The 144,179-nt window shown below is 42.1% G+C and overlaps 1 protein-coding gene and 1 pseudogene across 5 annotated transcripts; one reads left to right on the top strand and one right to left on the bottom strand.

The window, feature by feature from the left end:
- Window positions 1–9,888: 9,888 nt before the first annotated feature.
- LOC147902730 (F-box/kelch-repeat protein At5g60570 pseudogene) lies at window positions 9,889–12,365 on the top strand (annotated as a pseudogene).
- Window positions 12,366–77,579: 65,214 nt separating this feature from the next.
- Window positions 77,580–122,515, bottom strand: LOC147902729 (phosphoglucomutase, cytoplasmic 2-like). Of its 5 annotated transcripts, XR_015540896.1 has the most exons (21): window positions 122,332–122,515; window positions 121,705–121,923; window positions 121,314–121,399; window positions 108,577–108,658; window positions 91,734–91,789; window positions 91,513–91,626; window positions 91,289–91,351; window positions 85,813–85,932; window positions 85,590–85,690; window positions 85,436–85,495; window positions 85,203–85,302; window positions 84,877–85,034; window positions 84,659–84,754; window positions 84,507–84,570; window positions 84,235–84,316; window positions 79,803–79,978; window positions 79,587–79,663; window positions 78,824–78,956; window positions 78,554–78,670; window positions 78,194–78,344; window positions 77,583–78,001 (listed from the first exon to the last, which is right to left on the bottom strand). XR_015540896.1 is itself a non-coding variant. In XM_087373743.1 (20 exons), exons 3-20 carry the CDS (start codon window positions 121,392–121,394, stop codon window positions 78,273–78,275), a joined length of 1,752 nt encoding a protein of 583 aa, XP_087229869.1. In that variant the 5' UTR covers window positions 121,395–121,399; window positions 121,705–121,923; window positions 122,332–122,515; the 3' UTR covers window positions 77,580–78,272. The 5 variants fall into 5 exon arrangements, 4 of the variants coding, with proteins under 4 accessions (XP_087229869.1, XP_087229870.1, XP_087229872.1 ...); XM_087373743.1 differs by having other exon boundaries at window positions 77,580–78,344; XM_087373744.1 differs by having other exon boundaries at window positions 77,580–78,344; window positions 121,705–121,876.
- Between the last annotated feature and the right edge of the window lie 21,664 nt (window positions 122,516–144,179).

Here is a 144,179-nt window from a genome sequence, read left to right as displayed (position 1 = left end):
CTCAAATAAGCATAAAAATATACCTAGAAGACGAGGATTTATATGGTTGATCTCAATAAGATGAGATAGATTGGTACATTTGGTAATCAATGCCAAAATTTGCACTCTAATTATCTCCCTCTCTCTTCTTTCTCATCTACTCTCCTCTTGTTTTTCTAGAACCTATCCTCTTTCTCTCCTCTTCTAGTTTCTTTCTTTCCCCTTCTCTTCCCTCCCTCTTCTCTCCCCCTCCCCTTTTTCTCCACTTCTCTCCCCTTTCCTCTTCTTCTCCCATGCTACCCTTCTCTTCTCTCTTTCTCTCTACTTCTCTCCCCTTTCCTCTTCCTCTCCAGCTCTCCCCCTTCCTCTTTCTCTCCCCTTCTCTCTTTCTTTCCCCTTCTCTCCTCTCCCCATTTCTTCTTCTCTCCTTCTATCTTCTCTCCATGTTTCTCCTCTCTGTTCTTACTCTGTCCTTTTTCTCCTTCTCCTATGGTGCTCCTATAATGATGTGGGGTGAGAAGTATAGGAATATAAAATTTCTATCAAATATAATTGTATTAAGATGCATCATATCTATTCGGTGTTTTGTTTCGCTCTCTCCAGTCTATGTAATTTGTTTTAGATATAGAATCTAGTGAAAGTGGGCATGATGGGGGGAGAAAAAAAGGGCTTGACAACACCTTGGGAAATAGTGAGGAGAAGGCAAGAAATCTCCTCTATAAGCTCAATCGCCATGTGGGAGGAGATAATGATGCCAAAGATGGAATGAGAAAAGGGAAGGTCCTAGAGTATGAGGTAATAGTGAGTTTTGCACTACCTTCTCATTCAACCATACTATGTCAGCCAGGCAATGTGGCCATTGCAGTCACATCCTATGTTGTGCTACCCTCTTATTCAAGGGAGTCACATTTTACGTTAGGCCAATGTGGGCCATTGAAGTAGCACTTCTAAGCCAAGCGACTTTGATAGTCCTTCCATTAGGTGTTTAGATTAGGATGCCCTCATTTACTATTCCAAAGGAGAAGGAAATAATATGATCATATTCAGCCACTTGACCCATTATTTTTACCAAGGCCTTGAGATTCGATCTAGGTTGGGACGCTTAACAAGATGGTGGGTGCCTTAGAGAATAGAAAAGAGGTGATTTGCAAGATAGTAAGGGCATCACATCCTATCAATCCTGGCTCCTATACTCGCAAAACATCACAATCAATGTGATCTGCTACTAATGTTGACACTCATAAGTGGAACCACAAAGTGCACAAGCTTGGATAGAGAACGTGATGTAACCCCACATCAGGTAGCAAGGTCCGGGCTTATTTTTTTCTTTGTAAGTCATCCTTTGTCTAATTTCTTTGTAAGGTGGGCTTCTTTGCTTCTTTTGTAAGTCATCCTTTGTCAAATTTCTTTTCCCTATATATCTATCACATTACAATCTATCATTTCATGTGTTTGCACATGTGTTTGCAAAATCATGTGATAGGTCAAATTCCACCCAAGAAGAATACATATATGCATGCAATATTGGTCCCATATCTTTTTTTGATAGAGGATTGAGGGAAGACATTTGACATCCTCATAGATGTAAGAAAATATCTTATCACAAACTTCAATGAAAGAAGGTCGTAATTGACATAGAACAGCCTATAAATATGTAGCTTTTTGTTCTTTTTCTGTTGCATAGATAATTGAGGTAGACTTGCAGCCAAGGCATGGCAATTTATGGGCAGGATGAGTCAAAGAAGGGAAGATTACTTTAGCCCATTTGAAGAATGGGAGACAACTACAAGGACAACAGTGGAGGGGACAAGAGTGTGGTTCTAGTGATGAGCTCATGATGACTAGCAAGGATGGGTCTTTTGTGGGGTGAGTAGCAAGTAGCTAGTATGGAAGGATCCTCTAATGTCATAGTCCAACTTTGGGGATGCGGTGTGTCCTCTCTTTGTAATGAAAGAAATCTATGCTTGCATAAAAGTTATGGAATAGTTCATTTAATCCATCCTTCCATGGTGCACAAGCATGCATGCATGCATGTGTGAACACGCACATGCACTTGCACGACCACCACACACACGTGCGTGCATGTGCATGTGCGCACCCATGCACACGCACACGCACACACACACAGAGAGAAAGACATTCATGTATTACATGCTCTCTCTCTCTCTCTCTCTCTCTCTCTCTCTCTCTCGGATAAGGGGCAAGTATAAGCTCGACTTTGGCCCTAAAAGAAAGAAATAATAAACGTCATTGATATAACCATCAAAAAAGTCCTTGGTATATTTCTAGGGATTGTGTTGAAATTACCACTAAAACATTTGTCTATGTATTCTTTGATATCTAGTATATTAGTGGGTATCTCCACACATACATATTTTGACAGTTCCTTGGCAAAGTTTATTTGTAGCATTTTTTTTAATATTTTCATTGTATAAAGTAAGTTCAATAAAGGGTACAAGTTGTAGATGTGTGTTTTGGAGCTTATTTAGAAGTTCACACCTTAGCAATGATGCTCGAATACTATTTAGGCCAGTCTCTTAGATATATTTTTCCAAGCATGGACTCTCAAGTAGTGTGCAAGTACCCTCATTTGAGATAATATAACTCTACAATGGTTTTCCTCCTATTGTGATTAGGAGTACCAAGCTAAATACATAAGGAGAAACATTCTCATGCAAGAGGCACCTAAAGTCAAAGCCACTCATAGACTCTCAAGTAGTGTGCAAGTACCCTCATTTGAGGCAAGCTAACTCTACAACAGTTTTCCTCCTATTGTGATTAGGAGTACCAAGTTAAATACATAAGGAGAAACACTCTCTCACATGAGAGGAACCTAAAGTCAAAGCCACTAAATACTAGGGGAGGGGGGATTACTTTATACATAACATGGAGTGTAAAACCTCAAAGGTACATGCATACATATATGTAAGACAAGACCAAATAAATACTTATCCAAATATGAGTTAATATACAAATGGGACTTTCCAATTCAACATCTAAACATGTAAAATGCTAAGAAATTAGCGGTCTATGGGTTGTAAATATTGAATGGAGTCCATGGTGTAATAGTATTTTTGGGGACTTTTACCCTATTTTTGGCTTTTTATTTTAGTTATTTTTGGCTTTTTAAAGTCATGATAATATGATGAACATGATTATGATGTGGAAGGATGTTCAAAAACATACCACTATTTGATTTGATGTCATGGTGAGTGCACCAAGAGAACATATGTTTGTTGCCTAATTTGAAATAAATGTAAATGTGCGAGCATAATTGATGTAGTTTATTTAACATCAAGTGATTACCCTTGTTAATTTGGTCCTCCAATTTCTTGAGTAGATGGTGCTCTTCCAATCATTGATCACACATGTGATCAAGCCTCTCGTAACAGTCAACTTAGCATGTAGTCAAACTTTCAAAATCCTCAAATAGTTCCAATCTTGCACACCTAGAATTTGAGCCCAGGACCTTTTTACTGAGCACACGTAAGGGCTTTAGCCACCACCCTACGCCATTACATGTCTACCATGTGGGGGTAGATATCCCTTGTGGGAAGAGATAACTCTCATCCAATCATGCCACAACATGGACACTAAGGCCTTCTCCCCTTTACCTCATTTCCCCACCTCAATGTGCATGTTTATCTTATTCCACCTCTCCCTTACTTTAATCATGCTCTTGCCGTCTTACCTTTTCACCCCTCATCTTGTCTCCACAACTACTACTACCCCAAGTAATGGAATCTTTTGTTTGAGTCAATGGACATCCTTGATGCTGATATTAGACACCATGAATATGCTATTTGTTTTAAGGTAATCGTGATTTACAAGGCATGGATATTACATTGTTGTCTTGTTCTATGTGACTTTCATATGTTTTAATGGAAAAAGTGTGGCTGATATATACCTAACTTTGCTAGACCTTGGTGATTTAGATATCTTAGGTCAATTTTCATCTCTATGATGTGCCAAAGAATATATTTCCCTAGTCTAGATATTTCTCCTCTCAAAATTTCTTAGTGTAAAATTCATGGTGCTAGGGTAAAATCCCTTTTTATAGTATAGATAATTAATTAATAAGAGCCAGCAACTCAGGAAACCAATTCTTATATGTATGGGGACTTGTTCATGCGACGCTAACTATAGCTTTTTGTAAAATCGTGCCTCCCTTTGTTGACTTATGCATTAAGAGAGATATTGAATATATGATAATTGTCACACATGAGAGTGCATTTAGGTATGTTCACAATTAAAATTCCCAATGTGTTGGCTCTTCAATCATGAAAATGACACAAATAAGTTTATTTGGTGGAAGCCATGATTACAAAGAGCATGTATGTTTGTGGGCCAACATAAAACAACCATATATGTGTGTGACAAGATATCATGCATGACCTCTTCATCTGAGTCTGATTACTATGAGAAAATGATGTTATTGTAGATAATTGTATTGAGATTAGTCATGCACCATGAAGATGATTGCAATATTAAAAAGATAAAAAATAAGCAAGTTATGCTACTACTTATTTGTCTTGGTCGTCCTAACATACAAGGCTTGGACTTTTTATTATTTCATCTTCATATTGACATGTCATTCAAACAAGACTGGTGATTCATGCTTTCAACAAAAGTTTCATTTTTAATGGATAATTGGACTGGTTGTGCTAAAAGATATCTATGTTCTTGCTTGTAGAATATGATATTGCTGGGGCATATCTATTTTTCTTTCATATCGATGCCCTATAAGCCTATGTAGGGGTAACAAAATAAAGGTTATGAGAATAATTTCCATATTACAAATGATTTGTTTAGCCCTTGGGTTTGAGATTCAAGCTAGCATTTTAGAACCTTCATGTATGGGAAAGTTCTTTTGGTAGAAGATGCTATAACTTGATCGTGATTGTTGAGTACACTTGAACCACAAAAATCGTAACTACAAATAGTTTAGTTTATTTCCTTGCAAGCAAACTAAACTTACTAAAATGATAGAATGCAATTTAACCATATGCATCCCAAGCCTAATCATCATCCCACCTTAGAACTTACCATTTAATGTCAGATCACAATCCATTAAAGGATAATACTATCTTGATCTATATTCATGTAGATACTTCATGACATGTTATATTCCCTCCTCGAATAAAAAGGACAATATAGAATTATTTCTTTATATAAGAGTTCCTCTTCCTTTACAAGTGCGACCACTTGCTTTTATTAAAAAGATCTATAAAAATTAGAATTACTCAATAGTTTATTACAAAAGCTATGCATACTTGATCAAAGGTAAATGACAAACCAATCTTTCCATTTGTAATAATTGGCAAGAAGAGAAGTGATCAACACACTCTCAACATAGAGATCATTTCAAGTAATAAGATGCATTAGAAAAGGAGTATTAAAAGGGTTGAATGCAAGATTCAAAGGGATGATGATACAAGAAAGGGAAACTAGCCATGAGGCTTTGTCAAAAGTACTTTAGATTTATCTAGATTGTATGAAGACTCTACTTGAAAGAGATGAATGATGTTCATGACTACAAATGTCATGTGCACATTTTCTTCCACATGGTTCATATATTCTCTTGTCACGCAGAGAAATTGTCTTGAGTTTGTAAATATATGTTTGCAATTTCCTTATAGATAGTAGTTTGTCCATCGTAATAGCTCCAACATTATTGCCGATATTTACTTTTGACTTTTAAGGCATGCCTTAATGTGTCCCTTTTAGGAGAGCTCTATTGATCACTTTTCGATAATTAAAATGTTAACTTAGCTTGCAATCAAATGCTGAGTTGCCTAAAGGCTGGACATAGTAAGTCTTTCTAGGGTTTTGTGTCTAAATAATGTGATATGAGGGTAAGGATGATCAACGAAGGGGGCAATATGCAATGCAATTTTGTGCATGTTCAAGATAAAATGCCTTCACTTTGAAGTGTTTTACTCACATGTGACTTTGATCTAGCTTGAATCATGGAATAACATGGTCCAATAGAAAGGAAATCAAAATTGTAGGTGGAAAGTCATTATCTTATTCCTTTTCATAAAGGTGAAGAAGTGGTTGTCAACTTGGTTGAGTGTGTTGGAAAACAAAGTAATTGTGCTTGTGGATGTGATGTGCCTCTATTCATAAAGAAAAATGCAAAATGCATCAATAGTCCTCAAATTACTGCTTGATTACATCATTTGTAGGAACCCAGCCATGTACCCCAATATTCATGGCTACCATGAAGGGTGGAGCGTATGAGAGAGCCACCATTAGAAGTTTAGACTTTTATAATGTATGTGTCATTGGTTTGGAGTATTTTACATGGGTTTAATGCATTGTACAGACCCACCTTTCATGAGTGTAGGGCACCAAGAGAGGCCAAACATCTCTTGAGGGTGCAAGGGGGTTCTTAGGGTCCCTCAAGGGACAAACTCTTACAAGGATAGCCTCAAAGATTGGTTCGCTCACACCACTTTAACGTAGGGGACATGATCATTGTAAACCAAAGTCCTTACTAGGCCAACCTGTAGAAACATGTCTTGGAATACTATTACTTATCTTAATGTTTACAAATAAATGTTAGCATAGAAACTTATGGGTATTTGGAAAAGTCTAATCATACATTTACTTTTGCATCACTCGTTGTCTCACATGAATTCTTTCTTATGTGAAGGTGCATTCTTAATGATAGATAGTAACTTTGCCAAAGCTACACTTCCCTAGTTCCCCCACCATTGGAAAAGTAACAAACCATGGAGAAGATTCTTTCGTGGCCCTACTAGTAAGAGTGACATTCACATCTTAAAAAGAAAGGATTGCTTGAACCTACAGATGAGTCGATCACCAAATAAACGTGACCTCATGTGGTACATGACCTCACTAAAACAAAAGTAAGCTTGCCAATAAGCAATTGATAAACATTTAAGGATGCACTCAAAACTATAAATATAAAGATTGGTTTGGTAGCACTTGTTGGCTATAAGCATCGAATTATCCAAAAGGGATGTTGGGATTTCCTATGAAAAAATAAAAAAACCTTCCAAATTCACATATTTGGAGGGTTTTTCAATGAATTAGTAAATTTAAAAGCAAAATACAGGTAGGCATGTAAGAGATTTGGAGGTTTGTGTGACCTCCAAATTTGGTTAAGAGTATAGAGTGAAAACTTGCCCTGGCTTGAGTCTGAATTTCCAATAGCTACTTGTAGTGGGGCCTTCGCTTTTCGGTATGTTTTTTGTCCCCATCCTTGCGCCCCTTTGAGATGCATCAACTAAATTGCCTATATTTGGAGCGACTAGAAGCATGCCAGGGGGGGCCCCAGCATGTACCTACGATGAGCATAAATCTCTATCTTGGGGTCGGTTTAGGGGTCACCATGGGGACCTTGCTTGGAGAGTAAGATCTTTCAAATTGTTCCACAACGCCATGAGGACCATGCTCTAAGGCGATTATACACTGCGCAAGAGCACATATGTAGTAGGGTCGGTAGGGAAATGAGAGAAGGTTCATCTTGACCTTGCGTGCTCACATTGCCACCCCTACAACATCATTGCTCTTGGTTACAATCAGCCTGTAAACCTGCTGTCAATTCATACCTCCCTTGCGGATGGAGTTGGGCTAGGGAGCTCCCTCGCCCAACTTAGAATGAAAAGAGGGGGGGGGGGGGGGGGGGGGCATGCTCCACCTAAATAAAACATGTCAACAACTGGGTGTGTAATGATACTTTTCAAGGATTTGTTGAAGTGGGTGTCCTGGGCTTGGTTACGAGGGTTCACACCACCAGTCTGGACACGCTCAGAGTCCAATGGGAAGGTGCGTCCTCCAAGGTGGATAAATCAAAATAGAGGTCTCGGACTCGGTTTTGCAAAAAGATTGTCCGGCGTCAGGAGGTGACAGATGGCGGCAGTTCCCAACCTGCGAATCAAATTCACTAGGGATTGAACCCGCACCCCATCTAACTAAAAGTGGCCCCTCCGTCCACTCAGCCAATCACTTGTTGCGGTTCCGAACCCACGAATCGAATTCATTGGGGATTGAACCCGTGCCCAAAAGTGGCCCCTCAGTCCACTCAGCCAATCACTTGTTGCTGTAATAAATGGGCAGGGCTTTTTTGGAAACTCTTCCGCTAGGTGGTCTGAACACCACACCTACGTGGACGTCCGGGAGGGGGGGGGGAGGTTGTGAACCGGCTCTTACTTGAAAATTGGGAGAGATTTTGTTAAACGAATGGGTAGTGAAAACCGTCTTCAAGTGGGGGATAGTTGGGCCAAGAAAAGGCGAGAGGCAGGGGATTGCCAGCAGCTGTTTAGATTTTGATAAGAGGGGAATTAACCGCAAACCGTCAAACGTTGGTCACATGATGACCACCAGCGACCACAGGCATTGCGACAATGCTTGCCAGTACAGTAGGTGTGATACTGTCGCATTTCAATGCCTGGCTTGTCATTCAATTTGTTTTGTTGGCTCCAAAAACCATTTCATAATCTTTTCCCAGCCGTTTATCTTTGCACGTCACAATTTACGATCCCAAGAAAATCGTTAAAATAAACCTCTCCAAATCGCCCCGCTGATGCCCCGCTGACGTGCTACCTGCATGTCGAAATTTTGTTTAATGAAAAAACAAATGCCAGGCATCGTTATTTTTCTACAGTGACGCGTGCTCAGGCCTCCCGAGAGCTGTGCAGATTATTAATTTCCGCAGGAGTTGCGCAATGGGGAAAAGAAAAATGCGACGCCAGATTACTTGACATCAATGAACGGGCATCTTCGGGTGGGTAAATTATTGGGGAGGTTTCTTTTCGAAAGACGTTACGAATTATACAATTTTTTCTGTTAGCGGGCGAGTGATGCGGTGATTGATGGGATCATGTGCGGCCCAATGGATGGGATACTGCGATTGTTGAATTGTTTAAATAAACTTTAAAGGCAGAGGACCAGAGGTAGTCTGAAATAACCACCCCGCCTACCTTTGAAAAACGGGGTGTTTTGACCAGGGTGCTTGCCACGCTGATCTTAAGAATCATAGAGATGGAGTGCATGGTGACGTGGCTTCAAGAGGTCAAGTGACGTGTGGCAGACGTAATAAGGGGCGCTGATCGACGTGGCAGAACAGCCACAATGGTGATGGGCGATTTATCGACGGTGCCGAGGGTGAGGTGGCACACAGTCTCAGTAAGGCTTGTTGATCGACGTGGCAGAATAGCGCTTCTACCATTTGCAATATAGAAAGTTGTTACATGCGTGTGCCACATAGGCAGGCAGCCCTGTAATTTTCCAACATTGGAGCTAGTGCCACGTTGGTGCCAAACTGTCCACCTCTCTGAAAATCAATTTGTTATTAGGGCTCTTGGCTGTGTTAATAAGGCAGCATAATATGTGGGGGATATCCTTGAGGAAAAGGAATTGGCAAAATGAGTTAGGCCAGTACACAACACTGTAAAGACTGCAAAACGTAAAATATGTGGGGGATATCCTGCAACGGGAAAAGGCTAAAACTTCTGCTAAATTTGCAAGTGTGAGAGCAAAATTGGGGGCTCCACGATGAGAGCTAGGAAAAGAACTTAGGAATTTTGTGTGAGGGAGCCAGGCAGAAAGAAACAAAAGGAGATGGGGATTGGGGACAGCTCAGAGAGAGAGAGAGAGAGAGAGAGAGCGGCAAGATTGGGAGAGATCATCATCAGCTTGCAAGCTACAATCATTTGCCAACCTCTAGCTATATGCTGCTTTTTCAACAAAATTAGTTCAGTTCGTTGGAGAGGCTACTTCTTCTCCTTCTTGATGATCATCATCATCATCATCATCTTCTCTTCTTCTTCTTCTTCTTCATCTTTTTCTTTCTAGAGCTTCAGCTGCTGTTTTTGCAATATGGTTTCCCAAGCTCCAACCCCTCTGCTCATTCACTCCCTCAGCACGCAAAATTCCCCATCTTTTAGGCTTTTGCTGATCTCTGCTTGACTCCTCCTCAGTAGTTCATTTCCTCTGCAGTAGTTCATTCCAACACACTCTCCCTCTCTGTCTTTCTCCGCTCTCTGTCTTTCTCCACTCTCTCTTTCACTCACTCACTCTCTCTCAGGGTGGTTGTTTCTTGTGGGGTTCTCAACGCCCACCTTCTTTCTTCTTCTCCTCCTCTCTCTGTCCCTATCTGTGTGGGCTTTTTCTTCTCCTCCTCTCTCTCATTGCACAGTGGTTCACACAACTCTCTCTGTCTGTGGTGGGCTTGTGGGGGCATTCTGTGGGTCTCCCTGCAGCCTCCCTTTTTGCCCTTTCTCTCCCCCTCCACTGATTGCTAAGGCCTTCCAGTCTGGACTAGCTTCTTAGATTCCTCTCCACCTTATTTTACTCCCCCCCTTCCCCTTCCTCTGTTGCCCTTTTGCCTTTGTTGCTCTCTACCATTGCTCTCTCTCTCTCTCTCTCTCTCAGAGCCATAGTTTCTTACAACCATTGCTTGCTCTCCCTCAGAGCCATGGCTCTGCTTCCTCAACCCACCTCTTGAGTTGCTCCCCTACAGCATCCCCTTCTTCTCCTCCTGCATTCATCTCTCTCCCATTCACTGCTTCTGCTTGCAGAGCTTCCTTCCTGCTGTGAGCTCCTCCTTACCATGCTGGACGGCCAGGGTTGCCTCCTCCCTGTCCTCCTTTGCCCCGGTGAGCATCTCCTCCTTGACGACGAGCTCTCTCCTTGCATGGTTCCCTGGCTCTTGCCCAAGATCTGCCGGGCCGAAGTTCATTCCCAATCGCCCGAGGCACAGCCCAGCGTCTCCGAGAAGAGGAAGAAGCACCGGCGCGGCAGACCCAAATGTACTCCCAGCAAGATCGAGAATAAGGCGCCCAGCGCGAGCACGGATGCTGATGCTGCCCCTCTCGATCCCACTGCGGAGGTGCCTTGGAAACCGGACTGTGGTAAGCAGAACGATGATCCTTCTTTCTTGCCGGGGCTCGACGACCACACAGCCCTCCGATGCCTTGCTTTTGTCTCGCGCTCCGATCACGGGAGACTGGCCATGCTAGGTAAAAAGTATCTGGAATTGGTTAGAAGTCCCCTTCTCTTCGAGCTTCGTCGTCGCTATGGCGTCGTGGAACAGTGGGTGTACATGTACACGAATCATGATCGCGGCTGGATTGCGTTCGATCCGAGACGTAATTCCTGGATGAACTTACCTCCACCAAACGCCGACCCTATGTTCATGTTGTCTGACCGCGAATCTTTGTCTGCGGGTACCCATCTTTTGTGGTTGGGAAAGGAGGCCTTTGAGTTTGCTTCCTACAGATACGATCTTGTCAGCAACAGCTGGGAAAGGGGTCCTCCCATGGTGAATCCTCGCTGTCTATTCGCCTCTGCTAGCTCCGGGGAATTTGCATACGCTGCCGGAGGCTTTGGTGGAAAGGATTTGAGTCTCAGTGTATTGAACACCGCAGAAAGATACGATTCCCGGCTAGGCCGCTGGGATCCCTTGCCCCCTATGGCGATTCCCCGACAAAAATCTTCTGGCTTTTACATGGACAACAAGTTTTTCGTCATAGGTGGAAAAGACAGTAATCACCAATGGGTGACGAGCGGAGAAGAATACGATCCCTCGAAGGGAACCTGGAAGACCATTGAGGACATGTTTGCTCCTTTGGTAGCGGCCCAGTCGGGATCTTTTGAGTCGTCTCCTCCACTGGTGGCAGTCGCTGATAATGAGCTCTATGCGATCGAGGTTTCAAACAATCTTTTGAAGGTGTACCAGAAGGGCTCGAACACATGGAAAGATTTGGGACTTATTCCTGTAAGGGCAGACTTTCACAACGGATGGGGTCTGGCGTTTAAGGCACTGGGGGATGAGCTGTTCGTGATCGGTGAACTTGGAAACTCTAATCGGGATGGCATCGCCGTGTTTTCTTGGCGAGCTCGGCCTGATGCTGCAGCTTCCGATTGGCAACTGGTTACTGGAAGGGTCCGAGGAACTGGGACCTTTTTGTATAACTGTGCCGTTATGAATTGTTGATAAACCTCGGCTCAGCTCCTGGGATTTCGATCCCAGGGAGGGCTCCATGCCATGTAACATCTTCCTTAGGTACCTGGGTTTGATTCTGCCCTTCATTGGGTTCCCAAAGATGAAAAGGCGGCTCTTTTGTGTGAGACTGCCCTCTTAGAGAGCTTGGGAGCCTCATTTTAGTGATGCTGAAAGGTAAAATTAATTCTTTATGTTATACAATTTTTGCTCCGCCTGTCTACTATCATTTGGAAGCTGCTCTTGTGCGGCTTGCTGATGGCAGTGCCTGGTGTACATAGGTTCAGTATGTATGCTCGTGCTAGCATCTCTCAGAAGTCCACTTTTAAGGACTGACCAGAATTTGAATGACTTAAGAATGATGTTAATAATTGACGTGTTCCCATTTAGCCAGTAGTTTGCAGCTCCGGGGTAAGTTGGCGCATTTGAAAACTTTGTTGTTGGCACTCGTGCCATTTTTTTTGGCAAAAAATAATCGTGCCATTTTCAAAGCATGAAATTTATAGGATGTGTTAGCAGAGCAACCTTGATCTGTGTGTGGTGTTTTTATGCAAAATAAAAAGATTTAATCCTCATCACCATTTCCCCTGTATGCTGTACAGTAAACTTCCCAGGTGGTAATAAACTATCTGGAACACAAGGACCTGGTTTATAGGTTTCTGCAGGATGAACATATTTCTTTGTGTCTTTTTTTGGTGAATACCTTATGTTTGTGAAGTGGATAAGGGATCTAGGTCAGTTCTTACTTGGTGCTCCTGCAGTGGAGGCTTTCACTCCTGTGTTAAGGGTGGGGGGATTTTTGTCTGATGTGTTCATCAGGCTCACTCGTGGAACTTTCAGGGAAAGTGTTTGTACCTTTTGATGCACCGTTTGTCGTAATGCATTTTTTCGGAAGAAACTTGTTCATCTCTTTGCGCTTGGCAAGAGGCCTGGTGGCAAGGACCGATGTTTTTCCAGAATGCACTTTCTTGGAAGACCTCTCGGTAATCTGTTTGTGCTAGATAATAGGCCAGCTAGTGTGGTTGAAAGCTGGTGACATTGGTCGTTGAAGCCCACTTCGAATGCATCTATTGCATTGGCAACATTGGATTAAACAAGAGCTCTGTTGGCCTGTCTTTTATGTTGAATTGTATAGTGTAAGGTTTTAATGTAGTGGACTTTGTTGTTAGCTCTTCAAACTCAGATTACTGGCTTCTGCAGCTTCAAACTCAGATTACTGGCTTCGGCAGCTTCTAATTCAGATTACTGGCTTCTGCAGCTGAGTAAGAATTTGGTATTTTTGGTGACAAGAGGGTCAAGTCTGCTCTCTCTGTACGGGGCCTTGTCAGTGCTTGTGCATTAATGTATAGTTTTTTATTCTGTAAATGCTACTAAAGAGGCAGTGACATGATAATGGTGGCTCTCTGTGGGTCAAGTCTGCTTCTATTAGTCTCTCTGTACGGGGCCTTGTCAGTGCTTGTGCATTAATGTATGGTTTTTTATTCTGTAAATGCTACTAAAAATGCAGTGATATGATAATGGTGGCTCTCTGTATGGGGCCTTGTCAGTGCTTGCGTATTAAGACTGTAGGTTTATTTTCTGTACATGCAACTAAAGCGGCATTGAAATGATAATTGCGACTATTAATGAACCGATATATTATATTTCAGTTATTGATTGCAGCATGTAGCTACAGTATTTTGATAGCCTTAAGGTATCAGAATGTTTGTGTAAGATTTTCAAACGAGTGTGTCTTCTACTAAGCTCAAACCTGCGGATGGTGGGTTCTACAGCTGAAGAAGAGCTTGTTCTCTCCAGTGACAAGAGTGTCATCTCTGCTTTTATTAATAGAATTTCTGTATGGGGCCTCAGTGCTTGTGTGTAAATATTGGAGTTCTACATCCAACTAAAGCCATGACATTATTCTCGCTAGTTCTAGCAAGCCCCATACTTTGATGATGGTATAGTGGTTTCTGGGATAGCATTGCCAATTGGGTCTAAAGATTAGTATGCTGGCCTTTCTTGTAAGCCTTAGCACGTGATTTTATGTGTCACTCGATCCTCATTGTTCTGCTGTATTTTGCGCTGTAAAGTTATTTCCCAAGTCTAGTTTTTCTGCTCCATGGATGGAGGCTGGTATGTGCTGCCTAAGAAAGGTTCAGTTTGTGTCGGCTCACGTTTTCTCTTCAGTGATGGTTTGATTGTCACCTAACTTCAGTTTATAATTTTCTTTTAGACATGGCTGGTCGGTGTACAGCGTTTGCTGTAGCTTGATCATGAATGACTGGTCGTGTGACTTACAAGCCTTATACATGTTGGATAGCACGGGAAAAAGACACTGATGCCATCTGCTGTTTTGATTTATCGTAAGTGGCCATGGGTTTGAAGCTCTGTGCTAAATTGATTTGTTCGTGGTATTGAACCTCTCTCCTTAAGATAATAGCATGCCACCCTTATTTTTTAAAGATTAGGCCTTGTGATATAGGGGGTTTTCAGGAATTAAAAGCTTCCCTATAAGTGGGCAAACTTTTACTTGAAATTGTTATGGTGTCTGCATGACATTTTGGAGGCAGAGCATTGCTGTTACTCTGGCACCTGGCCCCTCTGCTCTCCAGGGTTGAATTGATGAGTCCTACTCCATATACTGCATCATACTGCATCTAGTGACTAGTAGATTAATTGCATAAGGGTGAGGGTTAGAAGTATGTATTTAAAAATTCAGGTGTTCATTACAATTTGCCTTATAGTCCTTATACTTGGGAATCTCTTGGACTATTTTGCCACGAGGACTATATGAGTTAGTTATGCATAGTAAGGTATTCAGTTTTTGTAAAGGGGCAATTTTGCCATGTTTTTTGGCTCCATAATTGGAAGTAATATTGTGATTTAAGTGCTCTGCTTGTACAGATGACCCAGCGTAAGCCGCTGCAAATGCTACGCCGGTCCTTGCTTTCCCTAGAAAAAGGAAGTGTCTTCAGAAGCTAGCAGGTTCTGGCGAGGAATTATATAACTACTAGCAAGCCCGATAAGAGAACAACAGAATTTTAGTGTCAGACATGGAGACAATTCTACAGCCTCTGAGAACGCATATAAACTGCGTGGACCCCACCCCATGCAGAAAAGACTGACTCTCTCATCGGACCCTATAATCTCATAAGTTGAATAGATTAGTCGGAGTACAAATGCTGCATTTTGTGACTATTGGATTAGTGTGCCATAAAGTCCATGCCTAGAGCCTGCTGCTGATGAATTTTGAAGGCCAATGGTTGTTGGAGCAAGGATTTCAAAGAAAAGACAATCAAAGAAGGCACAACTCTCCCATACAAAAAGGCGGATTGAGGGGTTGTAGATCAACAATACCTAAGAATGCACTTTAAAAATACAATTTGCCTTAGTACATTCAATTGAGACTTGTAAGAGAAGTGGAACGAATTTGCCATGCAGTCTGGATAAGTTTATCAAGTGTATGAATGTATCCTTTTGTAAAATGCAATTTGGCTTTTTTTTTTTTGAGGCCATGGGAAAGAGAATATTTGTAAGATTAATTGATGCTACTACACTCTACCCAGCTGCTAAGCAGGCATACGAATGAGAGGAGCCTTGAGGTGTGAGTTTGTTGGTGCATGCTATCTCTTTGTTGAAGGTTTGAGCCCTTTTCCCCTACGAGGGAAAGGGTTGATCATGGCCTTGAGTTGCATCAGACGTCGACATGTTAGCTTGGTTACTTGTACGAAGAATTCTTGGAACGATGGTCTCTAGTTGAAGTTGGCAAAACGTTTGACGATTATCAGACCATCCGTTGCATTTGTTATTCTTGGAATTATGAAGAAGGCTGTAGATGAAAGCATTTATTGTGGATTCCGTCTCCCTTCTCATAGCGTATCTTTGTGAAGAATCTTACCTATGAGTGTAGGAAGTCGTGAGACCGTTTCGATTAGTGGCAAAAGCTCGCCAAGAAGCGGGAAGTGAGGAGGAATTTGGATACCAGTAATGGTAATATCATCTAGAGTTATTGTCATCGATCCAGAAAGTCTGGTACCCAACCGACATGGGAACAATTGCAGATCAAACAATAGTCGTTTGTAGAACCACATCCACATAATCACAGGTGCTCTTCAATTCGTCCCAAACTGCATTCGAAGACGGAAGAGCAATCACTACAGTGAAGGATGATGCCAGAACGAGCAGCCAATGTCCATGCCATGCATTGGTAGGAAATCTTCGGTGGCATTGAAATGCTCCTTTGGAGAGACTTTTTTTCGACTTGCCCGCCGAGCATTACGGTTTGCTTTGATCCCAGCTTCAGATTTTGTCAGGGTGCTCCAGCTCCATGGTCCATGGCTCTGATTTTGTGAGAATTTTCCGAGATCCATGAGTGGCGAGATCGAGTGGGAACGTATGCTCGGCCATGCCCTCTTGTGCTTGGCATAGCACATTGCGGGAACATTCGGCAATTTCGTTGTTGGACCTTTCAGAGAAGACCCTTTACAGCAGGTCGTCAGCCGGCAAACTTTGAAAGACCCGACAAAACAAAGCATGACCAGAGTTCACATAAAACATTTTTCTCATAAAACTTGGGGTTTCAAATTTTGACGGTTTTTCTTGAGAATTTGCTTACCTTTTAGCTAAAATATAACTAAATTGCTTAAAGTTTTACAGTTTTTACAAGAAAATATTTAATATCCTGAAAATGAAAATGTTACAGGTTCATTGTATATAGTTTGCAGGCTTTCTATGAACACCACAATGTTGGTCTACAAAATTCTTAAATTAATCTAAACATCGGAATAACACGGAATTTGTTGCACTAGGTTTGTAATTTTGTGTTTCATTCATCTTGAGATTCAGAAGTTGGGATCTGGTTAACAAAAGTTACGAAATTTAGATCTTTCACTCAAAAAATTAAAACATTAACCTAAGCTAAAACCCCTTCTGTACATTAATCTAAATTAACCTAATGTAGACATTAATCTTCACCAACCCCTACCCCAGACCTTGCAACAATTAGACCCAAAGGTTTGCCCTTCCCTTCTGTCTCGCTAGCTACCCCCTCCTCGGCCGTGCCTCCCTCCATCGTGCACCTTCCTACCTTGTGCGGGTCATCCCTCCCTCTGCTCACTCCCTTCGCTTGACTTACCATGTTCCCTCTCTCCTTTGTTGTGGCCATACCCTACCTACCCTATTCGGTCTCCCCTCCATTTTTAAGGCACGACGACTAGCGAGGCAAAGGTAGGAAAGGGGGTGGGCTTGATAATTACGAGGTAAGAAAGGGGGCTGAGCGGAGCGAAGAGGAGAGATACACATGCAATTGGTGAGGCACAACAATTGGCAAAGGAAAGGGGGGCATCGTGATTGGGGGGGGCTTGAAAATTACAAGGCAGAGAAAAGGGGGCACAACAATCGGTGAGGCGCAACGATTGGCGAAGCAAAGGGAGGAAAGGGGGCCAAGGGGGAGCTTGAAAATTAGGAGGCAGATGGAAGCAGGCTGAGAGGAACAGTGCGATAATCACCTCAGGTGCCCAAAAGGGGATGGCGAAGGAGGCATGACGACATGAAGGAAGGGAGATGCAACTTCGAGCATGGAGAGGAAAGCAGTCGGGAGCGTCCCATTTACACAAAACTTTTAAGAAGACTTTGACCTCCATCTAGAAACTTCATTAAGTTTTTGATGTATCTTAGATTAATGACCCCTTCCTTTTCACCCCTCTTACTTTCCTTAGATAGCCCCCCTATTCAGAGCATTGCTTGGGAACGATACTTTTTTGGCAGATTCGAAATTTGATTCCGTGTAGAAATAGAATGCATGCAAAGACAAAAAAACACGTGATTGACATAAAAGGAGCTTGTATGTACAAACCCATATAGGTTGAAAGGTATCAATTATCTTTTTCTCTTTAAGGAGAGCTTTGGGGGAGGACTATTAGAGAAAGGTGGGCCCTTGGATTTAATTTGATAAATGTGAGGCGTTGGATCGTTTGGGCCAGAGGATGACAAAAATCAGTTTCAACCATCACATCATTTCATTCCTCCCTCTTCTTGATTCCCACTTTGCTCTTCCACAATCCCAGTTCGTAGGGGAACATGATCCCAATTCGTAGGCCACACCCAAGGGGTCAAGAGGAAGTCCCCAATTCAACAAGGGTCATCCAGAGGATCTTCAATCGAGTCGTTTTTGGGAGAGTAACCTGGTGTGGACTCGGAGAAGGAGGCATTGGACATGGATGATGAGCTACAAGCAAGAAGAGGGTATGTCACAAATCTTGGGAAGTATCTATTGGGGAGGGAGGGTTGAGTTGAGGGGGAGAAGAGAGAATCATCAAAGAGGGATAAACCTCAAAAAGATTGATCGAAGGATTCGAGAACAGGGGCACAAGGGGAGAGCTCGTCGGATCTAGGGGACGGCAATGAATTCAAAGCATCTCTTGACAACAATTTCCAAATCTGTGCGAATGAGCACCTTGAGCTCCGCGGCTCCAAGATGGAGCAGCCCTGTGATCGCTCCCAATTTTCAGAGAACGATACATCAGAAGGATGTTCTTAGGCTTGATGTTGCAGTGCATGATGGAGGGTGTGCATTCCTCATGCAGATAACAATCATCCGAGGTTGCCCAAGCTGAGAGCCATGGCAAAGGCTATGACGCTTGCAACGTCGACAGTTGCGGATTTTGATAGATGCGCGGTTTGGATGATCGATGTGGGTGATGGCCGAGTCTAGGAATTATTTGAGGGAGACCCGGAGAGGGCAACCTTAAGGTACGTTACAGTTTTCGAGACAAGCACGTTTCCATTGTGCATTTGTCCTAGAGTCTTCAAAAAACAACCATTAGACTTACTAAACACAGCAGCCATGCAATGGGGTTCGTCATCGCAATTAGCTATGCATGTTTGCTCTATGGCGACTGGATTCAAGAAGTAGTCGTCGCTTGAAAACCTTGTGGGCATTCACAGGAGTAGTGAATCTCGTCTGCATTCGGCGTGCATATCCCATATGGGCCACAGAGTCTTGGCCTTGCACATGGACTATTTGGCAATCTTTGAGCAGCAGTCCATGTCTGGTCGCCATTGCCAAACCTTCACATACGTCAAAAGCCATTAAAAAAAGGCTCCTTAGTAACACGCGGCAACGCACAGGTGATGTACTAGTTTGTTAAGTAATGCCATGATTCTGAAGCATTTGGCTTATTCAACTTAACCTAGACACAACCTAGGCACACTTTTCTAGTTGGTTGTAGTTAAAGCCCACGGTTAGGGGGAGAGAGAGAGAGAGAGAGAGAGAGAGAGAGAGAAACATATAATATAGGCATGGAGAAAGCACAAACAAACAAAAAACTCCTCACAATCAAGATTCCCATGTGAATTTTAGGAAATGTAAACAAAGAGTAAATTCATGAATATAGACCCAAAAAAAGACTATATGTGAACTAAGAAGCACTAATTAGAATGAAGCCAAATCACTGAAGATGCACGTGACAAAGACTATGGATAGATAGAGCACTCAAATTATGATGTCAATGAAATTTCCATCCTCTCATTTTGTGGAGATCCTCAACTAAGTACATCTCTCTCTCTCTCTCTCTCTCTCTCTCTCTCTCTCTCTCTCTCTCTCTCTCTCTCATGCTTTCATATCAATTCTAGCTATTCTTAACCCACCAAATATGCAATAAAATAATTGTGCAATAAAATGCGATTCGGATTTCCCAACCCTCCAAATTGCATCTAGTGCACAGTTATTTATTTGTATATTTGGTAGGTAAGGGATAGCCAAAAGGGAGTTGAAAGGATGAGAGAGAGAGAGAGAGAGAAAAGTCTGTTGTTCTTGGACAACCCTCACCTCACTAAGATTAATAATAGGAAATGTGCAAAAGAATGCAATTTGGAGGGTTGGGAAATTACCAACCCTCAAAATCGCATTCTTTTGCATACTTTTCTTATGTATTATGGAGCCTAGGTTGTGGAGGGGAGAGAGAGAGAGAGAGAATTTTTGGGGGGAGGGGGGGGCGAGAGGGAGAGAGAGAGAGAGAGAGAGAGAGAGAGAGAGAGAGAGAGAGAGAGAGAGAACTTGGTCACAGCTCTCCATCTCCTCTTTGCTCCATGGAATTTTGGTCGGAAGTGCATTCTGAGGGAGAGAGCATGCAGAGGACGGATCGGAAGATTTACTTACAGAGGTAGGCACACGTAAGACGAGAACGGGGCTCACAGAGGTAGGCACGTGTAGGACAAGAAGGGGCTCACGAAGGGGTACGCAGATCACAGACAATTTTTGAAGGATGTAGGAGGGCGAGGGGCTACATGGCAAATGGTTTACAATGGCATGAATGTGATGGCTAGAATCCCTAAATAGTAGCCACCTACCCCCTTAAAATCTCACGTGCGAAGTTTACGGGGCACACAAACAGAGGCTATAATGGTTAAGGGCGTACATACCAAGGCTACAACATCTTATTATAGTAGGTATTCCCTGCCTAACATGTTTACGTCGATCCCCTGTCCTTTGGATCCCCACCCCTTCCCCCTCACATTTTCCATAAGCATGCTCGCTCCAGTTCTCCATTGGTGTGGTCGATCTATTGCTCTCCATCTGGTGCCAAATACTCTCTCTCCCTCCCTCCCTCCCTCCCTCCCTGCCTCCCTCCCCCCCCCCCCCTCCTCTCTCTCTCTCTCTCTCTCTCTCTCTCTCTCTCCCCCCCCTCCCCCCCCAACACCCTCGGCACAAGTAGGGCTCCAAAACATGCAATTCAGGAAAGTATGCAAAAGAATGCCATTTGGAGGGTTGGGCATTTCCCAACCCTCCAAAATCGCAGTCTTTTGCACAATCCTTAGTTCTACATATTTGTGAGGCCAGGGTGCTCATCAAAGGTTGGGAAGCATGAGAGAGAGAGAGAAAGAGAGAGAGAGAGAGAGAGAGGGAGGGAGGGAGATTTCTCTATGAAGTTTTGTTCAGTTTTTTAATGACAAATTTCTTGCGACTAGAGCGCTTGCGACCAGAGAGTGAACTGACTAGAGTTCTTTGATGCCTTGCTATTGGATTGCGACTAGAGTTCTTGGGAATCTCGACTGCCTTGCCTTGTGAGATAGCTTTTTTCATAGCCTTGCAACCTCAAAGTGCCAAATCTCTCTCTCTCTCTCTCCAACCTTGTGCTCCAAAACCTCTAATTTAAGAAATGTGCAGAAGAATGTGATTTAGAGGGTTGGGAATTGCCCAATCCTCCAAATCACATTTTGTTGCACACTTCATAGTTGTGACACACCAGGATTGTGGAGAGAATGTTAGAAAGCATGAAAGAGAGAGAGAGAGAGAACACCATAAGCGTATGAGAGGTTTGCACAAAAATAGGCGACAGGGTCAAATATATATATATATAGAGAGAGAGAGAGAGACAGAGACAGAGACAGAGACAGAGAGAGAGAGGGAGAGGTAGACATAGAGATAGAGATAGAGGGACTTAGATGTACTTTTTTATTATTTTCAATGTGTAGTAGTAATTAAGCATCAACAACAATGGCAAGGACGGAGAAAGCTGCTAGGAGGAAAGATCCTGGTCCATCGATATAGCAGAAATGGCTACAACAATGAAAGGACGAGCCGCTCAATCATCGAAAGGGAAGCCTATGCACCTTCCGCAACAAGCAAGAAAGAGGAAGTTCAAACAAAAGCTCAGTGTACTAAGAGAGATGAGAAAAGCTAAGAAAGATATGGGGTTTTGTGTTCCTAAAGTACCTTTGCAGAGGCTAGTCAAGGAAGTTTGTGATGATCACAGCCTTGGCTATTGGTGGTAGAGAAAAGCAATATGAGCATTGCAAGAGGCTGCATAACATTTTTAAATAGATTTCTTTGAAGATACAATGCTTATGGTTTCCCATAGCCATAGGGTTACGTAATATCATGAACAAGGCTATGACTACCCTAAAACTGGTGAGGTCGGAGATACATCAAGCTAATTTAAGCTACAGAATGTTTTGATATCAAGATGAGGGACATTCTGTTTATACCACCTGCGAGAACTCCAAGGTAAGACGAGGTGAAGATAACAAAAGTGATACACGGTGTAGCAACTAGAGCAAAGATGGCTTTTGAAGAACTAAGAAGAGCACAAATGAAGGAGCGCAGGCCTGTTCTACCCTCTACTCTAGTTGAAGAAATTGGAAACTTAGAAATGCAAGTTTTGCAAAGTCTAAGTACATTGAGGCCAGTTATATTTATTAGTTTTGAGGACTCATATTCAATTAGAGACTTTCACCAAATGCACTAAGGCATAGGGAAGGAGAAGTTTCTTATTTTTACAATTTGCGTAAGGTAGCCAAATATTTTTATATCATTCTCAATTAGCCTAGCCCATTGGTTTGCAGTCTCCTCAAGAAAATGCTACACAATTCTCTTCAAGGACTAGTGCATATTGTGGACCAACAATCTTCTTCAAATTGAGAAATCCTAGGGAACCACACCAAAATATATTGCCAAATGGTTCACCTTTTGTGATTTCAAATTAGTTTCCCTTATGATCATCCCCTACCATTCAAAGTAAGTGGTTACTCGTTTGATCTACATAAAGAGAGAAATATTTCTATTAAATCTCCAAATGCTAACCTGTGTAACAATCATCAAATGTAGTGACCATAGGAGTCTAGTAGCACTTCATCTACCAACCAAAGGGTGCTTCTATTTCAACTCTATTAAACATACTCTTAGAGAGCTCATCTTGTAAGTGGTTCTATCTTTCCTAAAAGAAGTATCTTATCTTTTATACACAACATAGGATTTCATTTGTAAAAACCTGCTTACACTAATTTATGGGGTCTGTAGTGTTATAAAGAGGCTATAGCCATTGCATTGGATCATTGCCCACAAAATATTAATAAGTTGGCTACAATTGAACCAATGCTGAGAAAGTGTGGATCGTACTAGCCTAATCTATCACTTAATGAGCATAAAGATCATGGAGGATCAAACCAAATAAGGAAGGCCATGGAGAGAGAGACAGGAAGTATGAAACACTCAATCTATTCCAATGTGCTATTCTCAACCATACATGATAGGCCTCTTATATAGAGAGTGCCCTTTGAATAGTCAACACATGTGTGATCCTCTCATCCACATCTCTCCTTGTGGATATCCTCAATCCACATCTCCACATCATGTAGTCCACATCCTAGGGTGGCTACTTTAATTCTTTCCTTATCACATACCTTTGCCTTTTAATCTATGTGCTCATGGCACCATATCTCAACACCTCCCCTTGGTGCCATGATCCTTTGGCTACTACAAGGTGGTCAGATGTGAGTTACAAATCCATCACCTCCCCTTAGTGCTTGCATTGCTACTTAAGGTGGTCAAGTGTGGTTTTTACATGTCAATACCTCCCCTGGGTGCTTTCATAGCTACTCTCAGGTGGTCAGATTTGATTACAAACATATGGGCAAAGTTGGCAAGGGTTTTCGTTTCTCAATACATGTTGTTCCTATCATTCTGCTCTTGGCTTGATGACAATGCATTTGCTTCTTTGCTTGGTGTAGCTTCATGCATGATGCTTTGTTCTTCCATGGCCTTAATGCTTTCTGTGTGGATGCCATGCTTTTTGCTATGGTCATCTCATGCACTTGTGCTTTTGGCATGCTTTTTGCGTTCATGCGTTGCTTTAGCATCTGTTGCAAAGGTCTTACCAATTGATTTCTTTCAATATTGGCAATGTCTAATTGCATACAATGATTCTGATCTGACAGGCGTGTAGAGCTCAAAAAGATGATCACTTTTCCTTTTTGGAGCGTGTGCAAATCCTTCCTGGATTGCAAGTTATGGCTTCTTGAAGGTTTTGTGAAGAAGAGGAGGCCTTGATGATGTGGCAGAGGCTGTTCACATGCTGAACTCAAACTGTGCTTACAAAGGGACTGTGCTTGGGTGGCACTGCTGACTGTGCATGCTTATGTGGTAGTTAACCAACCCTAACTCTAACCATGGTGGGTTAAGTTAACCAGACCATGATTAAGTCTTATCTGCTACCACGTGGCAAAAATTTGACCAAAGATCATTAAACTAAACCTAGAATTTGGTCCTGCCACGTGGCTCTTCCATGGAGCTACCACATGTCCTAAGGTTGAACTTAGAGAAGAAAGAGGAAAGAGATATGCAACTTCTCTGAAGCGACGACGCGGTGGAGAGCTGGGAAGATCTGAAGCGATGACGCGGTGGAGAGGTCGTTGTGGATGAAGTCGGGTCATGGAGAGTCTTCGTTGTGTAGCGGTTGCCCGTTGTTGATGTGAAGAGCCTACGTTTTTCATTTGGCCTTTTTACACCCCCCGCCTCTGTGTGGTTTCGTGGCTCTACCCGTCCGTTTGGCTGACTTTAGAGCTGCCGTGGAGATCTGCATAGATGTAGAAGCTATGACTCAGTCGCCAGGAGGTGTAGTCACAGGTTAAACATGAGTTAGAGCCTGTATTGCAGGTCGTGGGAGCTACTTTGGAAAGGCTAGTCAGTGGAGGCGGCCCATTGGCCCGTGGAGGAAATTTGAGAGTCAGTAGTTCCTGTACAGTTATTGCATCACCTGCAGCAAGCAAGCCAGCCAGAAGGATCGAACAAAAAACTAAGCTGGATTCAGGCAGTCGTGCCCAATTTTGTTGCCTCTCTTCTAACTCGCAAACCTCCTAGAATGCCGACTTAAAAGCCATCGAGGTGCAGGCTCTTGCTGCTATGGATTGGTCGTTTGAGCATAGCGCCTCAAGGCTGGCAGTCGTTGAGAGACTTTGGCATATCTATTGGATCTCCATCGTCGACACCATCGCTCTTTGTATCCTCCTCTCTACCTTTGCAAGCTGTAGCCCTTGCTTCCGGCTCGACTGGACAAGGCTTGATGAGTAAGCCCTTGCACCAAACTTGAAATCGTATGCTGGTCGATTACTACGGTAGGCAAACACAGGATTGAAAGTGTCTTGATTACTATGTAGTAGAGAGAATCAGCAAGGAGCTTCTGCATAGCTGACACGCCCAACAGCTGTTGCAGCTCTTGTATGTTGTTGGCCGACCACGTGAGCTAAGTGTCTGTATCGACTCGGCCGACCTCGAGAGGTTGTGATGCATCCAAGGAATGGTAATTATTAGAGATGCAAGTTGGAGAGCTCGTTTGAACCACCGTTTGAGCGTCGTTGCTCTTGAGTCTTAGCACTGTGGGGCTGTCCATGTGAAGAGGCTATTGTCTCTGTGTTGTTGCACTTGGACTGTTAGTGCTATGCTTTGAGATGTCGTCTCTTCAATGAGCAAGAGGAGATGCTTATTCACAGGAGAAGTAGAGAGAAGTCAGGAGAAGTAGACTCCGTGGGCAGATTTCAATCCATAAGGGCTAATCTATAAGGATACTAGTGTGTCATTATTTATTCTCTATACAACAAGCATGATAAAACGAATTAGCACACACTAATCTATCTACCTAGGCTTTATAACAACCATAGCTCTGATACCATGAGAAAGTGTGGATCATACTAGCCTAATCTATCACTTAATGAGCATAAAGATCATGGAGGATCAAACCAAATAAGGAAGGCCATGGAGAGAGAGACAGGAAGTATGAAACACTCAATCTATTCCAATGTGCTATTCTCAACCATACATGATAGGCCTCTTATATAGAGAGTGCCCTTTGAATAGTCAACACATGTGTGATCCTCTCATCCATATCTCTCCTTGTGGATATCCTCAATCCACATCTCCACATCATGTAGTCCACATCCTAGGGTGGCTACTTTAATTCTTTCCTTATCACATACCTTTGCCTTTTAATCTATGTGCTCATGGCACCATATCTCAACAAATGCACATGGATGTAAGATTGGAAATCTTTTGTCCTATGAATACTATTTTTTATATTAACTTTAAAGTCTAATCTAAAGATCTTCTGCATGATTTACAGACACCATAACAAAAAGATACACATTCTTGTAGGTGGAGGGTTCTCATCAATACCAAGTATATTTTTTATAGTTATTTTCAAAGAAGATACACAAGCTGTAAGTACCAATGAGGTTTCTATTCATGTATTCAAAATTCATGCCACTTGATATCATGCAATCAATGGACATTAATTATTTCCAATCCAAAGTAGCACATGTCAAAAGCAACACACTTGCAATATGAGTTTTAAAACTCATAGACTTTACTTTCCTCATCCCAAAAAATTGCTTGACATCCAAACTGATTTGAAAGTGAGAGATCTCAACAACAGAAGAAGGTGAGAGAGAGAGACACACACTCAAGTTTTGGTGGGTGCAGAACACCCTAATCTTCTATGTCATCCACATATATATATATATATATGTTTGAGTATTGTACATAACTGGGGTTAAGGTACAATGGACTTTAACCCTCACAAAAGGCCAATGTGCCTTTAAGGGAGAACAACAATGGACATACTATCCAATGCCCATCAATACATGACAATACTCAAATTGCTGACTAGGTAGACTCTTCGTCAGTATATGTGCAAGGTTATCATCTGTATGAACCCTGACAAGCTCTATGCACTTGTCATCAAGTACCTCCTTGATGAAATGGTACCTCACCTCAATGTGTTTGGTCTTTGTGTGAAAGACAGAATTCTGTGCTAGCTGAATAGCACTCATGGAATCACTATGCAATGTCGATACACCTATATGAATCCCCAAATCTCCCACTAGCCGATCAAGCCATATAGCCTCCTTGAAACCCTTTGTGGCTGCAACATACTAGGCCTCTATGGTAGACAAGCAACAAACTTCTATGTGCGAGACATCCATGGCACTACACCACCTGCAAAGGTGAACACCTAGCTAGAAGTGGGTTTCCTGCTATCCACATGCCCTGCATAGTTTGAATCTATGTACCCAAGTACACGCATCTCTCCTCTGCCAAAGTAGATACACATCTCCTTGGTACCCTTCATGTACCTCATGATGCACTTAACTGCCTCCCAAGGCCTCTTTCCTAGATTAGCCATATACCGGCTAACAATTCCCACTGCAAATGCATGTCCAGTCTAGTAGCTATCATAGCATACATAAGACTCCCAACCACTAACTACGTAAGGAACCTTGGCCATCATGGCCCTCTCCTCATCTGATTTGGGACATCTATCTGCCTCTCTGTTGCAAGAAGGCTCCCCGTGCCTCTCTGTTGCAAGAAGGCTCCCCGCAATCAGTAAGCATCACATAGTATGCCCTTGGAACAAATCTCTCAAACGGTCTAGACACTCTAGATGTTCTTCTCAAGGGCATTTCAGCTTGCTATCCTGCCTCAGCCACATTTGGCTCATCATTGCCACCAATAGATGATCCATCATCTGCCCTTGATTGTGTACCTATGGGAGTACCTGGTGGCACCATTTCCTGCACATTTGGTGCATGGACAGCTTGCTATCTATCAACATATGTAGGTGGATTGACATCTTGGAAAGTGATTCTCCTCATTTCCACATCCCTCATGGGTGTCTTATGCATCTTCTTCTCATTGAAGACCATATCATGGCTTCATAAAATCTTCTTTGCTTCTGGATCCCAAAGACAATAGCCCATCTCTCCACTTGCACCATAACCCAAAAAGATGCATTTCCTAGACTTATGATTTAGCTTCTTCTGAAGCTCTTTTGGCACATCTGCATATGCCTCACACAGCACTATATGCAAATGAGAGTAAGAGGGCTTCTTGCCACTCCATGCCTCTTCAGGAATACTACCATTCAAACTCTTACTAGGTGATCTATTCATACACATGCATTACAGTCTTCATTTCCTCAGCCCAAAAGCCAACAGAAAGATTTGCATTGGAAAGCATACATTGCAACCTTTCTTGAATGGTGTGGTTCATTTGTTCTGCAACTGGATTTTCCTCTAGAGTATGAGGAGACGCGAGGTCCCTCTTAATACCACATGTATCACAAAATTGCTAAAAGTCATGACAGATATACTCTCCACCATTATCACTCCGTAGGCATTTAGGTGTTCTACTTGACTGATTTTCAGCCAAAGACAACCATTTTTTAAATACCTGGAAAACAACACTCTTATGAGCTATAGCATAAGCCCACAATTTCTTAGTTGAATCATCAACGAATGTCACATAGTGTTCAGCCCCGCCTAATGACTGTGTAGGCATGGGACCGCATACATATGAATGCAACAAATCAAGCCTTCCAAGCTCTTTCTTTCCCCTTCTTTTATGGGCTGATTTAGTCTGCTTCCCATAGAGACAGTGCTCACAAAATTCAAAATCAAAAAAACTTAAATGATGTACATAACCCAAATGGCATAAGAGTTTCATTCCATTATGGCTCATGTGCCCTAACCTACAATGCTACAAAGAAGTACTTGGCTACCCGGTTATTGCAACAACATGATCAGACACCAACTCTGAAAGCCAAAAGTGGTATGAAAACTAGCATCATCTATCTGACCCACTAAAATAAGACTCTTGGTCATCTTAGGCACATGTCTCACATTTTTCAAAACAAATGTAGATCCATTTGCAGAAGAAAACTTTATGTTACCTGCTCCCACTATGTCACATGCATAGTTATTTCCAAGATGCACACAACCTATCTTTTCACTGTCATAAGTGGAGAACCATTACCTATGGGGAGTAACATGGAATGAAGCACCAGAATCCAAAATCCAATCCTAGGAAAATGCATCATCTAAAGTGGTAAGCAAGTTTGTAGTAGTAGGTAGACTAGACATGAAGAGAATGTCATTGTCACTATTATCAATGATGACTGCATTGATCTCCTCGATCTTCACTTTTCCTTTGTCCTCCCTTGGACTCTCTGTAAGAAAATAATACATCTGTGCTCAACAGATAACAGGATCTCGTATGCAAGAGAGAAAACCAGATAGTATGGAGAATCAAAAATTTGATTACTGTAGAACTGATACAATAGATGGCACTGCCTCCCAACCGTGCACTCCTGTGAGAGAAGCTTCCATGGCGAGCTAGAAACAGTAGAGGACAGAGGCTAGATGCTAAGGAATCAGGGTTGCTATAGCCAGTGATGAAATGGGCTTCATAGGCTTGCTCTTATAAGCCACTAGTTGTAGTCGGTTGGGCTCAATTGGGTGACCAACCTAGTCTGCCCAAAACGGTTGACTGGGGGTCAGTCCTAAAATAGGCCACCGACCACACGATAGAACCGGTGCGCAAAATAGAACAACTAACCTACGGTTAACATTCGGCCCATAGCCATCTGGGATCATCTGGGACTCCAAACGGGCCCCGCAACCCGAGAGTGGGTTGCCCCAAGAAATGCTCCATCTACCCTCAATGCGGTCAGTCATGGGATGCCTTCCCACACTTGCATGTAGCCTAGTTGGTAGTGTGCCAACTCCGTCCAGCCATCAAGCCACACATGGCCCCCATCTGGTGTCCAAACCAGGACCTACCGGATAACTGAGCTACTCAATTTCCTTCTCCTCATATGGGGGGCTTATAAGTAGAGTTAGTTGGTTCCCACGTAGTTACATGAGAGTGGAGCATTGATATCTAACACCCCTCCTCAATGTCCACCTGCAAGTGAACTTACTTTTTTGGTCCTCGATGAAGATGCCTCTCCAAAAAGTCTCTTCCAAGAGCCTTTGTAAAGATGTCCGCAACATTCTTTGTAGTCGGACAGTACACCAAGTCAACCTCTCCATCCATGATGAGCTCGCATACAAAGTGATATTGAATGTCAATGTGTTTTGTGTGAGCGTGGAACATAGGGTTCTTTGCAATCGCCATGCAACTCTGATTGTCACATGATAACTGCATAGGCTTGCTTTGCACCGCACCCATGTCCCCCAGAATCCTCCTCAATCACACTGCCTCACAAGAAGTAAAGCATGCTGATTTGTACTCAGCCTTGGTAGAAGAAAGAGCAACTGTGGGTTGCTTCTTGCTGACCCATGACACAACTCCATATCCAAGTGAGAAACAGTAACCTGTCACTGATCTCTTGCTGTCCACGTCTCCTGCCCAATCCGAGTCACAGAATCCGGTCAAGATGTTGCCCTTGGTATAGGTGATGCCATAATCAAGTGTGCCTTTGATGTATTTCAGCACCCACATCCCTGCCCTCCAATGGTTCTCCCTGAGCTTATTGGAAAACCTACTTAGTACACCAATGGCAAAGCTGATGTCCGGGCGTGTGTTGCACAAGTAAATCAAACTGCCCACAAGCCTTCTCTACTTCGCTTCGTCCACCAGTGGTGATGAATCCTCGTTTGAGAGCTTCACGTCAACCTCCATAGGGGTACCAATGAACAGCCGCATCAATTGGAGGAGGATGCTTCCTTCCTAGACAACTAGGACTAGGACATCCATCCAATACCACCACCAACAGCAGACCAAACTCCCCCAACGGTGCTTTGGGAGGATTCAAGATAAAGAAGATGAAGAAGAGCCTGCAGAACCACAACGGCAAAAGCCATTCCTGAAGTGGGTAAAGCAGCTTTTGGATGGCAGAGAACCTCCAGCCATTGAGGAGGAGCCATCCGAACACTGCTGGTCCAAGAGATTAGAGGAGCAAAGAAGAGCATAGGAACACTTGGTCAACTATGCTTTGATGACAGAAGTGATCCATGCTTATGAACCCAAGTGTCTTGAAGAGGCACAGGGTGATGATAGGTGGATGGAGGCTATGTAGTCAGAGTATGGCTTCATAATGAAGAACAACACTTGGGACCTTGTGGATCATCCACTAAAACGCAAGGTAATCGACACTAAGCGGGTGTACAAGACCAAGTACAAGTCCAACGGCACGTTGCATAAGTACAAGGCTCGGCTCATGGCAAAAGGATTTGCACAGGTACATGGTTTTGATTATAAGGATACTTTTGCTCCCACAGCTTGACTAACCACAATTCGCAGTGTTTTGGCTTTAGCTGCCCAGGGAAGTTGGCCCGTGTTTTAGATGGATGTAAAATCTGCCTTTCTGAATGGGGATCTCAAGGAGGAGATATACATGGAACAACCACCAGGTTTTGTGATCCCCAGTTCAGAATGTAAAGTCTATAAATTGAAGAAGGCACTTTACAAGCTAAAACAAGCCCCATGAGTGTGGTACCAGTGAATTGATGCCTACTTTTTGCAAAACGGGTTTAGGAGGAGCCCATCAGATGCAAATTTTTATATCTTCAGAGAAGGAGGCAGGTGTATGATCGTGATCTTTTATGTGGACGACCTTGTCATAACAAGGAACCATGAAGAGAAGATCTCGCAGATAAAGCATTTGCTAGGAAGAGAGTTTGAAATGATAGACCTCGGACTGATGCATTTCTGTTTGGGGATTGAAGTTTGGCAAGAGCCGCAATAGATCTTCATTTCATAGCTGAAGTATGCTGGAGAGATATTGAAGGCATTTGGCATGGCTGAGTGCAATGAGAAGACCACATCGTGACTTACTATTACCTTCTTGGTAATAGGGTTAAAGAGATGGTAACCCTTTGCCTCTTCACTGTAGCCCAAGAAAATACACTTTTGGCTCTTCGGTTCCCATTTGGTCCTGTTAGCATCAGGGACATGCACAAAACAGTCACATCCAAAAACTCTGAAATGTGCAGCTGAAGGTTTCTTACCAGAAAAGGCCTACAGTGGAGTCATCCTCTTCACAGCTTTCGCGTAGCTACGATTCAGAATGTAAACTATAGTGTTACATGCTTCAGCCCAAAAAGTCTTTGGCAAATCTTTCCCTTTCATCATACTCCTGCCCATTTCACAGATGACGTGCATCTTGCGTTCTGCTACTCCATTTTGCTGTGATGTATGTGGTGGGGGTTTCTGCCTCTTGATCTCGTGACTTTTGCAATAACTCTCGAATTCAGTTGATGTGAACTCTCCACCTCTGTGTGATCTCAATTTCTTCACCTTCTTCCCCGTTTCTTTCTCGACCATTACATGCCATTCCTTGAACTTACTAAAAGCCTCGTCTTTATTCTTCAGGAAGTATATCCATATCCTTCTATTGTAGTCATCGATCAGCGTCATGAATTAGTAGGAACCACCCAAAGCTTCCGTCTCCATCTTTCTGCAGAGGTCCATGTGAATGAGCTCTAGAGGAGCCTTTGCCCTGCTGGCCTCTTTAGGAAAGGGCTGCCGATGCTGCTTGCCCATCATGCAAGCTTCACATACATCGGGCAGATCTGAAATTTCTGGTAGGTCCGCAATCATTCCACTTTTATGCATCTCCTTCAAAGAACTAAGGTTTAGATGACCAAACCTCTCATGCCATAACTTAGTGTTCTTCACATCAACTCGAGCACTAAAAGCTGAGAGTTCGTAGATGTTATTGCGCTGTGTACCTTTACCAATGACCTTTCCTTGAAGATCCAAAATCTGTGCACCATTCTTATCGAATTGAACTTTGAGGTCCCGATCCGTGATTGCAAAAATGGATAACAAGTTCCTCTTGATATCTGGCACATAAAGAACATCGAACAACTGTTTTACAACTCCATCTGACTTGAGAGCAATCCTACCTTTTCCTTTTGCTGAACATTTTGCATCATTACTGACTGCTACCAGGATGTCATTCCCTACTGGCTATAGAGAGGTATACCAATCCTTCCGACTGGTCATGTGGCACGATGCACCACTATCAATGATCCAAGGTTCATCCATAGATACATGAACTACCTCCGTGCAAATCTCCTCAATTGTGATGAACAGCTCTACTAGTGCTACCTACACGCTGTTGCTGGACTCTTTCTTTACTCTGTTCTTCTCATCTGCAATCTTCTTTTGGCACTCATTCTGCTTGTGCCCTGCCTTGTTGCAATAGAAGCACTTGATCTTCTTCTTTTTCTTTTTATCATTAGAAGAAGATGGGTTACCAGAGTCCTTACCCTTACCTTTCTTTGATCCAGCGTAGAAAGCCGAATCTTCTCCAGTCCTCATCTTTTGACACATCTCCTCCTCCAAAAGCATCGCGCTGAAATCCTCAAAGTTGAGGGGTGGATTTCTATTTTGCATATTCAGTGCTATAACAAGACCGTCGTACTTTGGTGGGAGAATCCGTATGCATCTTCGTGCTAGATTCTCGCTGGTGATGGTGATGCCAATCGCAGTCATCTGATCACGCAGATTATTCACCCTAGTGATGAACTTCTCTGCCGCTTCAAACTCAGACAATTTTTCATTCATGAGTTGAGTCTCTAGATTCTAAATCTGTGTCTGATTCGTGGTCTCGTACTGATTTTTCAAGACCCCATCCATGCCGCCTCTGCTTTGGTGACATTGAATTAATGCCATGATAGAATCACTTACACTACAAACAATAGAACACAGTGCATCTGCATTTCTTCTTGTCCACGCAAGAATCTCATCCACAGTTGTACTATCTATTGTCCTACATTCGTTGGATCTGGTCTCGCAACCGGGCCTCACATCCACCCTAGTAGTAGTATCCCAAAGCTCGTATGTACTTAGGATGGTCTTCATCATGAACTTCCAGAGTGGATAGTTAGAGCCGTCCAACTTTTCACTTTTGCTGAACGGTGGGATTCGCAGTCTGGCGGGCTGGGCCATCTCTCTCAATCTGCTCACAAATAGAAACACACTACCAAATCTTCTTGCTAGATTCCAGGCTCTGATACCATGTAAGAAAATAATACAACGTCTATGCTCAATAGATAACAGGATCTCGTATGCAAGAGAGAAAACCAGATAGTATGGAGAATCAAAAATTTGATTACTGTAGAACTAATACAATAGGTAGCGTTGCCTCCCAACCGTGCGCTCTTGTGAGAGAAGCTTCAATGGCGAGTTGGAAATAGTAGAGGACGGAGGCTGGATGCTAAGGAATCAGGGTTGCTATAGCCAGTGATGAAATGGGCTTCACGGGCTTGCTCTTATATAGCCACCAGTCGTAGTCGGTTGGGCTCAATTGGGTGACCGACCCAATCCACCCAAAATGGTCGACTGGGGGTCGGTCCCAAAATAGGCCACCAACCACATGATAGAATCGGTGTGCGAAATAGAGCAACTAACCTACGGTGTCCGTTCGGCCCACAGCCATCCAAGATCATCTAGGACTCTAAACGAGCCCCGCAACCCGAGAGTGGGCTACCCTGGGAAATGCTCCGTCCACCCTCAATGCAGTCAATCATGGGATGCCTTCCCGCACTTGCATGTAGCCTAGTTGGCAGTGTGCCAACTCTATCCAGCCATCAGGCCACACATGGCCCCCATCTGGTGTCCAAACCAAGACCTACCGGAGAATCGAGCTACTCAAATGCCTTCTCCTCATATGGGGGGCTTACAAGTAGAGTTAGCTGGTTTCCGCATAGTTACATGAGAGTGGAGCATTGATATCTAACACTCTCTTCCTTCTTATTAGCACCCCAATTTGCATTCTTTTTCTTATCATTTTGCCCTCCTTTTAGATTGTAGCAATCCTTGTTCATGTGGCCCTTCTTCCCACAATGGTAACACTCAATGTTCCATGCCCTAGATTTGCTACAAGACTTCCCTCTTTCTTAGGACTTCCCCTAAACTGTGATTTGCCCCTTTGCACATTTACGGTTGCATCCTACTTGTTGCCATCCATAGACTTCCATCAAATCTCCTTGGCTAGCAAGCTACCTACAACATCATCAAACTTTAGGACTCCACTAGGTGCAAAGTTACTGATAGTTGTACGGAAGGTATCCCATGAGGATGGCAATGAACACGAGGAATATTGCCTTAGTCTCTGCATCAAAATTCATCTTTTGATCTTGAAGCTGGGTGAAAATAATATTGAATTCATTCAAGTGAGAAGAAATGGAGACCCCTTTCTTCATCTGTAGCTCAAACAACCTCTTCATGAGCTAAAATTTATTAGAGATAGTTTCCTTCTCTCATAAGTGGCACATAATTTCTTCCACAAATCTTCCGTAGTCTGCTCATTTACTACTATGAAATAAATTAACTCTGCAAGATGAAGTCTAATCGTAGACTTTGCTAATGCATCCAACTCATTCCAATAATCCTCAAACATATCCGCATGCTTAGCTTCACAATCCCTTCCAAGGGTTTAATTTGCTTCTTTTGAATAAGCATATCCCTTATCGATTCTTTCGACAAAGAAAAGTTTGTCCCATAAAACTTCTTAATGCTGAAAAACTCCTTTTCAGATAAGGAAAAGGATGCCATGATGCAAATAAAACAAAATCCCAAATGCTAGTACCTACAAATAATAGATGCACGCAAATATGTCTGCCTTGATGAAGGATAGTGTCACCAAAACTCAAGGCTCAAAGCATCAAAATGCATCTAACTCATGTGTTGCATATACTATGCATCCATATGAGCAAATCTAGCCCAAAAGAAAATGCCAACTGCAATGGAAATCCCAATGGCAATAAGTACCAAAATGCCTCAAGCATAAATGTTGTCCATGAGCATATGCATCAACAAAATCTCATTCAAGAGATCATAGCACAACCTATGCATCCACTACAATATGTCAAAGCTGTCCCTCAACATAAAATAGCATCTGTGTGCTAAACATCCATTAATAAAGCATCCCACAAAGCAATCTAGGCCTATCAGTGCATCCAACAAGGATCACAATGCATCCAAATGGCCTGTAAAGCATCAAGTGCAACCCAATGCAAACCACAAATGAGCGCACATGGCTCAGATTGCAACCAGAGTGATCTGCATAAGGTATATCCAAGAAATCACAGCCCCACAACAATGACCGCTAGTGAAAATAGAACCTAGGATGCCTCAAAACATGGGAGTCACTACATAATCGAACTCATGAAGACACTCTGCAAATATCTCTCTCCTGCTAGAACTCCAAAATCCCAACTGATGAATGGGAAAGGGGGAGTCAATGCTTGCGATTGACCTCTAATCCAAAATTCAAAGGTTTGAACCTTTGAATGGATTTTTGACAAAGAAACCGACAATTTGACATCTCAGAGAGACGGAATTTCTCCAAATCTCAAGAAACCGTGGTCCCAATCACCAGGCCTAACACACGGACTAAAAAAACATTTTTGCAAGCAGATCGATTTGTAAACACCACTAAAGTGCAAATTATGAGGAACACAAGTTTTAGGACCTCCTCAGTCCACCAAAACTGACTGATCTGGGAATGGTTGCTTCACTCAAGTGATAGAACACCCTTGCTTTGATACTAATGGAGAGATCTCAACAATGGAAGTGGAATGGAAGAAGGTGAGAGAGAGGGAGAGCTAGAAGAGAGAGCCACACAAGTTTTGGTGGGTGCAAAACACCCTAGAAGGGAGAGTGGCCTTTAACCCCCAGAGAAGGAGACTTACAACTTGAACAATTCCATATTTTTAGAGCCAAGAGTAGCATAATTGGAGGATGTGATACAAAACCAACAAAAAGTATTTCTTTGTAACAAATAAGAAGTCCCTCAATAAATAGGCAAATGTTGTAATTATCTCCACCCTGAAAAACTAATTCACCAATTTCATAGCACAACTGTTTGAATAATGCTGTGGTTTCTAAAATGAGACAAAATTTAAAAGAGTTTCATTATGGTTGGTGGATACACATGTTAATGGTTTATGTCGATAACTAAAACCACTAAGTTGTTAAACTAAAACCATTAAAACCACTATGTAGATAAAATACATATTCTTCAAGCCATGAACTTCCCTTTCTCAAACCTCTACATAAAGTAAAACATGTGCATTGTGGAGTCTCACTTATAGGTCATGTTTTAGTATTGCTAGAACGAGCTATTGCATACCTTTCTATTTTGCTAATTTATGAGTTGCTCCCGCACAACAACTACTTTCAAATCTATTGCCTTCTTGATCCTATCATTTGTTGCAATAAAAATTATTCTTCTTTGTCTTCTTATTCCCCTTGTTGGCACCTTGCTTGTGTCAAGAGAACTTTCTTATACCACATTATTGGCCTACACATTGTGGACCTCCAACATGTACCCTCCTTTGTTCAATGCAACACTTCCTCTTGGCTCATGTTAGTTGCATTGTCAACTAGTCATGGTTGTAGTGGAAATGTGGGTGGATTCACGATGCTCTTGTTTAGATGCCATATATGAGTCACATCATCAAGACAAAACCACATCAATGTCATTGTCCACCCCCCATTATAAGCCCACTTTCTTGCCATTTCTTGTGCCCATGCATTGGACTATTAGGATTGCACCTAATCACCCGAAATCTACTTTCCCACCACAAGCTACAAAACATTAGGGGAGAAATGGGGTCTCAAAAGGGCCTCCAATTAGTGTTTCCTAATTTCAAGGGATTAGAGAGGGATTTGAGGTGTACCAATGAGAGTACTAGAAGGTGTGGAGCAATTGTATGTTGAGGTGGAGGGTGGGCAAGCCTGCAAAGAGCCCCTATTGGTTGATCCCCTTACACTAGGGACCACCCAAACCATCCCCCCCCCCTTAACCAATGTTTGACCTCCTACCAGGTGTACCTCCCCCACATGAGCCCAAATCTGCCTTCAATGAGATGGTAGGCCCCTTGTGGCGGATTTTTATCCTCCCCTCCCTCTTTTTAGGGCTTATGCCCTCCGCTGTTCTATTCCAGCCTGCCATTCCCTCCATTTTTGAATTGTGAGGCTGCCCTCCCTTGCATTTGCCCTCTTCCCTCTCTTTGTCTGCTCCCTCGTACTTTGGCTTGCTTGCTGCAGCTCCTCTCTCTCTCTCTCTCTCTCTCTCTCTCTCTCTCTCTCTCTCTCTCTCTCTCTCTCTCTCTACCCTCTCTCTCTCCTATGCCTCTATTGGTGCTACTCTGTCCTTCTACATCTCCCTCTTTTGTGCCTTTGTTGGAGCTTCTCTATCCCTCTCCTTCTCCCTCTCCTATGCCTCTATTGGTACTGCTTTGTCCCTCTCCTTCTCCCTCTTTTGTGCCTCTATTGGAGCTGCATTTCCCTGTGTAGGAGTCCCATTCTTACTGTTGCAACCTTTGCAAGCATGGTGAGGAGCAAGGCTACAAGACCATGCAATGTTGTGACCTCTTGCGTCTTCCACAACACCAAAAATGCATTGGATGAGTGGATCCCTTGCACCTATAGCTTACATGACTAGATAGTGATGAAAGGGTTGGACAAAGGTCTACATAAGCTTCCCAAGAGCAAGAGAGGTGATATCTTGCATGAGTGGAAGGGGTACATCTTGAAGTTAGAGTTTGGGAAGAAAGGATGGCTCGCAAAAGTGCAACATGTCCACATGGGAAAAGATATGTGGCTTCCTCCATCATTCAATCAATCTAGGATACCATCACACTGTGAGCCTTTGTATCTATGTACCTTTTTCACCTGTAAGTGTAATGAGTCCATTTGGAAATTTTGTGTTTGGTTTCTAAGAGCTCTTATTCATGGCAGATGTTTTCCCTTTGGACTTCAAGGACTGGGAACTAGTTGAATCATTCATGAGCAAGCTCACTGCAATTCATGAGGATTTAGATAAGCAAATGCATGTAGGGGAGAAGTTGTCCTCCTTGCGAATGAAGAATGTGTATTGGTATAGTGCAACATACATCACTCCAATGACATCAAGCTATGGCCGTCTGCAAACCATTGCACCACCATAACTTCAAGACATGGATTGCAACAATGTGGACTCGAGGACATTGCAATCGTACAAGGACAAGATTGCAAAGGATGTGGGCATGGCCATGAATTTTACTCTATGAGAATCACCATCGATTTCTTCCACCTGATCATCCTAGATATGTCGCTCCTTAGAATGAAGTCCCCCCACAGTCACTCACTATAGGAGATTTATGTGGTCCTGCAAGCATGTAGATTAAAGTGCTCTTGAAGATTTACTTGGGATGAATTGGGGAACTAGGATAGGAGACCAAAAGGGTGATGTGTTTCAATGTCATGTATGTAAAGATAATGTGGTTATTAGATACCATTTGTCATGCCAAATGTTGTATTTAGCTTTTCAGTACATGCGCTAGAAGAAAACAAATGGCCGGTGGCTTCCCCTACACTCTAATGATGAAGAGAATACAGGGGTAAGCTTGTCTACTAATGTTGAAGAGGGAGATGTCAAGAATGTGAATGTGACATCACAATGGACTCTAAGGGATGTGCGAGAACACCTATTGGTCATCAAGGACAGCATGCCAGAGTCCTTCTACTTTACCTTAAATGGTGGTAAAGTCAACCACCATGTGGAGAAGTGCATGCATAGTGCCAATTTCATTCCTCCTACAACTTTGAAGATTGTTAACAATGTGTTTGACCAGTACAACATTTAATTTTTTGTTGAATCCTAGTTCTTGTTTCAAAAGATGATGGATAATTAAATTGAAATGTTATTTCTTTTGATGTTTTCTCCTTTCAGTTCATGGTAAATGTTTTTCAAAAAATTTGGGGATTTTATTATTAGTTTTATTTTTTAGGGTTTTGATATATATAAAGGTGGTAAGAGATATTTTTACATCACATTCTCACATTCACTTTTAGAGAGCCATAGAAACTCCCACCCTCAAAAGTTACTCACTCCATGCTATTTGCCATGGATTTAGCTAGAGTTGCGTTCCATAATTTCATCTCGTGAACTGCATTTGCAAGTCGTGAGGAAGAGTTGTTTTTAGTGTTTGATAGGACTTCAGATATCCTAGGCACATATATGCAAGCCAAGGATGAATTTGCATATCTCATCCTCTACATGCAAGAGAACTTCACAAATTTTGTTTATAAACTTGACCACTCTTCAAAGAGATGGGTTCCCATAGATTACATCAAGTATCTATTCCTAGAGGAACCCAAGTTTGTAAAGCACTTGGCCCACTTTTGTGATAATCTTACAGAAGAAGGGTTTAGGATGGTAGAAGTAAAAGACATCATAGAACTAGGGATCACGAGAAATACAGGCACTAAATTCCTTTTGTGGGAGATGACATTCATCTTTCTTCTCCAAGAAGGAAATTTAGAGGAAGAAGCCTCATCATCCAGCACCCCCTATAGTAGAACTACTGATATCCTCATCCCTAGACTAGACTCTGACATGTACATGGAAGAGAGTCTTGACCATGCAATAGAGGAGATGGAAGCAGCTCAAGCATTAAGCCTACTTCAAGAGCCCCTAGTAAAGTAAGAATCTGCATCGGAGACTGCTGACCCAGAAGCAGACTTATGGTCCTTGTCCCCCCTCATCATTGATGGAGAAGAGTATGTATTCCTCCATGACATAGAGGTTCTCGAGAGGATGAGGTATGCGAAGTCCTATTTGGGTTCGATGTTGAAACAAGTGTCAAAGATCTCGAGATTTTAGGTTCTGAAGACCAAACAATGGAAGAATCTCTCTTGATGATGTTGGTTTCAATGAGGGGAGCAGACATGTCCATATATGATGCACAACCCTCTCATGCAAAAGCTTCCACCTCCAAGACAAAAGTCAGGAGGAAGCTTCCACCTCTACCACCTCCAAGACAGGTCAGGAGGAAGATTCCACCTCCCAAATGGAACATCACACAGCACTTGGTTCCATCAACATTGCAAATGAGGAAGGGATAGAAGCTAATAACGCTGTAGTGGTAAGTTCAAACAATATTTTCATGTTCTTTTGGTATAATTTGTTTTTTTGGTCTTCTAATGTTTGTTGAATTATTGCAGGAGGCATTTGAGGTTGATGAATTCTCATCCCGATGGGGTAATGTTTGCAACATATTTGGGCAAGATCATTCTTTGGCCCATCACCTCGACAAAGTCGTAGAGCCCTCATGGTGTTCCACAGCAAGTTTTCTCCTCGAGGGCCTATGAAGTTGCTAATGTACAAGGCATTGTCGTGCACTATTGGATACTCCAACATTGCTCGGAATGCCGACAAAGTGATTTTGGTACACTGCCTGGCTGCTATCAATGGTTTTGGATCGAACATTCATGGCAGGGCATTGACAGCAATAGCTATGTCTTTGGCAGCAAGAGAGGAGGATGTTAGTGGTATTGTGGCTAGGTTTATATCTAGGGGTCCACTAGGGGATTCAAAGACCCCTATTCTCAATGTACTCGAACTGCCCAAGAAGAAAGATAGCCTGTGAGGCCTCTTGTAAATATAAACATATATTTCAATGGATACATGACTTTAATGACCATGTCTTTCTTATTTGTTTTAAGTCATAGTTACTGATCATGAATTCATAATATTTATTCCATTGTATTTTTTTAAAGTCGTTGATGGTATATTTTCTCCATCCTTTTAATTTGTTAATTTAATGCATTTCACCAATTCTGGGTATCCAACATTCATTTCTATCAAATCCTAGAGGAATTTCATCGTGGCACAGAGAGGAAAGTGTCTGAGAGGTCGCGAGTCGTCCAAAATATGCTAAACCTACCACAACATGAATTTGGACATTCTGGAATTGCTAGAATGCCCAAATTTGCACCGTGGTGGATTTCATTCTGGGCTCCTCGCGATGTCCTAGACACTTTCCCTTTTGCGCAACGATGAAATTCCTCTAGGATTTGACAAAATTAAAAAGATACATTAAAATGAATAGTAGCTTTAGTCATAAACATGGAGAATTCACAACAATGTGATAGTGTACAAAATGTAGACATATTTTATTAAAAAAGATTGGCCTTTGGGCCTCAGATACAAGATTGTGACTTTAAGGGCAAGGGGTACTCTAAGTCCTAAGGGTGGGCCCCAAGAGATTATGGGGCTTCAAGCCTGGGTCCGTCCATAGTCACATTGCCAGAGCCATGTCCTTGTCCGTGACCATGATGCACTTTGTGTGGATGGCACACAAGTTGGTGTCCTCGAATAGAGAAGTGGTGACATGCTCCGTAGCCTCTTGGAGTGCCCCATAGCACCTGTGCTGAATCAAAAATCATCCTTGTACCCCTATGCCATCTCCCATAACACACATTGGAAGGGAGCATGCGGGATCAAGTTGTCAGTGGTCTTCTGCATCTGTCTGATCTCCCTTAGAACCCACGCTCTTGGCTTTGCCCTCTATGGCTTCCTGACTCTTGGTGGAGGTTGTACAAGTACCTGAACATGGTTCAACAGCCTCTTGTTTGCCTTGAACTTCTTGTGTTGCTCTTTTATGTGATGATCCTCCTCTAAATCCCCCTCTCATGGATGTCTTGAGCTTTGTCCTTTTTTGGGATGGGGCTTCCTTGGTGTTTACTTTATCTTGTTTACTCGCATAGGTACTATGTCCATGATGGGCTCTAGCACCCAGAGAGAAAGGATCATGCTCTTTCTTGCAGTCTATTGACCCCTATCCGAAAGCCTCTTGATATCTGGGAGGTTCTCAAACGCATTTTGCTCAATCGGGGGGTCCTCTCATGGGGAGGGGAAGGCTGAGGGGAAGGTTGAGGGGAAGGCTGAGGGGAAGACTGAGGCTGAGGGGAAGGCTCATGCTCTTGGGACTTGGGAGTGGGATCACGAGAGTAGGGAGTGGGCTCACGAGACTTGGGAGGAGAAGGCTCACAGGATTGGGAAGTGGGATCATGGGAGTTGAGGGAGGGATCATGAACCTTATGGAGGAGAAGGCTCACAAGAGTCGGGGGAGGGCTCACGAGAGTTCGGGGAGGGCTCACAAGGGTTTGATGAGGTGCCATTGGACTCAGATAGGTTCATGTGCACAGATGCCATAGAGGTACCTTCCCCAACCTCGTTACCTCACACAAACCTTGGACTCCAAGTGAGTACACAAATTGTGGTCAAAATAAGCAAGATATTCAAAAGTGAGTACACAAATTGTGGTCAAAATAAGCAAGATATTCATTTCATAACTTTATACAATTACACCATAGCTTCTATTACTGGTTGGACCTATCTGCTCCCTTCTCTCACTCTAGCTTGCAACCAACGTGCAACTCCTTGACTCCCTATGGATGCTTTCCAAGCACTATGCCTTCTATTCTTTGATATAATTTGAACTACTTTTGCAAGTTCTAATGCCTTTGCTTTTTCAGACTTCAAAGTCCTACCTAGTAAACATCTAAAAAACCAGTCGAACATCTCATGCAATGCATTGCTACAAGTGACACCACCACCATGCCTTGAGGTCTTAAAGTAGGCTACCTTGGCTCTATAGTGCAACTTCTCCATGCCTTGTGTATTCCAAATGGACAAAGGGCCCCAATTTTGAGCATCATTTCAACAACAAAACTTTTTGTAAAGCAAGTGCTAAATATTATGAATGTGCCAAGATTACCATGTAATGCATAATGTGCAACTCCCCCCATGCTTTCACCATTAATGGCATAAACTCTTTCACAACCATCCTGAACCTTTCATAATACATCTCAACAATGGTTTGAACCTATGAGAAGAAATTTTATCAATGCCTCTACCTTTGTGCATACTTTAGCTCTCAAAGTTACTACTTGAGGATGAGAACCCTTATTGGTCATGCATTCACACAATGCTTTCCAGTATTCCCAACCCATACTGCTTTGAGACAATGTATGTTTGTCTTTGTTGAGATTGTGGTTCGATAGGAATCTCCTTGCCTTCCCTCCACCGGATGCATCAATTTTATGAGAAAAAACCTATGAGCAGGCTCGGGGGCATTACTCATCATATGTAACCCTATCACGTAAGTTCAACAGAAGGATATTTTCTATTTCTAAAATTTATAGAAATAAATATACATAAGGGACTATTTAAAATAGTTTTGGAAAAATTTTACAAATTTGTATAGAAAAGGGCTACATTTTATTAATGAAAAAATTTACAGATAAGGGATTTTAAATATAGGCCTTAAACGCATGTGATATAGAGGGTTTATATATAGTGACCCCCCCGAGTGAGCAGGTCTATCCGAGCGTGCTTTTCAAGAGATTTAAAAAATTTTATTTCTTTAGGAAACATGGTTTTTACACTTTCATTTTCACTAGAACTAGATCCCTCTATTCTAAAAATATACAGACTAGTCACTTATTCATTTTTAGACAACATAAATTTTCTTATTCGTAGACATCCCTTTGTACCCCTGTTATTACTTTAAAAAATTGTTGAAAAATAATTCCTTTAAGAAACATCCCTCATAATCACTCTCAATGTAATAATACTATACATATATAATTACTTATTAACACATTTATATTATATGGCAATATATTTCCAGTGTTTTTATAGCATAAATAAAAATATATTTATGGACATGTTTCCAAACAAGTTTAAATTACTATAAATAAGTATTAACTTGGGCTTATATATCACTCTCATAAAATACATGTAATATTTAATGCTATATATGCAAGATTTTCCAAAATATAACCCCATAGATGTGCTCAAATGGGGTGTTCCAATCAATTTGAGTGGCTGAATGACTATAGATGACCATTTATAATACACTGCAATTCAGGAAAATCCCAATTCCTAGCTTGGCATTTTTTTTATAAATTGTAGCCTTCCTCTATGAAAAACTAGAGAAATAGGAGATTATCACTCACAAAATCATGAAATTTTAACTATGCTCTCCCTTGATAATTGCATCATAACACAAACCATGCAATATTGTGCTAAAAGCCTTGAACATTTCATTGTGAAAACAAACATCATTAAATTCCCACTTTGTAGTATTTTTGGGGAGAATCAAATTCCTCCATTATCGTTTGCATGGAGAATGGTTCTGAAATCATAGTCTTTAAAATAGCTTGGAATCTATGGAGTGAGCATCATTTCATGAACCTTTGTGGTGTTCATAAACACCTTTAATCATAGCTCTTACATCATAATCATGCAAAAAATGAACTATCCTAATAAAAAAATCCTACATCCTAGTCAAAAAATGAACTATCCTAATAAAGATGTACTATGTCAAAGTATATACTTAACGGGAAGAATCCAACCACCACCATTCCTCAATAATTTTATGTCAAGGAGAATGGTACCATGTATATATTTGTTTAGTCTACAGACACATGCCAAATGAATAGAATTTAAGGAGTAAGAATCATCTCATAAACCTTGGTGGTGTTCATAAACACCTTAGTATCTCTTACCTTAACCATACCTATTCATCTGGATCTTCTGTCTCATGTCATCACCCTCAATGGTGTCCATATCCCAAGAAGCCCTAGACTAAGTGGAGGTATGTAAGATTATAGTTGATGCAATGATACGAGGCAATGACAAAGCATTTAATATTCACATAGTGTTAATATGAACTATGTATCATTGCCTTAACTATGTTGACACATTATGTAAACAAGAGGCACACACGCCTAGAGCACTACCCCTAAGAGGCTGAGTATAACTGTTGTTGCTCCACTTCCAAAGGGCATCAAAAATAGAAAGTTTGTAGTAGCTAGAGCTTTGCCCCTAACGGGGTAGTGCTAACAAAAATCACACAAAAAGGTTAAGACCCAAAGTCCACAACTTGTAACTTAAAGAAAAAAATGAATTGGCTAGTATTGAATGTTCAACTGAGTACATATCATGTATAAAAAATCATAAATCGCAAATAGCTCCTCTCCTGCACATATATTGTCTATGGTTTCGACACAAATGTAACATTTGGCTTTGAATTTGTATTTCTACAACTGTCGATAAACCTGGCCACATTGCCATGCTGAACATCACCAATAATGTACACCATATCCTCCATAGAAACATAAGGGTCCTCTTGGATAGAGTACTTCTTTAGCCTTGGCCTAACCTCACACAATTCTTTCCAATCTTGATACACATTTTTGTCACCTCCATAATGGAGAATAGTAGTCCCTGTCTTAATGAAATCATGCACAAATAAGTTGTGGCCAGCACCTATAACAGTTGACTCATGCACCTCAAAATCCACATTTTTAATCGAAAAGACTTCCTTAATGGGGATAGGAAACTTTAGTATTCCAAGTGGATCACATCCTAGTATGTAGATACTTAGACAAGATTTTAAAGTATATCTATCTGCATGGCAAACGACAACCCAATTAGCCCAAAAAACATTACAGTAACTTGAGACAAAATCAATTGAAAATTTGGCATAGGTACCTTCATGGAAAATATGCAATTAGAAGTCTCTTTAGAAAGGCCTTAGCAATGTGCTTCTTGATATAGCGACCTTTGTACCCTAGTTCTATAGCCATATGAAAAGCTTGCATAGCACTCATACTATCGATGGGTGGAGCAGTCCTTAGCATATTTATTTGTGACATGTTAAGTTGAGGAAAGAATTCACCACCACCATGACTTGGCATATGGAATGCACCCTCTAATTCTATCTTATCACATCTAACCGTCGCCCTTAGTTAGCCTACAGGAGGAGCTTTCCTGTATTATATTCTGTTATTGACCATTGAAAATTTTGATCACTCCATTCTTCAAGAACTTCCTGGATGAGGTTGAAATCTTTATGGCCCTCCACCACCGGTAATTGCCCATACCAGTTACTCTCAATCATGATGTGCACATCATTGGCCACTTCAAGTTGTAGCAAGTAAGGCATCAACTCACCTAGTAGAATGTTATCTTCATTGTCTTGCACATTAAATGTAAGAGGAAATATGCAATTTGATGGAGGATTGATACAAGCCTTGTATGGAGAGTCATGAATAAGTATTGTCCTCCTAGCATCACATCCAAATGCCTTCAATATTTTTGCTAAGGGTTTGAACATAGCCTCAACACAAACCTTGTCGGGCCTATTTATCCTCCTCTTATTGTAAGAGTAGCATCCCTACTTAGCCCATATCATGAAGAAAGGGAGGTTTTCCTTTGCATATATTTGAAGATTTTATACCATTTCAATGACATTATGCTCCATTGCTATTGACCAAATACCTACATTAAATTTTTATAACAATATCCTTAGAAATTCAATGCTCCCAGGTCAAAAAACCATATAACTATTATGGCCATACATAACAGACATGTGTATTGGTGACTTGAATAAGCAACGTGTTAATAGTAAGCCATTCAAGTCCAATAACACAGTCATCCTCCTTGGCTTATCCCACGACAATGGAATTGGATGAACTATTTGCAAAGTTGCTACACCTTGACTCCTCCAAGCTCCCTTGTGCGCTGTATTCAGTTATGTTTGGCACATCACAAAGATGCAATTTTACCTCATATTTGCTAGCTCTTGACACCACTTCCAAAAGTGCATTGCTATTGAGGTTGCTTGTAGTTGTCCATAATTCTGATAGCATGTTTTCTTGTCTAGTAATTGTCTTCGCTTTCTTCAGAGCATCACTGATTCCAGCATCACCAAGATCTGAGGTGACCTCACACTCGCTAGCTCTTGAGACCACTTCCAAAAATATATTGCCAATGAGGTTTCTTGTAGTTGTCTCCATTTCTAGTGGCATGTTCTCTTGCATATTAATTATCTCTCTCTCCTTCCTTGCATCATTCATTCCAACATCCTTATTGACCTCAAATTTGCTCTCTCCTGATATCACTTCCAACAATGTACACATTTTTGGTGTCATGTCTTCAATTGTAGTATTTGTCCCTCTCTCCTTCCATGCATCAATAATTCCTATGGAGTATAATTCCAAGAAATGCATTCATTATATACAATGTAATTGTCATGGCATTCTCCCTCTAAGAATATGGAGAATGGCACTAGCGCCATTCTCCCTATGAAGTAAAGGAGAATGTCACTTTCGACATAGAGAACTGTACAAAGTTTTATACCTTATCACTGCATCAATAAGATTCTCAATGAAAAAGCACTTAAAATACAACAAAAAATGCATTATAAATAACCTTTCTCTTCTTCTCCACAACCTCATAAAAAGTGGTAGAGAAAATGCAATAGTATTATCAGAGAATGGCTCTAGTTCTAGTCTCCAAATTTTGACAGATCTGTGTAAATAAATTTTGATAGATATGTGCTATAGGAGACAAGGGTCCCATTGGCTCACCATCATCTTCCTAATCAAATGGTATGGTAAAGCAGCACGTTTTTGCAGTGGCTTTTCAATTCCAAACCAAAATCTGATCTTTGGATCAATGTTTGTTAGAAGATCAAAACAAATGGACTTGACTTCTATGACTTGTGCTTTTGTCATCACCAAGGACACCACTCTTCTTTTAGAGGATAATGCATGCCTTGTCATAACTCCTTTGGTGAAGAAGTCAACTACAAATGGATCATCCTTGCAAAAACACATGATGCTTTCTTTCATAATGCGTTCCTTGATGGCCTCCTATAGATCCTTTGTTTCCTCCTCATCATCACTATCAACCATGATATTATCCTCAAGTATAATATAGGGCTTAGCAACTTGCAAGAGGTGATCAAATCCGGCATATCCACCATCTGACTCAAGAATTACAAAATGCCAAATGTTTTAGTTAGACCCCTCAGCACCTCATCTTCTGTGTGAATAACACACATGAATCTTTGACTCCAAAATGAACACTCATCAATGGAATTCTTAAGATTGGCCATCTCTATCATATTCAAAAATGACAAAAGAACAAACTGTGATGGAGACAGTGTGGACCGCATTACACCTTTAAGTAACTTCCCAAATGTAGCTTTATTCCAATCAATGTTTTTTGCAAACCCTTCTGTAGTGTCAAGCACACAAAGCTGATAGCAAGTCCATCTAGAAAGTGTCGTGACAAAAACTCATCACCTTCCAATTCCATATTGATAAGAGAGACCGTCCATGGAAAACACTTTTTTGACTTGACACTGTCATTATTTCTTGCTTCTATTAACCATTCAGCATAGCTAATTGCAGCTAGTGGGAATTCAAGCATTGATCTGCCAATGTGTAGCTTTTCCTTTAACCATGTCTTGCAAACTCCATGAAATCTTTGAAAAGCATGTTCCAAAGGTGGGATTTGGATGTCGTGAGGTGAATACTTTCATAAGCTCCTCTCTAAGTGCTTTGTCTTGCTTCATTCCCAATGCCCTTTGAGCCATGTCGATAACATCCTTGTTGTCTTGCTTGGACTTGATGATGAGTACAATGTCGCCTGACTCTATCTCCTCTTGGATCTTTCTCACACTATCATCGTCCAATCCCAATGAGTGTCTCATAGATGTTATGGTCGGTTGAGGACCTCTCTCATGCATTGATCTCAAGATTTGTATCCATTTTTCATATATGTCATCGTCACAGGTCACCATATGGGTGTCTTTGGTGGCAAAGTTGGCACCCATTGACACATTTGCAATTGACAAAAAATTTTAAAAAGAAAATCATAAACAATACATATAATAGATGAGATCGAGTCAAACATCCATAGAATTCTTTCAAAATCAATGACAATCTCATTATTCTCACTAAGAGAGAGTGGCAATAGTGCCATTCTCGTGATTTGCGCTATGAAAAATGGCACTTTAGCTATTCCTTCAAGAGAGTAGATTAAGAATGGCACCAGTATGACTCTCTCTTTTGTGAAAAAACTAGATCCAATCTCCAAAATAACTTGTAACTTGAATTGAAAAATATTCTTGAAAATTTCATGAACAAATATACCAATAAAAAGAGAGAAATACTTACATCCAATTTTGATGACCTTCATGACCTTTTCACAAGTCCTAGGGCTGGCTTATTTGGTCGTCCAAACACAGTCCATTGGGACCTTAAATGCTGCAAGATGTCAATGTATGGCTGGTTCTTTAGAACTATTTGAGCCTCCATGTTAGCCATCGATGATATTTTGTAGCTCATAATGACTAGAGCATTGACAACAACGCATGAGTTCCTCCTTGTATAGAAGCTCTTCCTTGTAGCAAACACTTCTCCTTGTGGTGCACTTTCCACAAAAAATTTTCCTGCAAGTATTGAGTGCTAGACTGCAAGAATCCAATAATTATATTCTTGTAATATTTCTTTTTGTACCTCATCCTTGTGCATTGGAGTGTTTAAGTGCATGTGGAACGGCATGAGATATGCGCATGTTGTCGGGTGTTTTGACATAGTAGCAAATTTGTGTACCAATTCATTGACATAGGAAAGAGTCAAGGTTCTATACACATATTGACTTGGTGCTTTATGGCAATTCACAACTGGAACCGACACCTCGTACTCAAGCCCGAAGGAGAAATACTCTACATAATCCATAAATTCTGATAAGCTAGTATCCTTCTTCTCAAATTTTTCAATTTTCTTTTGAATTGCTTTATAATCAATATTTTTCATTGCTTTCTCGTGTGGCACTATTCTATGTTCTATTCCAGACACATTTGGCTTGTCCCCAAGATTGCTTGTATCCCCAGTCATATCTTTGTCGAACACCTTCTCTTTAGCCGTTCCAGTGCTAGATAGTGGACTTGACTCTTTCTCCTCAGCCTTCTATTTGCTTTTTTCTTCGATTCTCTTGAGTTTCTTTGATCTCTTATTACTCATGGCATTATCTTGCTTTAAAGTCTTTAACACTATAGAAAGGCATCCAAGATTTGAGTGTTGTTTAAATTCTCATGGTCAATGGTCCAGCCTTGGATTCCAGTGAGTCATCCATATTGGATATCATCTTGGCATTGTCATAGCAAGTGGGATCCAAAAGATACACTATAGAACCATAGGGATGAACCTCAAGACAATCTATTTCTTGTACTTTAGCTTCCACTATTTCTTTAGCATCCCCCACATCTTCAAATGAAGTTTCTAGGAGATCAACAAAACAATCCAGATCTTCTTGAGCCACTGCAGTTCACTACTGAGAATATGTCCAAGTACCATTCCTTTCCAGCAGAGATTCCATCAAAAGTTGTCACCTCTGAAACCTTTCTCTTTCCTTTAGCCATTCCTACATGAGCAATTAGAGAGAATTATATTCCTACATGAGCAATTAGAGAGAGTTATATTTAAAGATTTATACTACTAATAATTAGAAATTAGAGAGAATATCACATCATTTTGGGGGAGATTTGAACTACTAATAGTCTTTAGAATATGATTTTGAAATTGCTAAGACATTTGATTGATCTGTTTTCATCTTGTTTTTTGGTTGGTCATTGTTGCCAATCTACTTAACGTTGACTTAGAATGAGATGGCACAGGTGCCATAAAAATCCATGTGCATTTAAGTAGAATGCCATTCTATAAAAAATATAATTCATAAATCTTTAAGTTTAGCATAGCACCACTGCCAATCTACTCCTAACATGTCTTAATGTGAATATGTTGTTACCGGATTTCTCATTGCAACCTCCATTACAATATATACCATAGCAAATCTAATCCATGAGAGTTTGTGGATAGTGGCACCATGCCATTATAATCCATGAGAGTTTGTGGATAGTGGCACTATGCCAATGTCTCAAAAATGTTATGCATAAATGTTCCACATCTGTTTTCATCTTCCCTATCAGCATGGCACGACTACCAATCTATTAACACTGACTAGACATATAATGAGAGTGGCCATTATGTTATAAATCCTAAAACAAAGGACTTAACTAGTGATAAAATAAGAAGGAGGTACATGAATTGAATGAGATTGGCACAAGTGCCAAGGGATATGCTTCAATATTTAGAGTTGTGTCATCAACATTAAAAGATCAACGGATAAAATGTGTATTGTTACCAACACCAGCATAAGTGTGGAAGGAACGAGGTCATCTCAGCCAAGAAATTGATAAGTTTATTAGATAGTACGTTTACATTGAAAGTGTATATGAAAGTGAAAAGGGAACCACTACATATAATGCTTGGAATCATATTTTTGTAGATCTTGAACAATTGTAGAGACTTATGGTTGAGTTCTATAGTATCACATTTGAAGAATGTAAAGGAGCTTTGAAGTTTGTTGTGAAGCTTGATGAATGTGAAATTGTCAAGGAAAAAAAGATAGAGAGAGTTTCTATCACTTTGATGAATCGAGCACTTGATCAATCGATCACAAAGTGCAACTCAAAGTACTTCAATGTCCAATTGAAAAAGCATGCATGGTGGTTGGGCACATTTGAGGTATGTAAACTATCGCCTTCCAAATTAGTCTTTGCCTAAAATGTGATAAATTTTATATTATATATTTTGCAAACCTATGGTTTTAAATTATGGGTGAAGACTGACGACCATGTAGTACTTTATTGGGTATTTCATCAAACAGATATACCATCAATTATCAAGAGTCAAGTCCAAGAATGCCATCTTCATGTTCCAGGCAAGGGTGATTTTCAAATTGAATGGCATATGGTAGGTGACCTGAAGACACTAAAGTGTATGTTCAATATAAGCAAAGGGGGTAACTCAAAATCTCCTTGCTTGTACTGCAATGAACCAGTGCATGTCCTAGATTCTAAATGGTGGAAAAGAGCACCCAACAGAGATAAAGTAGATAAAAATTTCAAAGTAGTTCTTGAGATCCCATTATGCAATGTTCACATTTGTACATTGCATGCATTATGTAGGATCATTGAGAAACTTGTTTTCCTATATATTGGATTTGCATGGAAACTTCGCCCTAAGAGTAGAAGAAAAGAGGCACTACAATCATTAGAAGCAGTGCTATCAGAAATTGGTCTCCATGGAGGAGATGTACATATTACAAAGGATCTTAAAAAATCTACAAATGGAAAAGATGTTCCTATCAAGCCATCTATTGTTGGAGGAAAGGCTAGAAGATTTCTATCTCATCCAGAGAAAAGAAAAATAAATGGGAGTAAAACAACATACGTATCAAGGATAAAGTATAACTTATGGAGAAAAGTAAATAATGCTATCAAAGTTCATCAGGTAGATGGATTGGCAAGAGATGTCAAGGCAAAAGTGTGGAAATGCTTAGATAAACTTTTTGTTTTTTGTGACCAAGCCACCTTTAGCAAAATTGATCAACAAGCATTTGAAGAAGCGATAAAGAGTTTTGGAAAGGCAATGAAAGAGGCTTGGACAACATGTAACATCACTCATTACATGGTAAGAACAATATCCTATTTTTGTGCATGTTGTTTTTAAAAGTAAACAATCTTAGTTCTATATATTCTAATGCCCACTTGCCTATGTATCAAAATAGCATATAATCTACAATCACCTTCCTTTCTTTGTAAAAAAATATGAGGGAATGGAGAAATCACACTACATGGCACAAAATGCATTCTTTAGACATACACAACATTTTGGAGGAAAACAGAAAGCCAATAGTTTAAAAGAAGTCTTCCAGTGGTTCTATCGAGGAATACTACAAAGACTTCAAGCCAAGAAGAAAGTTAACACATCACAGGTTAAGGTAGCTTTCAGGTTAGCTCAAAAGGAAAGAAGGAGGCAGAACTTGGAGAGCTCAAATGTAGCACAAAGACTTGCTCAGTGGGGACACTCAAAGATATTTGTAAGCCACAAATGGGTAGATAGAAGCCAAGTGCTAAACCTTGTTCATCAATTGGTGTCATCAAATGTAATAATATTTTTTTGCAATGAACAAGACTTGGATCTTTCATTCAAAAGAAGTCATTGTATGCAACCATTGAAATATTTGAAATGTACTACATATATTTCTATTTCAAAATGTACATTGTTTTTGTCACAAATACACATAAACATAACTAAGACATTCTAAAATGACAATGTTCTCACAATTCAACCTTACTTCTATCTCGTAAAATATACAGTGCCATATAGGCTATCCTTCCAATGGTTTGCCAACTTTGCTTGGAATCTTTCTTGTGACTTTGATTGGAGACCTTTTTTTCTTGAGCTGAAGAGCAAGTGAACTCTTCTCATCTTGTGAAAGAGTTGTTGTGATCACAATTTGCTCTTCAACTATTTTGTTGGGAAGGGCCACCAAAGAAGACTCTAGATTCCTAATGAGCCTATGCTTTCCATAAGCTTCCAAGGAGAGGGGATCCTTTACACCACAAGCTAGTGCCCAGGCAGTATATGTCAAAAAGTAGCCAGCTCTTGAGCCTTGCTTTCCAGCATAACACCCAAAAATAACTAAAGTAGACTGCTTCTCTATCAATATGATCTTATTTGTTTGCCATGATATAGGATGACCACCCAAAACTTTTGACAAACTCTTGAAAAAATAAGTAAGAGCAACTCCATCATTGCTAAGCAATTTGCTAAAAATCAGTATTTTCGTAGCAGATAGGTCTTTAATATAATGAGAAAGGATTGATAGCTTACCAAGCCTAGGAATTCTATTTTCAGTCGCCCTCAGGAGCAATGTGTCATCTTCAACGAACAATTGCCATACATAAAACACACTTAGATTTAAAATAGACCATTATATTCTATATCTAAACTCCAAATGCAAGAACGGTAGGTTCCTTACCTCAATATTCTCATCTTTCTCTAGTATATCATCGTTAAACAAGTAGATACCCATCTCTTCCTTCCCCTTAAAGTTGTCACTGATATCCAAGCTTGTTGTGAGGTTCATTCATGCTTGGGTTTCCTGGAAGATTGTAACATCCACCTCTTCATACGTTTTGGCTTGCTCAAAACAAATGGACAATACTTTCGAAGCATCGAATTTGTCCTCCAGCTCTAACAAAGGATCGTCCTCAATCCTTACTTCCTTGTCAACCCTACAAGATTGTGCAATAAGGGCAATTGCATAATCTTCTCTCAAATTAAATAGGCACTGTACATCATACAACAAGACATACTCTTTTCCCTCAATATTGAATGAGGGAAGAATGGGCACAGTGAGGTCGGAGTTCTCAACCTCAACATTATCCACTATGACAACATCTCTTAGGGTCTCATTTTTTAAGGCCACTAGGTCCAATGCTGCAACTGCAAGCTCCTCCTCTGTTAGCTTGATCTTCTCTTCCACTTCTAGTAGGTTTGACTTTTCCTTTGTTTCTTCTTCCTCATCGCTAGCCTTTGGGTCCTCAACTGATCCATCAGCATAGTGTACATACATGGCAAATGCAAGTGACTCTTCAAGTATCTTGCAATTGCCATTGTGTATAGTGTAGATTACCTTGTGGCAGTCTTCAAAACTGTCAAACAGATTGTGCATTTGATACCTCATCTTGTCATTTGTAGCAATGTCCTTGACACGTACAAAAGTCTTGCTATTTGATAACTTTTGTTCCTTCAACTGTAAGCTTGTGGAAGGATTCATATATCTCTTCAAGAAAATCCTTGTGCTGTGTCAGAAGAGACTGCAAATCTAGCTCCTTATTGAACATCTCATGGTATTAGTGATAGTGCATTTGGCATTCTGAATTTTGCAGAGATTCAAAGAGCTGTAGTTGGGGTGACTTCTTTTCCTTCTTCTCCTTTCCCTTAGCGACTGACTTTCCACCTTTGTCTAAACCCTTGTTAGTTGGGCTTTCTTCTCTTGACTGCATCATACAAAATAAAAAATGAGTCTTGCACATATAGCTAAAAAGAAACAGAAGCACTCATAAAGAGATTCTTACCAGGAGATTCCTCTTCCCTTACAACATAAGCTGAGAGGTCAATGGTCTTCTTGATAGGTCTTAGTGCATCACCTACATCACCTAAATGGTTAGCTCCTTGTGCTTGAAAGTTTGCAGAAAAATGCGATATCAATGTATTTATAATTAAATACACTAAAATTGTGTTTTCTAGCAAAAAGTCCTATTGATGCAAAATAATCATGTCCAGACAAAATTCAAGTAAATCTACAAGATAGTTGTCTTGATCATTCAAAAGATGAAGCAAATGCCTAATAGATGATGTAGTAGAATTAGATAGATCAAGAAGACACTTCAAGTTGGAAAGGTAGATCAAGACTATGGTGTATTTAAGTACCTGAATCCTTTCTCTCCATGGCTTTTGCACAAGTATAGGTAGGTGGGGATGATGATGGGAGAAAAGCAAGTTCTAAAGTATTGTCCAAATGAAGACGAGGAAGAAGATGAAGATTCAAAACTGTTGAATGGATGGAGAAAAGTGAAGATAAGAGGAGATGGCAGAGATATCTATTCAAGTCACACTTGTGAGCCACACATGCCAAAACTGGTCTTCAAGGTACTATATTTAGAGTATCTAGTGATTGCATGCACCTATTTTTAGACCAAGCTACCAGACTTAATCATTCCCTTTGTCATCTCCATCTCTAGTTTCATCTTCCTCCCCACAGGCTTATGACAGACAACCTCAATAGCTCTATTACACTAACCCAATATAGCTCCAACTCCTCCCCCCATGCCCATTATAGCTCTATCTCAACCCATCAAGCTGACACCCTTCCCCCAGACCCTCACTAGCTCTATCATAGTGACCCACTACAACTCAACATACATCAAACTGACAACCATCAAGTTGTCACCCTTCAAGCTCTTCTTATCTACATACTAATAAGGTTAGTACCTTTTGTAAACTACTCTTTCTCAAACATTCTATGGACTCTTGCAGAAGAATGTGCTAAAAAATGCGATATTCATGTTTCTTTAGGAAAACTGCTCCAAATCGCATTTTTAATCAAATTCTTGCACACCTAGCATGTTTTGCTAATAAACGCGATATAGGGTATTTTTATGGAAAAGAGCCTCAAATCACGTTTTCTAGAAAAAAGTGTTATCCTCTATGGACTAAGTACTGGCACGTAAGGAAAGGTGAGGTCTACACAATCACAGATTAAGAAAACACTACTACCCACAAATATAGCAGATTCGTAAGTGGTAGATATAAGTACCTAGATTTTTTCTATCCATGGCTAGTCCTGCTGACTTGTCTGTGGCTCTTGCACAGGTCTAGTAAGGGGGGGGATGATGATGGCAGTGATGCAAATGAGGATGTGGTGTAGGGATGGAGGAAAGTGTGGATCAAAACTGCTAGAGGGATGGAGAAAAGTGTAGATAAGAGGAAAGGGCACAATTTTCAATGCATGTCACATCTATCTTGTCAGTCACATATGTGGAAAATGGTCTTCTAGGTACCTGTGCATTTTTTTCCTCGTGATTACTTGCACAGATTTTGAGGCAAAACTGCCTCTAAGTAGAGTTACCCTTTATTTCATCCCTATCTCTAGTTTCAGTTGCCTCTAACCTCACCACCTCCAGCTCCACCAACCTCACTCCCTCAGCACCTCCATCACAAAGTCCCACTGCAACTCCAACTCCAACCTCACAAGCTCCACCACCCACTGCAGCTCTAGCTACTACAACCTCCCAAGCTCCAGCTCTAGCTCTACATACAAGCCCAGGTAAGCAATTTGTCACGAGTCATTGGTTTTTTCTATTGTTAAGGTGAAATGACCATTCCATAGCTTTCTCTCAAAGACACTCTATGAAATGTTTTTTAAAGCATATCTCATCTGCATTCTAGGGTTTAGGAGGATGGTGGACTCCAACTGATTGATTAGATTAGGCTTAAAATTAAATTTTCTCAAAAAAGCGATTTGAGATCTTTCTTTGTTTTTCTCCTCCATATTGCATTTTCTAGCAAATAGTCCTATTGATGCAAAAACATCATGTCCAGACAAGTTCAGGTAAATTTGCAAGCTAGTTGTCTTGATCATTCAAAAGATGAAGCAAATGCCTAATAGCTAATGCAATAGAATTAGATAGATCAAGAAGACACTTGGAAAGGTAGATCAAGATTGTGGTGTATAAGTACCTGTATCATTTCTCTCCATCGCTTTTGCACAAGTATAGGTAGGTGGGGATGATGATGGGAGAAAGGCAAGGTCTAAAGTATTGTCCAGATGAAGATGAGGAAGAAGATGAATATTCAAAACTATTGATTGGATGGAGAAAAGTGAAGATAAGAGGAGAGGATGCAAATATCTATTCAAGTCACACATGTCAGCCACACATGCCAAAGCTAGTCTTCAAGGTACTATATTTAGAGTATCTAGTGATTGCATGCACTTATTTTTAGACCAAGCTGCCAAACTTAATCATTCCCTTTGTCATCTCCATCTCTAGTTTCATCTTCCTCCTTATAGGCTTGTGACAGACAACCTCAACAGCCCTATTACACTGACCCAATATAGCTCCAGCTCCTTCCCCCACACCCACTACAGCTCTATCTCAACCCATCAAGTTGACACCCATCAAACTGTTATCCATAACCTCACCAGCTCTATCACATTGACCCACTACAACTCAAGATACATCAAGTTGACAACCATCATGCTGTCACCCATCAAGCTCTTCTTATCTACTTACTAATAAGGTTAGTACCTTTTGTAAACTACTATTTCTCAAACATTCTACAAACTCTTGTAGAACAATTTGCTAAAAAATGCGATATTCATGTTTCTTCAAGAAAACTACTCCAAATCATGTTTTTAATGAAATTCTTGTACACCTAGCATGTTTTGCTAATAAACATGATATAGGGTGTTTTTTGTGGAAAAGAGCCTCAAATCGTGTTTTCTAGAAAAAAATGTTATCCTCTATGGACCAAGTACTAGCACCTAAGGAAAGGTGAGGTCTACACAATCACAGATCAAGAACTGCCCACAAATATAATAGATTCCTAAGTGGTATATATGAGTACTTGGATGTTTTCTATCCATGGCTAGCCCTATTGACTTGTCTGTGGCTCTTGCATAGGTGCAATAAGGGGGGGGGGGTTGGGGGGATGATGGGAGTAAGGGGGGGGGATGGCTATGGCAGCAATGTAGATAAGGATGTGATGTAGGGATGGAGGAAAGTCTAGATCAAAACTACTAGAGGGATGGAGAAAAGTGTAGATAAGAGGAAAGGGCATAGTTTTCAATGCAAGTTGCATCTGTCTTGTCAGCCACATGTGTGGAAAAAGGTCTTCTAGGTTCCTATGCATTTATTTCCTCGTCATTGTTTGCACAAATTTTGAGACAAAAACCCCTCTAAGTAGAGTTACCCTTCATTTCATCCCTATCTCTAGTTTCAGTTGCCTACAGCCTCACCACCTCCAACTCCAACCTCACTACCACACCAACTCTAGCTCCAACCTCACCACCTCCATCACAAAGTCCCACTGTAGCTCCACCAACTCCAACCTCACCAGCTCCACCACCCACTGTAGCTCTAGCCACAACCTCCCCAGCTCCACTCCAGCTCTACACACAAGCCTAGGTAAGAAATCTATCAACGAGTCATTGGTTTTTTCTATTGTTAAGGTGAAATGACCATTCCATATCTTTCTCTCAAGACACTCTATGAGTTGTTTTTTTGAGCACATCTCATCTGCATTCTAGGGTTTATTAGGATGGTAGAGTCCAACTAATTGATTAGATCAAGCTTCAACAAATTTGCTCAAAAACATGATTTGAGTTTGTTCTTTTTTTTTCTCCTCCATATCATGTTTTCTAGCAAAGTTGTTGCATGATGGGTGTTCTTGAGCTATGTCAAAATTTTTTTGCTTAAAAATGTGATTTCAACCTTTTCTCTATATTTTGCACCATAAAGCAAAATCTTGGGTTGCTGATTTCCTTGTTATGTTTGGGTTTTTTTCTAGGAGGAGAACACAATAAACTATGGCAAGAACCAAAGCAATAGCCAGAAGGAAAGGAAAAGGACCTAACATTGCACAGGCTGCCACAACTCCATCCAGGTCTAAATCTTCAAAGAAGGGGAAGCCTATGCACATCCTAGCAAGGAACAAGAAGAAAAGAGTGAACCAAAGCAAATCTATCCTGATGGAGATCAGGAAGGCTCAAAAAGCCATAGAATATGCAGTACCCATGGCACCATTCCAGAGGCTTGTTAGGGCAATATGCCATGTGGACTTGCTCTACTTACTCTCCAAGAAGTTGCTGAAGAGTGGCTCATAGAGTTTTTACCATGATGGTAGCAACACATGCACACAGGGTTACTATCATGAATAAAGACATCCAAACACTTGTTAGGGTTAGGTATAGATATGACAAGATTCTTAATGCAGAGGATTGGGATGATCCCAAAATGAGAGATATCTTGTTGATACCTCTAGCCAGGAAACCTAAAGATGATGGAGTCAAGATCATAGAGGTCTTTCACCAACATGAGACTAGGAGGCAAGGTTGCCTATGAGGATTCCCTTAGGGAAAGAGTCAAAGAAACAATGTCTGTCTTGCAAATTTAGTAGAAGATCCTAGAACTTAGACCAAGTAGCTATCCAGATTGTGAATGATGACCTAACCTCGGACTTGACAAAAGACTACATCATGGCTTTAGCACAGAAAGAAAAACATGTCACTTGCACAATCATGCTTGCAGCTCTATAATAAGTTTATCTTTCTATGTTAATTGTGTTTATGTCTTTGTAGCATTCACTTTTTCATAAGCTAAGTGAAGTTATTTTTGGTAGTTTTTTGAAGAGTCAGATCCACTGGAGCCTTCAGCACTCTATGTATATAGTTGATCTAGCTATATCTTTTGAGCTGAAAGATAACAAGACATCAACCAAAAGCATTTCCAAGTGGTTTCATTTTGGTAATTTGGACGTGGTTGATATGATTCTCCTCCCATATTGCTTAGAGTATGTTCCCTGACCTTTTCCACTACTACCCTCTATTGACGAAATCCTGATTGTTCAAATTAAATTTACACCCTCTTGGTCTAATCCCCTCATGTTATTTGTTTCTTTTGTAGCAATCATTGGAGTTTGGTACATACAGATGTACAACAAAAGCTATGCTATACATTCAACTCCTTAAAGGGTACCCACCAAGATTTAGAATTGTAAGTTAGTCATTGCCTATACTTTTGCTCTAAAACGTGATTTTCAGGTTTTCTCTTGAAAAGTCAACCATATCACATTTACTTATAGAAGTATGAATTTTATAATTTGTTGCCCTTCATTCCCATTGTAGTTGTCTCAAAAGACTAATGGATGCATTGGACCTGTGTGGTCCAAAGTTAAAGATGTTAGATTCAGCTCACCCAATGCCATTGCAGGTACAATAATCATTGTCACTTATCTCCTTTCTCTTGTAGATGGAAGACTCTCATAAGTGCACAATATATGATGGACACATAATTTTCACAAAAACAGCCTGAATTTGTGAGTACTTTTGTTGCATACTATTTGAGAAGTTCTAAATTCAATGCATTGATATAAAAAAGATTAAAAACATTCTTTGTTTTTATTATAGATGAAAAAGGATAGTTTTGGCTCTGAATATGTACATAGCTTTAGAGCAAAGACAATTTTAAAGCTGCTAGAGCACTCTTCCCCTTGTCCAACACCAGACCAACCAGTCCATATAGGACAGGGCTCAAAAGGCACTGAGGATCTCCAAGTTGAACAAGAGGCTTAGAATGTCCCAGGCACTAGCAATCTTGAAGATATTCTAGAAGGTATCGGTGTTGATGAGCTGCTTGAGCAATTCTTAGGATGTGGAAGGAGAGCCTACAATTGATCTTTTCCAAAAGCCCGAGCCTATGCACGAGGAGGAAGGGAAATCAAAGCAAAATGAGGCCGAGCTCGAGCCCAAGGACGAGGAGGAAGGGACACCAAAGCAGCAGGAGGAGTCGATGCACGAGGAGATAGTATCGATGGAGGATGTGCAACAACATGATCCACAATAGGATGTTCACTAGTAGGATCCACAACAGCAGCAACCGAAGCAGCCTCCACTGAAAAAAAGTCAAGAGAGAGATTCTGAGCAATAATAGAAAAACAAATGATACTTGTAATCATTTTGTATTAATACATCCAATGTCAACTTTTTTTTTTGGTTGCAAGTAATACCTAGAGTCAATAGCTTTGTATTATCTGAATTGTTCTATTTACAAGAGTGCATGTACCGCTTCACTGACCACTGTAAGGCATTTAATTGCTTCCCCCAGCACTGATATGCATCCAATTGCAAAACCCCCAATTTGACCGGCACATTCAGTGCTCAAGTCTACAATGTAGTGCTCAATGCATCTTCCACTGTCCCGTAGGTCAACCAATGCATACGAATCCTGCAAGAATCAACTCCAAACAGGAGGATAAACACAATGCGTGCGTATACAAGCCAATACTTGGCACTGGCTACAAAAGCCCCTTGATTCTGCAATCCAATGTTGAGGATTTCCTCACACAGTAGGCATAGACTGTATATCCGCTTACTATACTTGCATTTGACCAGTAATGCTCACAATGAGCTCGAAGACTGCACCTGTACCTGCAAGTACACGAGTGCTATAGGAAGACGGAGCGTACCGTAAGAAATCTAAGGGGGGGGGGCGACTGATTTCACTGCAATAGCAACTGAAACCAGATCTAGTACCACCCAACGGGCACCTATGCCTGTATCGCTGCCGGAGCAGTTGGCGAGCTCCTGGCAGGAGCTCGTAGGCCTGGTGGGCTGCTGGCGGGTTGCTTGCCTGCGTGGCGAGCTAATGGTGGGCTACTACAGGCATCGCCTGTGGGCTACGCTGGTTGCGCTGCTAGCGCTGGTTGCGCTGCTAGCGCTGGCTGCTGCTGGTGGCAAAATGCAGTAGCTTAGGCTACTGCTGCTACTGCTTGAAGACGCTACTGCTGGCGAGCTCCACAACACAATGCTGCTGCTGCTAGTCCTCAAATCGCTACTGCTACTGGACGAATGCTGAGACCCACGTTTGGGCAAGTGTTGCAAACAAAAAACATGCTGCAGCTGAGAGGACGAGTGGGAGGGAGATGTGCAAGCTCAAGCTCTAATACCAGTTGAGACATGGGAGTGAGAGAGAAAGAGAGAGCACACCGACACACACAGTAGACACGAGTGTGGGGATAATGAAGTATGTGTGTACCTCCCCAAGCACACAGTCAACCTTTTATATCAATGGATAAGGTTACAACACTAAGTACACCGTACTTAGTGTACTTAGCAATAAAAGTACTAACTGTACTTAAGTGTACTAACTGTACTGGGGTGGCCATAATGCCTTTACCCCAACATATTGTAGTAGTGAAGCTAGCCGATGGCAGAACTACCGAACCCCTGGAAGTTCTCAAGGGTATTAACATCAAGGTTTTTGGATACACATACCACATCTAATTTGTGGTAATGGACTTCACTCAGTGGCTCGGATACGAAGTCATCTTGGGTAGGCCCTTCCTACAAATGTCAAGATGAGTGCATGATTGGCACACAAACATCATACATTTACGCCATGAGGAGCAAGTCATCGAGTGCGCCTGCGCACATACAAGGCCCACCCACTATCATCATACCTATTTGCTATAGAATTTGACATAATGGACCAGACAACATCCTTGAAATTGTTTCAAGCTTGTGAGGAGGAGTGCGATGGGAAAAAGGCAGATGAGCTTTGGTATGCCCCTCTCTCCAAGCCCAAGCTCTCTCAAAATTGGATGCACATTTTGGAAACTATTGATGTCCCAAATAGAATAGGTCTAGATAATGAGCCTCGAATGTGAAGAATTGAAGGTGGTAGTACCCCTCCGTATGTTTGACATGCTCAAATCCCATGAGGTAAGCAAGGGGTAAGTTAAAGTCAAGTTGGACCTCCATTGGCTAACAAATGTAGGAGCAAACACTACTCACCACCATGAGTTTGGGGATCCTAGTTGAGTAGGGTTACTACTCCAGTGGGCTCTATAACTACCATGGAAGAGCTCCCTTTATGTCTGAAGCTCCGAAGATCTTAAAGCCTAAAGCCTCCACCAAGAGCAAAGGGAAGTTAACCCCCAAGGTAGAGGAAGAGGAGGATGAAGAAAAGGAGGACCTGCGATAGGTCCCTCCCCATCATAAGGCCTACACGATAGAGGACCATAAAATCCTATACTAGCAAGCCAAGAAAACCAAGGGAAAATAGAGAGAATTGCAATGGTGCCAATCTCATTTGTGTCAATCACATAGAGAACTAGATCAGTGCCCACTGAAGTTAGATTGTAGAGAATTCACCATGTGACTTTTGTGGGGGTTAAAGGTCACTGTGCCTTAACCCCGATTATGTACAATACTCAAACACATATATAAATGAATGAAAAAGAAGATTAGGGTGGTTCTGCATCCACCAAACTTGTGTGGCTCTCTGTCTCTCTCTCTCCTTCCGTTCTTGCTTCCGTTGAGAGCACTCTCAACTGGTATCAGCAGAGCCCGGGTGATCTAGCTGAGCGTGCGTGAATGCTTGGAAGCTCAGCAGCTCTGTGGGAGGAAGGAGAAGCTCTGTGGGAAGCTTTGTGGGTGACTTTACTTGCATCCGAGTGTGCAGAGACCTTGGAGAAACCTTTGGAAAAGTCACTTTGGCTTTGCGAAGTGGTTTAGAGAGCCTGTTAAGTGGTTTCAAAGAAAAAGTCATTTTTTTTAGCTTTTCCCTGTTCCGTTCGATGACAGAGACTCCGTATTGACTTGTAGAGGCAACTATTGCTTGCTTTTGGTGTCCACATTACTTCAGGAGCCTGGAAACACCTTCATTCCTGAATCTGGGATCATTTCATTGGATTTCTGAGTCACTGTGTCAGTTCCTGCGTTTTTTGCCCGAGTGTTGGAACTCAAGTTTGGAGCAACCATTTGCAGATCTGTCAGTTCCGGTGGACTCAGGAGGTCCTAAAACTTCTATGTTGCTCATCATTCGCACTCCGGTGGAGCTTACAGATAGCTCTGTTTCAAAAAACGTTTTTCAGTCCGTGTGTTGGACCCAGTGATTGAGACCACGGTTTCCAAAACCGTCTGTCCCATTGCATTCCGGACGCCCAAAAACCCCTACCTATCAGTTCTTGCGTGATTCGGTGAAGGATTTTCAGAGTTATAAATCTCTGTGTATTCGATTTCGTCTCTCTGTTATGCATTTTTCATACTAAGGTTTTGAAACCTTAGATTTATGCCACATGGCAGTGGATAAGTGTTGACTCCCATTTCTCACTCATCGGTTGGGATTTTGGAGTTCTGGAAGAAGAGAGATATTTGCAGATTTTCTTGCCGAGTCCGATTATGCAATGGTGCCCATGTTTTGAGGCATCTCAGGTTCTATTTTCAGTAGCGGTCATTACCGTGAGACCATGATTTCCTGAGCATACCTTATGCAGATCACTCTGGTTGCAGTTTGAGCAGTGTGCTCTCATTCGTGGTGTGCATTTGGTTGCAGTGGATGATTTGTAGGCCATTTGGATGCATTGCGGTCCTTATTGGATGCGCTGATAGGCCCAAATTGCCTTATGGGATGCTATTTTTTTATGGACGCTTTGCACATGGATGCTATTTTATGCTGAGGGACAACTTTGACACATTGTTGGTGATGCACTGATAGTGCTATGCTCTCTTGGAGGATGAGATATAATTGATGCATATGCCAGTGGACGGTGTTTATGCTTGAGTCACTTGGCACTTATTGGCATTTTCTTTTGGGCCAGATTTGCTCATATGGATGCATAGTATATGCACATGAGTCAGATGCTTTGAGCTTTGAGTTTTGGTGATATTTCACTCTATTGTGGCATACACATTTGGGTGCACTTGGTATTTGTTGTGATTCTCTCTTGCAGACACTAGCATTTGGGATTTTGCTTTATTTGCATCATGGCATCCTCTTCCATGTCTGAAAAGGAGTTTTTCAGCATTAAAAAGTTTGATGGGACAAACTTTTCTTTGTGGAAAGAACAAATAAGGGATGTGCTTATTCAAAAGAAGCAGATTAAACCCTTGGCAAGGATTGAAGCTAAGCCTGCAAATATGTCTGAGGATGATTGGAATGAGTTGGATGCATTAGCAAAGTCTACTATTAGACTTCATCTTGCAGAGTCAGTTTATTTCACAGTAGTAAATGAGCAGACTACGGAAGATTTGTGGAAGAAACTGTGTGCCACTTATGAGAAGGAAACTGCCTCTAATAAAGTTTACCTCATGAAGAGGTTGTTTGAGCTGCAGATGAAGGAAGGGGTCTCCATTGCTTCTCACTTGAATGAATTCAATATTATTTTCAGCCAGCTTCAGGCTCAGAAAATGAATTTTGATGCAGAGACTAAGGCAATATCTCTCTTATGTTCATTGCCATCCTCATGGGATACCTTCCGTACAGCCTGTCAGTAACTCTGCACCTAGTGGAGTACTAAAATTTGATGATGTTGTGGGTAGCTTGTTGGCCGAGGAGATTAGACGGAAGTCTATGAATGGCAACAAGCAGGATGCAGCCTTAAATGTGCAAAGGGGCAGATCACAGTTCAGGGGGAAGTCCCAAGAAACAGGGAAGTCTCGTAGCAAATCCAGGGCACGAAACATTGAGTGTTACCACTGTGGCAAGAAGGGCCATATGAAAAAGGATTGCTACAAGCTGAAAAGAGAGCAAAAGGATAAGAAAAAGAATGCAAATTGGGGTGCAAATCAAAAGGAAGAGAGTCCAAGGGAGGACAAAGGAAAAGTGAAGATCGAGGAGATCAATGCAGTCACACATGATAATGACAATGATGTTCTCTTCATGTCTACTTTATCTGCAGAGTTGCTTACCACTTCAGATGATGCATATTCCCAGGATTGGATTTTGGATTCTGGTGCTTCATTCCATGTTACTCCCTATAGGGAATGGTTCTCCACTTATGATAGTGGAAAGATAGGTTGTGTGCATCTTGGAAATGACTATGCATGTGACATAGTGGGAGCAGGTGACATAAAGTTTTCTTTTGCAAATGGGTCTGCATTTGTTTTGAAACATGTGAGACATGTGCCTAAGCTGACCAAGAGTCTTATTTCAGTGGGTCAGCTAGATGATGCTGGTTTTCACACCACTTTTGGCTTTCAAAGTTGGAAAATTCAAAAGGGCTCTATGCTTTTGGCCAGGGGTGCCAAGTGTGGGACTTTGTATCCCTTACATGTATCAGGGGTATTTGATCATGTTGTTGCAATAACCGAGCAGCCAAGCACTTCTTTATGGCATTGCAGGTTGGGGCACATGAACCAGAATGGAATGAAACTCTTGTGCCGTTTGGGTTATGTACCGCATTTGAGTTTCTCTGATTTTGAATTTTGTGAGCATTGTCTCTATGGAAAGCAGACTAAATCAGCTCATAAAAGAAGGGGAAAGAAAGAGTTTGAAATGCTTGATTTGGTGCATTCAGACGTATGTGGTCCCATGCCTACACGGTCATTAGGCGGGGCTGAATACTATGTGACATTCATTGATGATGCAACTAGGAAAGTGTGGGCTTATGCTATAGCTCGGAAGAGTGATTTGTTCCAGGTATTTCAGAAATGGCTGGCCTTGGTTGAGAATCAGTCAGGTAGAACGCTTAAATGCCTACGGACTGATAATGGTGGAGAGTATCTCTCTCATGAGTTTCAGCATTTCTGTGATACACGTGGGATTAAGACGGAGCTCACATCCCCTCGTACTCCAGAGCAAAATCCAGTTGCAGAAAATATGAACCGTACCATTCAAGAAAGGTTGCAATGCATGCTTTCCAATGAAAGTCTTTCTGGTGGTTTTTGGGCTGAGGCAATGAAGATTGCAGTGCATGTGATCAATAGATCACCTAGTAAGAGTTTGGATGGTGGTATTCCTGAAGAGGTATGGAGTGGCAAGAAGCCCTCTTACTCTCATTTGCGTATATTTGGGTGTGAGGCATATGCACATGTGCCAAAAGAGCTTCGAAAGAAGCTAGATCCTAAGTCTAGGAAATGCATCTTTCTGGGTTATGGTGAAAGTGGAGAGATGGGCTATCGTCTCTGGGATCCGGAAGCAAAGAAGATCCTACGCAGCCATGATGTGGTCTTCAATGAGAAGAAGATGCATAAGGCACCCATGAGGGATGTGGAAATGAGGAGAATCACTTTCCAGGATGTGAATCCACCTGCATATGTTGATAGACGGCAAGCTGTCCATGCACCAAATGTGCGAGAAATGGTACCACCAAGTACTCCCACAGGTATACAATCAAGCGTAGATGATGGATCATCTATTGGTGGAAATGATGAGCCAAATGTGGCTGATATGCAAGTGGGACAGCAAGCTGAAATGCCCTTGAGAAGATCATCTAGAGTGTCTAGACCGCCTGATAGGTCTGTTCCAGGGGTAGACTATGTGATGCTTACTGATTGCGGGGAGCCTTCTTGCTACAAAGAGGCTATGATGCATGAGGATCAACGCAAGTGGGAGTATGCTATGCAATCAGAGATGAAGTCACTTATGAAGAATAAGACTTGGGACTTGGTTTCTTTGCCACATGGAAAGAAAGCATGGCCATGTAAATGGGTCTATAAAATGAAGGTCACAGGTGATGATGTGCCTAGGTACAAGGCCCGTTTGGTTGCTAAAGGGTTCAAGCAAGAGAAGGGTGTGGACTTTGATGAGATATTCTCTCCGATTGTGAAGATGACCACACTTAAATGCATGCTTGGACTAGTGGCAGTAGAGGATATGGAGCTTATGCAAATGGATGTCAAGACAGCTTTCTTGCATGGGGATTTGCATGAGGAAATTTACATGGTGTAGCCGGAAGGCTTTGAAGAAAAGGGCAAAGAGCATTTAGTTTGCAAGCTAAAGAAGAGTCTCTATGGTCTTAAGCAAGCACCTAAAGAATGGTATCAGAAGTTTGATGCTTTCATTCGGTCCCAGGGTTTTAGAAGGAGTGAAATTGATCACTGCCTCTACACTAAAAGGGCTAAGGATAATAGCCTCATAATCCTGGCACTATATGTGGATGATATGCTATTGGCTAGCAAGAATACTTATGAGCTAGATGCATTAAAGGCCAAGTTGCATGAGGCCTTTGATATGAAGGATTTGGGACTTGCAGGTCATATTCTTGGTATGCGCATCATGCGTGATCGGAGTAGGAAACTCCTTTGGCTTTCACAAAAAGAGTATGTTACAAAAGTATTGCAGCGTTTCAATATGGAGGGGGGGAAGGCAGTGAGTACTCCATTGCCTCCATATGTGAAACTGAGTCATACAGATAGTCCCAAATTAGATGAGGAAAAGGCCATGATGGCCAAGGTTCCTTATGCATCAGCAGTTGGGAGTCTTATGTATGCTATGATAGCTACTAGACCAGACATTGCATTTGCAGTGGGAGTTGTTAGCCGGTATATGGCTAATCCAGGAAAGAGGCATTGGGAGGCAGTTAAGTGCATCATGAGGTACATGAAGGGTACCAAAGAGATGTGCATCTGTTTTGGTAAAGGAGACATGCGTGTACTTGGGTACACAGATTCAGACTATGCAGGGCATATGGATAGTAGGAGATCCACTTCTGGTTATGTGTTCACCTTTGCAGGTGGTGCAGTGTCGTGGATGTCTCATGCACAGAAGTGCGTTGCTTTGTCTACCACAGAGGCTGAGTATGTTGTAACCACAGAGGGTTGCAAGGAGGCTATATGGCTTGATCGGCTAGTGGGAGATTTGGGGATTCATATAGGTGTACCGACATTGCATAGTGATTCCATGAGTGCTATTCAGCTAGCACGGAATCCGGTCTTTCATGCAAAGACCAAACACATTGAGGTCAGGTACCATTTCATCAGGGAGGTACTTGAGGACAAGCGCATAGAGCTTGTCAAGGTTCATACAGATGATAATCCTGCAGATATGCTGACGAAGAGTCTACCTAGTCAGCGGTTTGAGTATTGTCGTGTATTGATGGGCATTGGATAGTATGCTCACTAGTTGTTCTCTCTTAAAGGCACATTGTCCTTTAAGTGGGAGATTGTGGGGGTTAAAGGTCACTGTGCCTTAACCCCGGTTATGTACAATACTCAAACACATATATAAATGAATGAAAAAGAAGATTAGGGTGGTTCTGCACCCACCAAACTTGTGTGGCTCTCTGTCTCTCTCTCTCCTTCTTCCGTTCTTGCTTCCGTTGAGAGCACTCTCAAGTTTGTACAGAATGGCACTTGTGCCAATGTCATGCAATTCATGTACCTCCTTCTTATTTTGTCACTACTCGAGTCCTTTGATTTAGGATTTATAACATAACTAATAGACCTTGAGCTTTGATAATGTGATGCATAGGAATTATTTTACCTTGGACCCTAGGAGCCACCCTAATCCATGAAAGTTTGTGGAGAATGGCACTAGTGCCAATCTCCACAATCTCAATTAGTTTGCCACTCTCATTCTATGTCTATGTTAGTGTCAATTAGATTGGTAGAAGTACCATGCTAACAAGGAAGATGGAAATAGATGTGGGCACTGCCTATCAGGATAGAATTCTCTATCAGGATGGCACTCTCTATCAGAATGACACTGGTGCCATTCTCTATTAGAATGACCTTGAGCTTTGGTAATGGGATGCATAGGAATTATTTTCCCTTGGACCCTAGAAGCCATCCTAATCCATGAGAGTTTGTGGGGAATGGCATTGGTGCCAAATTCTATACAAACTCACATGCATGATTCTCTTTGTGACAGACACAAATGAGATTGACACCAGTGCCATTTTGATAGAGAGTGTCATTCTTATCCATGAGAGTTTGTGGATAGTGGCATTGTGCCAATGCCTCAAAAATTTTATGATAAATGTCCCACATATGTTTCCATCTTCCCTATCAGCATAACACTGCTGCCAATCTACTTGACACTGACATAGACATAGAATGAGAGTGACACCAGTGCCATTCTAATAAGCGTGCCATCCTAATAGAGATTGCCAATGTCTCAAAAATGTTATGCATAAATGTTCCCACATCTGTTTCCATCTTCCCCATTAGCATGGCACTACTGCCAATCTACTTGACACTGACATAGACATAGAATGAGAGTGGCACCAGTGCCGTTTTGATAGAGAATGGCACCAGTACCATTCTGATAGGTAGTGCCATCCTGATAGAGAGTTCCAATGTCTCAAACATGTTATGCATAAATGTTCCCATATCTGTTTCCATCTATCCCATTAGCATGGCACTACTGCCAATCTACTTGACACTAACATAGACATAGAATGAGAGGCACCAGTGCCATTCTGATAGAGAATGGCACTAGTGCCATTCTGCCATCCTGATATAGAGTGCCAATTTTCCACATCTATTTTCATCTTCCCTATCAGCATGCCACTACTGCCAATCTACTTGACATTGACACAAACATAGAATGAGGGTGGCACCAGTGCCATTCTGATAGAGAATGGCACCAGTGCAATTTTGATAGAGAGTTCCATCCTGATAGAGAGTCTCAAAAATGTTATGCAAAAATGTTCCACATCTGTTTCCATCTTCCCTATCAGCATGGCACTGCTACCAATCTACTTAACACTGACATAGATATAGAATGACAGTGGCATCAGTGCCATCCTGATAGAGAGTGCCATTTTGATAGAGAGTGCTATGTTATAAATCCTTAAAAAAAGGACTAGACATTCTAATCCATGAAAGTTTGTGGATAGTGGCACTGTGCCAATGTCTTCCCAAACAGCATGGCACTGCTTCCAATCTACTTAACACTAACATAGACATAGAATGAGAGTGGCACCACTGCCACTCTGACAGAGAATGGCACCAATACCATTATGATAGAGAGTGCCAATGTCTCAAAAATGTTATGCATAAATATTCCACATCTGTTTCCATCTTCCCTGCTAGCATGGAACTACCGCCAATCTACTTGACACTAACATAGACATAGACAGAGAATGGCAAATAATTGAGATTGCTCACTCCACTCACATCAAGAGCCTCTTGAATTTTTGTGACATCAGCTTTACTTTCCGATACAAAGTCTTCAAGAACTTCACATTTTACCTTCTTAAACTTCTTTTCCTCTATCATGTTCTTTGCAACAATAGTGGAGACTAAACCCTTCATGTGTTTGACGGGAAGTAAATTAGGATCAATGTTTTCTTTCTGAGGTCCTAAAATTTCCCTGCAACAAGTACACTTTGCAATATTACAAATTTTCTTGCAAAACAGACACATAAATACAAATACAATGGCTAAACAAGATGATTCTCTTGCTTCATTGTCTCTCTCGAAGAACCATTCTCTTCATTCTTGCTCTCCTTAGCTCATTCTTTGTCTTTGAATGCTCTTCAATTTCCCTTTGCAGTTGCTCTTTCCTTAATTTATCGACATTTCTTGCACCTTCTCCATTCTTTCTTAGGCATACAATGTCTTATACATTTCCGCAGTTGAATGTTATCCATACATTCCATTATTCCTGTCACCCACAAACCTCAATAGCGTTGTCAGATTAGAAAATGTAGGACTCGAATTTCTCAATGGACATTTTGGGTAAATTTGTCCATCGCACCATAAGTCGATATGTTGGGAGCCTGCTCTTCTCATGTTTTCCTTTTGCTCGGCATTCACAAGCGAAACCTTTCCTCTTTTCTGGAGCGGCGCATATTTTTCTTCTAAATCAATGTGCAATGGTGTAGTTGCTTCTTTTGAGGTTCTTCTTCAATAGCATGGTTGCACGTAGCCATTTCATGAGGGTTGGTTCTTCATCTTGTCTGCTTTTTATAAAAGTCATCTAATCTTTCATGGTGGTAACCATTCAAATATTTGAAAAAAAATAGATTAGTAATGGCATGATGGGTTCTTTATGAGAGGCCGCCATCGAAAGAGATGCAAAATCTATATGGAGAGAGGATCTATATGGAGAGTTTAATGCAACGTCTTCTCAATTATTTGAAAGGACTTTTTTCTTCCTCCTTGGACTGACACACCTGTGGTCTTGAACTGATAGATATCCATGTTATTTCTTTTTCCACATTTTAGAAGAGAGAGAAAAGAGAAAATAGTGAATTTCTTGTAGGGCCCCAAAATGAGCTCCCTTTTTTCCTAATGCCCTCCCCTCCTTTCCCCTTTTCCCCTCCCCCTTCCTCACCTTGCCCTTCCCTTCCCCTCAACTCCCCTCCCCTCCCCTTCCCCCTTCCCTTCCCCTCAACTCCCCTCCCCTCCCCTTCCCCCTTCCTCCCCCCCCCTCTCTCTCTCCCTCTCTCTGCCCCCCTCTTCCCTTCACCTTCTCCTTCCCTTCCCTTCCCTTCCCTTCCCCCTCCTCTCCTCGTTCCCTTTCTCTCTTTCCCCCTCCCTCCCTTTCTCTCTTTCCCCCTCCCTTTCTCTCTTTCCCCCTCCCTCCCCAATAGTCGCAATGTGAATCCCACATGAACATGAATCAACTAAAAGCCTTGTGGGCATGCCCATGCCATGTGCACAAGTGCAGTGCACCGGTCCCAATAAATGTATCAATGGCCTTCCATCAATGAACTAAGGATGTGTATGTTCCATGCTTGCATGTGCAGCATTGTGTGTGATGCCATATCTACCAAATTTAGAGTTTTTAAACTCTCAAAAGGTGTTTATTGATACCTTTATGATATCTTGAAGATTTTAGAGGACTCTTATGGTAAATTAATGTCATGCATGGGCCATACTTACATACATTAGAGGACTCTGATAGTAAATTAATGTCATGCATGGGCCATGCATACATACATATATTAATTTATTCATGCATTTAAATTATTTTTATTAATTTAAATTATAATAAATTAAGTAAATAATTAAGCAAAAAATAAGTCTTTTGATGTAACTATTAATGAGAGTTTTCAAGTGTTTTTTATGTAAACTGTGTCATGTTAAATTTTATAATTTTGATTTTATTTTCTTCACAAAACTCTTAAAAATTTCTTGTTTTTATGTTTTGATGTGTGTGTTGAATAGTAGGGTTTTTCTTAAATTTCATCCATAAACTAGTCTAAAAGTACCCATAAAAATGAATTTGTACATTGACAAGTCCAAAATGTGTTTTCTTTCACTTTTTCTAGCACTCAAAGTGCCTTTACTACCCTATGAGGTATTAGTTAGCTGGGGTTGATGGTATCCTGACCCTTTGTTAACCTTGAGTCTATGCTCGAATTTCTCTTGGCACTCTCGTACCAAATTCTAAGTGTCTATTAAGCATTGTTTCTCTAAGGCTAGGTTTGGATAACCTCCTATATGAGCAAGTGTGGAGGTGAGTCCTTGGGCCCAAACTGTTTTGTTTACCTCCTGATATGGGGGCATACTCTAGGGACTAAGCTCATCCGGATGTAGAGGAGGTGGCCATGGTGGCTGTCTCCTCATCCAAATTGTCCTTTATGAGCACTTGATTCATTCCTTCACCTACCCTGGTGAACTTCTTGGGCTTAGTCTGTGGTGATCGAGTTGCCTTGAGAAGTTGAGACGTGGAAGCCTTGCCCTTCTTTGCTTGCTTCTTCATCTCCTTGCATAGGGCCTTTGCCTACATCCTTGTAATGACCTTTAAGGGCACTGCTACTACTTCACACTGTTCCATGCTTAGCAAATTAATGCTAGTGCTCCTGGGCAGAGTGGCCAGAGTCGTTGGCTTCCTTAGGGGACAATCCTTAAATAAATGCTCCACACTACATTCATCGCATAAGGGCATGGGCTCTGTTGAGAAAGGCACCACTGGGGTGAGATCCATGTAAGGTTAGTCCTTTAAAAAGTGTAGCCCTTGGAATTTGAACCATGACACGGGAGGGTTCATTGCTCCCTTGTCTGGGCATTTGCTTGCCTTGTGTGGCCCTTGACTTGCATAGCATTCAACCGTGGGCCTTTATGCTAAACAATTCATGTCTTTTGCCCTCTGGGGTATGGGGGATGGATGATATATCGAGACATCCTAATCCTCATGTAAAAGATAGTGGCTTATGATGGCACTTCCTTCCTTGTAAGGATGATAGCTGGGGTGGCCGTGACTCAGGCTCACGCTCTTCCCAATCACTAGATAATTCCTCCACCAATACTTGAATGACTGGAATTATGTGAGGTGGGGGTGGTTGAGGGCCTAGTACGAGTGGTGGTAATCGAGCATTTGTGCCCTATACTATGATTGGCTCCTTGGGCATTCATCGAGTTGGGTGGGGCCATTAAGACTAATTGGGGCCTTGGTTGGTAGATTGGTTAGGGGAAGACCTTCAAAAATCGGCACTAGGAGGTCTCATGGTTCCTCCATCTATAGTAATTTTCACAATAGAGTACTGGCCTTGCCCTAAGGCGAGGGCATTCATTTGAGGGATGATTACCATTGCACACCCCACACCAAACATTATCTCTTCTAGGGAATAGGGGGGGTTGCTCAATGCTTCCTTGGATGTTCCCATCCTCCATTGTTGGCCCAATTGATCCAATAAATTAGAGGCCAACTCTCCCATATCCAAGCTCTTAGGCCCCTTATCCTCTTCCTTGTTGGTATGCTCCATACTGAGACCTTAGTGCATGTGATACTTGGAAGGGGTTGTAGATTTTTCCTTGGGGTCCATAGCCATCATGTTGTCACTTAGCGGATTTGCTATCTTGCAGTTAAGTTTGAAAGAATTTGGGTTCATTAAAAGGTCATGCAGATTTGGATCAACCAATTTGATGAGGAAGCATGGCAACAATCGCTCGTCACTCATCCTCTCATGTGGTTTGCCAAAATGGGAATTGAGGTGTTTGATACTAGCAATGTAGTCCCGAAGGGACTCATTCTTATTCTATTTCACCTAATACAATTGAGTAATTAGGTTCCCATCACAAAGCTTAAAGATGACCTCTCCGCGAGCGAATCTCTAGTTCAAACCATGATGGACCAGTTGGACAAAGCAAAATCTAGCCTTAGAATAGTGGAGGAGCGACTTGAACAAGCAGAAGAAAAGTACACAAGGCACTAAGATGGTTATGAATGACAAATCTAGACGCTCCAAGACCTCTCATAGGATCAAGCTCTAACTATCGCCTTGCAAAAGGAGAACGAACAGCTTCGCACCTCTAGCCATCTAGAGGAGTCAACACTAGAAGACATGGAGCAACATGAGTATTGGGAGGTCTCTGCACAACTCGCCACTTACACACTCTACCCGCGCACAATCCTCTAAACTCTCCAAATTCACTTTGATGAATTTCATACACAAAATCTCATTTTTCACATTGACCTCACTGCACCTCTTGCGTAACACACTCCCTACCATCCTTCGTCGAAATCCCGATCATTATCACCCACAAACTCTCGCTGCTCATCCCATTCTATTCAACTTTTAGGCGTGGTTTAGAAAAATCACTGAGTCACTAATTTTCCTAAGGATGATGATGTGATGCAGTTAGCCAAACCCAAAGAAACTGCCATGGATCTGTACTCTCGAAAGCATGTGAGGTGACATCGAGTAGGTACAGACCTATGGCCGCACTTCGACACTCCAAAGCTAAACACATTTAGCTACATATCACTCCATGACCTACCACCCCCTCGAAATCATCATTTTGTTTAACAAGGAGCTACAAGCTCTCCAAGACTCACAAGAGTCCCTAGTTAGTGATTTTGAAACAATTCATGTAGCATATCCCAAAGTTGTAACAGAGAAGGATAGTTAGCGAACCATCTCAATTTTCAACGCCACCACCCCATCCACTGATATTCCTAACCTCGATTCCACTGATCCCACAAACCCCGCAAACCTTATTCAACCACCCGTCAATCCCATTCCGCCTCCCCTTTCCCACACAAACCAACCTAAGTACTCCTCCCATGTGTTCAACACTAGCGCCACATAGCACAAGACCTCCCAATCTATGTCCTCCAACGCTCCTATTGACCTACCTAATGAAGCTCTCAACAATCTATTGTGGCCAACTATTCTACTTGACAGACCGATGGACTTTTCCATAGTAGGACAAGAAGAGGAGCCCATGTCAAATGTTGATGATGATCTTTCTCCAGATCCTTCCTCATCCCCGCCAGAAGATATACACTGAAGGCCCAACTTTCAGTCTTTCCAAGAATTACCGAACAAGGCTCTAATGCATCATTGGAAGGCCGAGCTCCAAGTCTCCCGCCTTTATTTGTACAAGATCATGGAAGTTCTTGCCCCTCACCACCTTCATCACCCACTCCTTCAATAATTGAAGGAAAGCCAACCCCAATCGCACATATAGTGGCTATACCTTCGCTCCTGACATGCCAATCCCCCTCAATGGCGATAAAAGTAGGTCTCCAACCCCGCTGTGCATCCCATTTTTTAAGGAGCAATTTTGGTGCTATTACTGTAACGAACCCACCACCGAGGGGTCCAGTACCGAGGTGTAGGTATCGTTGAATGATTGAAGGCGAAAGCAAAATCCTTCCTAAGTCATTTCCTTGAAGAAGCTTTACTTGGGAAAATTATATATCATATTGAGATCCTTCTTCCGTGGTTCTTTGAATTGGACACCCTACACATCAAAATCATATCATACACTTGGAAGAGGGAAATACCTTAATTAGAATCAAAGAACTTGAAAGAAATGGAAATTTTATGTTTCAATTGTTTAAAGAAGATATAGCCATCTTTGATAGCATGCCAAGTGCACAAGAGAAAAGTCTATTACTAAAACTACATCAAACAACATATAAAGAGATCGAAGTACAAATTTGAAATTACTAAAGTTTTGCTTTGACCAATATCTTAGATATGCCAAGATCAATAGGGATTATGCAAAGACAAATGTGTGAATAATTTTTAACAAACAAAACCCTACTTCAACACTTTGCAAATATGGTGGCAATCATGCAAAATAGTAATAGAGGACAACACATTCAATAGACATCTCCATGCAAAGACAAAGGTTCAACAAAGGCAATGATTTTTTCCAATGGATGAGATCGTGTATCCATACAAACTAATCATAGACATTAACACACTTCACAATGATTAAGACAGATGGATCTTATGCAATCAAGAAACAAAATTTTATGGCTATCTGCAACAAGGTTTAGAAGGTTAAAAACACCCCCTAGTGAATGCAATGGAAAGCACAATAGGTTTGCAATTTTAATAGATGGATTTTCATTGTGAGATATGACTAAGGAAAGAAAAATCCTTAAAAGGTGATTTATAGCATTGTATGCTAGGACAAATCATTAATTAAACCTCGAGCAATCCAAATAGTTTGCCGAATGGACTTCTCATTAAGGGTTATGCTAGTTTATGTGCTTTATTACTAGGTAGGCGACATGAGTTTTGGGGCCTCCACTGCCATTTTTAGGCCAATTGTTTCCACTAAAAATAGTTTTAGCTTTCTGTTCCTTTGGGCCCAAAAATGGCAATGGAGGCGGTCCCCAACACCGATGTTGGGAGGTCTCCAGAAGGATGAGTTCCAAACCCCAATGCAATCAAAATATCATTTTGACAGGTAGGGTGGGGAACATGTTTCTAATAAATGTTGTTCACATAAAAGTTATTAGGAAATTTGGTGTCTTAAAATAGAAAAAACAAAAAAATTCATCCTAAGATACAGGTATGTCTTTTCAGTAAAATGGTGACATCTTCAACCTGAATATATTTTAAATATTCATCCACAACATGCCCACATATTCCAGCTGCTCATGACTGCTTACAAAAGGGTCTGCAGAATAGCATGCTGAAGAGAGATAGAAACACGATTTATAGCGCAAAGAAAGTATGCCTATTGGTAGCGCACACAGCGTTCATTGACTGCAGGCTTAGGAAAGAGTTGGAAGTTTCCAAGGCAGTCCTTCGTACTACATAACAAGACATCCAATTGCTAAATTTAGCATTTAAGCTCCAAACACTTTCTGCATGCTGAAAAATCAGCTGCCTCCTTTTCTCAAAGCCAAGAAATCAATTGCAGCGCCCCCCCCCCCCCCCCAAAAAAAAGAAATCCTTCCTATCAACAACGAAGCTGTGTTGTAATGATCATAGAATTCCGCTACCTTTCCTTCGAGTAGAGCACAAAAATTAGCTTCAACATCCACACCAAATAATATCATTGAGGAAGAGTTATTTCTGAGCCTATGTGATTACGGTTGGACTAGAACGCCCAGTGAACTCCTCCATTTTGGATAGTTTCAATGCTACTGCCACCTGCAAATGGAACGACAATTCGTAAAGATAAGAAGCATTTGATATTAAAAAGGTTGGTTTTAGTAGAGGAGTTCATGACATTCTTAGGTCCACTCACAAACCTTGTAAATTGCACCATGCATAGAGTGAACTCCATGCCGTCGCATGCTTATTTTAAATAAGCACCCATAAATAGGAGGGAAAAACGAGATGCCATGATATATACTTACAAGGGGTGCAAGGGCATCCTGAGACTCTCTTCCTGTTTTGGATGGGTCTGACTCATACTGCTCGATGTAGAGCCGAATAGTCGCCCCTTCTGACCCCGTGCCCGAAAGTCTGAAAACCTTTAAACCTCAAAAAGCTAACGAGTTAGACCCCAAGAATACAGCTGGTAAAGTGCTTGGAGAACAAATTACCATGGATTTTAAATGGTACATGTTTACATAAATTTGCTATACAGAATTGACAAAAATGTGATTTTTTCCACAAGTGCTCACCAGTCGAGACCCGTCTTTGAATAGGTAGCGTATACCCTGATGCTTCGATACGGAACCATCAACAGGATCCTTATACTCAAATTCATCTGCTTTAACAACCTCAGAAACGTCTGGTCTCACTTCCTTAATGACCCTGTGGTAATGTTATGTGTTGTCAGGAGGGAAACTGTAGAGATTGAACATTCTTCAAAAGCAAAGGCAACTTACTGACCAAATCAAGTCTCCATTTATTTCCCTACTGTAATGTGCAATTACACAATGACTGCACATTAACAAATCACTTTCTCAGAAACCACATCAGACAAAGGAATGTTTTCTTTGAACAATCCTTGTATGAGCATTGAGGAAGCAGGAGTATTCATAACCTGCTCAATGACACTGAATATGGCCTACAAAAATTTTAGAAAGACACAAAACTATATGAACCATGTCATATTAACATTTGAATAAGGGATCCACGTACAAATTTGCCCAAAACCAAAGGGTGTTTAAGATGTGCAGCACTAAATAGAAATTTGAGGAAGCAGGGATAGAATTATGTTCCCCAACGTTACCGCATATGGCCTAAAGAAATTTTATTACAAACCCCAAAACTATATGGACTATGTGATTTTACAACTTCGTAGAGATCTACAGACAAAAAAGCCCAAAACCAGAAAGCGTGTACTAACTCACTTGAGATGTGCAGTGCTGAATAGAAAAGATGGTGCATTACACAATCATACCTTAAATATAAATGGAAAGCTAGCTGATAGATTATTACCGATTCACCTCTGAAAGTGAGGATTGCAGATTCACCAGATGGGCCATAAGACTTTTTGCTGCATCTGCATCCACACTCTATAAAAGAAACAATTAAACATACCCTCATACTTTATGCCAAGAGGGCACAATGATTGGCTATGCAGAAATAGTTCCTCATATAACTACTCAACCAGAAACCTAACCTATTTCCTGAGTGTTTTCACTGGTGTCTTACCTCATAGTCATAGCGTGTATAGAAATGGCGACCATAAGTAGCCCAATGATGATGCACAATGTCTTCAACAGTCACCAGCTTACCATCAGAAGAGATGCTTTTGTTCTTGTGGGCAAGAATTGAAAGCCATGCTAAAACTGCCCACACTCCATCCTTTTCTCTTATATGGTCTGACCCTGCATATAGACTTTGCCGAGGTCATTTATGACTAAAAGAATCCCGTTCAGCATTATGCCAAATCTATTGTCCTCGTATTTTACAAAGGAAAGGGTCTACACCAAAAAATCCAACTCCAGGTAAAGGTGCTCAAAACATTCCACTTAGCTCTTTTCAAAAGAGCAGCTTCAAGCAGAGAGGACTATATAGGAACTGACTTAAAGAAGTAATCTGGAGGGTAGCCTAAAATGAAAGGTGTGGTAAACTTCACAATCAGCCTTAAGCTCCAACACTTATCTTCCAAGTAACACAAATCTTTTATTTGCATTGGTCACAGCAAGAGTACTTCGATTTTCATTTCATGTGCATATCTGATGAGTTCAAGAAAATGCCAAACTTATCATGTTAAAGCAAAATAAACAGCATCACATTCATGATAAGGGCTACATGGCTCGTACTTGTATCAATCTGGAAGGGGTGGTTTTCCATATGATGTAGCCTGATTGGGTCTCATAGGCCTTCCACAGAATTCAATAAATCTCTAGATGTCAGGCAGCATCACGTCACGCCACCTCGGAGTACGCCGTACAGAGAGGGGGCCCACATAGAGCCTGGATCACACACCTCAAACATTGGACAGGCCATGACACGATAAGATTTACACCTCAAACATTGGACAGGCCTCGGAGTGATCTCTTCAAGTCCAACTTATCCACCCTAGGCTTTTGTGTATCAGTTCTCAGTTTTATCAAATTATCACTTTTCATCTTACCAATTTATCAGCTTATCAGTAGCTTTTCGGGAGGAGTGTTAGACATCTCTATGGGGGTGTATTTCTTATTTCTCATGATGGATTTTGGCTCATCCTCTGATAGGGTTTTTTGGGCCTTTCATAGACGTTAATAAAATTTATTAATCTCTCTCTCTCTCTCTCTCTCTCTCTCTCTTCAAGCATAGGAATCCACCTGAATCCTAGAAGGTGGTTTCTCTTTCCACCCTCCCATCTTCGGGAGGAGCTTTCATGTACTTGTGATATTGTATTGCTCAGGTCCCATAGGCCGGTTTTGGTCTTCAGAGGACGATAATATATTCTTCTTCTTCTTCTTCTTCTCTCTCTCTCTCCCGTCGCCTAGCCCCTCAACCTCCCGTGCAGGCCATACAGCCGCCTTCATCCTTTGTCGTACAGCTGCCGCCGCCGTCCGTACAGCAGCAGAGCAGCCTTTTTTTCCAGGTCATCCAAGGCAAAGCAGAAGGGGAGAGATCTAATACATCTCAAACTAGGCTGATCCCCTGGCCCAGTTTGAGGGGTTAGCTTCAGCTAAGGGGTCCATAGATTGCACAGGCTACCGTTATGGAGTCCCCCTCTTTCCCTAAGATGAAGCGGTTCGCCACCACACCAGTCAGCAAGCCCTCATACTCTGATATTGCAGCCCCATCAGCGACACCCAGCCCATATGCACTATACTTTAAGCAAAGGATTGGATCAGACCCGCAGGAGCAAATCTACTATCTACAATAGGAAGTAAGAGAGCTCAAGCTTATAGTAGCAGCTCTCGGGAAGAAAGTGAAGGAGATGGAAAATAATGGTAAGCAGGAGACCATTGCTGAAGTTCTACAAAAATGCAGCTCATCTCCACCAGCACCAATACTTGTCTCCACGGTCAAAGAGATGATTACCACTCAGGTCAGTTCAGCCAAGAGAGAGACGATGGAGACAGCTGAGGCTAGCCCCGAAGTCATCCAGACGACTAGTAGAGAGCGGAGTAGAAACCTGATATGCATGTATTTCCACATGGTTTGCCACCCATGGTATTCAGATGGACAGCCCACCCCCTTTTCATACAGCATGGGCGCGCCCCTTGAGTCGATCCCGCGAGATGAGATTGATCAAGGGACGATATTACTACCTCTACCAATTCGGTCCACTCTCCCGGCTGATCCACTTTCATGACCAGGTTTCCATTGGCCTCTATCTACTTGAGATGCACCGACACAAGGAGACACTACTACGACAAATTAGAGAGCAGCAAGAACCAGACCACATAATATAGAGGCTGACAGGGCACAGCGACACGTCACAGACATTAATGCATTTGAGTCAGCTCCAAGGTACAGCGGGGTAGAGGAGGAGGAGCTAGCTGATATGCAGGCACGTGGATCACTAAGAGAGAGACACAGAGACCACCTGCAGCACGGAGAGCGACTAGAGCACACTTTATTAAGGTCTGGCCTATCACAGCTTTCCTCATGGGAGACCGCCCAAGACAAGGGGTCTCTCTGAACATCGCCCAACAGGTTCATAGATCGAGGAGACCACGCCCTCCCCCGCCACCACAGCATGAGACAGCCCGACGGACGTAGATCCGAGATATATTCACCGCTCACAGACGAGCCACCATAGTGCCAGGTTTCGGTTTTTGAGTCCCAGCTCTCAGCCTACTTCAGTTAGTATCTGATTTATACTTGATTTTTCTCAAGCTATCGAGCTCTTGAGATCAGTTTAGCACTCAGCAAGGGCCCTAGCGCGCCCTTTGCCCAAGCCCATTGAGGCTTGTATGAGTTTTTCCTTTTTTGTGTACTTTGTACTTTGTCCCATAGGCGTGCATGGCCGCCCGCGGACGTTAATACATCTCTCTCTCTCTCTCTCTCTCTATATATATATATATATATATATATCGGAAGAGAGTGTAGTCCCAAACCGCTTCACACCCTGTGATAGCTTTTTCTAACCCCAATGGTAAAGTTTTAGGGGGACCAAGTGTTTTCCCCTTTCCAGCCTCACTTCCCGAACAAGCAAACTATCAACAAAGCGTATTGCTGAACTGGTTCCAGAAGCAATTTGGGCGGCACCGATGTATAGTAGGAGGGTGAGAAATATCTGCCTATCCTTCAGATTTGACGCGCAACGGGCAAGGCTTGTTTCCATGCCAAATCTCATTTAAAATGGCCCTTGATCGATGACAAAGGGGCAAAATCTGATCAGCCCATGTCTTTGAGTCAATCAACATGGATATGATACCATGTTGAAAGAGATGCATATGTGTAACAGAGATTTAAAAGAGCCTAAAATAGTCCACATATAGCATGGAAACCATGGAATACAAAGCCGGGTGGGGTGAAAGCACATCATCAATTCCTTAATAGGCCTCCTATATGTTGACATAGGAGCAGACCACTAGTTATGAGACGACCCGGCTAACCCCCCACAACCTCAGTCGGGTCACCCAACATGATTGGTCGCGTGTTTCTAAACGGTCATTGATCTCCAATAAGACTTAATGTTTATTTATGGATCAGTTGAGAAATATAGCTTTCAACTTTCAAAATTTATGTTATAAATTTCAAACTTGAACGTCTTAAGCATTGTACACAAATTATTTGGTTGCTTGGAAATCCCCCTGCCCCCCTCCCAAAATAAGTAAGAAGTAGTATATTCTTTTAAATAGAAAGGGTCCAAGGTTCCAAGCGACCTCAATCGGAATGCCTCTAATGCCTGACACAATCTTGATTAAAGGCATGCATCACAACATCATTAGCAAAAGATAGTCACTCTAGCCAAACCCCCCCTCCCGTTTTATCCTTGAGGAAATAAACCATGTGCCCATGATATGACACATTAGGAAGAGCCTTGCATGCTAATTCTTAGGCAGCGACCCAAATATTTTTGGATATCCAATGAATGTCAAACTGGCAAAGAGGGGATCCCTTTGTGCTTCTGACACGAACATGACCAGCGTTGATCTTCTCTCATCCTCTCTCTATTTATTCTCTCCACTTCACTACCTCCACATTGAGGTAGTGAAGTATTCCTCCATCCTAGTTTAGGATTCAATTAGCATGAAGATCGTCATAGGGATTTGGAAGGATAGCCTTGAAATGCATATTGTTGGCAAATTTCCCACGACTTTAGTAGCAACAAGTAGAACACCCAGGGAATTTTCTTAGAGAAATAAGACCTTCTTATCTACTTCTCACAGCCAAGCTACACGCTGAATTCTATCAGATCAATTCAAATCTGTATAAGAAGACTCGTTCTTTTTAAGCATTCCTTGATTTCAGCAAGAGCAGTGATTGATCTCCACCTAATGGGATGAATATATGAGAGGCTGAATATATGACACAAGCTTAGATGCAGGAAGAGAATTGGTCCAATGACGAAAGATCAGAACGGAATAGCTTAACAGCTCCAAATTTGTAGGAGAGTTTCAGTCAAGTGTGAGGAATTGGTTCTTAACATCGAACTGGTGTAATTTCCACCACCAAAGGAAAGGCATACCTGTCCCAAAGCTTTCTTCACCGCATACAGAACACATGCCAGCATCCATAAGGTTCCCAAAGAATTTCCAACCAGTTGGTACCTGTTTACAGGCCCCAGGATATTTTCATTTTTATCATAAAATCACCTCCTAGGTTCAGTCTAGGACAATCATAAATAAGATGGCCTGAGAAGTAGAATAATTAGGTACTCTTTGAGCCCGAAATGATAAATAACCCCGATTTTGAGCCCTCATGTGTAGGACAACAAATTCGACTGCTTTTTTGGCTTACCTCAAAAAATTTAAGATTCAAAGCTTCTGCCACGACATCTAATGCAGCAGAAGTAGGCATACTCCTGAAAAGATGGACACATTGACCGTCACCAAAACAATCATTTTAGTTGATGCCACTTGCAAGCTGTATCCGAACTCCGTCTTTCTCACCTTGCAACTCCTTTTAATCCATTTTTGAAGTACGGAATGGCATCAACAGCATTTGCAGCAATAATGGCCACTGAATCTGATGGTGTAACAAAAAACCTGTGAGAGAGCAATGCAAATGGCATTAGAAACACAGATAGATAATAAACACCTTTACTTTCAATGAGATAATGTAGCCAAGATCCAGTATAAAACAGAAAGCTTTAAGACAGAAAAACCACCTCTTTCCAAGGATCATGTTCCTGTCAGCATCACCGTCTGCTGCGGCACCAAAATCGGGTGGCTCTTCTACAGGAGCAGTCTTACCCAATCCCATACGCTGAACTAACTCCTTTGCATACGTTAAGTTGGGGTCTGGATGACCTCCACCAAAGTCTTCCTGATATTCCATATTTAGTTTAGGGGGGAAAATCAATGATTCAGGCACGCCCTTTTTGAGGGCAAGATTTTCAAAATGAAAGCGGAAGATTGATTCAGACCAAAAATACTTGGAAAGAAAAGTGATAAGCTTTGAAAGCAGATAGAGAAACATAAGCTTCTTGAGGACCTTCGGAGTGCAGTTCAGTAAAGAACTCGGTTTAGCTGACAGTTCATCAAGGAAAATTTTATGAGCATAAATTCCTGCCACTCCGTGTAGGGCATCATAACTGCTCAGTGGCAAGAGAAGAAACGAATCATGAAACCAACCAACAAATCTGGAGGAAGATTTGCCTTCCAGGTACAAAATACAGCAAATTACAAGGAATTAGTAATCTTGGATCAGCGATGGATTGGACCTACCAGAAAGTGAAATCTGGCCGGGATAGCAATCCTTTAATTGCTTCAAAATCAAATATTGTCCTGCAAAAGCATGTAAGATTTCAAGCATTTGCAAACAGCAACATTAAAACCAATAACATCCACACACACACACACAAACACATCTGGAACTCACTTCATCAACTTCACATGGTCATCAGTTGCATCAAAAACCACCACATCAAAAGGTCCATTGGGACCACCAAATGTCGATGTTCCACACTTTGTTATATCCACCTGCAACATGATCCACACAATCAAAAAGAAGTTAAAAGCTCATCAGGACTAACCCTTGTTATTACTCACAACTGCAGAATAATCATTAAATGGTGATAAGCAGATAGTTGAGAGGCAATTACATCTGGAAGATCTTCAGCTACGTAATACTCTTTGATTGTCTTGGTTAAAGCATATATCTTATCTGTAAGTGCTTCCAGAGCTGGCCCACCATTTTCGGTATTATACTTTATACCAAAATCCTGTAAACATGCACATGATGTTAAGACCCTCCTGGAAATTTGAAACTGAAATCAACCTTCCAAAGCCAAGGAAAATTCGCTTTAAACTGATGCTTACACACAAAACTTGAATTGGTACTAACATCTGGCAATGCTGAATTACGTACAGCACACAGACAAGGAATGAAAGTGCACAAGGGTGCTTATAAATTGAAGCCCAAAGAAACTCAGTTGACTTATCAGCCTTGATCGTAAATGTAAACTATGTTATTGTTAAACATTATTGAGGCTGAAAGAGAAATATAAGAAGGTTATGTTGCAAGACTAGGATTTTATCACTGTGAGGAAGCCAAATTGCTGACAGTATTGGTTGACCAAGCCTGTAGCATGACCATCCAGCCTAATGTATGCATGTTGTGCTACAGCACACTTGGCATTGCCTGCGGCTATCTAAAGCCCAATAATGGTTGAGAGGGGAAACACACACACACACTTTTTTTTTTGGGGTGAAAAGTTTGTTGCATTATATTACAAAGTAACTATCCCAAAATAGGATATGTCACAATAACATAAATCCCAAACTAGATAGATCAAAAGAGAATATCATTGTAGGACAAATATACATCATACTCTATGTAGTAAGTTTGCAGGCAATCAAATAGAGATTGCTGCAAAGAGTGACGAAAGAAAACAAAAGTAGAAAAACTAGGATCACCATAGACTCTGTGGTTTCTATCTTTCCAGAGAGTCCAAAGTGCCCAGTAACGAACCCAGGAAAAGAACAAGTCAAACTCCGATCGGCGAGGATAAATCCCAAAAAGCTAGAAGAACCTGCCAAAAGTAATATGAGGAAAACACAAATGCAATCTCTGCTGAAGAATGCCGATGAAGTCATATGTGTCAAGGAAACGCCAAAAAATATGAGACACAGACTACCTCCATGCCAAACGACGATGATAAACAACTGGGGCAATAAGCCGGCATGAGAGCAAGTGTCCAGAAGGAAAAATCCCCAATCGAATGTGCCACAAAAAGACTTGTTGTCGGAGAAGGAGTTTGGAATGTCAAATCTGCCTCAAGCCTTGTCACCACCATTTGACTGGACAATCCAATCTCCAAATCTTATTTGCTCAAATTGAAGCCCAAGGTGGAGGCAATAGAACTTTATATAAAAAGGACACTATAATATGAGACAGCTTCAAAGGACAAATGGATGAATTTAGTGGAAGAAGAGTCCAATCCTGAAGCCTGTCTTGAAGTTCTAGAGGCGGTAACAACTGAAAAGAGTGGAGCATACAAGTAATAGCCTGCCATACAAGGCGATAATGCATCCCTAACCCATATTTTCCAGCAGCCAATGGAAAGGATAAGAGAGTCCTGTCATCATGAATGACATCAGCCATAAAGGAGATCCCCTTTGGAATTAGGAAATATGATCGTCTCGGCTCTTGCAAGGCCAACGGTGGAGAAAAAACTCAGGACCACTCTAAGAACTCACTCCTGAGTTCGTAAGAAGACCCGAGAATGTCCTCTGGCGGTTAGGTAGTGTCTCCCATGTTGCGTCCTCCTCAACACGATCTTTCCAATTGATCTTGTATTCCGTGATAGTTTTATTCCGTATCTGTCTTTCACAAAATTCAAGTATTCTCTCAGGTTCGTGTGGAATAAAAGTTAAATCCGTAACTTCTAGTATTTCTTGAGGAGTAACAAGCTAATCGTCTGCACCCAGTAACTCTTTCACCCATTGACATGAAAAACTAGATATACTTTAACATCAAGAGGGAATTCTAGTTTATATGCAGCCAATCCAATTCTTTTAATAATCTTGAACTGGGTGATAATTTTGGAACCAAATCAGTACTTAGACTCTTGGATTCCTTGGGAATAGTAAATATACCATCGTTCCGTCAGAGTACTCTTTGGGTGATCGATGTCTATTAGCATAAAATGTATCCCGATCGTGGACACTTCTAATAGACTCCTTGGCAAACTCCAACATTTCTTGCATGTCTTGCAAGAATGTCCTTGCAGCATCATTGTTTATTCCCTTGAACCCAACCATAATTGGTGACTTCGGTTGAAGCCCGTACATAAGCATAAAAGGACTATAACATGTACTTGAAAGCTTTGTACTGTTGTAAGCAAATTCTATCGTGAGGAGATTGAAGACTGTCTCTTAGAAAAATATGCACGAAGCATATCTTCAACCAATTGGTTAACCTTCTCTGTGCTGCCATCAGATTATGCATGATCTGAGGAACTCAGAGTACTTTCCAACTTCTTAAAAACAAGTGTCCAAAAGTTACTTGTAAACTTGAATCCTTGTCACTAACTCGTGAGCCAATTGGACAACTGATATGGTCGATCGAGTAGGTAAAAATCTAGCCATTTTTGTCAAACAATCAACTATGACACAGATGGAGTCATGACCCTTGCACGTTCCAAGAAAAACGGTAATAAAGTCCATGGAAATACTTTCCTAATTATTACCGAGGATTTGCAATGACTATAATAAACCCACGCTTCTAAGGCGTTCTGCCTTAGTAGCCTGACAAACCGGACAACCTGCCACATAGCTTTCAATAAATGCACGCATCTTAGGCCAATAAAAGGTATGTTTCACAAGAGACAGAGTCCGATGTATGCTTGGATGTCTAGCACTAGGAGCATCAAGACACTCCTAGAGAATCTTGGACCCAAGATCCGAAACATCCGGCACACATATCTTTCAATTTCACAATAGCAAGCCATTCCGAATCATCCACTAACCTCCCGCCGCCTGTACCGTAGGTGGCACAATCCCTTAGTCTTGGACAACCATGGAGCTCCCATCCTAGATCTTTTTCCAATAAGAACTAAAATGACTATCAATTGCGCAATGCCCTCTCAAGGATTGACGTACGCCAGAGGATATTTCCGTAAATGACATAGCATTTACAAACTTGACTCGATCCGCCACACTATTCAAGGAACCCTTTCAATAACGTATTTTAAAATCAAAATTTTGCATTAACTCTGCCATACTGATGATCCATCAATACAAGAAACTTTGAACCATATAAGTAGTGTCTCCAAACCTTTAGAGCATGAACTACTACATACAGTTCTTTTTCTAGTCCGTGTCATCTAGCTTTTTACTTTCAAAAGCTACAAGTCTACCCTCTTTGAATAAAGCTGCCCCAATCGCAAAGTCACTCACATCGACCTCTAAAACATAAGGCCGGATAGGATCGAGTAGCGATCCTTGATAGTTTGCTTCAAGGTCTCAAAAGCCTTGATCATTTTGTCATTCCAAGGGATCGGCTAGCAACCTTTCAACACGTTGGTCAAGGGTATCTTGATTTTAGAACAATCACACACTGACTGCCGGAGAAAGACCGTAAATCCTAGGAAAGAACGAAGTTGTTTCACTGTGTAAGGGATGAGCCATTCCAAAACCTTCTGGACACGATCTAGATCAATGTTGATACCTTCGGAAGAAATTTTGTGCCCTAAGTAACTAATCTTCCTCATAAAGAAGTCACATTTACTCATCTTGGCATATAGCTTATGCTATCTTAAAAGAACTAAGACAATCCGGAGGTCTCCAATGTGATCCTCTAGCGAGCGGCTATATACCAAAATGTCATCGAAGAACACAACGAATTTGTCCAAATAATCTCGGAACAAATCGTTCATCATTTGTTGAAAGGTAGCGGGAGCATTGGTCAAACCAAAAGGCAATACGAGAAACTCGTAGTGGCCATACCTAGTACAAAAAGCGGTTCTATCTATATGTTTAGCATAGATACGGATTTCATGGTAACCGTACGCAATTCAATCTTAGTGAAATACTTCGCTCCGGCCAACCAGTCGATCAAATCATCTGAATAAGGAAGAGGGTATTATTCTTAATTGTCACTTTATTTAACCGTTTGTAATCTACACACATCCTCCACGAACCATCTTTCTTCTTTCTTGAAAGGACAGCCACACCCCAGGTTGATTTACTTGGGCGAATATAACCCATATTTAGATAGTCTTGAAGCTGTGAAGCTAACTCATCCTCCTGGAGTTGGCTCATCCTATAAGGTGGATACTAATAAATTGAGCCCTAGGTACTAAATCTATGCGATGATCTACTGGCCATTCTGGAGATAAGCATTCCGACAGTTGTACAAGGAATACATCAAGGAAATCATCTTACAACGTTCTCAATTCTCGGTGTTCAAACACACTTAAATCATTTTTGTTATTAACAGATATAACAAATGAGAAAAGCGGAATCAAATCACACCGACACACATCAATGAGAAGTGTTTAACATATTCCGAAGCTGCATCGCAGATACAATAGGTCCCTGAGAAGAGGGAATATCATCACAGTGAATACAAAATTGGGTGTCCTTATCCAAAAAAGAGTGTATGGTCTTTTCATCCAATCCAAATATCGTGGGTTTTAAACCACTCTATTCCGATCAACAAGTCCAAATGTTCCAAGTGCATAACATAGCACGTAAGAGTAGCTGTGTAGTCTTGAATCCGGACAGAAAGTTCATCGACCTTACAATCCCAAAACTACTTTCAAGCTGGAAGCTACATCTTGTAGATGTGAGCGCTAGGCGTCGTGGACAACCCGCACAAATCTGTAGTTCACAAAATCATGAGAGCTGCCCGGGTCAAAGAGAATGTGAACTCTTTGGTCCCTTACTTCTCCATAACCTCGGAAAAGACCAAATAACGAATTGTTAAAAGTGCTATTACATGGAAGTGGGCAGGTAATAACATTTCAACAAGTCCAACATGTTCACCTTCTAGCACTCCGCTTCCGAGCTTTAGAGAAGCACCAAGACTTCCCCTCTAACTTCTAGTAAGACATACACCTTTCAATCCCTCAAAACTTGAGAAATGCAAAGCACAGAAGCTGCCAAAAGCAAGTTATAAAGGTTCAAATGTAAACAAGGAATGCATAGACTAGATGATCCATCTACTTCTCTGCACGCTTTGAAAGCAAACCATACACCTCATGGAGGTAGACTCAGCTTCCTTATGCAATCCTATTCTGCCGCTCCAATATCAAATCTCTCAGACCTAGAATGTTTACTTGGTGGGCTAGAAAAAGATCAGGCAAAGCATAAATATGCAGCAGAGGCTGGACAGTGCTGTCCTTCAGGTCATCAGAAACAATTATTGGAAAGCAACACGTTAAGTCCAATTCCTATCATAATTCATGCATGCATTTGAAGAAGCAGCCTGGCTAATTATTCTGCACTCAATAATCCAAATGCCATGCATAAGCAATATTGATTTTCTTTCAGTACAGAGAGCTGAACTCTTTTATTGCTCTCGTGACTCTATGCAATTTGAACACAAACCCAATATGCCTAAAAAGGAATCACCTCGTGTGGACCACCTGGATTATGACTGGCAGTAAGAATGAAAGCTCCATAGGCTTTCTCACCCTGACAAACCAAAGAAGCCAAAAGATTTGAGTTATTCAGAAAATGAAACAGCACACTCACAAGTAGCACATTTCATAATTGAATTATGTGAAAAAGACTAGTAACAATCCTTCTAAAACGGATGCTGCAAAATTCACTGTGATGTAGTTTCAACATCTTACACTGGAGCCAACACGGTTTCTTATAACCGCCGAGACTGCTGGAGTCGCCAATAATCCATTTTGTCCGACCCAAACTTGACTCACTCCATTTGCGGCAGCAATCTTTGTTATGATCTGAAATACCACGAAAAAAAATCATTGAATAGTCTCGATAGTAAACCCATGGAATCAAATGTAACAGCTGAAACCCAACCAGCCAGAGCTTCTAACTAGTCAAAAACCTGAATCGCATCTTTCGAGAAATATCGTCCATCACCAGAGACAACAATGGTTGATCCTGTAAAACCCGAATAGTTACTTTAGAGAACATATATATCACACATTTAACTGAAGAAGTTCTATCAGACCCCACCTTCTCACTATTAGTATATTCAATATTTTAAGGCACTACAAAGGCGTGAAGGGCTTACGACTGCTTGTTGGGCTGTGTCCAACGCAAAATCAGGTGATAAACACAGGAACTCTATACTGCAAAGCCTGAAAGACAGATACTTACCTTGGAGAATATATATCTTTCTCATCTTCAGCTTGAGTAAAATCCTATAGGACTCCCCATTTTTTCACTTCATTATTTAAAAGCAGTAGAGTGCTTGTTTGGCAATTGCCAGCTCTAATCAAGCTGATGAAAACAGGCACCCTAGACTGCAAAGCAAAGTGAGAATCTTAGGCCTTTAAGAGCAAGGAGAAGAATCAGGCTCTTCAAGCTCAAAGATGCTCCAGGTGTGAAAAATATAATACAAAGCAGCATCCTGGGAGAACTTCTAATTTGCAAAACAAGCACTAATGCTTGTTAGACAGGCCCAAGCTTTCCACTTATTAAATCCTCATTTGTTCCATTTGTTCCTTGATATATGGTTGCATCTACGCACAGAGACCTCATAAATTAACAATCTATGCACACATACCTCATAAATTAGCATTACATTCCTCATTATACTGGCTATAGATATTTGCACTCCGCACACACATACCTTATAATTAGAACTCCATTCCTCATTATACTAAAAGTACCATCTGCACAACTTTATATGCTGTGACTGACCCTCCTATGGCTGATCTCTTGTATCCGTCATCCAGTCCGATGCATATGCCTTCAGGGTACTGAGACAGTTCTCTTATTACTATGGTCGACGGCTTTAATCCCCCATCAACCGAATTGGACCATAGTCCCCTCTGTCAAACCAATATGCTCCCTGGCCTCCAACACGAGCTCCCCGAATCCCAAATGTCAAGGTGCTAGATAAGAGGCCGTCTCTCGATCTCCTCTTAACATTGCAGGCTCACCCTAATAAGACTTGCAGAGGATGCTTTCACACATTCCTCCCTTCTTCTTTCCCTTTCAATCCCTCGTTTCCCTTCTTCCACTCCTGCCTTCCCCCGTCTCCTTTCCCTCCATTCTCTTATTCCATTCCCTCCTTCCTTTCCCTCTTCACTTTCCTTGGAGTCCCTTCTACCCACCATCCCTTCCCCTCCCTCCTTTCATTCTATGAGAAGCTGCCATGGCCCGGGATCCTATCTTCATGTTGCTCTAGAGTAAAAATTTCTATATAAGCAGCTCCCCAATCTACCCCAACCACTTATAGCAACATTCCAAAATGGAGTGACAACACGTAATAACAAAAATATGTTGCTAGTCTCTTCATTACACTCTTGAGGTTGCTGCACATGACGTCCGTGGCATTCACCAGCCATGCCAAATGCAAGCTATAGAACAGACTAGGGTAAACCAATCCCACAAAACAAAATTACAAGGAAAAAACCTCAAGGTTTCTAAAAAGGTATGCGTATTAGCCTCAAAAAAATATCTAGGCTACAATCCTAGCCTCTTAAGAATCTAAGGTTTTGGATTTACAATCACTGACCAACTCTATAGCATTAAATGCTCCTTCAAATGCCATAGTGGCCACTCTGACATGCTACATCCAAAAGCATGCAAACCTCTTTCTTTGTGATAGCCATAGCGCTCCCAGCACTCATATCCCAACATTGATAATTGTGATGTCCCAACATGGATAATTGTCAAATGTTGGCTGATCTTCCTCTGCTAAATTCTACACATTCAATTGTAGATGCGGCCTTCCTTGGTAGGCCCTCCACCCAATAGGAAGCTCACGAGGTGCCAACCAAGTCTTGAATGTGTGTAGCTGTAGGAGATCCTCTCAGATCACTTGGTGCACTTCGTGATATGTGAGCAAAATAGATATATATATATATAGAGAGAGAGAGAGAACGAAAGAAAGAAGTTGTATTAACGTCTTCAGGAGACCTCACGGGGCTATGAGACAAGATACAAGATATATGTAACCCATACAAGCCACTGTGGACTGAAGCAAAGGGCACACTAAGGCCCTTGCTGAGTGCTAAATGATATGCAACCTAGTACAACTGGTACAAAACATAGTAGGAAAAAGAGGGCAGTCAACTACTCAGAACCAGAGCTCCAAGTACATGTGGAGGCTCTATATAGCCCGGCTCCTTGATGGCCCTCTGATGTGATGCAAAGAGCTCATGTCTCTGTCTGTCTATCTGTCGGGCTGTCTCTTGTGGTGGCGGGGGCCGCGCTCTCTTGGATCTCTATATCCAACGGGCTACATCGAGAGTAATGCCTCGTCTCTGGTAGTCCCCTCTGAGGAGGGCTGAGATAGGTCGAGCCTCAATCGTGTGTGCTCTAGCCGCCCCATGTCGTGTGTGGTCTCCACGTCTCTCGTCCAACCATATCGTGGTGATGACGGGTCTCACTCCTGATCCATAGTGCTCTCGTCTCCTCGAGCTCCTCCCCCTCGATCTCATCTAGCGTTGGCTCAGATGAATTTAAAAAATGACACGTGTCTGTGCTCGATCTAGCTCGGTGTCTTGAGGCATCGATTGTAGCCGATCTCTGGCCTGCCACACGGGAATCTATGTGTCTCCGCATTACAATCAAGTAGAGCCCAATGCAGATCTGATCGGGGAAATGTATCAGCCGTGTGAGTGGTCCGAAGCCAAGCCCCTCCTGAAAGAGGCTATGGTATCGCCCTCGGATCTCATAGTAGGCCGGACAAACATATAGAAAATGCTCCTCTCTCTCAACCTCCTCCATCGTGTATAGTCTATAGACTGCCAAGCATCGGGATGAGACTCCAGTGCGAATGAGACTCCAGTGCGAATCTCGATAATCTCCACTGAGGTAGGGCCCAAACTCTGTGGAGAAACGTCACGGTCTGTAAGACAGCGTCCACTTGGAGCGATGTCATGGCAAACTCTGCCTGTACGATCTGATATGGAGCTGAAGGCTTACTAAAAATCATCTTGGATCCCATGATCACTTGTAGCCTCTCAACTGACGGACTCGTATAGACTCATCACTCCCCAGATCATGACCTCTGGGAGATGTAGCTCTTGTGGTCGCTTGATCAGGTGAGAGCGAGGGACTGTGTCAAAAGCCTTCTGAAAGTCCACAAAGCAAGTGTAGACCTGACGTCTCGACTTCGCCTCCTCGATGATGGCTCTCAGGCTAAAAATATGGTCCAGTGTGGAGTGATGTCTCTGGAAGCTTGCCTGCTCAAGAGCCCGCTGTCCATGATCATCTGTATAACTACTAATCGCCCTCTCCAGTATCAATCCATAAATCTTAACCAAAGTGTGATCAATCATGAGAGTGTGCCTTATGTATCGGTACAATGGTGGTAGTACTCCAAGTAAATGGGAACCTGTGACATACTGCATGGTTGAACAACTATGCTAGAACAAGGGCCAAGACCTTCGGTCCATGTGCAAAGTGCTCTCTACGTAGCCCCTCATGGTCTGGTGCTCTCCGGTTGTGCAAACGAAGGAGGGCATTCCTCACGTTCTATGCAATGAACAAGTGAGAAGTAGTGGGTCTAGGCATAGAGAACATATCTGGTGGCATCTCACCTGGGATGTCGTATAAGGCGCATGCATATCTGTCCCAAATCTATGGGTCAGTGACGGGAATGGGCCATTTCCCCTCTTATAGAAATCCCCAGCCGATAGTCAGGTCCCCCTCTCGAAAAGATCTGACCGCCTCATCAACCCTGCGAGTGAGAAAAGTGCGCTTCTTACGTCATGTCATCCGACGTGAGATGCGATGCACCTCAAATGATGTCAGGTGTCGCAAGGCCTACTCGTGTGTGAGGTGAGCTCTCATCTCCTTACACTCATCATCATACCAAGGGTTCTGAGGCATCTTTCCAACTGAGGCATGTGTGGGTCGAGTCGTAGGGAAAGATATGATGGCAGCCTCGTGTATCACTAACGCCAAAGTGACTGAAACCTGAGCAAGGTCTATCTCTAGCTCCGTGTAGGGTCAGAAGCTCTTGAGCTAAGTGACTCACGTAAACTGGATTGAGGGTCCGGTCAAAGTGAACATGGGCTCGGGTGGGCGCATGGAGGACTCTCTCTGTGTCTGGCCTGGTAGCGAAAATACAAAATGTGAGGTATGTGAGATCAGCTCCGAGTGGGGGAGGGGGTACTACAAAGTCGTGAATCTCAGATGCGAATGCAAGGGATCCCATCAAGTAGTCCACTGTGCTTGTCCCCCCTCCATGTGGAAAACAAGTGAGTCCACCGATGATGGCCATCTCTGAAGGCCCTTGTATATGATCAGATCATATACTGCCTCCATAGCAAGTAGGTGCCGCCCATATCTTGTCACGTGTGGAGCATCTGCTGAGTGTCTCACTATCCCAAGCTCAACTGCATCTAACTGTGGTACTATGAGGGAATCGGATGCAAAGTCAAGTAGTCCCACCTGGTTGTCCCCTGTGCGTGCATTGAAGTCACCAAGGAGGAGGGTGTCACCCTGTCTAGAAAACTCTGTGATATCATCGTGTATACTCTCATACGGGCTGTTCCCATCTTTGGTGCATAGGATGATGTGTCCGGAGGAAAGTAGCACACCACAATGAAGATCGGTTGTGCCTCTGGTATCTGGACTCTAATCCACATGTGCCGTGCATGTTCCTCTTTCCTAACCACTGAAAGGAGTGGTTGAGGGCTGACTTGAAGAAGACAACCACACCCCCAAAGCCTCGTACTCCACTATCCCTCCTCAATTCCTTCCTGTGGGCAGATTAACATTGTATCTTGTCACGGTGGGTAGCCCTCTCTCTAGGCTCTCGTGTGTCTCGATATAGAAAACTATGTCCCTGTCAATGTATGTCTCCAAGAAACCTGCTGGGTCAGACCATAGGGTGCCATTGCAGTTCCAAAATACCATTTTCAATCCTCCTGGCGTTCTCGTCTCCTGGGTTTGACACCGTTATGTGCTGTCCATTTCTCCCTCTTCTCTTCCTTCCCATGTCTACAATCTCTCTGATAATCACTTTTCCATCCCTATAGGCAGCCCATTTACCTGCATCTCTTGCTGCCATAACCCGTACCATTCCCTCTCTCTGATGCTCCTGCTGCAGCAATGTGAGGTCATCATCCAAGTATATTCTGGTCCCCTTCAAGGTTGCAATCATGTTCATGAGGGTAGACCTGTCCATAGCTGTTCGGAGTTTCATTACAAAGGGTCTTGTTGGGGTCTCAGCTTTTGGGGACGAGCATTTTCTGAGCGAAATCTTCCGAGCGTCCGAGCGAAGGAAAAAAAAAGCTTCCAACTATGCATAAATATGGCAAAAATCGATCAGAAGAAAACATAGTTTCACTTAGAAATATGCAAAGTATTATAGCTATGCCTATTTTATACAAAAATCTTTAGGTGAATCTGTAGGAATGGTGAGAGCATAATGGGATGGCTTTTGAAGAAACCCACATGTAGAGTAGACTTCTCTATGAAAATTCCCTTATGATCCTTCTTACAACTTTTACTTAATAGGGGGTGACATTGAAAACCCCCTCTCAACCTATCTTCATGAAAGAGTTTCTTCAAAGAAAACTCATTGAAGCAAGCCATCCAGGTAGTTTCGCCAGCGAAACCCCTTTGAAGCAAGTCTCCCAAGGTAGTTTCGCCAGCGAAACTACCTTGGACAGCACTTTTAAAAGTGACATAACTTTCATATCCAATGTCCAAATATAGTCATTCAACCACTCAAATTGATCGGAACACCCCATTTGAGCACATCTATGGAGTTATATCTTTCATATATAGTATTAAATATTACATGTATTTTATGACAATCATATATAAGCCCAAGTTAATACTTATTTATAGTAATTTAAACTTCTTTAGAAACATGTCCATAAATATGCTATAAAAACACTAAAAAGATATTGCCATATGATATAAATGTGTTAATAAGTAATTATATATGCATAGTATTATTACATTGAGAGTGATTATGAGGAATGTTTCTTAAAGGAATCAACACTTTTTTAAGGTAATAACAGGGGTACAAAGGGATGTCTCGAAATAAGAAAATTATGTTGTGTAAAAATGAATGAGTGACTAGTCTGTATATTTTTATGATAAAGGGATCTAGTTCTAGTGAAAATAAAAGTGTAAAAACCATGTTTCCTAAAGAAAAACATTTTTAAAAATCTCTTGAAAAACACGCTCGGATAAACCTGCTCATAGGTTTTTGCTCGTAAAATTAACGCATCCTCAGCTTTTGGTGGACTCCTCTCTCTCTCTCTCTCTCTCTCTCTCTCTCTCTTCCAGTACAACATTCACGTGTCATTCTCCCCACTCCTGTATCATGAGGTCAACCTGATCAAACGTGAGGATCTTTTGCAGCTGCATACATTCCAGACCTGGTTGGAACCAAGTGAGCTCCCACTGAAGCTCAACTTTAACAGAGATCGTTGCCTACGTATCTCAAAGGAGGGCTTTATTGACCCATGAGGATAGTTACCAGGGAACGGGAACATTTCGAAAATTCGGGTGTCGAAACGGGAATGTTTCTGGAAAGCGGAACAAGGGAACCGGACATCTATATTCAGCAATTGTTCCCTCAAATCCAGAAGTTTTGTGAGGTGAGCATTCATGGAATGTCCCTCATCCATATGTGTATGAGATAGCTTTCTCTTCAAGAAGAAAACTCTGGCATCATTTCTTGCTGCGAACATTCTCTCTAAAATCTCCCTATGAGAAATAATAAGCCTCTTGACAGAAAGAGAAATAACTGAAAGAGCTTGTGCATCCCTAGAATCCCATCTTTTCTGTTCTGCCATGGGAGCCACTGGAGTAGCAACTACTGCTCCAATCACTTGTCCTACATTTTGACCTCTACCCCTGCCTCCAACTATAGGAGTGACAGGTGTAGCCACAGTTTCTGGCCTTGTCTCATCTCCATTGACATAATCCCAGAGATGTTTGCCAACCAAGATGTTGCGAGCCATAAAACTCCACAAGGAGTAGTTGGTGCCATCCAACTTATCCTCCTGTATAAGGACTCCAAACACCTCATTGGGGATATTCTGAGCCATTTCTGCCAGAAAACTCAAAAATGCAGCAAACTAGACAAGTAAAATCCCTTCCTGGGATGTAAAATGCACAACCAAAGTCTGCCAAAAATTATGCCCACAATGACAATTGCTGTCACAGCCTATCAAAGGCTTGAAATGCACCAAAATGCTCTACAAATGCCCAAAAATCTGCGAAGTATAGCAAATGTCTGCAATATGACTCAAACTGAGTCCAAAACTGCTTGCAAAGTCCCCAAATAATCTTTCCACTGGCAAATTTCATCCAAAATGCAAAAGCCCCAAATTCTTGCAAGAAATTGCACCTGAAAGGGGGAAAATTAACCAAAAGCCCCACATTTTACAATTATCTGCAAAAGCCCCAAATTGTGTCTGCAAGATTGTAAGCAAAACCAAAAAGCCCCAAATTTTTGGAGCAGGTTCTACAACCTGACTGCAATGCCTGCAACAAACAATGTGCTTCCAAAAAACTAAGCCAAACAATGGCTGTCTGCAAGAATGCGCCTTCCAAAGATCACCTGCAAAAAAAAGCTGCTCGAAGTATCGATGCCTTCAATCTGTACGAAACTGTCAGTACTGCAAGGTACGGTTGTACGGTCTGTACGGACGGGATCCGTGCACCCGTATGAAAATGCACGACGCGGATATACGGATCTAAAGCACAATTAGCATACAGAATCCGTATAAGGTACGGACTACTGGCAAAGCTGGTACGGCAATATGGAACTACCAGCTACAGATGTACGACGAGCTAGTACAGATGGCGCCTACTGTATAGAACGACCTGCACGGCGCACTTGCAACAGATGTACAACGATAGCTATATGGATGCGCTGGCAATGGAAGACGGTACGAAAATGTACGAGCTGTACGGAAGCCGATGCGGACGAGCTATACGGGAGCTAGTGTGGACGGCCTGTACGAAAATTGAGCTCCAACGCGAGCTGTACAGGCAGAATGTGGGAGCAACAAAAGCACAAGCGGGAAGAACCTGCTCTGATAGCAAATGTGAGAGAAGAGGGAGCAGAATGCAAGAGTGAGCAAAACGTCTAAATAGATGAGTATGAAAAGTACAAGAGAGTGAGAGGTTTTGTCTAAGTGACAAAACCTTATCCTATCCACTAACCATAGTTAGGGAGTTAACTATGCTTAGGGGGGGAAACCTCAATGAGGGAAAAGTGCCCCTAACCTACACATTACATTACATTGGCCACTGCCTAGAATATACCAATAATTCTAACAGGTTGCACATTGCCTTCTGCTCGTAGTAAGCTTCAGGAGAGGAGAGCATCATGTAAAGACATGAACAAAAGAAGACATGGAAAAGGGCTGAAAAAGCTAGCAAATGGGAAGACTCTAGACACACGAGGGCTGGTGGCGGAGATGCTAACCTGGGGAGGAAAGAACACAAAGAAAATGCACGCCTATCTTCTGAATATGGCTCTAGAGGAAAGAAGGATTTCCCTTAGAATGGTAGCTTAGTAGGATTGTACTGATCCACGTGAGGCGAGACAGCAGGATGGCAAAAAACTACCGTACAATCATGGTGAGCAGTCTAATGACCAAGCTATATGGCACTATCATTGAGCAAGAAAACAGCGAATGGGTGGAGACACAAGGAATCAAGGTAGGGTTTGGTTCCAAAAACTCAACAGTAGACCATCTGGTCGCCATAAGGGCTGATCCGAGGGAGCCAAACACAAGAAACAGACTGTCTTTTGCTGCTTTGTAGACTTTAAGAAATCCTTTGACACAGTCCCACAAAAGAAGCTATGGGAAAGATTGGAAAAGCTCTAAGTCCCAAAGGAACTCAAAAAGACCACATGAGAGAGTACCAATCGAATTGGCACAGCCTTGTAGATGGGTCATGCTCCGAAGAGAAAGCTGTCATAATCACGGACATAGGGATCAAGCAAGACTTTCCCCTCTCGCCAACTCTTTTTGGCCTCTTTATCGATGAACATAAAGATAGGATAAGAATACACAGTAAAGAGGGAGTCCAGCTGTCATAATCAGGGACATAGGGGTCAAGCAAGACTGTCCCCTCTCGCCAACTCTTTTCAGTCTCTTTATTGATGAACATAAAGATAGGATCTTAATACACAGTAGAGAAGGAGTCCAGATAGCAGGATATGCTTTAATGCTTATTTGCGTAGATGATGTAGTCTTCATGTGGCAAGGAGCAAGAAGGGCATGCAAGCACACTTGGATGCACTGGGAAATTCTGCACACTCAGGTATGCAGGTAAACATAGCCAAGACAAAAGTAATGGTGACTAGGATTCACAATAAAGATATTGATGTCACTTTCGAAGGGGAGCCTTTGGAAACAGTCACCACATATAAATATTTAGGGCTGGAACTTGCAGACAACTAAAAATGGCATGCACAGAAGGAAAATTTATGGGAGGTTTGGAAGCTTTGTACAGCTTCCAAAATAAGAGCAGGAAGGTGCACATATGGAAATAGGAAATGATAAAGTAACTATATACTATACTTGTGCCAACAGTGATCCTTTATGGCTGTCCAGCCTGGGCACCCGGGCTCTCTAAGACCTACTAGAAAAGAAGTTAAAGGCATAGACACCGTACCCTATCTTATTGGATACCCTATCTTATTGGCTGAGACAGGTATGATACCTCTCAAAGTGGAAGCATTACGCCACACACACACACAGCAGGTGTTCATGAGACACCCTCAACACTGACATATGCAGAAGATACCATTGGCTCCTTAAGAAGAATTTTCAGGACACATGAGAGCTCATTGACCATTTAGACCAACAATGCGCTACCCTTGTCATTTAAAGGTCACATGCCTCACAAAACACATGCTCATGCGTGCACACGCAGCAACAAATAGCGAATTTCTTCATCACATGAGAAGATCTATTTAACATGATCCTAAGCCTGGTCCCCCCATCAGCATGAAGACCAAGACAAGGCCATCAAGCAGTCATCCCATCAAAGTCACTCCCGTTGGTTGGCCTAGAGTTCTCAACAGGGCGAATGAAGGTTAAGACCTGCCAGGCAGCCAAAGAGGGCAGCTTCAATGCAAAGGCATGCGACACCTCCTGCTTGATGACAGTAAGAGCTGCCATTGTGGACTTCTTGAAGGCTGTGATGCTGACAAGATTAATTGTCAAAGAAACCACCCAAACAGAGATCCAACTGCTGAAGACATTAGAAATTCACATGATAGAATTAGTCAAGGACTTCATGTTGAAAACTGGAGAGCTATGGGTGAGGAGAGTACGATTGCACCTTGGAAGACTCAAGGCCCGAGAGCTTGAAGTGTGCTCACAAGGAATTCTGGATGGATCCTTGGGTGAGGGGATGTATGTGGCCTAGCCACTAGATCTTACTGCACAAGGATCAATATAGAGATTTTCGAACAAATCAAGTAGATGGTCACTACCATTTGAAGGACAATATTATGGACCGATTTGCCCTACTTGGCGGAATGGATTCCACCCTCCATGGACCATGCCACAGAGCCTAGAAAATTTTGATTTCGAGATACACATGATGTGTTCCTAAATGCTCTTCCAATGGAGCAGATGAAGTACTTCGGCTCACATTGGCTGAGAGGGGCTGTTGGACACAAGGGCCAACTCCCGAAATGTAAATCCCCCATATAAGGAGAGCATAGGGGAGTGACATGTAAGGAAGATAGGGGGGATAGTGAGGGATGAACACGCTGCCACATAGGCAGCACATTGGCTGCCATAATGGTGCATATACACTGCACAGGTCCTTCTTGAGTTTGATTGGACCCTCCACATAGGCCTTCATAATCCACATGGGACTGCCACAGAGCTGCCCTTCATTGGGACTCACCGCTCATGGGCCAGTTTGTAAGGGTCAATGGATGGGGTTAAGCCCAGCTGAAACATCAAAGACTGATTTCTTCTAGCTTTACATTGAATCACGGGCACAAGCACTTAGTTTATCCTCCCAGCCAATCCCAGTGGTAGCAAGCTTCTCTGCTGAATCCAGAAGAATATATTTCGTGAAGCTTTCTGCTTGCTTAATTCCAACGAGCCCCAAAACTCCCTAGATGGATCTAGTATGCCACATGTAAGGAATTTAGGGTCCTTCCTTAATGCATTATTTACCCCTCTCTTGGGATATCTTTGAAACATTTGGCCCTAGGCACATTTCATGCATTTAGGTCCCTTAGCCTTAGATCCACCTAGTCTAATGCCATGTCACCCACACCAAGGACCTTGACCTTTATTCCTTTTTTATCATTTACATGAAATCCAAACAAATATAATACAAACATTGATCCTTTAAAGGAGAATGTCGACTAACCCTTCTAAGGTCATGTTACCTCGACTTGAGCGTAACATTCCTTCCATCTTCAACATCAGCGTCCTCGATGATAAAGTCTGGGAATACTCTCCGTAACTCGTATACGGATTCCCAGGTAGCTTCTGATAGAGGTAGACCATGCCATGCAACCCACACCGTGGGTATCTTCCGATTGCGCACTTACATTGTTCCTCGGTCCAAGATTCTTGTTGGTTTGTGTCTTGCATTATCCTCTATCTCATGATAGGGCCAACACCCTCGATTAGTGAGTCACCTGTATGCAAAAACTTCTTTAAACGAGAAACATGAAACACTAGGTGCACCTTACAACCCTGTGGCAATTCTAATTTATAGGCTACCTTGCCTATTCTTTTTCGAATTAACCATGGCCCACAATATCGAGGTGATAACTTAGCACACTCTCCTGCAGTCAAAGACTTAGAGTGCGAAGGAACTCTGAGAAAAACTTTTTCTCCTTTCTTAAATTCTCTAGCGGATCAGTTTTCATCCGCATACGCCTTAGCTCTATCCATAGCTTGGCGGATATTAGCTCTCGCAAGTGCTAGCATCTCCCGCATCTGAACCACAAAGTTCGCGGCACTAGGCACTTTCTGAGGTACTCCAACTATAGTTGGATTCGCTGGCCTATAACCATAGTTCAACTCAAACGGACTGAACTCTGTAGAGGAACGTTTTCTATCATTGTAGGCAAACTCTAACAATGGCAACCACTTGTCCCATGTATGTTGCCTTAATGACACATATGCCCTAAGCATATCCTCTAAAATTTGGTTGATTCTTTCCGTCTGACCATCTGTTTCTGGATGATCCCCACTACTCATTCCCAACTCAGTCCGTAGTGTCTCAAATACCGCAGTCCAAAAATGACCGGTAAATTTGACATCTCTGTCTGACACTATGGATTTGGGTAATCCATGCAAACGAAATATATGTCTAATAAACAAATACGCCACTTGCGGGACACTAACAGACTCTCTAGTTGGAATGAAGTGAGCCATCTTGGTAAGACGATCAACGATCAACTACCACAAGGATAGAATCATATCCACCTTGTGTCATAGGCAGACCTACAATAAAGTTCATGGAAACGCTCTCCCACTTACCTAATGGTATCTCCAAGGGCTGTAATATCCAGGTGGCTTCACCCGTTCTGCCTTACTTACTTGACACGAAAAACAACGTGTCACATATTCATGAATATGCTTTTTCATCTTTGGCCAAAAGAAATCTCGCTTCACGAGATCATATGTCTTCTCGACTCCTGGATGTCCCGCACATGGGCTATCATGGCATTGTTAAATGACTCTCTGCCTGAGATCATTCTGATGAGGTACTACTACCTTGCCATTTCTTTTCAGCATACCATCCCTTATGGCATATCTTGCATAAGTTTGGCCTTTTCTGGATGCCAGGTCATCCTTTTCCCCGGGTTTTAATACATGAGCCTTAAGCCAAAGGCTCTGGACAAACTCGTCCACCTTTTGAGTTTCTCTAATCTCGGTTATTAGAGCACTCTCTAACACCGTGAAACTCATGTTATGCATAATGCGTGACAACGCATCAGCAGCTTTATTATCCTTCCCTCTTCGGTACCGAATCGTCAAATTAAACTCTTGCATGAGTTCTGCCCACCTAGCTTGGCGGCCTCTCAAGTCAGGTTGTTTAAAAAAATGTTTCAGAGTATCATGATCAACATCCACATAAAACTCTGATCCATACAAATAATGTCTCCATGTTTTCAAAGCATGGACAACAGCATACAACTCTAATTCATGAGTTGGCCAATTTCGTAGAGAGGTCCCAGGTAGTAGATGCTACTCCATCTTTCTGCTTTTTTATCCACCACCTATCCGCTGCCTCATTAAACATATGGATGGCCTCGCGGATTTTCTTCATATCATTCATGATTTCACAAATGGCGAATGCCTCGTCCCATTTGTATAACCAGGTGTCAATGATATCGGAACTATGGTCAAGCATCCGACCAGAATACTTTTCTGGCCTATAATTGGCAATATTAGGTACCTTAGCCCTCCTAGGCTCGACCGTACGAACATTGGACTCCGATTCCATCGGAGATTTACCTTTCTCCTCACGAGATGGTCTAGCAGACATACTATGCACCATTTTCCTGAGCTCAGACTGCCCTACATTTGTTTGTAACTGCTGCGCTAAAATCTGTTGCAAGGCATTCTCTAACATTGCAATTCTGCCAGACAATGTATGACCTACTGGGCGCGACACCTGTGGGGTCGGCCGGACTCCCGACTCTACGGGATCCATCCTGGAAGCTTCTTCTTCTACTTCCATTTAGGTCAATGGGTGTATGTGTGTGTGGTTTTTTTTTTTTTTAATTAAAGTATCGCTTGCAACTGTAATTACAAATTAAATGTCCAACTTCCAACTTTACAGCTAACTAAGTATATATCACACTGTAACTAAAACCACTTTCCCTGTACTAGGGAAACTCCTGCAATCCGAAATAATTCAAACACGAAGGCAACTAAACAAGTATATGCTCCCACAAAACTTAGAAGGCATAGAAAACCCCCTGGTTATTCACGTAGCATAGATAGATATGTTGTTCTTGCTGTGGCTCAGCTACCCCCTCGTCGGAGATCCAATTTGCATTTGTAATCTGTCCTGCATAACTGATTTTGGCCAAAGACCTTAAGGTCCAACGACCTTAACCAACGGGTCCTCTGTCGATCGAATTTTTCCACGCAGCCCCAACGTTAACGATCTATTGCGAACTAAAAAAAAACGTGATCGTTTATCACGTCCGCAGGTCTTTCACCCAGCATCAATAACGTTGAAGGACCACGTAACGCAAATATCAAGAACCAAAGTTCGTGGCCCTAAGCTAGCTGTAAACCAATGGGTGTCCAGAAACTGCTTCGACGGAAGTCGCTTCACGTCTCCCTTCTGAGATACCAAGGAGCCCCAAAGGTACCATTATGATCTTGCGACCGTGCGCGATCCGGATATCCTCCAATTTCGTTGACGTCGTGGACATATAATACCAAAATACCATCGGTGCGTCGTGTTATGCGTCGTCAAATGTGGACACCACACAGCCCTTTTATTAACAAATTGCCGCGATATTCTGCATACTCACAATTACTATGGACAGTCATGGTCTGAAGCTGTTCGTTAAGTTAACAGACCACGGCAATCACCAAATCTGCGACAACTAATTCCGTGACCACCCAGTAGCCCTTGTCGTGCGATGTTCATCCACGCTACCCAAACTTACGAACGGCCAAATTACCATCTATGTAAAGTTTGGGCTCCATACTGTCCGTCGTCAAACGCCCAGCCAGTCCCAGACCACTCGCAATACATTCTGCGCTCTGATACCAAATGAAACATCAAAGACTGATTTCTTCTAGCTTTACGTTGAATCACGGGCACAAGCACTTAGTTTATCCTCCCAACCAATCCCGATGGTAGCAAGCTTCTCTGTTGAATCCAGAAGAATATATTTCGTGAAAGCTTTCTGCTTGCTTAATTCCAACGAGCCCCAAAACTCCCTAGATGGATCTAGTATGCCACAGGGTCCTTCCTTAATGCATTATTTACCCCTCTCTTGGGATATCTTTGAAGCATTTGCCCCTAGGCACATTTCATGCATTTAGGTCCCTTAGCCTTAGATCCACCTAGTCTAGTGCCATGTCACCCACACCAAGGACCTTGACCTTTATTCCTTTTTGATCATTTACATGAAATCCAAACAAATATAATACAAACATTGATCCTTTAAAGGAAAATGTCGACTGACCCTTCCGAGTCATGTTACCTCGACTTGAGCGTAACACCAGCAAATGTCTATGAATGGGCAGAAGAAAGTGCCAGTAGGCAAAGGGGGTTTTATAGGCCCCATCCCCTGCCCTGGTCGGCCAGGTAGGCGGGTCCAGCCAGTACATGGCTGGTCAGCCCCCAGATCCAGGTCGGCCAATACCTGTGCAGGTTGGTCTAGTCAGCCATAATGACAGACCAGGCATCTGTGCAGCAGGCCAGTTGGCCATTTTTTGGGGGCCTTGTACCCTATAAATAGCCCCATTGGCTGGGCAGTACGAAGAATCCGTGCTGCACTTCCATCCTTCAAAACTGAATTCCCAGGTACGAGAGAAGGCATTTATTGGCAGCAGCAGGGTACAGCAAAGGCACCAGCAAGAAGAGGGTATAAGCAGCCCTTAGCACTCATGCAGAGCTCAGTCATTGAGCACAACACAGGGGTGCAGAAAGGATGCTGATATAGGCATTTTAAGGCTCCTCCCTAAGCCACTAGAGAAGGATGAGTGAGCAGGGATACCACCAGTGGGCCACATCCCATTGTCCACCTGGTGTAGTTTGTGAGTGCACTTTTGTAGTTATCTTTTTGTACTATCTGTGGACATGTCGATTCAGTTTTTGGTTGCTATATCTCGCTGTCTACTGCAGATCTGTGTGTGGAAAGCTTCCATGCTTGTGTGCACATGCATTGAGTAGGATCTACATCAGGGTGTGTCTCATATTTTCTGCAGTTTTAGTTGCTTGGACTTGGCCCAAACAAGCAAGGTCAATTCAAAGTTCATCTCTAACAGATGAATTAGACAGTTTAGGGGGAGTGAACTCTCTTCTCTGGGTGCCTTTGAGCTCCTCCAAAGCTGCTCCAACTCTTGTACGTCAGAGGGAGACTGAGCCCCTAGGTATGTGATCTGCCCTCCCGCTAGATTTCGCTGTCTATGTGGGACAAATGGTCTGACTAGGTTTAGAGCGTCCTGGTAATGTCATGTGGCAAGGAATGTTGGGGCCCCAAGTGTGTTGGAAACATGTTGTGGATAACCAACTTTGGGACAGCACTTTGGCGTTTATGTTGGAACAATTTAGAGCACTTTTAGAGAAGCCATAACCTAGGAAATGCAGTTCTGCAGCACAGGATCTTATCTCCTCTTCAGTGAAGTCTTAGGAGGGGCCATTTGTGCTTTGTATTTTATTTACATATTCAGCTCCAATACAAAAAAGTCTCCATTATTACCCCCTTGGAATAGGCATCCTGTGGACCTGAAATTCCAGGCATGCATGCTGTTTCCTACAGCCATTTTAAGTGCATGTTTTGAAGAGTAAACATTCAACATGACTTCAGTCTTGAATGATTGGTGGTGACGAGGATTATGTCTAGAAGTATCATAGCCCTCCTCTGCAAAAGAAACTAACAAATACAACAAAAATATAAAATTTTAGACATATCACCCTATGGACCATAAATCCTAAGCACTGTGGGTGCCCCATTTTGCTTAGCTCATCAACACTTTCTCCCATGAACACAAAATTTTTCTTTAGCTTCCAGGAATTTACCCAAAAGGTGGAAAGGACACCTTTAATTTTATCAGCAGGTAATGCATAGAATGTTGCCTGCACAAAGTTATGCAGATAATTTGGTTGCTGGAAGACAGTGACCTGCAAGTTCCACAATCCAATTTAAAAAATATGGTCCATGTTTAGTCATGATTCTGTGAAATGCCATGAAGCTCTCTCTCTCTCTCTCTCTCTCTCTCTCTCTCTCTCTCACACACACACACATAAGGTGCATAGAATACTACAAGATACACTCACAAGTACCTGGACATGAGCCAAGTTATTGATTATCACAACCAGGCCTATAATTAACTGCCCAGTTGTGGGCAGATTGGGGGTCAGTGGCCCCGACCCAACAGCCTATTACATTAAACATACTAGGCTTCTATAACGTTCACATTAAGCAACGACCGACCCGGGCACCCTACGTAAGAGCAAAGAAGGCTCCAGCCTCGAAGCGTTGCTTGATGCCAATGCTGGCAATAGGATGCTAATAGAGGCTTACAAGCAGCGACAGACAAAACGCACCAATAAAATCTGAACGAAAGATTGTAGGATTGAAGGAGATTGATATGACGCAGGAATTAGCAAAGATTCCGACGCATTATGGGGTGCAGCGGTAGTCGGCAAAGCGAGATATATAGAGACGGTGATGGGACAGCTTGAAGCAACAGCAAGGGATGCAATGCGGAGGCAAAACGAAGGGGCAGGCAAGGAGGGAGATGAATCGGTATAATGGTGGACGTGGAAGGGGAGAGGCAACCAAGAGAGCTCCGTTGGAATTCAGAAAGACGACGGCAACACCAAGCGAGAGGATGCATCGAGGCAAGAAAACGAAAATCTGTGCTGCAAAAATTCGGAGAGGAAGGGATGTGAATTGTGATTGAGGTGAAGAAGAAGAAGAAGATGGGGGAGTTCGAGAGTACCCAGATTGGGAAGGGAGATAGGAGTAAGGGGGGCTAAGAGGAGGGAGGGGGGAAAGGAGAAGGAGAGGGGCAGGGAGAGAAGCAAAGTAGGGCTGAGGGCAGAGGAAATGGAGGGAGAGGGAGAAGATTGTGGAGAGAGAGTGGAGGGAGAGGGAGAGCGGGTCGGCCGAGTTGAAGGAGGAAGTCTCAAACTCGCTCCTCATAGTCTACGCCTCCACTGCAGCCTCCTACTCCATCTTCCAAGCCACAGCTCTTCAACCTCAGTCTACAACAACTCACTAGCTTCATTGGCTACTCCACTGCACTCTTCACGCTGTTGGGAGCTCTCTCCTCCAGTCTTTGTCTCGACGGATTCTCCTCTGCTCTCAACCACGAGGCAAAGGGGGGGATGAGAATAAAATTAATCAAAGTACCTTTTGATAATCAAACATGATGCGCAAAAAATTAATGAGTAAGGGAGGGGGAAAGAGCGGGAGAGGCTCAGGGACAGAGCAGAGTCGTGCTCTAAATTTTCTACACAAAATTAGCGATCCATTGCAATCGATCCTGATTGGAAATTGTTTGTAGTTTGGTAGCAGTAAATTTATGAAGTAGAGTGAGCGATTAGTGTAGTATATCCATAGTCTACTGCCATAACTAACATACAGACTCCATTGCCTTAGAACCCCATCCAAATATAACACTCTCATGAGGATTCTCTTCCTAACCCGCCGACTCCGCCTGCTAGGGTCTCCCCAGACCAATAGGTGAGTCACTAGCTAAGCTGGGTTAGCTAGGGATGTGACACTCTTCCCCCCCTCAGATATTTACATCCCCAAAAATAAAGCTAGGGAAGCTTTCCTTTAAGTCAGTAACCCTCTCCCAGGTTGAATCTTCATCCAACCTATCTTTCTAATGGCAAAAAAATTTAAAATTAATTGTTGCGCTTCTCTTTTGTTTGCAGTATGCCAACAAGGGTGAACGTGGGAAGAGAGCATATCAATCAAGCCTTATACTTTCACTGCACACCCCTAACTGTGTACACCTGTATCTTCCCCGCAAAATCCAGATGTCAACCCCTTCTCTTCACACTCTCTCTAGAGAAATCCCATCCCTAATCCTCTAGCCCTTTCCTCTTTTTTCACATTTACATCAAGCCTTAGCCTTTTAAAACTAACCACTCTATACCCCCCCATGGAAACACGTCCCAATACAAACAAGAAATTCTGTCTCTCCCTCCAAGCATCTCTGATTTTCATGATCCCTATTTAATTACAATTTAATCGGCAAGATAGCCTCTCTTCCATTATACCAAATGGAAGGGGGTGAAACCTATGGCCACCTTAAGTGTGATACGATAGGCCCATAAAGCTGTAGGCAACCAGTTCTCCCATTCATTTCTACTCTTCTCAATCATTTTGCAATGATGTTGCATGGTGTTCCATTGGTCTTTTCCACCAAATCTTTTACATTGTGGATTACTAGTATGCTGAAGAAAATCTATGCTTACCTCAATTTTTGGACAACAAGATCTGTAAAATCTCCCTCTGAACGCAGGGCCCTGATCCGTTACTATCTCAAGAGGGTATCCGAACTATGTGCAAATGTTCTCTACCAAGAAGCTAGCCATTGTGTTAGCACCACAATTCACCACCCCTTTAGCTTCAGCCCACCTGGTAACATAATCTGTAGCTTCTATGATATAGTATTCTCCATGAAGGGAGTATGCTAGAAATCCCACAAAATCTAGTCCCAACTTCTCAAAAGGGCCCAGAGAAAGGATTGTTGGAAAGGTCACCTCCCCATCTGTAAGCCCCCATATGAGTAGAGCATGGGGGAGTGAACCCAGGTCTTAAGAGACTGACACATGGGCAGGGTAATGTCTGCCATGTGGGCAGGAATCAAAGAATGAAGAAGAGAGAGGTACTTGGAGGAGCCATGGAAGGGCTGCAACAAATGGAGCTCATGGACGGAAAGTCGGCTATGGCTGCTCAGCTTGGATCAGGCCTGGCAGATGCATATTTGGAGCAGCACCAGATGGCAGGGCATTCCCAAGAGATAGGCGCCTGTGTGGCAAGCCAGGTGGTGGGGTTCGTGGGCAGGAAAGCGACCTGCAGCAGGCCCTGGATATGGCGCAGCATGGCGGGCCGGAGAGAGCCTGCAGAGGGCTGCAAAAGGCAGGGGCAGAGGGCAGGCAAAAAGGCCCGCAAGAGGCTCCTACAATGGCAGAAGCAAAAGCCCAAAAAGGGCTTGGCAAAAGCCCTTTTATAGGGCTGGTTGGACCAGCCAACCGAGGCAGTTTTACAGACCAGTCTGGTCAGCCAGACTGGTCGGTTCTAGTCAGCAGCCCTTGGGGGCCATAAAAGGAGGGCCTCCCGCCCGCATTCATCATCCAACAGTTCAGCAGAAAAGGCAGCAGACAGGAGCAGCCAGAAGACATTTCCTTGGGCCTCATCTTGGAGGTGAAGGAGAGTAGAAAGTGTGCTGCAGACTGAGCTCTCAAGGGCGGAACCTTGGCTGTCTCTCAGGGCAGAAAGGTGTTGTGATCTGGACGGAAAGTCAACAAGAGCTCGGGGTGGAGCACGCAGGCTCGAGTCTAAAGATAGTGGGCAGATAGGACAAGGACCTTGTGGTAAGATCAGAGGGCCACACCATCAGTGGGACTCTGGACCTCTCTCTTTTGTATTGCATCCATAGCTTTGGACAGAAATATATTATTTTGGTGTCTTCTATATCTGGCTGGCTCATTGTCTATTGATGAGTCTGCACACCTATGCTATGCACATAAGTTTGAAGAGTTTGTGATACCACACCCCACACCACACTGTGTGAGCTCCTGGGCTATTCTATCAGTCTTCCACTGTGTGTACCCTCTGTTGGTCGATTTCTAACAAGGATAGGGTTAGTGGGCTCCTTTTTAACACGATTCTCCCAAAATCCTGACAGTCATAACAGGTGGTAAATATTCTGGTATATCTTTATGTACTTTAGGCCAAGGCCCAAAAGAATCCTACTGCCAAAACCTTTCCAGCTATACTTTCATGTGCAAAATGGTCTCCACAGATATATTCATAACAGGCCTCCATCACTCTCTGTGCTTCTGCTTTTCCAATCACTCTTTGCAACATTAAATCTTTCCCCATACTATATGATGTATCACCCAACAGTCTATAACGTATCCCCCATTTTGTATAACGTGTCCCCAAACAGTCTATAAGGTCGTGCTTTACAAGTAATTTTTTTATGTTCATGCTTAGTCATCTTCTCAAAGGTTTCCACTTCTAAGTGATTGTCTCTGTCTTGCAAATCTTTCGACCCTGATTCTAAAGCAATCACATCAATGGTTTCTCTGAGGGTTTCTTGAGCTAATGCATCAGCCCAAGGGTTTTGTTTCTCCAGTAACGTGCAGATATGAGCTTACTTCCAACTGTTAGCATAATTGTTTCGCCTTCTGCAAGGGCTTAAGTGTTTTGTCGTGCAATTAACAAATTTCTTGCTTATGGCATGGTACCAGCAGACAACCCCACAGATACAAGGCTTCCAAGCCCGATGCGTTGCAAGCCATGTATCAAAGCCCAATACTGAGATTCATTATGTGAGGTTACTGAGTTATTTCTTTCCCCTCTCAGCCGCAGTTTCTCATCCGTCGGGACTGCATAAAGACATTCCTATGCTTCTCCTTCCTGTGTTCCTTTGAAATGCTCCATCAAAGTATAACTTGCTCTCTCTCTTTTTGGTCTTGATGTGTGAACTGCTTTGCAGCCTGGTACTCTTCTTCTCTTCAACTTCATTTTCCACATCCTCTACTATGTCCTTCCCTATGAGCATATCTACCAAGACAGCACGTGTACAGTTCTCAGTGACAAAAGAGAGCAAATTACTATTATCTTAGCAAATCTCCGCCCAAGGCTAGGTTTCTTTTAAGAGATTGTATAATCACCGAACTTGCCTAAAAGAGAAAGGGATAAGGCATAAAGTATGACATGAACTTGTGTAAAGCAAATCAAGGACAGCCCATCAAATCATGCAGGTCATGGGACAATTCTGACCAAAAAATAGACTTTCTATTGACGTGGGGAAAACAAAGGAAATGGTTGTCAAACAATATAGCCGAGAACCTACCACAAGTCATATATCTTGGTCAGGACATTGAGGCAATTAAGCAATTCAAATATTTGAAAAGGTTCTCCTATCTGCCGGCTATCTCTAGACTCGAGCCCACGTGCTCCACCTCGAGCGTCTGTACACTTTCCGTCCAAAATGGTTCTCTCTACCTTACTGCTTGTAGATCAGCCTGGGTAGGCAGCACCTTGAGCTAGGTCTGCAGCTTCCTCAGCATTCTTGGTCCTCCAGGATAGGCTCCAGGTGCTGTTCCTTTGCTGTTTCTCCTTGCTGCTCCAGAGAATGAGTGATGAGGGCCTGGAGGCCCTCCTTTTATAGCCCCCAAGGGCTGCTGACCAGAACCGACCAGTTTGGCCAACCAGACTGGTCTGTAAAAACCGACTGGGTTGGCTGGTCCAACCAGCCCTATAAAAGGCCATTGGCAGGCCCTTTTGGGCTGCTGCCTTTGCCCCTTTCTGCGCTTCTTGCAGGCGCATGTGCTGCTGCTCCAGGTCCCCAATGCAGGCACCAATTGGCCCTGCTCATACTGCTACCTGTGTTCCTTTGCCAGCCCCATGTGCTGCTCTCTGAAAGCGCCTTTTCCAACCCGTACATGCCTGCCTTGCTGCACCTCTGCCAGGCTGTTGTGCTGCCCACATGGTAGCCCATGTGCTGCCTATGTGGCAGCCCTTTTAGCCCTCTTTTCTTGGCTGTGAGGTGCTGCCCATGTGGCAGCCCCCTCTCCAGGATTTTCCCTCTGGGCACATGCCCTAGGGTCTCCCTCCCACATGCTCTCCTCATATGGGGGCTCACAGATGGGGAGGTGACCTTTCCAACTGAGCAACATGAAAAAAAACTAGTGCTTATTGGTTTGAGGTTGGTCAACAAATTGCTTCATCAACTTGACCTCAGTACTTCAGCCAACATGACCCTAGACAAGCTCACATTTTGGGAAACTCTTCCCTGTGCAATAAAACAAAGAACATATACCTAGATGAAACCAAGAATATTCCCAAACTCATCCTCTAAAAACACAACATCGTGCAATTTCAATCTCACGATAGTCATAAGATTGAAAACCATAAACTCCATCACGCATAGCAGGGACTAGCGACTATGACATCCCCACTGACATCATCAACGCCCAACAGTGGGTGTAGACCATAGTATAAAAGTATGCTCTCACACATACAAATCCACACACCCACACATACTTGAGCATCCATTTATACAAAGTCTTCGTACTGAGTTTCTGTCATCACTCCGGAGGTGAAGGGCAAACTCATCCATGATGAAGGCTAGCACTACAAGTAAGTGTGTGAGTGTGTATATACCTAGATGAATCCAAGAACATTCCCAAACTCATCCTCTAAAAACACAACATAGTGCAGTTTCAATCTCACGATAGTCACTCATAAGATTGAAAACCATAAACTCCATCACGCATAGCAGCGACTAGCTACTATGACATCCCCACTGACGTCATCAACGCCCAACAGTGGGTGTAGACCATAGTATAAAAGTATGCTCCCACACATACAAATCCACACACCCACACATACTTGAGCATCCATTTATACAAAGTCTTTGTATTGAGTTTCTGTCGGCACTCCAGAGGTGAAGGGCAAACTCAGTCATGATGAAGGCTAGCACTAAAGGAGAAGGCTAATCAAAAGGTAGTCCAAATCTCTTCATTCAAGCTACAACTGCTTGTGAAGTCTAAACGATTTCATTTTAGTCTCTCCCAAACGAGCATCTAAATCTAAATCTAGCTGATAGGGCAACACACCATTTAAGATAGAAAGAATTATCGCAATACCAGCAGGCTGCAACTTGGATGAAAACTTCACAACGTGAAATTTGCATGTCCGCTAATACGGCTATATAAGGCTTGTACTTCACTTGTCTTGTCATACTTAGTGATGATGAATGAATGAAAGCCTTCATGGATTCTACATTTGTCTACCATTTTTTCACTTCCTAGCTCTTTCTCTCTCTCACACACACCATTTTTCTAACACCTATGCTAGCTATTGTAGATCCAATAAACCATTTGTGATTCAAACATATGCTAGTGACTTTGCAACAGATGCTGCTCTGATGGGAAGCCCGTCACTTTTGAAATTAGAAAGTTAAATGATGCTCAACTAAAGTATTATACACAAGAAATTATATATGTGGCAAAATTATTTATATTTCTCGACTTTGACATTTTAGGTGATCATGAACCTCTTAATTACTTGTGTAATTAGTTTAACTTGAGAGGAAGAAAGGCAAGATAGGCAGAGCTGATGCATGAATTTGATTTTCAGATTAGATATCATAAAGATAGCCAAAATCAAGTAGCAAATGCCTTGAGAAGGATTGCTGAAGTTATTATGCTAAGTTCTATTCGAATAGAAACAGATCTCTATCATTTTCTAAAAGGTCAATGCAAGATTGATAGGATGCGACAAGAAGTCCAAGATATAGCTCTAGAGCGGATAAGGATTGATCTAAATATCTCACGTTCCACAAACTTTGGACTAGGAATGTGCCTGAGAAAAGAAAACATCTTGCCTTACTTGGCTTATTCTTCACAAAGCAGTGTAGTCTAATTCTAAACGACTCAGAATTGATAAGGGAGATAGCAAATGTATGAGATGCCTAGACTCTGTGGAGGATGTTTTTCACTTATTTTTTGCTTGCCCTCATGCCAGAAGAGTATGGAAGTTTATTTAGATTGAGTGTGGAGAACGTGTGAATTGGAAAGCTATCTTACTAGGTGATGCATGCACAGGAAAAGCTCAATGCTGATCATGTGCAAATTTGTCAGACTCATGTCTGTCATCTTGACTAGGAATACCAAAAACTGCAAGACCGGACAACTCCTTTTCGAATGCAATTCTCTTCCTGCACTCAGTGATGTCATGCCCAGGTTTCTTGCAATAGTTACATCTCTTTTCTTTTTCTTCTCCCAAGAAGTAGATGCATCAGAGGAATGACCAGCATGTGTATGAGGGAGCTTACCAGCTGAAACTTTCCCTTTGCCCTTGTTTTTATGTTGTGCAGCAAAGGCTTGATCACTAGCCATAAAAGCATTTCTTTTAACACGGCTTTGTGCCTCTAGTAATAAAAGGGCAACCAGCTGGTCAAAGGAGTAATGGTTGGCATTGCCCATGGCAACCAACCGCAAAGTAGTGGCAAAGCCTTGGTAGGAATCAGGTAATCAAGTGTCATGGATACGAGCTGAGAATCGGGGACTACCTCATCAATATTTGCCAACTGCTCTTTCAAATCCTTAACACTGGTAAGATAGGCATCCATATTACCACCCTCTTCAAGCTTTAAATCCTTCAGCTACTTGCGGAGATAGGCCACTCTAGCCTCATTCCGTACCTGATATAAGGAGGCAAGCTGATCCCATGCATGTTTAGCTGCCTTGCATGAACAAATATGAGGGATAACAACCCTTTTAATGAGGACAATCAATGCATGTGCTTTGGCATCACGTCCATCCCACTGAATCTGATCCTCAATAGGAGGCAAAGTACATGTAGTGGAAGGGGCAGCTGCACCAAAAGTAGCATTAGACCCATCACCAGATGAGCCAGAGGCAGTACCAAGCAGTGGGTCTAACCTCAGTGCCTAAAACAATATTCCAAAGATTCTTGGCAACCAAGACATGCCCCATCATATAAGTCCACATGGGGTAATTTGTGCCATCAAGTTTGACCTCAGACCCAAGGATCCCAAACAAATTATCCTTATTGCCTACCATAGTAGGCAAAGGCACCAACTGACAATGCAAATGAGAGGAGTGCAATCTCCCAAATCCAAAAGGCAATTTTCTGCACAAGCTTCAAAGCCTTTTCACTGCAAATGTGTGACTGTCACAAGGTGTACCTGCTGCAAAAAGACTCCCAAAAGGCAATGTGAGGCCTTCCAAGGCAACACCGAGCCTTTCCACAATTCCAAGGAACCAAAGAAATGACTATTTTGCTGGAAATTAGAGGAGTCAATGCAGTAGGAGCTTACCAAGTGATGTAGACCAAAATTACAGTAAGAAAAAGGTTCCAAACTTGGGCACAGGTAGTCACCCTAGTAGGAGAGGTGAAATGAACAGCAAATGGCAATTGGGGATGCCAAAAGAAGCTGGAAAATGAAATTACAGCAAGAATATATGCTCCATAACAACCTGAGGTGGCAAGCTTTCAGCCCAAGGTGAAGAACCAGCAAATGAGAGGAAGGAGGCTGCAATAGAGGGCTCCAAAATGCAGCAGCAAGCTCCAATTGAGAAAGTCAGCTGGTATAGGGCTTCAAAAACACACACGTGTGAGAATTGGCTGGTGCAGATACTCCTGTAGGCGATGCAGCAGCAGGTCGGTGTCTTCAGGAGGACCAAAATGCATAAAACAGGTCACAAAACAGGTCCGTACAGCTGTAGAAGCCCACACATGTGAAGGGCATCTATGAAAACAGCTCAGCTAAGGCCCTAATGCTCAGAAATGTGCAAGCTGGCTGCCTTAAATACTCCGTACAACTGTAGCGGTCCACACGTGTGAGGCGGCTGTCATAAATGGTCCGTACTGCAGCAACAGGTCTTTAAATGCTCCGAAATGCTGAACAAGGCCTCAATGGATCACTAGAAGCAGTCAGCTATGCAGCAGTAGCACTGAAATGAGGTTTTCCCGAGATAGAAATGCTTGGAGAATCCTTAAATGCCCACACGTGTCGAAAACGCCTTGGGATTTGTGCCAACTAGCAGGTGAATGAGCCGTACAGGCTGCCAAACAGCTCCAAATGCGAATACTAGAGCTTGGGGAGGCTGCCAATGGCTGAGGGGAAGATCCATAACCTGCTCTGATACCACTGCAGACTAGGGCAAGCAATGGAAGCACAAGGGATGGAAGCAATGGAGGCAAAATGTGCTGCTGTAATGAATTGTTGCAATGACTGAACAAGTACAAAGTACACCTACTAATATGACAAAACCCTTAGATAGGGTGTCATAGTAGTACTAACTGTACTAGCTCGTACATGTGCTAACTATACCAAGTGTCCTAACTGCCCCTAATTAGGCCTACAAGGCACATACCAAGGAATGAGTGGCACCTATGGATAGCCCACAGAATGGCCTACAAAACATAGACCTTATTTGTGTGTCTCACAAGATCAATTTTCTTCTTCGAACGCATAGGGTTCCAATTGTCTTTCTTTCAAAGCCGTTCATCACTTTCCAAGAAAGCTCTCAAAAGCTATGGCTTTCCTTTCCTTCTAGAATTGTATCTTCCTCCCTCTACAAGGTCCTCCCATTCTACCTAGAGAATAACTCAAAAGAAGATACCAGTTAACAAGACGAAAAGCTCTCAAAGCAAAAAAGACCAAGAAGAAACAACCACCATTGAGTGCACTATCTATAACTCGCAAACCAACCATACAGTCTATCAGCTTATGTAGAGTCCCCTCTCAGATCTAACCCTAAACACAATCCAAACAGTAACTAGCAAAACAAAAAGATAATCAGCAAGCGATCACCTCTCAGCCACCCCCAAGCATCTGGGCTAGAGATCAGACTCCCACAAGCCAGTGTCTATTACTCTAGTGTCCCATACCACCGAAACCTGTTCCCAAGGAAACTTTAACACAACATCTCGTGATCCGCCATGTATAAAGCAAGAGTCTAGGCTCAAAATCTAGTCCAGACCATCTAGGTGTGTGCACACTAAATGAATTCAAAATAGCCTTGGCAACTTATATATAAGAGCATCCTGTTTTATGAAAAGCATCCTAGCTAACATTAGCCAGCTGTCCATTTTGCAAGTGTTCTAAGTCCTCTTCCCCCACATTAGCATGCTTCCCTTAATCCCAAGGCCCACTAACCCTGCTAGATTAAGTCCACTAATATGAGGATAGGCATCTAGGTATATATGTTCTTCCCTGCTTTAAGCATTTACTCTTAAACGAAATTGGGAGAGATTTTCTGCAAACTAGCAATTGACTCCCAAGTCAAGTCTTCTTCAGGCCTATATAACTTATCCCTCGGTTTCCTTTCCCTGAACTTTCATGTTCATGTGGAACATAGGTCAAATGCTCAACTTCCACAAGTTCTTGAGGAGAAACGAGACCATCTCCACCCCTCTTTCAATCTATTGACATGAGAACAGGTGAACTAGTTTATATGCAACTTCAATAATATTTTTCAAGATTAAGAATATGAGGGGGGTAATTTTTCTACCAAACCAGTCAGTAACGTCTTTGAATCCTTTGGTGTTCGCAAATATACATGTATTTTCTCATACAACTCTCTAGGCGAACACCGTCTAGCAGCCAAGATCATGCTCTATCATGAGCGTTTCTGATAGATTTTGGTGTAATGATGTAATCACTAACATCTCTTGCATATCTAGCAAGAAATCCTTAGCCACATCCTATTGAATACCCCTTAGTCCAACCATCACTAGTAGTAGGTTGATATCCGTACATAAGCATGAACGGATTGTAGCGAGTAGCCATATGTTGAGCACTATGGTAGTGCAAATTCATCATTGGGATATACTTTTCCCAATTAAATGACCTCTTGGAGATGGATGCCCGATGCATATCTTCCAAGACCTAAATCACCCTTTCTGTTTGGAACTTGTACTCAAGTGATTCTTAAACACTCTCTCCCAAAAGTGCCCAAAGAACTTTGAATCTCTGTCACTATGTCACAAGGCAACCCATATAACCTAAACAACTACTCAACAAACGAATGATCTAGTTCGGTAACCTTCATGGTTCCAGACCACACCATCCAATGGTGTGTGCACACTGAACGAGTTCACAATAAACTTGGCCACTCTTAAAAACTAGAGCATCATGTTTTATGGAAAGAGTCCTAGCTAAAATTAGCCAATTGGCCCTTTGTTAGTGTTTTGAGTTCTGCAACGCCACACTAGCCTACTTCGCTTAATACCAAGGTCCCCTAGCCTTGCCTGATTGAGTCCACTAGTATGAGGATTAGCATCTAGGTACATAACAGCTCACTTAGGAAAGATGCACGACCTGACTCTAGGTCAATAGACCCCCCCTCACCCCCAAATACCACGAAAGTCCCATCTACGGATGCATCAACCTAGCTTGCAAGAACTATCATGCTTCTAGCAAGCTCTACTATCCAAGCGCTGATCACTCTATCCCAACACTGCAGGGGCTAACAATGCCATGTAGAGGACCATGACAGCACGCACACTTGCACATTGATTGCTACAATGCTATTTAAACTGACCCCCTCTTGTAAGAAGTATTTGGACCCTCTTTCTATAAAGGATTTTCAATCGCCTCCACTTATGTCCAAGAGTTGTCAAGATACCCCTCCTTGTGAGCTGCATCTGTCTGCTAATGGCAACAGTCTGGAGGTTAAGTGCTTGAGTGTTTGCTGCAAATAAAGGCAAATCAACCCATAAAGATGAGGAGATTTGGCCTGTTTTCCAAATAACTAGAGAGTTTAGATACCTCGACAAAGTGCAATGTGTATGTTACTTCATTGTCTTGATAAGAGACCACTCCTTCACAACGCATGATTAATTAAAATGCTTAACATTTAACTCATAGATCAATTAGAATACATTTCTACGACGTTTTTGTAAGAGGTGAAAGTTCAACAAAGCGCATGAAGAAAGTCGGCTCTGCATAATTCTCTTGTTTTTCCCAAAATCCAAAGTAGTTTTTGAGGCAATATAAGGCATTTTTTTATGGGTTACTTGATTAAAAAAGACTAGGGAGACTACCTTTTTTCGCAGGCCTGAAGTTCCAGGCTTTTGGCCTTCATAAGGAGCAGTCTCCCGCTTTGCAACCTTGAAGATTACCATGGCAACTGAAAGCGAGCGGAACACACTATGTCAAAACAATCTGGGTTGGCGAATATAGAAATCAGGCGGTCACAACCAAACCATGTGGTTTGCAACGCGAATTTGGATAAACAATCCTCCTTCAGTATCCACATTTTGAGCAAATAAAAGTTCCAATTACCTTGAAGAGAGCTAGTCTTTCATTACTGAATTCATTCAAAATACAAGAAGAACAAGGATAACAAAAGGTGATATATTCAAGCTAGAATCATAGAAGCAAGCCTTCTTGCCACTTAGTTAATCCCTTGGTAAAAACAGATCGAAGCTCTACCCTTGGGACTATAGAAACGCCCGGGTGAGAAGATAGATCCCTGCTCCCGTCTTTGGTTGGGCGGAACAATTTCACCCAATACTCGTCCAACTTCAAAAAGACGCCACCGGTGCTGAAAGGGTCTTCTAATGAGATGAAACCTCTAGCAGAATAAACCGAGATTAATCGGGACCTGATAAAAATATATCATCATGCAATCGATCCGCAACAGCTTCCAAGCTGAGACATGGAGCAGAAACATGATTGAATTTCGAGGTAAGCCAAACGGGTAACAACTTGAGTTTTCATTCCACACAAATGCAATCCTATAACAATTGAACAGCAACGGTTGAAGGCAAACTAGAAAAGTCGAGCTCGATGCAGCGGTCAATAATCGAACACTCTACAGAGGTTAGCACCTACTTCAAGTGTTGACAACATGAGGGGCTTGGCACTTGAGATCTATACGAAACTGGACAATGGTAACGAATCACGCCGTTTCAAATGCAACTCGAATGATTGAAGAACAAATCGGATGAAACAAGATAAGCAGACAATGTCCTTGAAGGATTCACAAGAGGATGGAAGTTTGCAGGAACACAGATACAACCAAGGAATTGGGAGCCGAAAAAAAGGTGAAGCCCGTACCGCCCAAGAAAATGCGCAATGACAAGTACAAAGAAAGGCTTGAAGCAAGCGAGGTAACGCGAATGCGAAGGTGGGAAGTGCAGAGAGAGAGAGATGCAAATAACCAAAAGATGATCTTTTGATGGAGCTATGGCGATGAAGATGACGATGGAGCAGGAAAGGTGGGAAAAAGGCCTTGCAATTGAGAAAGAACGAAGACACACGTCCCAATTATAGACGCTCGGAATCTTGGAATATTCCCACCCTCTTTTCTTTAACCACATCATGGATCGGAGGGCGTCGTGTAGTTGTAGTTCATGGCATGCATGCTCGCTCATCCCACAAAAAAAAAAAAAAAAAAAAAAAAAAGATTCGAAGCTCATTGCGGTGACGCCACACCTCCACCAATTGGCCGCCTCGGCACCTATCGGAGCTGCCTGCCCCTCGTTCATAATCTTTCTCTCTCACAACATATGCCCCTCGTTCATAATCTTGCTCTCTTGCAACATATGCCCGTGCACAAACGTGCCCCTTGTAGTGGGCCATGGGCCGGTGAGTGCCAGGAAAAAAAACGAGTAGTGGAAGAGTGCATGAGTGGCGATAGTGCTCAATGCTAGCTTTGGCTCCTATAAGCATCTGTAGCCTTCCTAGAAAGCAAGTACTCCAACGAGGCTAGACATGGACAGCCACACCATGTGTAGATCCTAGGAGTACCAATTGTGGATTATCTAGCCTTTCCTTTGCATTTTCTCGTTTAAATAGACCTTTTTCGTCGAAATATAAACTCTACGCAATAGGGGCTCAAAGCTAGTTCCTAGGTCAAGATTCCCAATGTGTTTGTCCATGTAACATGGGACATAAAAATGACCATGTTATTTCCCTTAGTCACACTGTTTCTAGTTGCCCACAATATAGTGTTTTCAAATATCTAATTTGTGAATAATTTGAAACAAAGGGCTCATCCCTTGGGGAGAAAAGCAGCAAAAGGAGAGGGGGAAGCCAATGATTAACATGGGAGGAGGAAGGGGAGGATAGAGATGGGGGGAAAACATCAATGTTGGTGGAAACTTGCCTAAGCATTTGCATGGTGGAGTCTTAAGAGGAGGGCTCCTCTATAAGGTTATATATCACCTACAACTCTAAAAGACGCAAGTGGCATTCCAAGCGAGACATATGTTTTTTGCTCTATTATGACAAATAGCCTCCTCAGCAGCATTACAAAATGATTTCCCTAAGACAAATGAATTGGGATCCTTTTCATAGTTCATGCATCTTTCCACTTTCCCTAGATGGCCATATACTAATTTCTCCTTGTTGCATTTACGAACAATTATACAATTTTACCTCATGTTGCAATTTAAATATAGATCCTCTAGATCTCCCCTCCATCCTCTGTATGAACTCCCCTGCGCCAAACAACTACCTCCTCTCCACCTGCAAACCCTTTGTTTCAACCTTGCCACACAATTTTACCTTTCATGGTAAGTCCATTAACATCATATATGCCACCATCACAAGTTATTCTTCACTTTAATGGGACTTTGCACCTTTCCTATCCTCATCTCTAGGCATCCCTTATCCTCATACCAAGAAAGCCACACTAACCCAAATACTATCCTTGTCGCACAACCCCACGAATACTCTCCTTGTATTAAGAGATTCGCACAACCCTAGGAATACTCTTGTGTCTCTAGTACCCTCACTTTCTCACACTCTTCTTCCGTGAAGTTCTTCCTCACCTTTTGTGGTAGCTACAAATTCTTGAATGATTTAATAATCCAAAGAAATATCCTACAATTTGAAGTTTTAAAATAGAAACACTACTTCTATGCCCTTCAGCATGAACAAGTGTGGACCCGTGTGGACGTCACAGATATAAGAAATTCATTTCAAAGATCAAGAAAATGATCTTGTCATAACATTTTCATGTCCCATTAAGTTATGATACTAGAACCACACCATGTTGGGATGAAAACTTAGCCAAAACTAGATTTTCCTCACAATGTGTTTTGTGTTGCACTGTGTGATGTGGTCCGGCTATGTGTTGGTAGTCCTAGCACTATACAATGTTGTGTTTGTGTCTCTAAGTTGCTACTTGCATGTGTTATGGGCTTTGTGTTGTGGGTTACAATGTGTCGTGTGTGTGTGTGCGCACGCGCACGCGTGTGTGTGTTATACGTGTTGCTAATGCATTGAGGAGGTGTCTTTTCATGGGTTTTTTTTGTGGTTGAGCATGGGTATGTGTGTTTGCTTTGTGGCTATGTGTGCTTGTGTCACAAGCTTAAGATTTCAAGAATCGATGCTCAAATAGGCTTCCCTAATAGGCTTGGTGTCACAAGCTTAAGATTTCAAGTATTGGTGCTCAAATAGTATTCCCTAATAATAGTGATAGAAGATCATCATCATAGCAATCTCCTCTAGCAAGCACAATGTACCAAGTACATAAGGCAATTGCCCTAGACATTGAGATGATTATGTCACACAAAAGAAGGGAGAAAAGTGGTCAGCATGTGTAGAATTTTTGTCCTATAAACATATGCTCTAAGAAGGACCACTTTCCTTTTTGGTTCCAAGATGAAATATTAGATCAGGTGGTAAGGCATGAAATGTATTTAGTATGCAATGGTGGGTATTATCGGTAATTTCAAATCCATATTTGTAAAGAACATTGAAAGAATACTTAATAAAGCCTTTGCATATATGGTGATGCCTTTCATTTTGCTTTTGGTTTAATCGATGCATCGGCTATTTTTCAAAGGTTCATGAGTTTGGTATGTGCGAGCCTTAAGGGTATGTTTGGATGACTATTTCCATGTGGCCACCTTCAACTCCACAAAAGGCTTCTAAGGTTCCTCCTTTGAAATCCACACTCTTCCATGTGACTTCCGCACACTTGCATGTGGCCTCTCGTATTATTGACAATACATCGATGTGAGGCCCATTTCTTTTTATGACTCATTCTTCCTATATCCTACAATCCCTATAATATCCCACACATTATCAACCATCTCCCCAAATCAAGGTATTTACAATTTGTATGTGTAGTATTTTCAATGAGCCTCTCCATTCATCTCATCCCATTATAATATTTTGTATAAAAGAATAAAGCATCAACATCACTCAACCACTAAGGTGGTGATTGATCACTTCTATCATAATCTCCTTTTACATACATCCATGTATGCAAAAGAGACATCATGACAAAATTACATGATATTAACTTTTTTTGTCACATCTTTTGTTTCTCAGCAAATACTCATGTTTTGCACAGAGGTGTTTGCTAGTCGATAAGGCAAAAGCCATTCATGCATCTTCGTATTTGAATTTGATACCGATGATACAATGGCCCCTTCTTGCTCTCCCCCCTGCCATATAATTCTACAACCTAAAAACCACCCAGTTCTACAACATTGTTGTGTAGAGCCGGACAGCTTTGGAGGTCCAAAATGTGGTTGTTAAAACTTATAGAGCAGTGATTTCTTTCAAATCTTTCAATTATTTTACAAAAAATGGATACTAACAAGGAGTTTTGCTTATGAATTCGAGTTCTTGTGCAAGATAATGGATCTTCCCATGCACAAGAAATCATGAACCACAGAGAAATAGAATCCGCAACTGACGTGAAATTCATGAACTTGGGCCATCCTCCATCACTTACGATAGTTAGACATCCAACTATTTGCTACAATGCAACATTGGCAAAGGATCTGGAGGCACATACCTTATGAGGAACTCAACGGAACAAAGATGATAGTCAATGATAAGCTCACCGCAGTTGAAAAATTCTTCCTACAGCCGAATCGAAGTAACCGTATAAGACCTGTAACTACGATAAAGGAAAGGTCTCTCTAATCAGTCTCGAGTCCTCGCTATCTGCAAAAACCATTGTCGTTCCAGGATCCTTTGCATCAAGAGTAGCTCAACATTCCGAGGTTTACATAAGAGTGCAATAGGACCGAGGTAATCAAGACTAAACTACACGTAATAACAACTTGTTGCGATGTTTCCATGGTCAAGCAGCTAAGGATGATCTATCCAATGGAGTTGTCAAAGTGGGACCCAATTCATGGCATGCTACTAAAGCATGAAGGCAAAGTACACAAGGCAATATGGACTTTGTAGAGAAGGGAGTAGAAAAACTCAAAAAGAGTAAGGTGGAAGAGGCACTTGAAGCTAACTTATACGGAAGAGAGTAGTAAAACTCAAACACTTTTGTGGAGCAGATTTGAGAGAGATGGTTTTTGAACTCCATTGAGACCACACATGTGTTTACCCACTCTCTATGAAGGGTGTTGTAGGGGAGGGCAAGCCCAACCACCTACTACTATTGCCACTTCCCCCTTGTCTAGGGTTTTCGAGGGCATTGTGCCCAAATCCAAAGATGAATGTATAATTTTCTCTATAGACTTGTAAATTTCAATGACTAAGGACTAGTCATGAAGGACAAGTCATGCTAACTAGTTTGTGTGATGACCATTCAAACCTCCAAGACTGAGAATGCATCATAATAGAGAGGCTATAAAGAGGCTTGCATGTGTTTTTTGTAGCAATGATAGAGATGGTTTCTCTACTCAATGTGATAGCAGTGGATGCACTACTTGCATTCTTCTTGCTGGAAAGAATACACTGAGTACTGGTTGTTCTCTTCATGGATGTAGCCCATATTTGGTGAACCACATCTCTCTCTCTCTCTCTCTCTCTCTCTCTCTCTCTCTCTCTCTCTCTCTCTCATTATGCATTTTTCTATATGTGTATTTTGCATATTCTGACTCCTCAAATTATTGCTTCATGATCTCATTTCTCCTAACAAAAGAGGACAACCCAAGCTACAAAGAGTGCCCACAAACATCAAAGCTATCTCAGGGCAGCATTCAGGGCCTCTTAGGGGACCCCTACAAGGGGCCTCGAGAGCTATAGGCAGCTACATGAAGTCCTCATGAAGTGGACATTAAATTGTATGTAGCCATATGAAACACATAGGTTAATTGGAAATTAACCTATAACCATATGTAGCTACATGAAAGTGGACATCAACATATAGGTAGCTGCATGAAAGTGGAATTAACCTAGATCTAAAGCAATAAGAAGGGTTTAGTATGGAGCATCAATATAATGCTCTATAGAAGTATTGTCGATATTTTGACGTGGCCACTTTTCTATGTGCCACCTATCAAGAGTCACATTTTTATAGTCATATTCCTCATTTGCATAGCCACTCCTTAGTGCCTCATCCTCTAAAATGGATTTCGGGTATTGAGGTCGCCACTCCTCAAGGCATTATATGCCTTCTACATTGGCTTTTTAACACTTTCACCTCGTGCACTCTTCATGGTTGCACATATTTCAACATCCCCCCTCAATTCAAGTTCTAACTTGCTGCTAACTTCATCCTCATGTGCTCCCTTTGTGATATGGTCTAATTTGTCATCAACTTTATGCTGTGGCTTGTGCCTGCACGTGGTCTAATTTTTCCAAGGCATGTGGCCTCTTTTGATCTCTAGCTTCAATGTATCCAGATCTTCTTCTTGGTTGCATGTTGGCTTTTGCCACGTGGGGGATGTGTCACCACCCACACCTTCTCATGGATAGTCAAAGCTCCTAGGTAAATGGATCCGGAGTATTGAGTTCTCCACTCCTCAAGGGATTATTTACCTGAGCTCCTTTTTTTATGAGCGTATGATAAATTGGATCCAAGCATGATGCAATGTGGCATGACTGAGCTGATGTGCTAATCTAAAATACTCATGTAAAGCGTGTCCAAGGATGTGATATGCTCCATGTCAAAGGTGAAAGCATCAATGATGGATGCTGGAATGGAAGCACTTGAGTAGGAAGATGCACTATGACATGCATCTCCGCAAGCAGCCATATATGTGAGAGCCTCATACTGAGGACTTACCTATTGGAAATATGCATGATCATTGTTGCTAAACTCCTTTTGTATATCTGCATCATCTAGCGTGACTGTAAATGGAGTCGGATTTGTGCATGAATATGATGGCTATATATCACTAGAATCAGACAGTGCTGACATAGATGGGAGTGCCTTGTGCTGAGGGCTTACTATCAAATGTGCCTCATGTTGAGGGATTACTATCAAATGTGCATGATCATAATGTGAAGTATGATCCATGCTAACATGGAATATCTGTGTCCAATCTCTCAAAACAAATGATCAAGTGAGCATCATATATCAGTACACCCTTTGGCAATGAAGGGTTGAAGTAGTGCTCTTTCCACTCACAAATCTCGTCCGAAGTCATGACTGATGTGTCATCAATTGTGTGATGGGGATAGCTCCATGCTAGAGGCGGCATGGTGCTCTCTGCCAGAGGCTTACTTGTGTATCAGCAAGAGTGTCTACCTATGAGAACACTTTGTGAAAGATGCCCGCTGGGGTCTTATGGTGAACTATCAAAACCAAGTCATGGGTTTGAGAACAGTGTGTGTGCCAAAGATTAAGCTTGTAATTAAATGAGGACATGTATGTGTCAGGAATAGCCAAGAGGCTTTACAGGGCTGAGGTGTATGCGTGTAGGAACCAATGCCACAAAATAGTCAATAAATATTGACTGTGCATGGGTGGCATATGTGTGTGCAAGATGAATGCAACAATCCTGAGGCTACAAACGATCACTTTACAAAGGGTCACATTGATGTGCCAAACTACCAAATGCCAAGTGACCCAGCTGGTGCTAGATGTGTGAATGTGTATACTGATGATAGAACCAAATGGACTGACATCATTGGGAACTAATCGGGTAATATGTCAATGGCTTACTTGGCTTGGTGGAGTTCAATCTCCTATAAGGATGTGCTAGTATATATCTAACTACATGTTGCAGCGTGAAATGTAGCAAAATGAATTATAATTTGTTCAGTTTTATGTGTTAGGTGGCTGCAATGGATCAAAGGTGGTTCTGATGATGCGGAGTGAATTATTATGATCTGCAAAAAAAAAAAAGAAGATCTAAGGTTCTCACTGCCTAGAGCGTGATCTATTAATAATTTTTGTTTTTTGGAGCTCCCCCAAATTCCCCCTGGATCAAAAGTCATGGCTCTTGGAAGAATGGTCAAACTAATGTGTAACTTGTTGATGTGGTCAGATGACATGTGTCTGTTGATGTGGAAATTTGTTGAGGTGGCACTACTTAGGTGTCACTGCTGACATGGCAAACTAGGCATGCTATGACATGTGGCGAGAGGATAAGGGATGACAAAGCACCTAGATAAGGCTGTGCTACTTGGGAAGCTAATGTAGTAGGGAGTGAGGTGGTAGTTGACATGGAAGTAATGATGTGGTAGCCAGGGATGATCTGGCATTGTCACGTGCTAGATGATGTGGCATAAGTGAGTTCTATAGCAGTTGGAATAAGCCATCGCTGATGTGGCACTAGGAATAAGAGTGCCATATGGCAACTCGTAGACCAACCTTGGGTAAGGCCTTATCTACCACATGGTATTTCCACATGGCCCAAGGTTAGGGAACCTTAGAAGGAGCTTTGAAGCTCTGAGGAGGACTGCGGGTGTCTCCGTGGCAATGGCAGCATTGAACCGATGGCGAGGTGAAGAGGATTGTCGAATATTTCCTTTAGTTCTACCCTCAAGAAGATCATGTCTATGCAAAAGCAGAGCTACAGGAGACTCGCTTCAAGGCTTATGGGTGACCGCAATGGGCAGGTCAAGTTTAGCGTTAAGTCAACAAGGAGGTCGCCATTGCCATTTGTGGTTCTATAATCCTAGCAAAGCTCGTCTGCCTTGTCATAGAAGGCAAGATAAAGTCCCAGAGAGGTGCCCATCATCGTGTTTGCCTATGTAATCTTGTTTGCACATTGAGTGAGTGTCATGCTTTGTTGGATTTTGCTAGGTCCACTTGCCTTAGATTCGCAGCGCTCACAATGCTTTGTTGGATGTTACTAGGTCTACTAGCGCTCATTGTGATTTTACCTCGTGTTGCAGAGTTGCTTGGTCGGTCAGTGCTATAGGGTAGCTTACTACTTTATTCATTCGGCAATAGAAGCGAGCTCTTGATCAATGCTTGTGCTGCTCTACTTATGTATCCATCTCCAATGGCCGGTGCATGCCACTAGATTTTCATTAGTTACACTTGGAAGCCACATGCCTTTGCACGAGACCTTTACGACAATCGTGAAAAGCATCCATGCCAACTAACGACAAAAAAGCATTAGGAAAGGTAATTTGGTGGAAGCGTGTGTTGCTATCCAATGCAATGCAACTAAAAGCATCTTGTTGAAGTCTTCTACTTGTGTAGCTTGCATGAAGCTTGTGGTTGGCAGGGTGTCTACCTTTGCTTACACTCTTGGCCAAGTCGTTGAAGTCATGGCCTTAGAACCCATCCACTATTGTATTGCTATCTAGCCACTCATTTTTTGAGTCTACTTTGAGTGTTGCTACACATCTAGATGCCTTCTATAGGTAATTGAGCATCTATAGTAGCAGTCTAATAGTCGCTTCTTTATAGTCATCATAGAAGTCTAGTTCTCCGTCTAGGACGCAAGCAATTTTGCTACTTACTGAGGTCGCTTGTGGATGTATGGCACTGTGTCAAGGCTGATGTGTGATTAGAAGTGCCTAAATTCTCATTAAACTCAAAACACTTCTAAAATCTCAATGAATAAACTCCAATACTGAAAGGAATATATCTCACTCTCCATAGCTCAGAATGACGACCTTTTTAAATCAAATCAAAGAAGAGAAAGGGCTCTACAAGAAGAGCTATAAGAGTGATGAAGGTGCTTCAAAGAGAGGGAGTGTGCCTTGATTGAATCAAGGGATTACACACTCTCTCATGAAGAGCTCTCAAAATCTCTCACAAAGTCTCAAGAACATTGAGATGGAGAATGCCTCAAAGGAAGGCTTATTGCCTTGACAAGTTGGAAGGGCTTATGAGCACCATAGGCTCTGATACCATGATAATGCAAGTGTGTGTGTGTGTGTGTGTGTGTGTGAGAGAGAGAGAGAGAGAGAGAGAGAGAGAGAGCACAAGAGATAGCTGGGTCTACACTTTGCCATATTCCAAAGAACTAGGAATATATACATGAAAACCCCTTAGGGTTAGGGTTTGTCCCTAATTCCCTTAATTTATAGTGCAATTTGCACCATCCTCAATAGTATTGAGGTCAGCACTCCTCAGGGTATTATATGCCTTCTATATTGGGCTACCCACTTGTATGTTGGATTAAGACCTTGTGGACATTGCCACATGTCCTTCCAAGGGTGAGGTTCATTTTAGACCTCTCCCCTTTTTAACACTTTCACCTCATGCACTCTTCATGGTTGCACATATTTCAACATCCCCCCTCAATTATGGGTTAGGTTCCAACTTGCCATTGACTTCATCCTCACATGCTGCCTTTGTGATACGTGGGCTTTGATTTGTCATCAACTTAATGATGTGGATCATGCTTGCACATTGTCTAACTTTCCAAGGCATGCAACTTCTTTTGACCTCCAGCTTCACCGTGTTTGAATCTTCTTCTTGGTTGCTTGTTGGCAAGTGGTGTCTTCCATGGCACATGGGTTTGCACTTTGCTCTTGTGGAGGTAATGGGCTTCGTTGGAGGGCTTGGATTTCACACTCAGATTATGTGTGAATTACTCCTTAGGAAGGAGGCCTTGAAGGACTTGGAGGACTTGGATTTTACACTCGGATTATGTGTGAATTACTCCTTAGGAAGAGGCCTTGAAGGCCATGTTGCCTCCCACACTACCATGTGTTGCCTTTATGTCATTCCTGTGTTTGCATCCCTTTATTGATTGGAGCATATTCCCACCCTGTTAGCTCATCATCATGTGAGCTGCCTTTTTGCTCTACTCTTGTGTGTCAAACGATGCACATTTCTATGGTACGAGTCTTGTGGCCTTCTTCCCACAATCCAAATTGTCACCTTGTATGCTGTTTTGTTGACTTGATGGTCTATGTCTAGATATCATGTATAGTCTGGTCTAACTTAGATTTAGTCCATGCCGATCACTTTGTGCAGCTTTGCATACCAATTTTGATGTGTTGGCTAGCTGGTTGTTTAGTCAGTGCCATAGGCTGCTATTAGTCTTGTGTGATTTTTACTAAAGTCTACCCTTTTGTTCCATCAATCACTTTTACTGCAATATGGTAGTCCACTCTGCTTGGCTACCGTGTACGTCTACTTAGTCTAGTTGTTTGCATTAGAGTCAATCATCTCAGTGTTCATCTCTATTGTGCAACCTTCTCTCTACTCATGTATCTTTTGTGACTTTGTTGCAAGGTCTTCTTTCCATATTGTTGCTTATTGTGCTGACCTTTTTTATTGTAGCAACTTTTCCAATTTGACACAATCATGCCTTTAGAAGTGTCAAGATCAAACTCAAACTACCACATGGAGGATGCGCCACCACCCGTGCCTTCTCTTGGAAGTCAAATATCCTAGTTAAATGGATCCAAGTTCTCCACTCCTTAAGGCATTATCTACCTTCTATCAGTCTACCCACTTGTATGTGGGATTGAGCTGTTGTGGACATTGTCACATGTCCTTCTTATGGAGATATTATCTTTAACTTGATTGGATACTAATAGATTGGATAGGATCTTGGGGTCCTAGCTTCCTACTTAATAGCTGGCACCTTTGGTCTAATGTGTGGAGCACACGCAAGGAGCCTAATCTTCACAAGGCTGATACTAGTACACTCCTTCACTATCGGCTTATCTTTTCTTGCGTGATCCCTCCTCCACCTTATCTTCATATCATTTCTTCATGCGTGAGCTCTCTTTTCTAATGTGGTATCTATGGCTCTCACTGTTTCCCTTCACATGCCATCTCTTTCTTCTCATATTGTCACCACTCACCAAGCCTTTTCTGTCTAGTTGCCCATGTATTGTTCAATGGCCAGTCTCTCTCTATAGCTGCTACTCTACTCTACAACTCCCAACTTTCTCTACAACCTATTATTTTTGTTCAAAGCTATTCACTAGTACATAACATGCAAGAGAAACTTACAATAGCACAAGCTAGCAAAGGGTAACAATAGAGCAATGTAGCAACAATAGCAGATTGTAGATGTAAAGCGCCAAAGTCAATTGGTAGCACAATAGCACAACAACTACGAAGCAAGCATAACAACATAGAAAAGCATCCTAGTAGCGTAAATCGCAAACAACAAGCACATAGCACAACAATAGCTACATCAAGCAATATAGTACAATGAACAAACAGTCCTGTCCAATAGTGCAATACGCAATAGTAGCAGCCATTGTCTTCATCTATAGCTGTAACCACATTTTTCAGGAGGCTTTGTATCAACAAACTTTTACCTCCTAGGTGTCATCATTCAACCATATCTAGCATCATTTATCTTGAAGGAGGATGTTTGCATCAGGCCACTCCCATTAGTATTCAGCTTGAAAGATGTCCTATAACTTTTTTATTTGATTGAGTTTTTCTAGGTGGTGTTACCTCTATGTGCGAAGGGCCAATCAATGCATGTGTCGAGTAGCGACAAAGCACCGCTTGTTATATCTTGAGCTTGGAATAAAACTTGAGAAATATAGTGGGATGAGTATAACCAAATTCCTCTCTAGAAAAGATTTGGTCATACTTGTAAAATCAAGATCTAGTGAGAGAAATACTAAAACTAGAGAGAGAAAGACTAAAAGCCTTCACTCTTTGAGGTATCTTCACAAGTACCTTCGAAAGGTAGGCTTTACAAGTAAAGGGACCCAAAGGTACATTCACAAAGTACCTTTACCAATGAAGGGACCCTCATATATAAATCTCTCTCTATGGAATGAAGCTTCCACTCTTGAGTGGCTTTGTGTTCTAGTATGACTTTGGAGTTCTTGCACAAAAAGTCTCCAAGTGTCCATGCTTTCTCACGCTATTGTGTTCTAGCATGCTCTCACTCTTTTCACTCCTCCCTCCTCATCCCTCTTCCTCTTTCCTTCTCTCTCCTCCTCCCTCCTCCTCTTTTCTCCTCCCTCCTCCTCCTCCTCCTCCCTTCTTCCTCCCTCCCTCCTCTTGGACCCTGCTACCTCCTTCCAAACCCTTAACCCCGTGAATTAGTGAAGGAGACTAGCTCTCCACTCCTCAACCCTGCAACCCTCTCTCAACCCTGGACTCCTTCTAAACCCTTGAACACTTTGTTAGCTTCCTCAACCCTATCCTTCTTCTAAACCCTGCAAACCCTTTTCTAAACCCTTGAACTCCCATGGAGACGAAAACCTCCACCAATCCATGTGTTCAACTCTTCTTCCTCGCCTAGCGCATGCTAGAACCACTTTCCACGCTTTAGCCTACACCTCTCTTTGGAATATGATCCAAGGTTATAGGTAGAACCAAAATTAAGAAACTCCATCCATACCTTGCTTATTCATGCATTTGTCTAAAAGTCTTCAATGGTTCTAAGCTCTCTCCTTGAAATATCCTAGCTTTCCCTAATTACCATTAAAAATAACATGAAGATGATGTTGTAATACTTTATTGATAAAGTCAACAATCTTTGTGGGAACACATGCTTGGTTTGGTGCTGCATTAGAGCTACGTTCAAACTCCTTGCTCCTATAATCTAGGTTGTTGGGAAAATGTTTAGAATGGTTATGTGGATTGTTTTGGAGTTGCAAATGTTTGGAGTGTGTATGCCACAAATGGGCATATCATACCCAATCTATATTTGTTTGAATTCCCTAAGGTAGGGCATGAGCAAGATATAACATCCTTGGACTTACCCATGCACAATATGTGTGGCTAGGTGGGAAATGAGATATTAAAAGAATAAAATTCAATCCATACTTCATGTGAGACACTTGCATAGATATTGGGAAGGTCTTCTAGATGCTTTGCCCAAGGGAAATTCCCTTATGTCCAGATTGCATATCTATTTTCAAATGTGCCCCCATAACAATGACAAGGACCATGTGTAGCATACATTCACCAATTTCTTGGATTGCTAACTCCTCATCTTTGTGCTAGCCTTCAATTTGCATCCCTTCCTTCACACGTGACCATCTCCTCTATCTTAAGGAAGGTCACCTAATGTAAAATAGTATAGGTGGACAGCTGTAAAAACATTCATCCCCACCTCATCAAATTATGGATTGTATTACAATAATTTCACGTTTTGTGAGGAATCACATCATTCCATTATGGATGGGGAATTTTCACACTATATACTAGAAGGATAAATAGTAACTTCTATAACAAAATATGGTTGGTGTTTAAAGTCTCACTCCTCCTTCAATAAACATTTTTGCTTTCATGACATATAACCATGATCGTTTAAGCCCAAACACATTTAGTGACTTTAACATGAAATACAAGTCTAAAGAGAGCCATGATTGATTAATCCCAAACACATCAAGTGATTTTAACATGAACTAAAAGTCTACGTCCAATTGTTTTCAACTTCATTCAAATCTTGATGTATAATAGGATACTGAAGGACAAATTGATGTAATGGGATCTAGAGTCCTAAGGTCTAAGGTTGTGAGTGTGTGAACACATGGTGTGCCTGGATAGGTGTCAGTAGGTGTGATTGAGTGAATCTAGGTGTGTGGTGTGTGATTGAGAGAATCATGGAACTGATTGAGAGATTTGTGGATCTAGATGCTCTACTCAGCTCACATATGATGTCACTATTGGATGTAACTGGAGCCTATATATTGGGCCTATCTCTCTTGAATAAACAATCTCTCTCTCTTTTGCTTCACTTGCTCAATCCTTCTTGCAACTCCAACATGTGGTATCAAAGCATTGGTTCACTCTCCTTGAGACCTCCTTGAGTGCCATGTCATCATCTTCTTCACCATGAAGTTTTTGAAGCTTTTCTTCCTCTTCTTCCCACGAAATTTCCAAGTGCTTGTTCTCCTTCATCTCTAAACCATTGCTCTAGCCCTTTTAGCTATAGATTACCCTAGTTAGGGTGCACTTCTACTTGAGAGGAATTGAAGGAATTTTGCTTCTACAACCCGTGCTGAGACTCGCTCCATTCTACACCATTTCATCAAATTCAGCTTGCTAGAGCCACCATTTCTAAAATGGTATGAGGTGCACTTAGGTGACCCTATGGGCTATCTAGTGGTGAATTCTTAGGGTAAATGGTTAAGGGAATGAGGAGAAACTAAGGAAAAACCAGTCGGGTTTTGAAGAAGACATGGTTTTTGGAGGTGGAGAAGATGCTGCTGCCCTTGGTGGTGTGAAGCTTCATTTGGTCTGAGACTTGCACTGAGTCTTCTACTTCCAAGTACCCTTGATTGCACAACAAATTCCCTCTACTTGATGCTTTGTGGAGTGAGGTAGCAATCCTCCATTTGCAAGCATTTCTAGACTATTTTTGAAGTTTGATGCTACACTAAATGCTAAGGTGATGCTTGAGGAGTTAAAGCATAGTTCAGAGATTTAGAGATTGTTTTTTCAGTTTTGAGAATGCTCTTTGAAGTTCAGTTGAATACATTTTTCATCTTTTATATTGAGGATTGAAGTTATGGTACTTTGAAGTGGATTTCAAGTCATACTTTCTTGTTGACTAGTTCACTAGTTGACTAGTGTGGATTGACCATGACAAGAGCTTACATGAAGGAAGAATATATCATGACTTGATGATGATTTACAATGGATATGATTGGAAAAAAGGTTTCAACTACAACCATTATGATTCGTATTTTGAAGATGCCTTAGTTATGGTTTCAATATCTTTCATGATGTATGAAATATACTTGTATTTGATTGAGTATACCTTGCCATACAATCATGACCACCTCTTGTATAAGAGTAGACACTGCCCTTGCATGACAAGTGGTAAGACCCTATTCAGACCATATAATTCACAAAATGGTCTTAAAGTTTGGACACTCAAAGAAGGTGAAGGACTACAAGGATCTTGTATTGCAGAATTTGGACAAGATACATTAAAGAGTGTGGAAAAGGACAAAGAGAAAAGGAGCTACAAGATTGGCTACACCAAGAACCTCTCCAATGATAATGAACCTCACACTATGGTAGCTTGGAAGAGGAGGAGGAAAAGGACAAGATATGCCATCAAAGGGGCGTATTTCCCCACATCTTCCACTTAGAATGTTTGTGTGTGTGTGGTCAATAATCTCTGCCTTGGGATGTCCCCCTCAAATGATTGTTAGTCTTATATGTTACCTTGTTGGATCTAAGGGTATTCCCATGCATAGTCATTGTCTATCTCCCAATTGTAAACCAACAAACCAAAGTTAGAGTGAGATCATTTTGGGATGAGGATGCCCAAATGAGTCTCCTGCTGATGCAACTAGAGTGAGTACCAGGCTGTGGATCATGTTTGTTGCCACTAGAGCTGGGCAAGCCATGAAGTTTCCCATGGACTACTGCTAGGGTTGAGGTCATCAATTTGTGGGGGGGAATGAAGGATAAATTGATATAATGGGATCTAGAGTTCTAAGGTCTAAGGTTGTGAGTGTGTGAACACATAGTGTGCCTGGATAGGTATTAGTAGGTGTGATTGAGTGAATCTAGGTGTGTGGTGTGTGATTGAGAGAATCATGGAATTGATTGAGAGACTTGTGGATCTAGATGCTCTACTGAGCTCACATATGATGTCACTACTGGATGTAACTGGAGCCTATATATTGGGCCTATCTCTCTTGAATAAACACTCTCTTTCTCTTTTGCTTCACTTGCTCAATCCTTCTTGCAACTCCAACAGATACGTCTCTCCATCTTATGTATGAAAACTCTTCAAGGTAATGCTAGGTAACCAATATTTAAAAATAATAAATTCATATCTTAATAATCACATTAAGTACAAGGTTCAAGCATTAGATTTCTATTTTAGAGAGATCCTTGTAAACTTGAAGGGTTTTCACAATGACGTATGTACTTTCATTCCAAAGAATCTTAGAGTAAAAGAGTTCTTCCATATTCATAATATAATAGGTCCTATTCTTATGTCACATTAGGGGCCTTTTGGCTCAAATGAAAAATAGCTCTCAACCAATGGCAAGAGGGCCAACATTGCATTGAGGAAATTAGAAAAAAGAGAAAAATTTTGGAAATATCAGAACAAGAAATAATATTTTATGCATAAATAACTATCAATTACAAATAAAAAAATCTTTTCGAGATACTGACATGATTCTAAATTGACAATGTCTTATTAAAAAAAGATCATGGACTAAAATGTGGTTTCCCTCCTAAACTAGTCTTCCCACTCCCTCCCTCCATCCCTCTCTCTCTCTCTCTCTCTCTCTCTCTCTCTCTCTCTCTCTCTCTCTCTCTCTCTCTATGCTACACTTGTGAAGACCTATGCAGCAATGAGTGAGACACGATTGTAGGTAACCAACACCCTTGAACCTTGGAAAAGAGAGAAAAAGTGACAACATTTTGGCACCGTTGGCAGGGAGGTTAGCACCTTAAGCGAAAGCGGAGTATGTATTTGCAAGTGTGAAAAAGAAACCCCTTCGAAAAATCATTCAAGACACATCCCTCAAGGCCACCTTGCCTATCTACCACCCCTCTCACCTCCCCCCCACAGCACCCCTTCACACATCCCTCCCCCTCGCATCCCATTTTCCCTCACCCTCCACCCTTCGCAAATCCCTCCCCTCTCGGCCATGAGTGGTAGTGACCGCTGCCCCTTAGTATATTTATTATAATAAAAAAAGAGAGAGGTAAAAGTTAGGTTAACTTTAACCTAGTTTAGGTTAGATTTACTTTAGGTTAGGTTAGGTTAGGTTAACCTAAGGCTAGTTTAGGATAAACTAACTAACAATTAGTTAGTTAAGCTAACTACATCCAATTGATAGTTAGGTTAGTTGAGGTAATAGGTCAGCTAGCGTAAAGGGATAGTTACATTAACCGAGTCATTGGGTTAACTAGGTATTTACACTACCTAAGGCTAGTTCAGTTCCCTCAAGTCTAGGGCCCATTCACACTCATCCTTAAGCCCCAAAAATACCATTTTTACCCCTCTTTTAAGCAAGCATAACACGCCCATTTGGAACCCAAATTGAACCCAACTTAAACCACGATTTCACACATGAAAACACCATGCTATGGGGTATTTTTCCAGCCCATTACATACCATTTTGGAATCCCTAGAACTCATTAATTTGCACCCCTATGTGGCCTAATTTTCACACTAATTGCTCATAACTTTTGCTCATGACCTCCGATTGATGATCTGCCCTGCACTAACATATTCCCATACTTGAGGGGGACAATCCTAGGCAAAATTATTACACAGAGGTACCTTATACATTGACCCATCTCTAAACCCCCTAACACACATACATCAACAACCGAACTTGAGGAGGACATAACCAATCGACCTCTCGATAATTCTGCATGCAACTACGCTTTGGCCAATGTCTACAACCACCCTTCACTCAAATTACCCCCTTGTAATTCATCCAATCCATTTGACTCCTCCAATTCACAGCATGATAGATTGCCATCATGATGATGGTGACCTTGACCTAGAAGCGGATGGGGAAAATTATTTTCTCCTGCAACAATGATGACTGACACCATGACAATCAAGGTAGATGACCCTTGGGCAAACTAGAACTTCCAAAATACAATGGCCAAGGTGATACAACAAGATTCCTCCAGCATTTTGATGCCACATGTCATGATGGAGGGGATCATGGTAGCATGGCTCCCCATGGCCTTAACTAACAAAGCCTCTGAATGGTATCTCGATCTCTTATGAAAAGACTTCAAGATGATCTCACTCTCCAACTGAGCAAGCTTAAACAAGGTTGTAGGAAAGATGTACGCATGTACCTGGGCAAAATGAAGTGCCTAATTGCAAAGTGTGACCCACGTCTCGACGATAAGTACCTGATAGCCTTGTTCATTGTCGGACTAAAGAAGAAGGTTTAGAAGGACATGAAAAAGATAAGATGCTATGAAACATTTAGTGCTGCTCATGTTGCAGCAATTGACATAGAGGATGGAATGACATATTCTAACTTTGATAGTGATGACGGTAATGATAGATGCTCCAAAAAAGAAAAATATAAATCAACTGAAGAAGGTTGCCTCTTGGCCATGACCATGAAGTTCAAAGATGATGTGATGCAGGTCATAGAGCAAAAGTTGCATGTCTCTCAACCACAACAATATCCAAGAAGAGAGAATGCCTGGTGCCCACACTGTATGGCCAACCACATGGCCAATGAGTGCCTAATCCTAAGGAATAGACTCAGCCCACCAGAAGTGGCTCAACCCCAAGATTATGGTGTGCCATTTGCAATGTTTGCAAGCCATGATGTAAAAACCTATTTCTACAATATGAGGGTAGCATAACCTCAATCCCAATAGTACCAATAGCTGCTAATCCTAGTATATAGGTAGCTAGCACTAGCACACAATGCAAAATTGGCATGGCTCAACCCCATCCTGGTGAGGAGACAAGGGCCTCAACTATTGAGAAATCCCAATTCTCCACAATTACGTCCAGCCCCCAATCTTGCTTCAGAAGTTCTAGTGCAACAACTCCAACCTGAAGAGTTGGAACCTCACTATGAGTATGAAACAAAATACCCTATGTGCTACATGGATCATGCAAAAGGAATCATTCTAGTGTATGATAATCAAGTAAGGCCAACCACATATTGAACACCCATCAAGAGTTTTGGTTGTGGGGAAAACCACCGCATAGCAGAATGCCTACACAAGGGTATCCCCGTTACATTCAACTTTTGTGTAGAGATTGTGGAGTTGGGCATGTGTGCATGGACTGTCCACTCAGAGCAAAGGCTCAACCAACCAATGATGTAAAACCTGATGTACCCCTGGGGATGATTAGTGTGGAAAATCATAGTGTGGCTACACAAAGTGTGGTATCACAACTAGTCTTAGTCAGAACAGGGCAATAGAAAGAAGTGGCATGATGGCAAAAACTCCTTGTTGAGAGTTCACGCTCAACATCATGTGATCATGTGTGCATAGCACCATCACGTGATCATATGTGCATAGCAATAACCTTATAGAGTGCTATAAAGGAAAGTGTTAGATCCCCTAACCCTAACCCTAAATGGGTTTGTATATATTCTATTTTTTCAACTAAATCTACTGTGTACAGTTAGTCATTTGTGGTGTGCTCTCTAGCTATGCCCTCTCTCCTCATCTCCACTCTTCTCCTCTCCCCTCTTCATATTTTGTCATGGTATCAGAGCGTTCTTGAGTGATTGCAAGTTCATTTTCATTCTCTTCTGTTGAGAGATTTCTTATCCATTTGGCGAGAGATTTCTGTCATTCTTGAGAGTGTGGGAGAAATTGTGAGATTGAGAGTCCTCTTGAGTGTTCTCCGTGAGAGTCCACTTCCGGTGAGAGATCTTCATCCATCCATTTGAGAGAAAATTTTTGTCATTCCTTAAGAGATTTCCGTTCATTTCAGTTGTGAGGGTTGAGAGTTCATTTCTTTTGAGTTTGTGAGAGTCCTTTGTGAGAGAGATCTATTGAGTTTGGGAGAGAAAGAGAGAGATAGATCTCTATCTATTGTTCTACTTGTGGATTGAGAGAGAACTAAGAGATCATACTCTCTCTCGAATCCTACATACAACTTCTCTCTGAATGAGGGCATTCCTGTAGCAATCGGCTTTAGCATGTCAGCCAAGAATACTATGGATATGCCTTGTGCTCAAATGAGCTCACAACAATAGCAAAGCTACCAGCCTCATCACTACAGCGCTGCACACGGCTGAAGCAGTAGCTCTATCTACTCTCACCACAGCTCTGTCTCCTTTGACTATGTGTGCTAGCGCCCTGAGTCTCTATGACCTCCAACAAGCGCTCCACTAGTCTGCAGTTGACGACTCCTTCAGCAAGAAGTCCCAAGGCCAACATTAGCTTCACGTAACCTTGCTCCACACACGGCTTCCTCTAGACGGTTGGCTTTGGTGAACAGAACTTTTGTTGGTGTTGCCATTGCTGTCGCTCTTTGCTACTTGCAACGGCTGCCTCCTACTCGCAGCCCACAAATCCAACAGTCGGCTTCACCCACGGATTGTAATAGCCGAGCCTAAGAGCCCCACCAAGCTCCAACAACACAAAAGCCTCTCCTTGGCAGTTGCACTCCTTCGAGCTACCTCTCCGATATACTGCCAGGCTCAAAGCTCTGCCTCCATAGCACACGGGCTATAGCTCCCAAGGCTCTCTAGTGAGCCCAAAGCGGACGTTACAAGTGCAATTGCAGCTCCAATGACCTTCAATGAACAACTCTCCATTAGAGCCTCTACACTGGCACTCCATAGCTGCCTCCAACGAGCATCGACTAATGGGCCTCCAGCACCAAGTCTTCATCAACGACCTCTGAGGTGGTGCATCTATAGCTGCAGCAAAGCCTTTCCATTTCCATCGACTAGGAGCTCACAGGCTCCCTCGACACACAGCTCATCAACCAAGAAATGAGTGCTCTAGCTTCTATCAACAGCAATGACACTCCATCTCGGCCAGCTCCAAGGATCTTCTCATAGGCGGTCCAATGAACGACGCATCGACATAATCTTCTGCTAGATTCCGATGAAGCTAGTCCCAGCACGTGGCAAGTCACCTCTAACTACGGTTAGATTAGATTCGGTTTCCTTGGGTTAGCTTTGGTTGGCCAAATTTATGCCACATGGCAAATTTATCCGTCTCACTTGCCACATCATCACCTTACCTTCAGTTGCCACGTTAGTAGCCCCGTGAGGCTACCAGGTCATCAACTCATCTTATCTTGCCATATCAGTAGACACATCATTAGTGCCATGTCATCTATCAGCTCATCAACCACATCATCAACCACGTCACTAGTGCCACATTATCACTACCATGTCATCTATGCCACATCATCACTACCACATCATCATTGCCACATCATCTATTAACATCATCATTTGTGCCACCTCAGCTATCCAATCAACACTAACCTCTGCAGGTACGCATAGTGCCACATCATCACTGCATGTGACTCATAGTGGCACATCATCATTGAGCACCATTTGCATTCCTTTTGCCCCTCTACCTAGATCAAGTCGTATCTCTTGATCCAGGAAGAATTCGAGGGTGCTCCAAAAAGGAAAGTCGCTCATTTTTTCATGCTCTATGTGTCATTACATCATGCCCACATTTTGGCACAAGTTTACACTCACATTTTAGCCTCGCGAACAAAACCACTTCCTTCACTCACATTTGCCTCTATATCGATGCATCTGACCGAGCACTTAAAAAAAACAAAAGAAAAGGAATTATTTGTTGTTCTTTCATCGATCAACGATTGGTATAGATCTAGATCAGAGTAGACTAGATCGCCATAGAGGGGACGCTTTGAATTTTCCCAAGTTGCCAATCTAAGCCATGCTCAAAATTCCTGACTAGTACCTACTCAGAGTCAGTCCATACGCTCACATACGGTTTCACATCATTACATTACTTGAAACCTTATGTTCATCAATTCAATGAGCAGACTTCAGAGAGTACAGAGGCATTGCAGATTGTTCAGTGGGTAGATAGCACTTGATTTCACACACACATGCCACCATTGTAAAGCCTATTCGGCTATCTCACGGCATCGTGCACATCATTTTAGCCTTGTAAAGCCTCTTGGCTATTCCCGGCATCATTGCCACAAGCCTTGTAATACAGATCAAATTTTATATATTTCAGTTTGATCTTCATCGATGGTTCAGAGATTTCACTTGGCATAGTTGGTGTATTTGCAGTTGATTCATACAGAGATTTTCACGACACTTTTGAGTATATTTCTTGCACCATGTCTATGACTAGCAACCTCAATCTAGAGGCATCTGCTAAGTTAGACTACTCCAATCATGGTACATGGAAATACCAAATGGAGACCATTCTTGTACTTCAGAACAAATGGGAGTATGTCGATGGGTCTACACCTAGA

This window comes from Dipteris shenzhenensis, chromosome 4, assembly GCF_047967505.1.
Source record: "Dipteris shenzhenensis isolate YYH24624 ecotype China chromosome 4, Dip_SZ_1.0, whole genome shotgun sequence".
In the NCBI taxonomy this organism is placed as follows: domain Eukaryota; kingdom Viridiplantae; phylum Streptophyta; class Polypodiopsida; order Gleicheniales; family Dipteridaceae; genus Dipteris; species Dipteris shenzhenensis.
The sequence above is the reverse complement of the archived record's forward strand: the minus strand, read 5'-3'. Positions and strand labels throughout refer to the sequence as shown.

Bases quoted from the DNA above. Each gene is read 5' to 3' on its own strand.
- LOC147902729 (XM_087373743.1), bottom strand. From the start codon at position 121,394: ATGGTAATCTTCAAGGTTGCAAAGCGGGAGACTGCTCCTTATGAAGGC. The intron at 85,933-91,288 runs GTGATTCCTTTT...GCATGTTTACAG, and splicing joins ATCCAGGTGGTCCACACGAG to GATTTTGGTATAAAGTATAA. The intron at 85,691-85,812 runs GTAATTGCCTCT...ATCATGTTGCAG, and splicing joins TAGCTGAAGATCTTCCAGAT to GTGGATATAACAAAGTGTGG.